Source organism: Phocoena phocoena, chromosome 11, assembly GCF_963924675.1.
Source record: "Phocoena phocoena chromosome 11, mPhoPho1.1, whole genome shotgun sequence".
Taxonomy (NCBI): Eukaryota; Metazoa; Chordata; class Mammalia; order Artiodactyla; family Phocoenidae; genus Phocoena; species Phocoena phocoena.
Window position 1 is genome coordinate 99,097,526 of NC_089229.1, and position 140,424 is coordinate 99,237,949.

General features: G+C 50.5%; 7 protein-coding genes and 1 pseudogene across 16 annotated transcripts; 4 read left to right on the forward strand and 4 right to left on the reverse strand.

The window, feature by feature from the left end:
- Positions 1 to 9,449: 9,449 nt before the first annotated feature.
- On the reverse strand, positions 9,450 to 50,809 carry TULP3 (TUB like protein 3). The gene is given in 11 exon segments (XM_065887553.1): positions 9,450 to 9,583; positions 10,149 to 10,320; positions 10,687 to 10,785; positions 12,712 to 12,826; positions 13,114 to 13,226; positions 15,701 to 15,898; positions 16,274 to 16,407; positions 21,676 to 21,852; positions 22,561 to 22,720; positions 31,898 to 31,949; positions 50,724 to 50,809. Coding segments are annotated over 11 exon segments (1,440 nt in total).
- Positions 41,322 to 41,950, forward strand: LOC136131543 (rRNA N6-adenosine-methyltransferase METTL5 pseudogene; annotated as a pseudogene).
- A 1,675-nt stretch (positions 50,810 to 52,484) lies between the features above and the next one.
- On the reverse strand, positions 52,485 to 54,274 carry RHNO1 (RAD9-HUS1-RAD1 interacting nuclear orphan 1). Of its 2 annotated transcripts, none has more exons than XM_065888277.1 (2): positions 54,149 to 54,274; positions 52,485 to 53,039 (listed from the first exon to the last, which is right to left on the reverse strand). In XM_065888277.1, the coding sequence occupies exons 1-2, from the start codon at positions 54,272 to 54,274 to the stop codon at positions 52,485 to 52,487; spliced, it is 681 nt and encodes a 226-aa protein (XP_065744349.1). The 2 variants fall into 2 exon arrangements, with proteins under 2 accessions (XP_065744349.1, XP_065744348.1); XM_065888276.1 differs by having other exon boundaries at positions 54,107 to 54,274.
- A 7,396-nt stretch (positions 54,275 to 61,670) lies between these two features.
- FOXM1 (forkhead box M1) lies at positions 61,671 to 72,607 on the forward strand. 8 transcript variants are annotated; one of them, XM_065886592.1, is made up of 8 exons: positions 61,703 to 62,204; positions 62,801 to 62,952; positions 64,631 to 64,822; positions 65,835 to 65,963; positions 66,567 to 66,611; positions 67,158 to 67,227; positions 67,374 to 67,549; positions 71,590 to 72,600. In XM_065886592.1, the coding sequence occupies exons 1-8, from the start codon at positions 61,703 to 61,705 to the stop codon at positions 72,598 to 72,600; spliced, it is 2,277 nt and encodes a 758-aa protein (XP_065742664.1). The 8 variants fall into 8 exon arrangements, with proteins under 8 accessions (XP_065742666.1, XP_065742664.1, XP_065742665.1 ...); XM_065886593.1 differs by having other exon boundaries at positions 61,703 to 62,201; XM_065886600.1 differs by having other exon boundaries at positions 61,753 to 62,204; positions 64,622 to 64,822.
- A 1,589-nt stretch (positions 72,608 to 74,196) lies between these two features.
- On the forward strand, positions 74,197 to 76,136 carry TEX52 (testis expressed 52). Its single transcript, XM_065888340.1, is given in 3 exon segments — positions 74,197 to 74,268; positions 75,583 to 75,901; positions 75,904 to 76,136. Coding segments are annotated over 3 exon segments (624 nt in total).
- A 1,941-nt stretch (positions 76,137 to 78,077) lies between these two features.
- On the forward strand, positions 78,078 to 96,818 carry NRIP2 (nuclear receptor interacting protein 2). Its single transcript, XM_065888232.1, has 9 exons — positions 78,078 to 78,133; positions 78,985 to 79,159; positions 79,760 to 79,881; positions 90,440 to 90,716; positions 93,982 to 94,134; positions 95,332 to 95,414; positions 96,020 to 96,141; positions 96,359 to 96,411; positions 96,726 to 96,818. Exons 1-9 carry the CDS (start codon positions 78,078 to 78,080, stop codon positions 96,816 to 96,818), a joined length of 1,134 nt encoding a protein of 377 aa, XP_065744304.1.
- A 2,414-nt stretch (positions 96,819 to 99,232) lies between these two features.
- ITFG2 (integrin alpha FG-GAP repeat containing 2) lies at positions 99,233 to 109,112 on the reverse strand. The gene is made up of 12 exons (XM_065887473.1): positions 108,924 to 109,112; positions 104,983 to 105,078; positions 104,380 to 104,421; positions 104,114 to 104,285; positions 103,216 to 103,355; positions 102,626 to 102,774; positions 102,165 to 102,262; positions 101,998 to 102,051; positions 101,806 to 101,897; positions 100,652 to 100,769; positions 99,698 to 99,871; positions 99,233 to 99,585 (listed from the first exon to the last, which is right to left on the reverse strand). Exons 1-12 carry the CDS (start codon positions 109,017 to 109,019, stop codon positions 99,482 to 99,484), a joined length of 1,335 nt encoding a protein of 444 aa, XP_065743545.1. The 5' UTR covers positions 109,020 to 109,112; the 3' UTR covers positions 99,233 to 99,481.
- Positions 109,113 to 115,885: 6,773 nt separating this feature from the next.
- On the reverse strand, positions 115,886 to 124,012 carry FKBP4 (FKBP prolyl isomerase 4). 2 transcript variants are annotated; one of them, XM_065886643.1, is made up of 10 exons: positions 123,812 to 124,012; positions 121,848 to 121,992; positions 120,686 to 120,828; positions 119,732 to 119,852; positions 119,352 to 119,508; positions 118,661 to 118,751; positions 118,475 to 118,558; positions 118,073 to 118,258; positions 117,214 to 117,453; positions 115,886 to 116,095 (listed from the first exon to the last, which is right to left on the reverse strand). In XM_065886643.1, exons 1-10 carry the CDS (start codon positions 123,914 to 123,916, stop codon positions 115,997 to 115,999), a joined length of 1,371 nt encoding a protein of 456 aa, XP_065742715.1. In that variant the 5' UTR covers positions 123,917 to 124,012; the 3' UTR covers positions 115,886 to 115,996. The 2 variants fall into 2 exon arrangements, with proteins under 2 accessions (XP_065742715.1, XP_065742714.1); XM_065886642.1 differs by having other exon boundaries at positions 115,886 to 116,101; positions 123,812 to 123,978.
- Between the last annotated feature and the right edge of the window lie 16,412 nt (positions 124,013 to 140,424).

A 140,424-nucleotide genomic window follows, 5' to 3' on the forward strand; every position in this document is an offset into this window, starting at 1 on the left:
AATGCACACGGTGAAATCCAGGTTGCAGAGGCGACGTACTCTAGCTCTTGAAGGATAAATGCGAGTTCGCTGAATTGAGTCTGGAAAACTCACTGAGGCTGGTAGCCTGTACACTAGGGGAGTTTAGGAAAAGTCTAGTAAGCTGGTGTGGCTGGAGAACAGGAGGCGGGGAGGATGGATTACAGCAGCAGTGCCAGCTGTGAAGAGCACTGTATCCCGTGCTGAAGAGGGGGCATCCAAAGGGCCCTTGGGACACAAGTGTGACAAAATCGGCACCTCCATCAGAAAGACCCCCCCTCGACTGGACTGCAGGTGTTAGGGCTGGATTGGAGAGTGAGGGTGGCGGTCCTGAGGCTGAGGATGAGGGAAGGGGTCCAGGAAATAGTCCAAGGGCAAAGTCAACAGAAATGGTGACTAAGTTGGCTGTGAGGTGAGAGAGGAGACAAAAGTCACAGAACTTTGACAGCTGAACGATTGGTGGTACCATTAGCAAAGATAAGAACTCAAAGAAAGACAGGACTATGTTGGATTCGAGGGTCAGTCCAGCTGGGCTCAGAGGGGTGGGAGGAAGGTAGGACGGAGTCCGTTGGAGACAGGAAAGCAGCCTTCGGGCGGCCCGCTCAGCACACACTGCCGAGAGGGTATTTGGAGATCAGACCGGCTTATTCCCTCCAGACCCTAACTATCCAAGACCATAAAGGATCAGAACCTCAGCCTCCCACAGGCTTCTAGAGAGCTCTGTGCCTTTAGGTATCTCCCGTTCCCAAGCTGTTGAGGTCACTCTGGATAAAGGAAACTTCTTAGAAGTCCCGAAGGCGAAAGACAGTGATTTTACACACGTGCCTGCCCTTTCAGGGATATTTACATTTCTTAAGAGACAGGACTCATTTGTTGACCTTCAGGAATGAATCTCTTGGTGGAAATATTTCATGTCCGGATAGAGCTAGAGAGATGCACATGGCTCCCCTCAAATTACACCATAAAATCCACACCTCACCTCACCTCCTCGTGATCCCAGCCGCTTTACCCGGACCCACAAATGGATCCTGGTCGAGCTTCACGAAAGTTGTGCAGAAAGAAGACGGCACGGTGTGGTCAGAGCTGGGTTTGAAGCGTGGAAGCTATTTGTGTTGTTTATTCTCCAAAATCAAAGTCAAAAATCATATTAATTACTTTTATCATGTGTCATTTGGTATTATTTCCATTCCTTTAATAAATTTTTTTCAACCCACATCGTCGTAGTTAAATTATCCATATGATACCCTATTAAACAAATTCAGCCACATCCACGTGATAGAATTCTTTAGAGTGATTAATAAGATTCTAAAATATAAACTAGACAAGTGTGCATGATATAATAAGTGGAAAAGCAGATTTTAAAAACAGTGTAGGGCTTCCCCGGTGGCACAGTGGTTGAGAGTCCGCCTGCCGATGCAGGGGACAGGGGTTCGTGCCCCGGTCTGGGAAGATCCCACATGCCGCGGAGGGGCTGGGCCCGTGAGCCATGGCCGCTGAGCCTGCACGTCCGGAGCCTGTGCTCCGCAACGGGAGAGGCCACAGCAGTGAGAGGCCCGCGTACCGCAAAAATAAATAAATAAATATAAATAAATAAAAATAAAAAGTGTATACAGGATGATCCTGTTTTATTTTTTTATTTAGGCCACACCGTGCGGCACGTGGGATCTTAGTTCCCCCACCGGGGACCGAACCCATGCCCCCTGCAGTGGAAGCACGGAGTTCTAACCACGGAACCGCCAGGGAAGTCCCAATCCTGTTTTGTTTTTTTTTTAATTTTTATTTTATATTAGAGTATAGCTGATTTACAGTGCTGTGTCCTGCTTTTGAAAAATAAATGGAAAAGAATCTTACAGTGAGTATCTCTGACAGGTTGAAGATTAAGGGGCCTTCTTTCTCATTTTTGAAAAATTAATTTTAAAAAATTAATTAAATTTATTTTTGGCTGCGTTGGGTCTTCGTTGCTGCGCACAGGCTTTCTCTAGTTGCTGCGAAAGGGGGCTACTATTCGTTGCGGTGCGTAGGCTTCTCACTGCGGTGGCTTCTCTTGTTGCGGAGCACGGGCTCTAGGCATCCGGGCTTCAGTAGTTGTGGCACGCGGGCTCAGTAGTTGTGGCTCACGGGCTCTAGAGCGCAGGCTCAGTAGCTGTGGCGCACGGGCTTAGTTGCTCCGCGGCACTTGGGATCTTCCCGGACCAGGGCTCGAAACCGTGTCCCCTGTGTTGGCAGGCAGATTCTTAACCACTGCGCCACCAGGGAAGCTCCTCTTTCTCATTTTTTTGTTCTCTATTTTCTATAACATACTTGTACTTCTTTTATAATTGGGGGGGGGGGTAAGGGGTGGGATGTGACTGGAACTGTATATCTAACCCTGCCCTAATTTTTCCACATCTTAAAAAAAAAAAACCAACACCCACAACTGGATTTAATAGCCTAAGAAGAAGTTAACAAGGGCAGAATCCAGGAAGGATTGTTTCCTAGGCTTTAGGTAAAAGGAAATATATTGCTCTTGAAATATCCCCAAAGCATGCCCTGGTCGAGCTTCACGAAAGTTGTGCAGAAAGAAGACAGCACGGGTGTGGTCAGAGCTGGGTTTGAAGCGTGGAAGCTATTTGTGTTGTTTTCCTGGGCTTCAGAAGTAGGATGCAGCTGACTCGGTGCTGGGGTATGGTCACTGTAACTCCAGGTCCTGTTCTTTTCAACCCACGCACGCTGTACTTCTTTCCTTCTTTCTTTCTTTTTCTGGCTGTGCCACACGGCTTGCTGACCAGGGATTGAACCCACGCCCTGGGCAGTGAAAGCGCAGTCCTAAGAACTGGACCGCCACGGAATTCCCTCTATTTGCTTTTTTTTCCTTAAGAAGACTCTTCACTCCATACCATCTGAACTGCATCTTGTGTTTTGAACGACAAAACAGACCAACCTTTATCAAAGCTGGAGTCTTTCATTTCATCTATAGAATAAAAGCAGTCTGTGATTTGAAAAGCATCGTATTAATTCTGTTGTCTCTTCATCCAAGAGAAATGTGGACAAGAACAGACTCCAGGTCTACCCTCTAGGGGGCAGTGTGTGCTGGGGCTGACCTGTCCTCCTCACCCCACCCTCCAATACCTTATGTTGAAGCCCTAATCCCCAGTACCTCAGAATGTGACTGGATCTGCAGATGTATTAAAGAGGTGATTAAGTTAAATTGAGGTCTTTAGGATGGGCCCTAATACAATCTGCCTAGATTAGGGGTCCACCCTAATCCTCCTTATAAGAGAGATTAGGACACAGACTTCTCACAGAGGACACCGGGAGAGGATGGCCATCTGTAGGCCACAGAGAGAGGCCTCAGGAGAAACCAAACCTGCCTACACCTTGATCTTGGACTTCTAGCCTCCAGAACTGTGAGAAATAAATTTCTGTTCAAGCCACCCAGTCTGTGGTACTTTGTTATGGCAGCCCGAGCAAACTAATTCAGTGTATTTCCAGACTGACACAAAACTCTTGGTTTCTGGAGCCCAGAGGGTGAAGGTTTCTCCGTACAGTTCTCAGAATTTCTCTGAGGGTCCCAGGGGGTCTTTAGGGTCTGGATATCCAGGAGCTTCCTGGAAAAAAATCAAAAGGGGGGAAAGGCTTCCTCCAGTCTAATCGTTAAAAGTTTCATTTTTCAGTGACTCTGATACAGAATTTTGAAAATGAAAGTTAACAAAAGTCACATATTATGTCCTTACTGGGGAATTAAACTAACCCAGGTTCAAACAACAGCTCGGCCGATACTAATTATGACCTTGGGGACCCTTAGAGTCTGGGCCTCAGTCTCCTATCACTCATGTTTCCATCCCACGTTGACTGAACATGTGTGATGTCCTTGGTACTGTGCCAGGTAGGTAGGCACTAGGGATGAACAGAAATGTCATAGCCCTGCCCCCAAGCTACTGACATTCTGATGGGGAAGTTGGACAAGCACAACTTCCCCAGGGAATGACACCTGGTGAGAAGAGGGTTACATTTTTGGAACCCAAAGTTGAGATTTCTGTGGACCCACGTTCTCCGACAGTACATTCTGGAATGATGAAGTGTTCTTTATCCGTGCTGTCCAGTATGGTAGGCATGAGCCACATATGGCTTCTGAGACCTTGAAATGCAGCTAGTTGACTGAATTTTAATTAATAGTTCCATGTGACTAGTGGCGATGGTGTTGGAGAGCACAGCTGTCGACCATCCAAAAGGAGATGCTTGGCAGGCAGGTAGATAACACCTGCAAAGGGGCGAACTGAGGACTGTGGAGACACTAAGCATAAAGGTGTGGGCATTCCCTGGCGGTCCAGTGGTTAAGACTCGTGCTTCCACTGCAGGGGCGGGGGCTTCACTCAGGGAACCAAGATCCCACGTGCCACATGGCACGGCCAAAGGAACAAAAAAAAAAAGCAAGCTACTGAACCAAGTATATAGTGTGCTACCTTTTGTGCACAAAGAGTGGGAAATTAGAAATTTATTTTTGCATAAAGAAATACTGGAAAGATACACTGGAAACGAAAAGTGGTCAACTCTAAGAGTACAGGGCAAGGGAAACAAGAAGGGGACAGATACGGGAGGAGGCTTTAATTGTATAATCTTCCAAAGTGTTTTAAATAATATGAAAGCATTACTATTTAAGATCTGTATCTCTCTCTCTCTGCTACAGAATCACAGGAGACTGACCAAGGGCAGAATCAGGACGTATTTTTAGGGACATCCTATCTTACCCCGATGGAGTCTGTCCTGAGCGTGCATCAGTACCCTAAAGACTGCATTTAAACCCACTCTTAAAATCTTGCTCTAACTGCCAGCCCGTCACCCTCCTTTCGTCTCAGACCGTCCTTCCTTCCTGACCTTCCCGCCCCCAGACTATGGAAGAGAGAGAACTACTGATTATTCTTGGAGGCCTTGAAAATCACAAGGGACGGAATCTGGGTAGGCAGTGCTTAACCAGATGTTAAAACCCTGAGGCTTGAGGAGCACTACATCATACCAAAATGTGTAACAAAAGGTCGGGACAGACCAGGAAAAGTCCCACCGCCACCCCGGCCCTCCGGCTCTACCGTCCACGTGGCACCCTCGTATTGCACCCGGCCTCCTGGGCCTCAGCCTCGCCCTGTGCAAAGGAGCTTGGGCCTGACGGACCAAAGGACCTGGCAGAGCCGGAGAAAATCATGGAGGCCCCTTTCATATCTGGAATATTTCAGAAACTTCCCTTAACATCAGGGCTACTTTTCTTGTTGTTTTGCTTTGTTTGTTTTGCCTAGGCTGTCCCTTCAAGTAGGAAAGGAGAGATGGGTACAAAGTAAGGAAGGTGAGGTAGGATCAGGCCTGAGACCAGAACGCAGGGTATGTTTAGTTACCCAGTAAAGCCATGCTGTTCTTCTTTCCTCTCACCAGAGTCCCTGGAAAACCACCTTAAATTGCTTTATGAGCATTTATAAACCACTTTGCATAACTGCATGGCTAAAAAAGTCAACCGAAATGCATTATCCCATCTTAAAACATTAATAAAAATAATATTGATATTTGCCCTTCTCCTACACAAATGCCTAGGCATTTGGGGCCAGAGCCCACGCGTTCTGCCTGGAATTCCTCCACTTTCTACACTCCACAAATACTACTGTTCCCAGACCTTCAAGAGTCATGACAACAGGGTCCACGGTGAAGTCGCCTCATCTGGGTTGCAGAACCTGCGCTCATCGTGTTAATGCACTTGTAATGTGCCCCCTGGGTCAGTAGGTGGTGCCAGGGAGCTGCCCGCGGTTTCGGGAGAGCTTGCCGGAAAACCGCACTGACCGCGGCATCCCCATGCCCGCACCCCGGTTTTTGGACAGGGAAGAGTTGTAGGACCTGTGAAGGGTACACACTGACTACAGTAGCTAGGAGACCGAAGCGGGGAGAGGGGGCAAAACCAGCCCACATGCACCTGGCCAAGAAATGTGTGAGGGGCGGGGCAGAATCTAACCAGTCCTGGGCGAGCCCCCGGCGGGGATCTACGTGGGGAAGTTTAGGAGGACCAGGGGCTGGAGGCGTGGCACACGTGGCGCGAGCACACAGGCAGGAGCCACTCTGCGGAGGGGGGGCAGCTCGCAACGCCCCCAAGTTTTCTCTGTGGAGCAAGATGCAGCCTGCGGTTGGGAGGGGCGGCTTCCTCAGCGCGGCCACGCTCTCCCCCGGGGCGCGCTCCCGCCATTCCAGTCTCCCCTCTCTAGGCCCTTGGCTCCAGCCTCCAGGCTCCTCCCCAGGCCTCTCCAGCTACGCACGTAGCTGTCCAGGAGAGAAGCAGAGACCTCGATTCAAAACACACTCGGGGGGCTTCCCTGGTGGCGCAGTGGTTGGGAGTCCGCCTGCCGATGCAGGGGACACGGATTCGTGCCCCGGTCCGGGAAGATCCCACGTGCCGCGCAGCACGTGGGCCCATGAGCCATGGCCGCTGAGCCTGCGCTTCGGGAGCCTGTGCTCCGCAACGGGAGAGGCCACAACAGTGAGAGGCCCGCGTACCGCAAAAATCAAACAAACAAACAAAAAAAACAACACACTCGGGAATTCCGGGTGGCTGCCAGCACTCATCACTCAGGAACAGGAGATCAGGTAACTCAAAACCTCTCCATCTACAGAGGGCGCACGTTGGCAAATCACTGGCAGGAAAAGGGCCAGAACCCAGGGACTCTGAGTTGAACCGTCACTTTATTTCTGCACCCGTGCTGCTGTCTAAAGGAAGGGATATTGGGAATTCCCTGGCGGTCCAGTGATTAGGGCCCCGCACTCCCAATGCAGGGGGCATGGGTTCGATCCCTGACTGGAGAATTAACATCCCACAAGCCAAAAAAGAGAAAGAAACAGAAAGGAAGGGAATTGATTCTCATTCATTCCTTCTTCTCACCTACTAACCTAATCAAAAAGAGCTGGTGTCTTTCGTATCAACGACCACTGATATTCCTGGCCACTGAAAAGTGTATAAAACTGTGTTGCAAATAACCTGTTTGGCCACAAAGAATCACGTGGAAGAGAAGCCAAGCCACAGAAATGAGACTGACTCCGGCTCTCGTCCTGCCCTTTGGGCTCTTCCCGCTTCCTTCCACGCCACTCGTCCATCCCCGTTACACCGAGAGCAGGAAGGCCTCAGCAAGACTTGCGAACACGCTTTTCTCGACTTGTCCGTATAGGGAAGCTTTAAATGTGAACACTTAGAGGTAAGACGTGGGGTCTCTGTCACTATCAGATATTTAATTTGCTCTGCGGCTGAATCAGGAAGCAACACCAATGCAGCTGACCCAGGAGGCTGAACGGTGCAGGAGGCTGAACGGTGCAGGAGGCTGCCCTCTGGCTCCCCTGCTCAGCCTCAGCTCCGTCACCTGCCCAGGACACTCTCAGTGTCACACACATGGTGAGTCTACAGTCTCCAGGACGCAGATCCCTGAGTCTGCAGACCCTGCTTACCTGGATGAAAACTTCGGTGATACCCACTTGGCTTCAAAGAACTGACTGGTTCGCTGTTGCCAAGCGATGGAATTATTGTGACAGAACGTGACGGTGGGAGGCATGCGAGGGACAGGAGTCTGAAAGAAGAACGGCAACACTCGTGTTTTTATATAAATCCCTTTTTATTTCTGTAGCATACAAAAGGTATAAATACGATTCACGTGAAACCGATCACCTGCACGATCAAGCAGGAAGGACGTGAAGCCGGGATGTGTGTCGGCACCAGAGCGGGCAGGAGGAAGCAGGGCCAGGTCCAGTCCCCCCCGGGCCCCCTTCCCCAGACACTGCATATTCTCCAACAGGAGACGAGTGAACAGCCTTCCATCTTCAGTGTCAGGCCGGTGGTCCCGCGCGCCTGGCGGGCACCTGATGAGTGAGGCACTTGAGGGGAAGCAGCCGTGTCAGGGCAGAGCGGGTGGGACTTACCCGTGGGGTGAGCCGCGGGTCTGCTCATCCCCCGGGTCTCTCTCCTTCCCGCTGCTATTTGATGCAGAGCAGGGATAGGAAGCAGGGACAGAACGGAAGTCCACAGAAGGGACGGGACGAAGCGCAAGCCGCCGATGCCTGGCCCCAGGCTGGCAGACAGCTTGGCTGGCGCACGAGGCCTGGGAGGTGACCGACGCCAACGCAGAGCTCACGGTGTTCCCGGATCCTCAGGACTCGGATGCACGCGGAGGCCGAGAACTAGCAGCGGAGCCGTGTGATTTGTGGGGAGAGGCTAACAATCTGAACGACTTAGCAAAACCCTTACAATCTGTGAGGAAAAGTGACAGGACGTGGTCCGCCGAGGACGAACCAGGCCTCAGGGGCTGACGACACTTAAGCCAAGAAGAGAGGCCCAAGCTCTGCCAGCCAGGCCCGGTCCTCACCCCTCTGGGCAGCGACAATGGCAAGTTCCACACACACTGTTCTCTCCCCTCCCACGCGGGCTACAGGTGAGTCTGTGCTAACGGCTCCACAGTAACCCAGCGGGGACGCACTCCTGGGCTGAAGGTGGTGAAGGCCTCTGTCAAATCCCTCTCAGTCGTAAGCAGACTAGGCCACCTCTAGAGGTTATGCTTCCAGCCCACCCTGCGATTAAGACAAGTACGTAAATTGCTTGCATCACTGATCACAAACTGGGCCAGAGCCACTCTGAGACCGCAGCCAGCCAGCCGGCCCTAAGGGAAGGGGGACCGTGACACGGTGCCTCCCGAGCTGGGGGACAGCGGCCGGCTCTGGGGAATGGGCACCACACTCCCCCACAGAGACGGCAGAGAGGAGCGCTTCTCCCAGGGACCCCCCCACCATGGGTGAGGAATGATCACCAACGGTAAATGACACTCTGGAAACCACCGTGGCCAAAGCAAAGACAAGGCTACGTCACAGCGGATGAGGCCGGGTGCCGCTTCAGATCCGACCTGCAGGCCTGCACTTCCTGGAGGCACTGTCCCCACTCAGGTGCTCTCACGACACGGCCGTTCTGGAAGATGGCCAAGACCACGGGGGCAGAGATACCCTACAGCCGGGACCGGCCTGCCGCCCACTTACAGAAAAACCCTGCACACCTGGAGACTAAAGGTAATTCAGGGAACACCCCTCCCTGAAAAGTTCTGCAAAAAAAAGCGACCCAAGTACTGAAGTGTGAGAAGCTGCCTCTGGCTGCAAGTCTCCAAGCACGGGGTTCTGACCGCTGGGCGGCGCCTTCACAGTCACCGTGAGCTCTGGACAGGCTCTCACCCGAGTCAAGCTGTGACCCCGACCAGGGCCGTGAGACCCCGAGAAGGGTGTGTGTGTACAGATATGTGTACACACACGTATGTGCATCCGTGCACGTGTACATACATACTTTCAGGGACCGTTCCAAAAGGCGGGCCTGTCACTCTCCGTGTCCTGGGCAAGCCCAAGAGCGGCGGCTACGTGCTCCAGAAGCTCTGCAGAGAGAAGGCCCAGCGCCTGCTTGGCCGTCATTCACAGGCCAGCTTGCTGTCGAAGCTGGAAAGCCCGATGGCAAAGGCCTGGAGCGCGCACAGCGGGTAGCTGTAGTCCAGGGTGAACACGTCGTCGGCCACACGTCCAAACTGCATGACTATGTAGTCAGCTAGAGGCAGAGAGAGATCGGGACGTCAGGAGGTAAGGAAGACATCCTCCAAACAGGTCTCTTTAAAATGGGAAACCCTTAGAAAGATGGAAAGAGGCCTGACGGAGAGTGCCTACTGAGCATGACCAAGGCTCTACTGCGACTCCACTCGGCTCCCTGCCCGGACCAGCAGGAAAGGGCAAGTGGGGGGGCAGCGCAAGCTCGGGGGGTGGGGGGGCCGGAAGGGCAAGGGGGGGCAGCACAAGCTCGGGGGGGCCGGAAGGGCAAGGGGGGGCAGCGCAAACTCAGGTGGGGGGCCGGAAGGGCCTGAACCTTTCCTGAGGAAGGGCCTCTGCCTCTGCCCCCCGAGCAGCACCCCCAGGACTCCTCCGGTTGCCACAAGAGACCTCACACGCTCCTGCCCTCAACTCAGCGGCCCAGACGGCTGACTGCAAGACTGCAGCTCTGTCTTTCCGAGGAGGTCATTTCTTCCTTAAATCATGCTCTCCCGAGTGTAACTTCCTACCAGTGAAGGGCAATGCTCATTTCTGAATTCTGTCAGAACACCTCTCTTCCTGGGGCTTACGGTCATTTTCGTGGACTATCTGGAAGTTCTTCACAGAGGCCTGAGTGACCCGGCCGTGGAAGTTCAGGACGTAGGACTGGGTGTCATCGTTCCAGACGGGGGACTTGTTGTGCAGCTCTATCAAGCTCTCCATGGCTTTGTCCTGCCACTTTGAAAGCAGGCCCTCGCGGTCCTGTAGGAGAGGGGTGTGTGCTGAGGACCGTCGCACAGCGCTCACCCTCGAGGCTGCTGAGGCGGGAAGCAGAGCAGGGGCCTATTTCCTCCGTTTCAGCAAGTAAAACAGAAACAGAGCCCACACTAAGCGGCTCTGTTGGATTCTTACAGAAAAACTAGCGTTTCTCTTCGCAGACCCACTGGTTGCAAATCAACCACGTTAGCAACAGCGCCTACCCCGGGGTCCGGAGGGCTGGCTCTCCTGAGGAAGAGTGGCCACTCTCCAGGCTGGGCTCGGGAGGAACCAACACTGTTTTCTGTTCATCTTGCCTGTATCGCAGTCTTGTTGTTAGAGTCTTTGTTGATGAAATATGCTCGTACTTACGTTTCGTGGCTGAAATGGGATTCGTTCATGATTCATATTCATCCCTGGGATGACCACAGACATCTTCCTCGGGCCTTTAAATCCGAGTACATTTGTTTCCTGGAAGAGAGGGAAATAAACAGGAACTTGAAACAGAAATGAAGACGAGGCCTCATTCTTTTTTCTTTAATACCATGCATTTCCTTTCTATCGATCTACCTATCTATCTATTTATGGCTGCGTCTATCTATCTGTCTATCTATCTATTTATTTATGGCTGCATTGGGTCTTCATTGCTATCTATCTATCTATTTATTTATGGCTGCACTGGGTCTTCGTTGCTGCACGTGGCTTTCTCTAGTTGCGGCTAGTGGGGGCTACTCTTTGTCATGGTGTGCGGGCTTCTCATGGCGGTGGCTTCTCTTGCCGTGGAGCACAGGCTGTAGGCACACGGGCTTCAGTAGTTGTGGCACAAGGGCTCAGCAGTTGTGGCTCGCAGGCTCTACAGTACAGGCTCAGTAGTTGCGGCGCATGGGCTCAGTAGTTGTGGCTCGCAGGCTCTAGAGCACAGGCTCAGTAGTTGTGACGCATGGGCTTAGTTGCTCCGCGGCATGTGGGATCTTCCCGGACCAGGGATCGAACCTGTGTCCCCTGCATTGGCAGGCAGATTCTTAACCACTACACCATCAGGGAAGCACACAAGACCTCATTCTTAACGCAAGGCCCTCCTGGGCATGTAAAATGGGGACAATATGGAGAGCGCTAAACACTATTCTATTACTTCACTGTCGTTAAACAGAGAGAGACGGAGAATCAAGCCCAGGAAAATAAGACCGTTTCCTCTTTTTAAACTTCATTTGAACATCTGAATTTAAAAAACTCCACAGGCTTGAAACCCTACTCTTACTCTTTAGCTTTAAGTGAAATTTCAGACAATTATGAGCAAACTGTCCAATTTTGTCATCTTCAATAAATATATATTTCCCAGTGAGGACACGGCACTATATGATATAGAGTGAGAATTACAGTTTAAATTAAATAGGACCTGTATCTGGAGGTAAAAAAAAATCAAATGCCCGTCAAACCAGGCAGATTATACATGAATAAAATAAGTACATTAAATACATGGATATATGTGTATTCATATACATACACACAAAGTCATGCATAGGTAAAATATTTAATTGATTCTGAAGCTAAGAGAAAACATCTACACATTATAAAGTGTCAAATGAGTCTCAGTCACTTAGATAAAATCTCATGGGAATCAAGTGATGAGATTAATTCCAACGATGGAAAGCTGAGACTTTGGGATCAAAGTAACAACTGAGTCGGGTTAATTCCTTCTTGCTTCTTTGACTCCACAACTTCACATGCCCACTACGCGCCAGGTCCGTGTTCACGTGGAAACAGCAGTGAATGGGACTTTACGAACTGGTAGAGAAGGATGGTGCTGAAGAAGCAGTCTGGGGCACTACAGAAAGCGCGGGGAACCGAGGGGAGCATCAAGCACATCTAGTATCGGGAGAGACCTCTGCTGACGCTGGTGGACAGGCAGAGGCAAGGAGGGGCAGGGCAGGCTCTCAGGTGGGGCGCAGGGACGAGAGGTGCCGCTAGAATGACGGGAACGCATAGGAAGCGTGCCCCTGGGGAGCCGGAAGGGAAAGATGCAGCGTCCAGGCTTGATTCTGGACTCAAGGGGCAGTCTGAGAGGATCTGGAGCAGGACAAGAGCAGCATGAGCTGGAGCTGGACCGCTCAGCAGCGGCTGTACAGGATGAACCAGGTCGAGAGGGCGGAAAGCAGAGACCGGCTTCCAATTTACGGTAACCGCGAGCCAACGGGTAAGGGGTAACGAAGGCCTGCGTTAACATGGTGGCATTGGGAAAAGAGAAGAGGAGATGAGTGAGGGCCGGCTGAAACAGTAAATACAGCTAAACTTGGCAATTCGTAAATAACTCGAGTATACAGAAACAAGCTTGGGAGGGGGACTGCAAGCCCAGGGCTGGGACGCCAGGAGGCTGAGGAAACGGGAGGCGGCACTCACGTAGCAGACGGCGGCCAGCTCCTGCCGCATACAGGCCTTTTCTACCAGACCCTGGGCCTTGGCCGGGCTGACACCATGGTCATAAACTGTAAACTTGGTCCCCATGAGGTTGGACCTAGAATCAAGAGAAAAAGCCACCACAATGATCTGTATTTTTCTCCCTTACAAACACAAGCTAGGAGAGGTATGGGACAGCCTCTCGGCCCACTCTCCAAAGGTCAAGGGGTCATCATCGCTTTCTCAAAGATCTAGCCTTAAAACAAGGAAGGGCCTTAGACTTTCTATTAACTTTATTTTTTTAGATGACATCGACCGGCTCATTGTAAAACCGATATGGACTGTTCTGAAACTACAGGAGTCAAACCATCAGAGGAGCAGGACAGGATACAAGGCTGCTCTCACCTGAGTTTGCCAACATAACCTTCCCCCTCACGAGATAGATCTGTTGGGTCAGTGGAGATGAGGTAGTTGGATGTTTTGCTCTTTTTCCGCTTTCTACCTGCAAGAAGAAATATCTAGAAAAGGAAACAAATTTTCAGTAAAAAATGCACTCAAGAGAACTGCCATGTTTGTCCTACCTGTTTAGTTAGCAAATATTTAGCAACTGCCTATCATGTACCAAGCAGTCCATCTCTGGGTCTTTTTTTTTAAAAAAAAAAACAGGTTTAATTCACTTTGACTTTTCTTGCAGAAAAACGATGTGGTGGCCACAGCTGGAGCCTGGGTCTCCCGCATGGAGACTTGGTGTGGGTCATTACAGGATGCTCAGTGAACCCGTGACAGGGACAGTCAGTGAACATGATCTCCCTCCAGAGCTCGGGGGTGAGGCGGCCTAGGTCTTGGAGACAGCACAGAGGTGGCCTCGGCAAAGCTGCCCAGGGCAGCGGTGCAACCCCTGGCCAAGGTGCAGCATCGTCCACGCCGGCCAGCACCAGCTTCTCGGGCACAGCGGCTGGGGTGACGCCAGTGTCCAAGGGCAGGACGAGAGGCACCGGCCCAGAGCCACAGTGGCCGGTCAGCCTGCAGGGATGGTCTGGGGCTGGCCGCTCCCGTTCCCCCAGTAGCCTCACCACATGAGGACTACGGAGAACTTGGCCAGAACGATGGCCTCACGACGGCAGTGGTGATCTCCTTGATGCACTGAACACCCAGACCAGCATCTGTCCACTGCAACCCCCAACAGCAACCAACGTCTTGACCCTGGGCCGCAGGGCAGGACGGGTTATGCTCAGGCATCAGCAACCAACGTCTTGACCCTGGGCCGCAGGGCAGGACGGGTTATGCTCAGGCATCACTGTCAAAACCTCATCCTTGAAGGAGGGATGCTTCCAGGGAAGAGTCAGTCATCTCGGGTTCCCGGATGGATGAGCAGAAGAGAAGGGTCTCCTCCAGAGCCCTGACCAGGCGGCCCGCATGGGTGAGGGGTAGCCAGTCCTTGCCCCCGGCCCTGACCCCGCGAGCTCTGGGTCCGCGTCACTCTTCCTAACCCTCATGATCTTCTCAGGACTCACTGTCAGGGTCTCCCCACCACACAACTCTTCTAAAGTCACTAGCTTGATCCTCCATGTCATTATTCACAACTTTATGCCTAAAGCCTCCAGTGACTTTTGAAAAAAGCTTCATCCAATCTCATGAGTAAGAGTCTTTCCACCTTTGGAAGAGGCAGGACCCTGGACCCTGTGCTTCCCATCCTCCCTGCAACGGCTTTCCTGATGCTTCTTGCTGCATCTTGTATGCTGTTGTTCTAAACGCCTGTGACTTCCGTGATACGAGGACTGTCGTATTTATGCACCCTTCCCAGACGCTCCTAGACTTGGACAATAATAAGGAAGCAGGAGAGGGCAGTAACTAAGGGGAGGGGGCACTTTGGAATCAAACAGATACAAGTTTCAATCTGGCTCTGCCACTTCTTAGTGTGTTCTGGGGCATTCCCTAAGCTGGGATAAGAAATCCTATCTTACAGCGTTGTCATAAGGGTTGTAGGTAATAATATACATAAAGCATTTAGCACACACCTGGTAATTGTAAACACTCAGTAGATAGTGGTTATAACAACATTAATATCTACTATCATCATCTCATTTCTAGGCTCTTTTTTTTCTTTGCGGTACACGGGCCTCTCACTGTTGTGGCCTCTCCCGTTGTGGAGCACAGGCTCCGGACGCGCAGGCTCAGCGGCCATGGCTCACGGGCCCAGCCGCTCCGCGGCATGTGGGATCTTCCCGGACCGGGGCACGAACCCTGTCCCCCGCATCGGCAGGCGGACTCTCAACCACTGCGCCACCAGGGAAGCCCACATTTCTAGGCTCTTAAAATCATCCACTTAGACCTGGTATTACAAAATACATTGTTCATTAGCAAGTATTAACTGCCTCAAATTTATGCATAAAGTAAATTAGAATTTCTAGGATGAAGAACAAGACATTCCACTTGCATGTTTTCTGTTTTTCCAATTCCTCCTATTCCCTAAACGCTTCTTTCTTCCACACTGTCATAATCAAAATCACAGAGCACACTGCGAACTCCCCACCCCAAAAGAGGGATGGAGGTAAAAATAACTGCATTCAGGTAGTCTCTTCCATCTTCTTACCTTCTGGATAAAACTTGCTCTTTGCGGGTGGGTAGGTTTTGACTATTAAGACTGTGACCTCTTGGAAGACAGTGAGAACACAGCACTTGGGAACTAGGAAGTACAACCTAGTTCCTGTCGAATACCGGTGCTCCCCCATCCCCACCCCCCATCGTAAGACCATCAATGACCCAGCCCACAGCACTCTTCCCTCCATCTCAAGATCTGTCTTAAGAACCACTTCTCAGGACTTCCCTGGTGGTCCAGTGGTTGCGAATCCACCTTCCAATGCAGGGGACGCAGGTTCGATCCCTGGTCGGGGAACTAGGATCCCACGTGCCTTGGGGCAACTAAGCCCAGTGCCTCAACTACGACCTGACACAGCCAAAAAAAAAAAAAAAAAAGACCCACTTCTCATACCTTCCGATTTTCGTCCTTTTCCAAGTGCATATAGTAGGTAGGGAAAAGCCCCCGATCCATTCCTTTTTTATCCCGAGTTATCCGACACTTCACTGTGACACCTCGAGGGGCAGGACTGTATGCGAAGCCCTCTAAATTCTCTATTTCTCCCAGCTGATTATCAGTGTGCTGGGCTGCAGTTCCGGAAGCTCCTGTATCCTGAAAGAACAGCCACATGTGAGCAGTAGGCGGCTGGGTCAGGAAACCTCATATTCTCTTTGAGAAACGCTTAAAGGACAAGATAACTTACGGATTTACCCATATGTCTCAGTCTTCTGACAAGGTAGGGAAAAACTCTGAGAAGTTAAATAGGTATACGAATATTGGGAGTAATGAAGCAGCAAAGTATGAAAATGGGATACGGCTTCACAGAAGCTGGTTCAAGACACAAGAAATTAGGGAGTCGTGTACTTTAAGTGTAAATTCCAGCTTAACTCTTTGAAGCAGCCCTCATCCAGTAATGGCATTTAAATACCGGAGATGTTTAGGAAGCAGTGAAATTAGCTCAGAGGAAGAAGTTTCAGAGCTACATACTGTGGTTGGCTTCTGGCTGGATGCAGAACTGGGTCTCTCTGCCTCTGAAGAGGATGAATGAGATCTTAGTTTTTTCCCTTCTCCTTCCTCCCCATCAGTCTCCTCCTCATCAAAGTTCAAACTCCCTGAGATCCCTGGCAGAAAGGGAGAAACTGTCAAAAAGGGCCAGAGACCTTTGAACCAAATATAATTTTAACTTCCTTCCTTAAAAATTCCAAGCTGTTCTGACTTAAAACACGGCTATTTAATCCAAATTTTGACAATTCTTTCTTCATATTCTCACCTAGATCCATCCCTTGTTTTCCCTTCCTGCTGTTCCCTTCTCTAATTTATCCTCTTTTGCAAATCATATATCTGATAAACGATTAACATCCAGAATATATAACTCAACAGCAACAAAAACAAACCCAATTCAAAAATGGGGGAAGAGGGCTTCCCTGGTGGCACAGTGGTTAAGAATCCGCCTGCCAATGCAGGGGACACGGCTTCGAGCCCTAGTCCGGGAAGATCCCACATGCCGCGGAGCAACTAAGCCTGAGTGCCACAACTACTGAGCCTGCGCTCTAGAGCCCGCAAACCGCAACTACTGAGCCTGCGTGCCATAACTACTGAAGCCCGCGCTCTGCAACAAGAGAAAGCCACCACAGTGAGAAGCCTGCGCACCACAGCGAAGAGTGGGCCCCGCTCGCCACAACTAGAGAAAGCCTGCGCCCAGCAACGAAGACCCAATGCAGCCAAAAATAAATAAATAAAAATAAATCATTTTTTTAAAAAAATGGGTAAAGGACGTGAACAGACATTTCTCCAAAGAAGATACATAAATGGCCAACAAGCACATGAAAAGATGCTCAACATCACTAGTCATCAGGGAAACGCAAATCAAAATCACAGTGAGAAACCACCTGACAATCACTGGGATGATTATTATAAAAAACAAAATCCAAAAAACAGAAAATAAGTGTTGGTGAGGATGTGGAGAAACTGCTGGTGGCAAATGCAAAATTATGCAGCCACTGTAGAAAACAACATAGTGGTTCCTAAAAATATATATACAGAATTACCATATAATCCAGGAATTCCACTTCTGGGTGTATACCCAAAAGAACTGAAAGCAGAGACTCAGACAGATACTTGAACAACCAATGTTCACAGCAGCATTATTCACAGTTTTCAAAAGGTGGAAACAACCCAAATACCCACCAACTGATGAATAAACAAACTGTTGTATATACATAAATAGACTGCTGTTCAGCCTTAAAAAGGAATGCAATTCTGACACAGGCTACAACATGAATGAATCTTAAAGACGTTATGCTAAGTGAAATAAGCTAGACACAAAAAGGACAAATACCTTATGATTCTACTTTTATGAGGCCTAGAATAGTCAAATTCATGGAGACAGAAAGTATAACAGAGGTTGCCAGGAGCTGGGGGTGGGGCGGGGGATGGGGAGCCGGTGTCTGATGGGGACAGAGTCTCAGTCTGGGAAGATGAGGAAGTTCTGGAGAGGACGGTGGTGACGGCTGCACAGCAATGTGAAAGTACCTAACGCCACTGAGCTGTGCGCCTACAAACGCTTAAGATGGTAAACGCTCCGCACATTTTCCCGCAGTAGATGACTCTGTCAGTTACTTCTTTGTTTTCCTACATTTTTTTCATGGTTAGTCTTGTGAACTGATTTGAGTTGGGAATTTTTTTTTTTTTTTTCTGCGGTACGCAGGCCTCTCACTGTTGTGGCCTCTCCCGTTGCGGAGCACAGGCTCCGGACGCACAGGCTCAGCGGCCATGGCTCACGGGCCCAGCCGCTCCGCGGCACGTGGGATCTTCCCGGACCGGGGCACGAACCCGCGTCCCCTGCATCAGCAGGCGGACTCTCAACCACTGCGCCACCAGGGAAGCCCCCGAGTTGGGAATGTTTGAAGTACTACGACCTTGGACCTTTTACAGAAAACTTCAAACTATCTGATTAAAAACTATTTTTTCATTTTATCCTCACATTTATATGAGTTTGAGGAGGAGGGACTGGCAAGTCTTATTTTTTGTTTTGTCTCTTGCTTGTTTATGGGGCACAAAGTGTGCTGTGTGTTATAAAAGAAGCACGACACTCAAATTTACACGTGAGACGATGATGCTCCAGGAGAAGCATTTCTGCCCAGGAGAAAGGGGCAGAGCTACGGGCGAGACCCGCCTCGCTTTTCTCTGTGGTCTGCAAGGTAAAGTCACCCCTCATACAATAGCTGGAAGAGCCCCCAGGTCACACATGACAAGGAGACTGAACAAGCAGCAGCGCTGCCCACATTCATCCACCTCAGAGGACGGACAATGACGGTCTGTTTTACATAGTTCACAAAATAAATGGTATCAAGTTTTTCTCAAGGACACCCAAGGATAAGACTAAGGCCAGTTAAAAAATTAATCTCAAGTGAAACCGTATGTCCATACAAAAACTTATGCGTAACTATTCATAGCAGCATTATTCATAATAGCCAGAGTGGGAACAACCCAAATGCCCATCAACTGATAAAGGGAGGAACAAAACGTGGCTTATCCATACAACGGAACGTGATCCAACGACAGAAAAGAACGAAGCACTGACACAGGCTACAACGTGGACGAACTCTGAAAACATGATGCTACGTGAAAGCCAGGCATAAAGGGCCACACAGCGTATGACTGATTCTGTTCATATGAAACACCAGAATAGGCAAATCTGCAGAGACAGAAAGTAGACTGGCGGCTGCCCAGGGATGGGGAGCTGGAGGGAAATGGGAAGTGACTGCTAACAGGTGTGACGTTTCTCTGGCGTCAGACAACATTCTAAAATTGATTGTGCCGATGGCTGCAGACCTCTGTGAATATACTAACGAACCAATCAATTGTTCACTTTACATGGGTGAATTGTATGGTATGTGAATTATATCTCAATAAAGCTATTATTTTAAAAATTCTTTGGTTTGTGAAGGATATTTCTTTCTTTCTTCTTTCTTTCCTAAAACGTTAACTTTTGGGGATGGGTAGCAAAACGCATAAAACTCTAGGGCTCTCACTCTCATATGGATATCTTCACTCAGTCCTACGTTTTCTTCTTTTTTTTAAATTGAAGTATAGGTGATTTACAATGTTAGTACTATGCTTTCAAATGCCATATTTGTACCAAGAACTCAGTTTATGTGAATACATGTTTTAAGATGGAGATCAAGGATTTCTCCCAAAGTTGTAAGACAAGCAAACTAGATCCCCACTTGAGGAACGTTATCTTCCAAACTGACACTTAAGTCTTAGTCAAGAGAGCACTTAATGGCTTCTATGGTCCAGATGCAACTTGTTCAGACTCAAAAAGGCATTAGCCCATCTGGTCCTGAAAGGCCAATTCTGAGAAAGAACACAGTGGTCATTTAACAGGGCAGAGTACAAGGTACAGCTTGGTATTTACAGTAAGGGATCAAGAGCTAGACTAAGACTCAGAAAATCTAGGTCTGCCGCTACTCAGCTCGAGGACCTGGGGTAAGTAATCTAGCTTTTGGTTAAACTGAGAGTTCTCCTTGCTCTGGCTCCTCCACCTCTTTCACTGTGTCTTGTTATAATAACGATAGGGAAGTAACAGAATTACCACGGCCACATTCGTATCATAGACAGGGAAACTGAGGCAGAGAAAAGTTGTGCTGCTTTCCCCTTTACCAGCCAGAGGTGGCAGAGCTGAGACTCCAAACCACGCTGGCTGGCCCCAGAGCTGAGCTCTGAAGCACGCCACACCCTGCCCCAGTTTCCACAAATACATCACGCTCTATACACCTGATGCCTCTGCTAACGTCATTTCTTCTGCCCAAGTTTGCCACCTAACCAACCAGCGGTGTGATCTAGAACGAATTACTTAGCCTTTCTGAGAGCCAATTTTCTTACATGTGAAAAGGAGAGGCTGGCACGTGTAAGCCCTCACAGTACTGTCACAAATACTGAGATAAGGTATGTCAAGTGCCTGACAAGCAAGACATTCACAGTGTCAGTCTCCAGCCGCTCCCGGGCTGACAGCACCCCTCACGCCTCAGCTCAGTCGCCACCTCCTTCCGTGTGGTTCTTGTCCCTCTCACTGCCCCGCAGTGGAGTTGTATTTCTCCTGCTTTCTACTCTATACACCAAAATACAGCTCGAGATCAGGCCATCAGCCAAACTATCTCATTAGCCTTCCTGCTTCCAGACTTGCCCGCTCCAGTTCATTCTTCACAGTGCAGAGTAATTTTTCTACAGCCCAAATCTGCTATCACTCCACCTTAAAATCCCACATAGGTTCCTGTTACTCTTCACGGGAAGTCCACACCCTAGCTCGGCCTGTAACACCCAATGTAATCGGAGCCCGCCCACCCCTCCAGCCCACGTCTCTCCAGGCCCCTTCCCACCTGTCACCTCGCGCTCTGCACTCCAGCCCTTCTGAGCTGCCGGCTCGTCTTCCCGCATCACGCTCTGGCTTAGATGTCACCTCCAGATCAACTCTGGTTGGGCACCCCTCTCCACACTCCCTTGGCTATCTAGGTCCATGAAGCCTCAATTTAGGTGCACGAAGCCTCAATCAGAATAAATGCTCCATGAGGGCAGGAACCTCGTTCACAATTGTATCCTAAGTGCCTAGAACAAGGCCTGATATATAGCATACCCTCAATACATGTTTTCTAAATGAATGAATATACGAATCCATTTGAATGTACATCTATCCTGCCAGTTTGTGGTAGAACCTCCTGACTCACATATCCCAGTACCCAGCAATGCCTATGACAAAGCAGGTACCCAGCAAACATCCAGGCATTACCGGCCGTCAGTCTTCTCATCTGAAAGGGGGATGCTTAATTCCTTCTCGCTATAAAATTAGTTTTCCAAGAAGGAGAAGACTACAGAGGACCTCTGAAACGTACAGGAATATTTATGAGAATAACTCCAACTGGCAGAAAGCAGGCTCTCATGCAAAAAGTATTATTAGTTTAAGGATATTTTGATCCAATTTGTGTTTCCACTAAGCTGGCTATTTATCTCTCCCTTATCACTAGAGGAATATGAACCGTGAAACAGAGGTAGGGCAGGGTGCTGAGGGGCAACTCAAAGGAACAGGGTGGGGATGACAAAAACAAAATGTCAAAAGGAAGGAAATGGCTGTAATAGTAGCTAATGCTGCTATTACACACACGCGCGCACGCACACGCACACGCACACACACGCACACACACAGACACACATTTATATATGTATTTTGGCTGCATCGCGCAGCTTGTGGGATCTTAGTTCCCTGACCAGGGAGCAAACCTGGGCCCTTGGCAGTGAAAGCGCAGAGTCCTAACCACTGCACCGCCAGAGAATTCCCTGTTTTATATTTTATGTAACTAACTCACTGCCTGAAAACCGTTAGCAATGCTCACCATGTTTCTGGAGAATCTCCTGGAGATCTGGCTTGGAAGCAGGGTCCCAGGTGCCATCTCCATCAGCACCTCCCTCAGCATCCTCCTCCACGGCAGGAGACCCTACTGAGAGGACGTGAGGTCTGGTCTCCACGTCCTGAGCATCTGGCTTCAGGAAGGCAGCGGGACCATCAATGCCTAGGGGCCCAACAGAAAGAAGAAAGCATTGTCCACTATTAGGCCGGATGGTTTTGGTGTATGTGATCTAAGAAGCAGCAAACCGTTTCACTCCTCCTTCTTTAACATCCACGAGGACATCTGTTAACAGCGGAATCCATTCTACGATCTGGTGTTCATTTTATCAACATGCCCTGACTGCCACTAAAGTAAATGTACCTGATGCTGGGCTTTAGAAACTTAAGAATGAGACTGAAAGCCAAGTAGGTCCTCCAAAGTCCATCCAGATCTCGTCCAAACCAGGAGCCGAGGGGGCTAGCTTTAGAGTTGTTTAACCTGGTTCCTCCTTTACCCCGTCGCTGACTCAGATGTCCCTGAGTCCGGCTACTGGAAGCATGCGTGCTCTCTACCTGCTCCTGGCTTCATGGTTAACTCTGCCAGGAGGCAACAGTCGAGCCTGGAAGCTCCTCAAGTGGGCAGTTCCGGACACTTTCATTTTGCCTCTAAAACAACAGTTCCAGGACGGCTGTGAACTTTAAGGTATCCTCCACTGATCAGACCACTGCTTTTATTCCAACTCAAAGGCCCTGAATGGGATTATAAAGATAAATGAAGGTACCTGGTAACGATGCTAATATTGTCCCCCTGGTCCACCTGAGAGTCCTCCTGCCTCCCCCAGGTTTGCGAAAACCACGCAGCAGCAGGCAGAGACGCTGCCTGAGTACACACCGTGCAGGATGACGCCGCTGCGCGGGGCCTGAGGCTCCACCAGCGGAGCGCGCTCCTCGCTTCCCCTCGGCTTTGACCGACGCGGCCGGGCTTCTGGGTTCGGCTGCACCATGAGTGGCTCCAGGCGCTTCTTTCTCTGCTTCTTCTCCAGCAGCGCTCTCTGGGGAAGATTGTGATAGTACAGCCAGGAGAGTGATGATGAGATCTAGCTACGTCAACATATACAGTCCTTCACGGATCCTTACAAAACCTCTTGTAAATTAAATTTTCCCACTTAAGAAATGGGAAAATCGAGACACAGAGAGAGGTAAGGATTCATTCACTTCGTTTAATAAATATTTACTAAACACCTATAAAAGATCGAAAATTATACAAATGTATTTCTAGCAAAGCTGAGACCATGATCTAAGTATATTAAAAAGATATAGTAATTAACAGATTATGATCAAAGCACAATCAAGTCTAAAATATATGAACACATATGAATAGGAGAAAAGATGAAGGAATGGTGATTTTTCTGGGTGGCAGAATATGGATGATTATTTTTCCTTTTCCTAGTTTTCTAAATTTTCTTACTTTTGTAACTGGGAGAAAAAGATAAAACTTGTTATCCACCGGGTGTGCAGAACAGGGGGCCCTCCTGCACCGTTGATGGGAATGTAAATTGGCGCAGCCACTAGGGAGAACAGTATGGAGGTTCCTTAAAAAATTAAAAATAGAAGTACCATATGATCCTGCAATCCCACTCCTGGGCATGTATTTGGAGAAAAACGTGGCTCGAAAGAATACATGCACCCCAATGTTCACTGCAGCACTGTTTACAATAGCTAAGACATGGAAGCAACCTAAATGTCCATCGACAGATGAATGGGTAGAGAAGATGTGGTACATATATACAGTGGAATATTACTCAGCCATAAAAAAGAACGAAAGAATGCCATTTACAGCAACATGGATGGACCTAGAGATTATCACACTAAGTGAAGTCAGAGCAAGACAAGCATCATATGATATGGCTTGTATGTGGAATCTAAAAAACAATGATACAAATGAACTTATTTACAAAACAGAAATAGACTCACAGAGAATGAACTTGTGGTTACCAAAGGGGAAGGACTGGGGTTGGGGGGAAGGATAGAATGGGAGTTTGGGATTGACATATACACACTACTATATTTAAAACGGATAACCAACGAGGACCTGCTGTGGAGCACAGGGAACTCTGCTCAATATTCTGTTATAACCTAAATGGGAAGAGTTTGAAAAAGAATAGACACATGTACATGTATAACTTAATCATTTTGCTGTACACCTTAAACTAACACAACATTATTAATTGACTATACTCCAATATAAAATTTTAAAAAACTCATTATCCTCTAAACCCCAAACTATTTTCATGTTTTTGTTTTTGTTTTTTTTGCGGTACGCGGGCCTCTCACTGCTGTGGCCTCTCCCGTCGCGGAGCACAGGCTCTGGATGCGCAGGCTCAGCGGCCATGGCGCACGGGCCTAGCCGCTCCGCGGCATGTGGGATCTTCCTGGACCAAGGCATGAACCCGTGCCCCCTGCATCGGCAGGCGGACTCTCAACCACTGCGCCACCAGGGAAGCCCTATTTTCATGTTTTAATCAGCTAAAAAGCAGTAAGTTTTGCTTTCTTGCTCATTTTTACATAATTACGAATCCAAAAAATTAGCGCCAAGGGTAAGATGGGAAAAAAACGGCAGTTGGAAAATTCCAATTAAAAAACAATCAACTCTATGGATAAAAGCAAGAAAGAAGAGTAGGGTAGCAGGAAGTCAGGAAAAAAGCATGAGAGACTATCAGAAAAAAATCCAATGAGATGAAAAGGAAGGTACCAGCATATATACTATTTTTAAGCCTTGGCAAATAAGAGCTTATAATACATAGAAATTAACTATGGATCTGGGACGTCTCAGAACAGGAGAGTGTCAAGCCCCAAGCTAAAAAATTAAGCCATGATTTAAAAGCAAAGATACATAACCTACTTTACTGTTTCTCAGGCAAAAAGCCAACTGTTTACTTTTTTCATTGATACTGCTTTTAAAAAGTGCCACTAGGAAGAAGAGTTAATCTAAGGGGTGAGACTATTAGTAGGAAAGGAACCATTTTTTTCCAGAACTGGCCTGATGAAAGCTTGCAGATAAATTCAGAAGACAGAAGAAATATACCCATTCTTTTTTACCCAACCTTGTGCATAAGGAAAAAGACTAGGGGTGCTAAAATAATATGCCAAAGGGACTATACTGTCAAGAATGAAAAGAGAGCTTAGAGCAAGTTGTGAAAGAATAATTGGGGTTTTTGAGGTTATTTTGAGATCCATAAATTAATACGCACAGGTGGACCTTAATGTCCCAGGAACACTAAATACACAAGAGGTTAGAACGAGGTTCTCCCCCTGGAACTTGCTGATAAGATTCTTCTAGCAACTAAGAAGCCTGTATAATGGATAAGAAGTAAACTAACTGCCTCAAAGAGATGGTAAACATGAAGCATAAAGACATGAGAAACTGTCGCATATTATCCATGTGGCCACAGCTATTTAGTCTCAAATAGTCTCGTAACTGTGAAACAACTGGGACTTCCCTGGGGTCCAGTGGTTAACACTCTGCTCTCCCACTGCAGGGACACAGGTTTGATCCCTGGTCCAGAAACTAGGATCCTGTATGCCGCGTGGTACCGCCAAAACAGTGAAATAAAATAACTGTGAAACAACTGATGAAACAAGAACACGAGCTACAGCGAATCCATTTTATTAACACACGTAAAGAAAAAATCGTTGTACAGAAAAGGAGCGTTCTGCTTGTGGTCTAGAAAAAAGCAGCCAAAGAGCAAGAATCTGACAGAGTATGTCCATCGTGTCCGAGAAAGAGAGATACCGACTCTGGCAGACAAGCGCACCCTACCTACTGGGAAAGCTCCCTCTCTCTGAGGACAGGAAACTATCCAAGGCTTCTTCATGGTCTTGTCGAGCGAGCCCTCAGGACTATCTCCTACTCTTTCCTCTGACTCCTTGCTTACCAATCAGCCTTCTCACTTTCAGTCTAACTTCTTGTTCTTCCCAAGAACAGAGCATCATAAACAGTAGCAATGAAGACACACTGCACGAGTACAGAGTCCTCGCTGTAAATGAGTAAACTGGCATCTGGCTTCATGACTGAGTGTTGTAAGTTTGACTGGTGTGTATCTGTTCCAGAGGACAATGCTGCCTGTGGTCTAGAAAAGGGGAACCGAAGAGCTAGATGTCACGTTGCATCTGGGCTCACTGACAAAACCAAGTTCTGAGACCTGCAAAGGGTAGACTAGATCTGTGGCCACAGTGATCCTATTAAGGTGTCTGGTGAAGCCCTTCCCTATCCATGTCAACGCTAGTCACACCCATTCAGATCAACAACTTAAGAAAAAACAACTCTAGATTCAAACTGTGAACCTCAGGGACACAGCTGCTATATTACTGCACTGAATACACCCTCCTATTGTCCAAGTTTGTAAATAAGAAAAACCCCCACAAAATACCCACAAAAGGGCAAACTGCCATCTTGGTAAAAACTATCACCTCACTTAGCATTCTAACCACCCTCACATAATTCGGACGGAGGAGGAGAGATGTGGTGGTTGAGTTTCAAGATAATGGTGCCAACTTACTTATGCTTTACCCTCCCTGAAAAGCTAAGAGCGCTTTAGATGAGGCTATGTAAACAAAGGACTCCCTACCTTTGTAAGGGGAAGGTCAGGGCAGTCAGAAAAAGAGCCAAAGGTGACTGTTTGATGCCTAAATACAATTAAAAATGTTGACTTCAGGACTTTTAAGCATCACATAAACTAAACCTTTAAATTTCCCAGCTCCCTGGAAACTGAGCAATAACTCAAAGAATCCATCTTCTCCAGAATCTGGTGGTAGGTCCTACTATCATTCCCTGAAGCAAAATATTGAATGGTAACCCCAAAATAAATGAGGAGATAAAGGAGATTATATTCGGGGGGGGGTTCATCAAAGGACTCTATCCAATAAAATAATAAATCCCATGCAAGCCTCAAATTAACGATAGCTTGAGACTCCACTGATTCTCAATTTTCTAAGGACTCCCAGAGATAATGGGTTGGTTACTTTATGACATTCTTGGAACGGACTGCGTAACCGCAGGTACAACCACCGAGATCACAATGGTTGCCAGAGGTCTATCGGTTTGGCTAAAAATAATCAACCTTCCTGGCACACAAAGAGAGATCATGGGAGGATGAAACTAAAAGTTTAAAATTGGACTTTTTTTTTTTTTCCTGTTGCGGAGCACAGGCCCCGGACGCGCAGGCTCAGCAGCCATTGCCCACGGGCCCAGCCGCTCCGCGGCATGTGGGATCCTCCCGGACCGGGGCACGAACCCGCGTCCCCCGCATCGGCAGGCGGACTCCCAACCAGTGCGCCACCAGGGAAGCCCAAAATTGGACTTTTTTTTTTGGCCACACCAAACGGCTCTGGGGATCCTAGTTCCCTGACCAGGGGTGGAACCCGGGCCCCTGCAGTGGAAGAGCCGAGTCCTAACCCCTGGACCGCCAGGAGTCCCTGAATCAGACTTCTTCAAGTACCGATTTGACGCACTGACGGCTGCCTCCCTTCGAAGGGTACTATCCGTAGATGGGGACCCAGCCCAAAGGGACTGTGCTATACTCTAATCCATTGACCGCCAGATGGCATAAACATTCTCCACCTAATGTGCATTCCTGTCTGAGTAACATCCCTGAAACAATCTGAAAATCTTTACACTCTGGAGCTAGCTAAGGTGTCACATAGCCCGAAAATATGAGTATCTAGTGACAGTAGTAAAAATAAAAGCAAAATATACTCAGTGGGAATAAATGGTGGTGGGACAACTGGATATCCACGTGCAAAAGAGTGATTTTGGACCCTGCCTCATACCATATAAAAAGATTAACTCAAAACAGATCATGGCAAGTGTAAAACTCTTAGAAAACAACACAGGAGCAAGTCTTTGTAACCTCGTGTAGGCAATGGTTTCTTAGATGACACTCCAAGTTCAAGTGACAAAAGAAAAAATTTGGGCTGAAGATGATACCATCAAAAAACTAAAAAGACAACCCTCAGAACTGGAGAAAATGTTTACAAATAATATTTCTGATAAAGAACTTGGGTCTACACTATATAAAGAACTCCTACAACTCAAAACCAAAAAGAAAGTAACCCAGTTTAAAAACGGGCAAAGGAAAAAAAAAAAAAAAAAAAAAAAAAACGGGCAAAGGATCTGGATGGACATTTCTCCAAAGAGAACATACAGATGGCCACTATAAATGCTCAACATCACTAGTCATTAGGGAAATGCAAATCAAGACTATAATGAGACTCTACTTCAGACTCACTAAAATGGCTCTAATCAAAGACAGACAATAATAAGTACTGGCAGGAAAGTGGGGAAACTGGAAGCCTTACACACTGCTGGTGGGAGTGTAAAATGGTCAGTGACTGTGGAAAACAGTCTGGCAGTCCCTTGAAATGTGCAACACAGAGTTACCATATGACCTGCAAAGCCACTCCTGTTACCCAAGGCATATTAGGTATATCTTGGTATACCTATACTTGGGTAGATCACCCAAGAGAAATGAAAACACTTCCACACAAAAACTTGTACACAGATGCTCAGAGAAGCATAATTTGTAATGTGGAAACATCCCAAATGTCCATCAACTGATGAATGGAGAAACATGGTCTGTCCACAAAACAGAATGTATTCAATAGTAAAAAGGAATGAATTCCTGATACATGCTACAACATGGGTGAGCCCTTTGCTAAGCCAAAGAAGCCAGGCACAAAAGACTGTATATTGTATGGTTCCTCTTACACAAGATTTAAAAATCATTTGTACACTGTAACTGAGCATTAATAATATGTGAATTACATTTCAATAAATCTGTTCAAAAATCTGTATAGGACACAAACAGCCATGTGTAAATTATCTGAAAGTCTAGGGCTTTTAAACATTCAATTCTAAGATGAACTATCAGAAAAACAGCATAGATATGAAGGAAGTGAATTTAACCAAATCAATAACACTGTAGTGGATGACAAAGGAACACACTGAGAGAAGGGAAATGGTCTCTGTGGAAATAAGGTAAGTAGAACTGAAGAACAGGATTCACCTTGAGTCTCTAGTACGAAAGATCCAAGGCAGGGAGTGTCCTGGCCAGATATCATGTATCTCATTCTGGGCAGGTACATCCCTTTAGTAAAGGTGAATTAATTACGCCATCACACAATGATATTTACAATAAAGCTCATTTTACAAACTCCACTTGCTCTGATTGCGAACTCACCAGACTCTTCTAATGGGAAACCGATGACCTGACGATTCTGGTATATGGTTCACTAGCAATTACTAAAGTAATCCCGACTTAGATTCACGCTTATGATACTGGTTAGTACGAACCAATCCTCACGACACTGATTAACTCTGGCTGCTCTCAGCAAACTACTTCTCAAACTCAGACCAGTAACTCTCAACCACAGGGACGTTCCCACAGCAGAATTCCCACACCGCAGGCGGGGTGGGGAGAGGGAGGGTCCCCAGCCCCTCCCAACTCCACTGACACTCACTGTCACGGATGGGAATGCCCGTACCCCTCAGAGGTGGGGGGGTGGGGGTGGGGACTGGCATGCCCTGGACTGTGAGCCTCCCACCAAGAGGCTGCCAGCCTGGAGGCCACAGTGAGAGCTACCGAGCCCTCCTCAAGGCCCCGCCATCCATCCCAGCCCTAACTCCCACACTCTAAGATCCTCCCCAACAACCTGCTATTTTATCCAGTCTGACCTCGCTCCACACACGAAATAACTGGGGTTCACAGAGTCTGAGGACCTTACTTAAGATCACACAGCTAATTAAAGGCACAGCTAGAACGGGAACCAAAGTCTGCTTCTGGGCCCAGCGTTGTATTCAGTATGTGGCGCTGCCCTTCCCGCTACAGGCCGTCTGACGGTGGAGTCCCTGACCCCCTGCTCTTCCGTCCATGGCAGCATTTCAGGGCTCGCATAGGATTCCCATACACTATTTAGCAACAAAATGTATACATCAGGTCCAGAGAGATTGCTTTGAATCTTTAAAACTTCCCATAAAATTTTATGTCTTTATATTCACTGACTATCTCTGGTAAAGAACTAGCCAAGTAGAGGGAGAAAGACTTTTCACCAAATACCTTTTTTGTATTATTTGAATTCTTATTATTTTATTATTTTTTTGGCCATGCGGCAGGCGGGATCCTAGTTCCCCGACCAGGGGTAGAACCTGTGTCCCCTGCAGTGGAAGCACTGAGTCCTAACCACTGGATTGCCTAACCACAGGAAAGTCCTTCATATGCTTTTATTAACTGTGTAAAACCATAATTTAAAAATGTTTGTACTACAAAAAGGCTTACAAAATCCCAAAATACCACACACATACCACACCACATGTAGCATTCTCACTGAAAAGAACAAAAATTACAAAATAGTTGGGCTGTCTTTTTAAAAATCCAGAAAATATGCCTATAAACAAAACTCAAAAACTACACAGAATTTAAATCTTACGTCTTATTTCATCACTTGGTAGATGACCATAGATTTCATTTCATGTTAGCAAGGGATGTACCCCTGAGCCTCATAAAAATAAATCAAAGATCTAAACAAAAATCTAAAATCTTGTGGTACGTCTCCCTAAATACAGTCTGCTATGCAATGGGATGTGAAAGATAAAGGCCTCGTGCAATTACTCTGCTCTTGGGCAGGGGCGGGGGCTGATAAATCTGTATCTAATCAGGATTTCCCTGGTGATCCCAGATTCACTTCTTTCCTGTGTTGTTTGTTTTTTCCGTACTAGAAAGAACTGCTTATGTCACAGGCTCGGCAGCAGTTCTACGGAATCAGGTGCACAACCCGGGCTGCTTCCTCTGCTTAGAGGCCACGTGCCCTGCGCAGGGAGATGCAGGCAGCCTCCTGCAGCTTCTGAGACGTCTGTGGCCGCTTCCTACCCTGCTGTGCAACACCAGATTTGCTTAAAATGTGCCCCAGTCTCCTTAAAGGATGCCAGCAGTGGTTGTGAGGAAGCCTGCCTGTCCGTGAAGCTGCTACTGCCGGGCTCCCTGGGCCAGGACACCTGGAGGTGGGCAGGGCGAACGGTGCGCACCACCACCGGGCCTCGTCCAGAGGCGGTGAGTCTGAGGCCATGATCCAGGCCCAGGAGGCCGAGCCCAGCCAGGGAGGAGGGCAGTGGGCAGAGCAGGATGAGCGGTGCTGACCACCAAGGCGACTGCCGCCACCTTGAAGCGGAGGGTCCCTGAAGACCACTGGGCCACGCTCCGTTCCAGGCGCACATGAGAAGGCCTCCCAGGTGGTGGCCTGAGAGGCGGTGGACTTGGTGACAGGCCCCACAGAGGCACCATGGACACCAAGGGCTTGGGAGGGGCCCTGGAGGCCAGATGGTCCCAGGCGCGTCCCCGTGGAGACCTCATAACTAGTTTATAGTGATTCCACCTTTAAAATAATTTACTACACTCCAAGTCCTGTTACGAGGTCCAACAGCAACATAAAAAAGCAAGACAAAACTCTGGAGGTATTTTTAGTCACCTACCACTCTAGACACTGATTGTTAATGATCCTACATCACAGCCTGGACCTACAGAATTTCCTGAATTAGAAAACATTCACATGGAAGTAATATATGTTGGGTATAGGTTTTAAACTGACCAATCGTTATGATCACATCATGTAACGATACAAAACTGTTTGTTTATTCCTTCCTTCATTCAAACATTTAATGAAGGATTACTATGGGCCCAGCCCTAGGCCAGGAACTTCTGATATAATGGTCATCTTTAACAGACTCAGCTCCTGTCCTCACGGAGCTTAGTCTAATGGAGGAAATGAACATAAGTCAAATCAGTGGAAAAAAAAGATAATAATAATGCGTAAGTGAAACGTGGGACCAGTGCTGTGAAGAAAAGTATTCTGTAGACAACAGAGGCTTTTAAGCAGCACAGTACCGTGTTCAGATTTGCACTTTAAGACAAGGAAAAGGTCTTGTAGCTCCATGAAACGACAGTGCAGAGAGGTGTTTAAGGCAGCAGGATCAAATTAACTACACAGAAATACAACGCTAACATTTTCCTAATTCTCATGACAGCTGCCAAGGGATCTTCAGTGATTGTAAATCCAAGGCCAGTTTTAATGCTGATGTCCTCAAGGCATGTGGGTCTGGCCAGAGCCCGAAGTCCAGACCATCAGCTTCATGGTCAGTATAGCTGTCCACGCCTTTCAAGAGAGGAGACTCTGCTCACCTGATTATCCAGTTTCAGCTGCCGGAGCTTCATGGTCTCATCCTCAAAGGCACTGTTAAAAAAAAACATGAAAAAAAAGCATGTAAAGAGAACATCCTTATAAAACCATGTCAATCTCATCTTTTCCGTGTATCTAGTCCTTTGGGCTATTTGGAACCAATTAATTCTACCTTAGGGAAAGCACAGGTTTCTAGATGCTGCCCACACTGACTGCAGGAGGACATGCCATCCTTAATGCCACACATAGTCCACAGAGGACCTGAGGAGACTGAAATACCCAAAGGATAAGAAAAAGGCAGAGCACAGACCCCCATGCATGCGGGGATTTTTTTTTTTTCTCTTTAAAACCATATACTGGGGACTTGCCACAACGACTGAGCCTGAGCTCTAGAGCCCGCGAGCCACAACTACTGAGGCCCGCATGCCTAGAACCCGTGCTCCACAACAAGAGAAGCCACCACAATGAGAAGCCTGTGCACTGCAAGGAAGAGTAGCCCCCGCTCGCCACAACTAGAGAAAGCCCGCGTGCAGCAACGAAGACCCAATGTGACCAAAAAAATAAATAAATGAATAATCTATAAACAACAAATGCTGGAGAGGGTGTGGAGGAAAGGGAACCCTCTTGCACTGTTGGTGGGAATGTAAATTGATACAGCCACTATGGAGAACAGTATGGAGGTTCCTTAAAAAACTAAAAAGAATTACCATATGACCCAGCAATCCCACTACTGGGTATATACCCAGAGAAAACCATAATTCAAAAAGACACGTGTACCCCAGTGTTCACTGCAGCACTATTTACAATAGCCAGGTCATGGAAGCAACCTAAATGCCCATCGACAGACGAATAGATAAAGAAGTTGTGGCACATATATACAATGGAACATTACTCAGCCATAAAAAGGAACGAAATTGAGTCATTTGTTGAGACGTGGACGGATCTAGAGACTGTCATACAGAGTGCAGTAAGCCAGAAAGAGAAAAACAAATATTGTATATTAACGCATGTATGTGGAACCTAGAAAAATGGTACAGATGAACCAGTTTGCAGGGCAGAAGTTGAGACACAGATGTAGAGAACAAACATATGGACACCAAGGTGGGAAAGCAGTGGGGGGGTGGGGATGGTGGTGTGCTGAATCGGGCGATTGGGATTGACATGTATACACTGATGTGTATAAAACTGATGACTAGTAAGAACCTGCTGCATAAATAAATAAATTAAATTATTTAAAAAAGATATAAGCAACAAGGATATATTGTATAGCACGGGAATTACAGCCATATCTTGTAATAACTAATATAATATTGTAAATCAACTATACGTCAATAAAAAAGGAATATTAAAAGTTAAAAACATTTGCTAATTTGATAGGTAAACTGGCCTCTTGATTTAATTTATGGTTTTGATGACTTTAAACAATTTCTAAATAATTTTTCATGTTTATTAATTACTTAATATAGTGAGCTTAAACAATTTTTCATATTTATTAATTACTTAATAAAGTGTAGTTAAATAGGGACTACATTAAAGTCTTGCATTTTCAGAAATAATGCTGAAGGGAATTCAGCACTATCTAGCCTCAATCTTTCATTTCATAGATAAGGACTAGTAGTTAGTCCAGGGAGGTTATACGGTTTGACCAAAGGTAAGACAGAATTATCACTGATTTAAAAAAAAAAAAAACTTAGCACTGTGTCTGGAATATAATGAGTTTTCAGTATACGTTTTTTTTTAAAAATAAATTTATTTATTTATTTATTTTTGGCTGCATTGGGTCTTTGTTGCTGTGCACGGGCTTTCTCTAGCTGCGGCGAGCAGGGGCTACTCTTCATTGTAGTGCGCAGGCTTCTCATTGCGGTGGCTTCTCTTGTGGCAGAGCACGGGCTCTAGGCACGCAGGCTTCAGTAGTTGTGGCACACGGGCTTAGCTGCTCCGTGGCATGTGGGATCTTCCCAGACCAGGGATCGAACCCATGTCCCCTGCATTGGCAGGTGGATTCTTATCCACTGCGCCACCAGGGAAGTCCCAGTGCTAAGTATTTTTAATGTATTATTTTATTTATTCCTCAAAACAGTCCTATGAATTAGGTACTATTATCTTTCACACTTTGAAGATAAAGAAACAGACCTGGAGAGCCATGCAGAAACAGACACTAATCCTGGTCCCTTCGCAAAGTCTAAATTACACCTAAAAATCAAATATATTCTACTTCTTTTTTGAAGCTAGCTCTAGGAGACAGAAAGTTAGATAGTCTATAGCATCTTACTAAGGCCACTGACTTCCTTTAGATCTAGCAAGTCATTTAACTTCCTCTTTAATAAAAGAATTAATAAAACACTATGCCAGGGAATTCCCTGGTGGTCCAGTGGTTAGGACTCCACACTTCCACTGATGGGGGGGCGGGGGGGGGCCGTGTTCGATCCCTGGTTGGGGAACTAAGATCCCGCAAGCTGCGTGGCCCAGCCAAAAACAAAACAAAACAATACAAAACTCTATGCCAGTCATCACAGTAGACTGCAAGTACGGATGAACAGACAAGATTTAATACCGTCAGGAGACAGATTTGCTTGACTGACGGAAGTCCACAAAAATGGAATCAAATGACTGTCTTCAACTGATAAACCAAACCCTTCTGAATGTCTTTAAGCTCTCTCTAAAGTCTTTTCTATTTCTGACAATTTCCTAATTTAAGATTTTGTGACTCTTCATTCTTAGAAACAGTAAAGTATAAAACAAGGCAGAAGTGGTTCTCAATTATTTGTACTATAAATTTTTACTAGGAGTTGATTGCCAGAAAAAAACTATAAATACAAAATCTTATTTAATAAGACAAATTCCATGGCTACAAAGGGAAGAATGGCTTTCCAGCATTTGTGGTAAACACCCCAAAGCACTTTCGTTTAACGGTTAACCACCACATTCCTACATTTTAGAGGTTTTATGCATTTCAATAATGCATTGCAACCTGGAATTTGTATACGACGTCCAAGGCTCTTCCTGACTACTAACGTGTAAGCAGATTTAGTAACCCCTTAGATATAGATGTGGAGGTGCATTCTGACTCTCTGACAGTCCCCTCTATTAATCCCTTTATAACCTTTACGTTTTAGAATAACAACAACATGGGCTTCCCTGGTGGCGCAGTGGTTAAGAGTCCGCCAGCCAATGCAGGGGACACGGGTTCAAGCCCTGGTCCAGGAAGATCCCACATGTCACAGAGCAACTAAGTCCATGCGCCACAACTACTGAGGCTGCGCTCTAGAGCCCATGAGCCACAACTACTGAGCCCGCGTGCCACAACTACTGAAGCCTGCGTGCCTACAGCCCATGCTCCTCAACAAGAGAAGCCACTGCAATGAGAAGCCCACGCACTGCAATGAAGAGTAGCCCCCACTTGCCACAACTAGAGAAAAGCTCACGTGCAGCAACAAAGACCCAACGCAGCCAAAAGTAAAATAAATAATAAAATTTTTAAAAAAAGAATAGCAACAATAACATTGAGTGTTAAATAAATCTTCTCATTTTTCTCCCTAATTTAAAAGAGTGACAAATAGACAAAAATATCAGATATGTTATGTTTCGCCTCGACTTTATGGGCTCCTATCTAGGTATGCTCCGGATTTACTCACTGTTTTTAATCCTCATTCATGTATTTTTAAACCAAGCTTTATGTACACAGTGATAGATTAGTATCCAGTGAACGTTAGTATACACTTGAAAAAGTCCTACATAAAATAACTAAGACGAAAAGTAAACTCACTGTAATGGATTAGTATTTTCAACAGCTGCTGCTATGAATCTGCTTTTCCTCCAACTCACTTGGTCCTCTTCACTAAACCAGAACTGTGAGACCCTCTAGCATGGAAGAAAAAAATCATTCTATCCCCCCTTAAAATGCTAAAACCTCTTCAATAACTCTAAAATCTGAAACACAACTGAAGTCCTCAAACATTTCTCTTAAGACCTCTAACAGTGAAGAAAACAGGTGTGTCTTTAATGCCTTATCCTGACACCACTAATTCCTTTCATCAAGCCTGGGCAAGATGAACAGTTTACATAAACAGGGTGGTATAATCAAAGCATCTGACTGGAACAGAAGAGGCACTAGAAAGATGCTATATAACTGTTGCACTTAGATACCTCCTCTAGATCAAAAGTTACACATTCTCTGTGCTCTAGTTTTAAATTATAACTTAGCAGAAATAATAAAGATATTTTATGTACTTATAATAAATCTGAACTAGCATTTCTAGTCAGACTGGAATATGATCTTACTAAACTTGCATTTTTTCCTCTAATAGTGTCTTTCCTTCATTTGAAACGAAGTTGTTGAATAGCAAGCCTAAACAAGCCTGGTTAGTAAATCCACACAAAACAAAAAGAAGTCCTATAGAGTAAAAGAAATGAAATTACTGATTTTCCTCCCATTTTTCTCATGGAAAATTTCCTATTTAATTTGTACAGGAAAAACCTTAAACATGTATCTTTGAGGAACACAGATCTATGACACAAGTGTGGCCCATGGGCGTGCCCACAGAACACCATTCTCTTGGACTACTCTCCAGTTACTGATCAGCCACAATCTAAACTGAAGATACCCACAAGGCTCTACTGCAGAATACACACAGAGAATTTTCTAAGCATGTGCTCGACCTACCCAACTTTGTTTACGGGCACCAATCTCAAAATGGATCAAAGACCAAAATGTAAGAGCTACAACTGTAAAACTTAGAAGAAAACATAAGAATAAATCTTCATGGGACTTGCCTGGTGGTGCAGTGGTTAAGGATCTGCCTGCCAATGCAGGGGACACAGGTTCGAGCCCTGGTCCGGGAAGATCCCACGTGCCGCGAGCAACTAAGCCTGTGAGCCACAACTACTGAGCCCGTGCGCCACAACTACTGAAGCCCATGCGCCTAGAGCCCGTGCTCCACAACAAGAGAAACCACCGCAGTGAGAAGCTCGCACACCGCAACGAAGAGTAGCCCCCGCTCGCCTCAACTAGAGAAAGCCCGTGCACAGCAACGAAGACCCAATGCAGCCAAAAATAAATTAATCTTCATGACACTGAATCTGAAAATTGATTCTTAGATGACACCAAAAGCATGTGTAACAAAAGACAGTTAAATTGGACTTCATCAAAATTTAAAACTCAGGTCATCAAAGGACATTATCAAGAAGGTGAAAAGACAACCACAAAATGGGAGAGAATATCTGCAAATCATATATCTGATAAGGGTCTAGTAGTCAGAATATATAAAGAACTCTTACAACTCAACCACCAAAAGACAACCTAATTTTTAAAATGTGCAAAGGACCTGAACAGACGTTTCTCCAAAGTAGATACACAAATGGCCAATAAGCACATGAAAAGATTCCTAACAACATTAGTCATCAAGAAATGTAAATCAAAACCACAATGAGACGGGGCTTCCCTGGTAGCACAGTGGTTAAGAATCCACCTGCCAAGGCAGGGGACACGGGTTTGGGTCCTGGTCCGGGAAGATCCCACATGCCGCGGAGCAACTAAGCCTGTGCGCCACAACTACTGAGCCTGTGCTCTAGAGCCCAAGAGACACAACTACTGAGTGCCACAACTACTGAAGCCCACACACCTGGAGTCCATGCTCTGCAACAAGAGAGGCCACCGCAATGAGAAGCCCGCGCACCGCAACGAAGAGTAGCCCCTGCTCGCCACAACTAGAGAAAGCCCGCGCACAGCAACGAAGACCTAATGCAGCCAAAAATTAATAAATTAATAATTAATTTAAAAAGGCAATGAATCTACGTGAAGGGCACAGGTTATCAACTGTACTTTTCTTGCAACTTTCCAGCTTATTTAAATTTTTTCAAAATAAGAAATTAGAGGAAAACAAGAAAACAGACATTTTGCTAAATGTCTATTTCAGTCACGTACTGAGTACACTTAAAATCCACATGTCCTTTATTCTAGCACCTAAATTACATATGCAGTATTTCTAAGGAAGGCGGATGATATGAAACAATAAAGAAATGTGCCCAAGATCAAATATGTGAGAAACTTAGAGCCTACCTTAAAACATTACTCATTCGATTGCTGGCCCACAGCTGTACCTAACAGACCATGCTGCCAAACAATTTGAAGCATTTAGTAACGTATCAGTGACCTGCTAGATTCCACGATTATTCTACACTTTTAACATTCCTGTCAAGTTCTCTCAGCCTGCAAAAAATAAATAAATAAATAAATTTTTCTAGCTGCCAATAACAACATTCATTGCTGCTCTACAGTCAAGGAGTGCTTCTTGCTGCATCCTACACTGTGCCAGATAATAGGGATGCTGTAACCAGCACCTAGCTGCAATCTGGCCCCTGATGCGAGGAGCTGAACAGGCTTCTTCTGCGGTTCTGCAGGAAGTCAACACTAACCCTGCCAGGAGTGCAGCAGGAAAAGACTTGCCAGATGAAGGCTGTGCACAGCCCATGGCTTTCCTAACAGCAGCTTGAGTGAACACTTCCTTCGCTGACTATAATATTGCTTCACAACATGACAAATGATACTTTTCAGTCTCAGAAACTAGTTGCAAGAACTTCCCTGGTGGTCCAGTAGCTAAGACTCAGCACTCCCAGTGCAAGGGGCCTGGGTTCGATCCCTGGTCAGGGAACGAGATCCCACATGCCGCAACTAAAGATCCCACGTGCTGTAACTTAGACCCGGTGCAGCCAAATAAATAAATATTAAAACACTTCTAATAAAAGAAAAGCAAAATTACCAAAGAAACTTACAAACCTCAATACTTTCTAACGTCACCAACATTACTAAGGGCGTGTGGTGCCTAGAACATGGAGGACGTAAAATAAATGTCCATCAGATGAACTTTATAAATTATTTATTTATTATTTATTTTGGGCTGCGTTGGGTCTTCGTTGCTGCGCGCATGCTTTCTCAAGCTGTGGCGAGCGGGGGCTACTCTGCATTGCAGTACGCGGGCTTCTCATTGTGGTGGCTTCTCCTGTTGTGGAGCACAGGCTCTAGGTGCACAGGCTTCAGTAGTTGTGGCACACGGGCTCAGCAGTTGTAGCTCGCGGGCTCTAGAGCGCAGGCTCAGTAGTTGTGGCGCGCGGGCTTAGTTGCTCCATGGCATGTGAGATCTTCCTGGACCAGGGCTCAAACCCGTGTTCCCAGCACTGGCAGGCAGATTCTTAACCACTGCGCCACCAGAGAAGTCCCGTGATGAATGAATTTTAAAGGTACATGAAAAACATTCCTCTTACTTATGACTTAATGAAATACTCTAATTAATCATCCCTTGATTTGACTTTGAAGTAGGTAAAAGATATTATCATCCCCATTTTATAGCTGTATGACTATGGAAAATAATTAATAAAATTTTAAAGAATAACCTGTTACCTTGCCTAATTATGAGAAATAATTTCAACAGTGGTTACTGTAAGCCTAAAATGATTATTTTAAAGGAAAAAACTGTTACTGTTTTTTAGTTGTAAGCCTCAAATGAAACTTCCACAGATTTAATAAAATAGAACCTACACTACCGGCTGAACACATACCGTAGTCTACTATCAGAAAGGTAAATCTCTTAGAGGCACAATCAATCCAGTTGCTGGGATGATAGAGACTTCTGCTCTGTTCTTCTGTTTTCTCATTTATTTTCCTCTGTCAGTTATGTGTTTCATTGGGACAAAGTTTCAAACTATACTGTAGTATTGGTTATATCATATAACAGATCTTTAGTCTGTTTGCTGGCCGGAAATAGTCTGAGATCATTATTCTATATGACAAAAGCTGGCAGCAATGATTTTTAAACACATTCTCAAATTTGAACTCACTGCGCTGTTCATTTTTTTATCAAAATGCATTTGAGAGCCAAATGATTAGTAATTGTAGCACCTCCAAGGTGGCATATCGTCCCATTACACATTCAACTACATTTTTCTAACCAGATCTCTTGCACTTGTCAATCAAAATTTATTTTATTATATACTTCTGATAAAGTTTCTGTGGCAACTCCCTATTACAATTGCCAGAAAATCTTGGACTCAACAAACAATAAGCTTTGTTTCATCTACAAAGAATGATGCTCTGTTTGCTACGTAATCTTGGCTACCATCGTTCCTACTTTGATACATCAATTTGCTGTTAGCTGTTGAATACTGCTTTGACCCTTGAAGGATGTGAGGGTTAGGGGTGTCGAACCTCCTCAAGTCAAAAATCAGTCCAAAATCTGAATATAACCTTACAGCCGGCCCTCTGTATCTGAGGTTCCCCATCCTAGGATTCAACTGAACAACCAACCACAGATCGTGTAGTACTGCAGTACATATTTATTGAAAAAAAATCTGCAAGTAAGTGGACCCACTCAGTTCAAACCCATGTTGTTCAAGGGTCAACTGTATATTCTTGCCTTAGCTGATCAGCTTAAATTGACTCTGATCCAAATTGCAAATAGCCCCTCAGTTTTACACTCATCTTTATCACCTGTAAATATTTACTAGGTGCCCACTGTGCACTAATTTTGTGCATACAAGGGACTGAGCAACAAGAATGGACAATTGCTCCACTTCAAAATGGGCATTCATAATCTGTTAAAGAAAAACTTTATAACCTTTTTGGAGGGAAATTTAGCAGCCTTAACCAAAATTTAAACTCTGCATCTCCAAACATACTAAATTTACAAAATACTCGGCCAAACATACAAAGATACATTTAACAACAAAGATACATATAACAAGCATTACTGTCTGTTTTCAAAAGGAAAAAACTGAACATAATATTCATGTCTGTCAACAGGTGAGCAATTAATAAGATACATTTATGAAAAATGATACTTTGTGGTCATTAAAATGAATAAGGTGAATCTAAAGTACTGAGTTGTAAAGCAATCTATGACACTTTGGTTTAAAAAATAGGCTCAGGCAGGGCTTCCCTGGTGGCGCAGTGGTTGGGAGTCCACCTGCCGATGCCGGGGACGCGGGTTCGTGCCCCGGTCCGGGAAGATCCCACATGCCGCGGAGCGACTGGGCCCATGAGCCATGGCCACCGCTGAGCCTGCGTGCCCGGAACCTGTGCTCTGCAACCGGAGAGGCCACAACAGTGAGAGGCCCGCGTACCAGAAAAAAAAAAAGGCTCAGGCAGAGACGCGGCGTGAGGAGCCCTGAGAGACTCCAGTCCAATCTCGGCCCGGGGTACCCTGGAGGCGGGTCGAAGGCTGGCCAAGGACTCTGCCCACCGCTGGCGCGGGGAGGAGAGCGAGAACCGCCTGAGCCGGGTGTACTTTTCGCGCCCTGCGTTCCCAGGCTGGCCCTCAGCCCGCAGCGCTGAAAAAGGGGCAGGGGATCAGAGTTGGCGGGGAGATCCGGGTGAAGTAGGTTCCTCTGCAGATCCAGCGCCGTTAAACCCTGCCAACGCACACATTTTAAAACATGAAGAAATTAAGGCTTAGGGAACTAGACAGTCACCTGCAACAAGCGGATGGATTCGAAAAGCCCAAGCTCCTTCTAGAACAGCATCCAACCAGGCTGCACATTGCAGCACGTATGCTCTATACAATTCATGACACACATGACGACACCGAAACGAAAGTGGCTGCAGATCTAGGATGTGGCTGTGGAATGCTTAGCATCGGAACCGCAATGCTGGGAGCAGGGCTGCCTGTTGGATCTGCCACAGGTGAAGGTGCACTGGAAATATTTAATAGGAATGTAGAAGAGTCTGAGTTAACAAATGTTGACGTGCTTCAGTGTGACGTGTGCTCATTATCTAACAGAACGTCCAAGTCATTTGATACAGTAATTATGAATCCTCCCTTTGGGACCAAAAATAATAAAGGGACAGATATGGCCTTTCTGAAGACTGCTTTGGAAATGGCAAGAACAGCAGTATATTCTTTACACAGATCCTCACTAGAGAACATATTCAAAAGAAAGCTGCAGAACAGAAAATCAAGATAGATATTATCGCGGAGATAAGATATGACCTGCTGGCATCATACAAGTTTCATAAAAGAAAATCAGTGGACATTGAAGTGGACCTAATTCGGTTTTCTTTTTAAAAGCCTCCAAAGAGAGAACCAGCTTAAAATCTAATTAAAATGAATAAAAAATGTTTACTAAAAAAAAAAAAGGCTCAACAGTTTTTCAACAAACGGTCCTAGGGCAACTGGATATCCACATGCAGAAGGATGAATCTGGACCTCTACTTCACAGCATACATAAAAATTAACTCAAAGTGGATCAAAGACCTAAATATAAGAGCTACAACTTTGAAACCCTTAGAACACAGGAGTAAATCTTTGTAGGCTTGGGCTAGGCACTGACTTCTTAGACACGACACCAAAAGCAAAAGGAATAAAGAGAAAAATTAACTAATTGGACTACGTGTACATCAAAATAAAAAATATTCACATGTCAAATGACACTATCAGCAATTGGAAATACTATCTATAGATGAGATAATATTTGCGAAACGTTTATCTGATAGGCACTTGCATCCAGAATATATATAGAACTCTTACAATTAAGTAATAAAAAGACAAATAACCCAATTAAAACTGGGCGAAGTAAATGAATAAACATTTCTCTAAAAATACAGGAGTGACCAATAAACACATGAAAAAAATGCTTTATAGGGACTTCCCTGGTGGTGCAGTGGTTAAGAATCCGCCTGACAATGCAGGGGACACGGGTTCGAGCCCTGGTCCGGGAAGATCCCACATGCCGCGGAGCCCGTGTGCAACTACTGAGCCTGCGCTCTAGAGCCTGCGAGCCACTACTGAGCCCGCCTGCCACAACTACTGCGTCCCGCACTCCTAGAGCCCAAGCCCTGCAGCAGGAGAAGCCGCCGCAATGAGAAGCCCGCGCACAGCAAGGAAGAGTAGCCTCCACTCGCCGCAACGAGAAAGCCTGCGCAGCCACGAAGACCCAACGCAACAAAAATAAATTAATTAATTTAAAAATAACAAAACTTCATATTATTCATCGTTAGGGAAACAAATCAAAACCACAATGAGATGCTATTTCACATCCACTAGGACAACAATAATGAAAAAGACAGACAATAACAAGCACTGGCGAGGATGCAGGGAAACTTGCTGGTGGTCCCATAAACTGCCGCAGCCATTCTGGAAAGCAGTCTGACAGTTCCTCAAGCTGTAAAACAGAGTCACCACATGACCCGACAGCCCTACCTGGATGTATACGCAAGAGAAGTGAGAATACATGTTCTCACAAAGACCTGGACACGAGTGGTCATATAGCAGTATTACTCGGTATAGCCAAAAAGTGGAAACAACTCAAATGCCCATCAATTAACTGAATGGATAAACAAAACGTGGCGTAGCCATACAAGAGGATATTATTCAGCAATAAAAAGGAATGAGGTACTGATATATGCAGCACATAATAACATGAATGAACCGCAGAAACATTGTGCTAAGTCATAGTCACAGAATCCAGTCACAAAATACCACGCACCATACAATTCCACTTACATGAAATGTCCAGAGGAAGCAAATCCGTAGAGGCAGAAAGTAGATTAGTGGCTGTCTTGGGCTAGGAGTAGGGGAGCGGACAAGGGAATGACTGTAAATGGGCAGGTTTCTTTGGTGGGGGGTGTGTATGATGGGAATGTTCTAAGATTAGATTTTGGTAATAGTTGCAAAACTCTGCAAATACGCTAAGAACTACTGAATTGCATACTTAAAATGGGTGTATTTTTCAGTATGTAAATTATACCTCAATATAGCTATTAAAAATAAGGTACAGTATATATACTGTATTTTCAGTATATAAAGATTATATTTTTCCAAGTGGGGAAAAAAAAAAATGTGTGTGATGTCCACAGGCACAGAACTCCAGGATATACACAAACTGTCAACAAGTCGCCTCAAAGGTAGGGTATCAAAAAAACCTTCTTTTCCAAAGCAGACATTTTTGAGAGTAAAAGAGTATGAGTAATTATACATTTATAATTATAATTAGTAATTACAACAGCAGCTGTAAATCAGAGACAAGAGTAGTGAAACAGGAAAGCTTTCCATACCCCATGTTTTACTTTTGTGATTTCACAGAACCAGTCACTAGTCATCACTTCCCTCCAACTTATGGACATATAAATAGCCTTTAAAGTCTAATTTTATATCTAATAATCTGATGTTTATGTCGGTTTGTTCAGGCAATATTTCCATCAAAGTGCCTCTAACAGCCAAAGAGAGTGATTTCATAGGGAAAGGAGGGGAAGTATAGCCCAAAGAAACCATCTACAACACTCTATCTTTAGAACCTCAAGTTTTACCCTGAAAATTAATTTAACTTTGCATTCTACATTACATTATTACTGGCTCTATTTTAACAAAAACCCCACTTCTGTCTTATACTAATATTCATAATATGAATAAATATGACTGTCCAGGAAGAAACATCCTTATCTTGTAACTCAGCACAGGGGTCTGCAAACTACAGCCTCTGGGCCAAATTCGGCCCGCTGCGTATGTCCGTGTTGCCCGTAAGCTAAGAATGTTTTTTTCATTTTTAAAAGGTTAAAAAAAATCAGAATAATAATATTTTATGACATGCACAAGTTATATCAAATTCAATTTTACTGTCTATAGCTAAAGCCTTACTGAAACAGCCACACTCTTTCATTTACTGCACGTCCCTTTATGTATTCCCTACAGCTGCTTTTACCCTAGAACAGCAAAGCTGAGTGGCTGGGACAGAGACCGTATGGCCCACAAAGTACAAAATATTTATCTCTTGGTTCCTTACAGGATAGGTTTGCTGACTCCCGGCGCAGACCAAACGAAAGGGTCAAATCCCCCATTTAGGGAAGCACGGGTCTGTGGTTAGAGTGGTTTCTAACACAACTTAACCTCATCTACAAAATGAGGATAACTGAGCACTAAATCAGAAAGTTACTGTGAAGATTAAATGAGATTTAGCCCATATAAGCACTCAATAAACGCAACGACTGCTATCATATAAGATTTTTGCTCTACAACTTTTTTTTTTTTTAGCCACACCACATGGCATGCAGGATCTTAGTTCCCTGACCAGGGATCCAACCCGTGTCCCCTGCTGTGAAAGCGCAGAGTCTTAACCACCGCACCGCCGGGGAAGTCCCTACATTACAACTTTTTTAAGCCTACAAACAAATGTATTACCTCAATCTTGTCTTCACTGACAGGACTTTAAATAATTTCACCATGATATTACCACCTTTTTAAAACTTCTTCATAGCCTTTCTAATGCTGGAAACCTAAACATTTCTAGATTTCTCCTTGTATTAAATAAATCTTCAAAATTTTGAATTTTTATTGATATTGAAACATTAATACGTTGTCACATTGCCAGGTGCAGTACAGTTCCATTTAGTAAATAACTACTGCGTGCCAGAAACTACATTAAATACTCTACATACCATCTCATCTAATTCTCACAATAAACCTACAATCCCATTTCACAGAGGTATCAAACTCAGAGCGGAAGCTATCTGCTCAAGGTCAGACAGCAGAGGAGTGGAAGAGCTAGAATGCAACCACAAGTCCCAGTGCCACCCGCCTCAGCCTGCAGACCTGCACCTCTGGACCACAAATATTCAAATGGTCAGCAGGGAGTCTGGGATTTCATTATTATGGTATTTCAGTAAGTCTCCCAAGAATCTTTTCAGTCAAAATGCCAGTTCACTGGTACTTCCCCCGCCCCACACTGGTATTTTTAGGCAGCAGAATTTCGAAGCTGGTGAATGGATTTTGAAGAAGCCCGTGGGAGCAGCCGATTACGTATAAATACTATCGGAAAAGAGTCATCAGATTTCATTGTGTCTGAACTGATTACAGTGTCAGGTAGTCAGGTCAATAGGTATTAATAAAGGAATTTTCTCTAAGTCAACTGACAGATTCACCTTGTCCAAATCCCAAATGTCAATATAGGAGGCCATATTTTCACGTGCACTGAGACCTAAGAGCACATCTGGCTGGAACAAAACATTGCTTCTGGGAAAAGGCACATAAAGATCAATTCGACCTGCCAGAAAGACTCCTTAGAAGTCTAACCTCCCTCATCAGCAGAGAAGTGTTAATATTCTAGGCTCAGCTGTCTTCTGCTTGAATGACTGCCACAATCTGGAGCTAACTTAATTGAAGCTAGAGAATGAAGATCCATTTCCGAAGAAGCCCATTTAGTAGAGACAATCAGAGAGAAGGGAGAATTGCTTGGGGAGAGAGAGGCAATGAGAAGGAAAACTTGGCAACCGATCAGATGATTCATTTGGCCCCAGAGAATGCAGCAAGGAAAACTGCTTTACATGAAGCGCTCTCCATTTTGCATGTCCCACAGAGCAAAAGCAAAAAGCATTCTTTTGAGCGAGCCAAACAGAAAGGTTATTTAAAATGAATGACTTGATCCAGAAGTTCAAGAACCCATTTATTCTTTTTTTCTTTTTTTTCTTTTTGGCTGGGTTGGGTCTTCGTTGCTGCGCGTGGGCTTTCTCTAGTTGCGCGGCGAGTGAGGGCTACTCTTCGTTGCAGTGCGCAGGCTTCTCACGGCGGTGGCTTCTCTTGTTGCAGGCTCTAGGCGTGCGGGCTCAGTAGTTGTGGCACGTGGGCTCAGTAGTTGTGGCACACGGGCTTAGTTGCTCCGCGGCATGTGGGATCTTCCCGGACCAGGGCTCAAACCCATGTCCCCTGCATTAGCAGGTGGATTTTTAACCACCGAACCACCAGGGAAGTCCCCCCATTTATTCTTTATAGATTTAAAAAAGGACATTACTCAGAATCACAGTGCACTCCACCTTTTGCTGGATTCTCCTTTCCTCAGGGGTTATAGTTTCTCTCCAGTAACGTTACTTATTTCCCTTCTCTCTTGTGTAAAGATGAAAGTACATTTTTTTGCCTAACAACACCAAATAAATATTTCCACTCCCATTCCATTGGATGAAATTAATACTCATTTGTACTTTGCTAAAATGTCCAATTTCTTCAACTGTTTGCCCTAAAAATAATTACTAGGATGTAATCAGTATCAGTTGTTATCATTTATGTGCACAAATGGCATCCAGAAATATCTGGAACACATATTTTGATAATAATTGAGAAAAAGAAGAGAGGAGACTAGAAGTCAAAAGCCCAGTTTTACTTCTAGATTTTAGTTTTGATTACATCATTTACTTGTCTTGTAACTTAGCTATATCACACCCTTTCCGAGCCTTAATTTCCCTATCTATAAAACAAAGATAACGACAGGGGCCGTGCTCTCTTCAGAGTTGTGAAGCTCAAAAGAGATCATGTACATGAAAGCTCTAAGAACACTGCAAAGGATACACAAATGTAAGCCATCATTATTGATCGTTTCATCTTGACAGAGCTCCCTTTTTAAAAGCACAGCTTGCCAACTTCACTCAGTCAAAACATCTCCTTCTACTTTGCCCCGGCTTATATGACATATCAAATTGCCGTAACAAAATTACACTGAATTTCAATTGGAAAACAAGTCAACCCTCTATAAACCTGCTTCATGCTAAAACCTAAAATCAAAGGCAAACTATATATTTATTGACATTTCTTCCAGCAAATCTAAGAAGCAATGATTTATTTTTCAGGAAGCTTGTCTGAAAAATAATTCTTGTTTTCTTCCTACAAGCCTGATTTTCTACACATTAATTATCACAGAAAAAAAAAAACCTGAAGGAACTATAGTTCACAGTCTAAAAATACATCTTGCCCATGACGAATGCAGATATCAGAGTTTAGATTATCGTATTCTACCCTAAAACTCTAAATCATCACTTTTTTTTTACCCCCTGGTACGCGGGCCTCTCACTGTTGTGGCCTCTCCCATTGCGGAGCGCAGGCTCAGCGGCCACGGCTCACGGGCCCAGCCGCTCCGCGGCATGTGGGATCTTCCCGCACCGGGGCACGAACCCGTGTCCCCTGCATCGGCAGGCGGACTCTCAACCACTGCGCCACCAGGGAAGCCCTCAAAATCATCACGTTTTAAGAGGAGGAAAGGAAAGTGAAGAGATTACTTAATATACAGAATACCTTTGGAAGATCCCCCTAAGAAACCTGCCAATGAACGAACTAAGTGACACGAAGACAATGAGAAAAGAAGACATACTTTCCACTGAATATCATTTTGTACCTTTGGACATCTGAGCTATGTACAGTTAAAAATATGTTATTTTCTTAATTCAGTATAAGTCATGGAGGGAATCTGAAGAAGCCCTATTATTCCAGAGGAGAAAACTGAAGCCAAAGAAGTAGATGAGTGCTTCAACATCGCACTGCTGGACGGTGGAAAAGCTGGGACGAGAGCTCAGGAACCCAGTGGAAGCCTCCAGCGCTTCCCCCTCGCCACAATGCCTTGTGGTAAAACAGCAAGGGCCACCTGATAAACAACTAAAGTACTAATGCAATCCCCTTCAGAACTGTGGCCTTCCAGGGGTCCTCGCGACTTCTATGATACAACGATAATCGTTAATGTTGTCACAGAAGTTCTAAAGCAAAGGGTCAGAGATGCCAATCCTCATTATCAAGACTCATAACGAGCACTAAGAGTTAATCAAGACAGCACAGCCATCGGAATGTGGGCAGTGTGTCTCTTCCCAGGCGTCAGCAGATTCCAGCTCCAGCCGGGACCGGAGCGTGGTGCGGCCTCTACTAACAGTAACTAAGAAAGTCTGACGAGGCAGCATGGACTTAGCACAAAGAGCTGCTTCCTAGCGAACTGACTCAGAGGAAGTAAAAGCAGACCACAGGAAATTTTAGTTGGAAAGAAGCCTTAACAATTCCACTGAGAACTACTCTTGAATAGAACTAAGGATTATCAAGGCCCCTTCCAGTCCTAAAATCCTCAAACATGGAGAAGCAAGGCAGCTTCAGCTCCTCTTCTGAGTAACTCAAGCATACTTTTCCTCTTGGTAAGAAGAAATGTTAACTTCTTCCTTCAGTGGGCACAAAGGCAGGGAAAACAGCAGCATTTCCATAGGAAAGAATAAGAGAAGCCAGAAACGAAAAGTATTCCAAAAACGTCTGAGTCTGTCTGCGTGGAAAGGAAATTTATTACAGGGATTCTTCTCTCCTTCCTAGGTCTCTATGTAGCCTTCGTATTTGAAGAAATACATGCATGTTAGACGTTATTAGGCTTTTACTGTAGCTCTTGATATCTGCCAAACATACTGTAGTCACGTATTAGTTAATCTAAGTATTTTTAAGCACTGGGTAAGTCTGTCTGCCAACAATTAGTTCATCTGATGAAGCCTTTGAAAAAGAGAGAACTTGAGAGAGGATAACAAGCCTGGCCAAGACATAACCTCCAGCCATCACTGCTGTTTGTATTTCTGCAGAAAAATCACAGCATATGGACAAACCATACACTAGGACTTTCTCAGTCAACCCTGGGTCACAAGGTCACATCACGTGGAGAAGTCTCTCTCATCACATCTTCAACCCTGTATCAGGAACAGAAGGCCAGAGAGGCTCAAGTTCCAGCAACTAGCCGACCACTGTCATCTCCAGGGGAATCTACAGTACAAGCACCTAACCTCAGCCAAGGATCTGAGAGTGCTGTTTCCAATTCCATCTCCAATTTCCACTAAATATTTCAGATACAGGAAAAATGTTTGAAGTAGTGTTTGTTCATAATTTTTCTACTTTGTTGAAAATAACTCTGCCTCATGGGAAAATGGTCTCATCATTCAAAGAAGAAAAAAAAAAAGTCACGGGAAACTTGAAAGTCAGATGCTATCCTTCACACTGAAAGGTACTAATACCAAAAACTCTATCCATGTATTTCAGCAAAAACGTCCTAAACACACAACCGGAAGCCAAAAAAGTCAGAGACATTAATTCCACTCCCTCTCGGCAACAAGTCAGTTAACCAGTGACTGAACCTACAGCAGAAGAAACACTTGGTGACTCACACATTCCCCTTTGAGGTCCACTCTAAAATTAAAGAGCTGGTTTCTTTGGGAAGAAAAAGAGGGACAAACTTTAAAATTATCCATTGAAACTTCAGGTCCAAAAACTTAAAAACCTCTTTGCCTCCTGGTCTCAATTTCAAAGTCAATGCCATTCTTCCTTCCAAAAATGAGTCACACCATACATCTGGTAGCCGGGAAATTTACTGCCTTAAATTCACTCACTTAAGACTGACCGAATGCCCACAAGTGAGCGAGCACCATCCGAATTCAACGAGGATGCTGAATTTTAACGGGATCTCCTCCTGGCGCTTCCCTATTTATACCTGGAAACGCAGATTCTTCTTCTCTTGACTTCAGGGAAAAGAAAAAAAAAAAAGCAGTAAACCAACTTCACAGAGCGCTGCTCTCACGTAAATAAACCCGATGAAAGAGAAAAACGGGTCTTGTCCGCGGCAGGGCCACCTGGGCGACAAGCTTTAGAGTGGTTTTCAGCTGCTGACCCGCGACCAGGCAGTACCGGGCAGCAGGCGGGCGTGGGCGGCGTGTACGGGCTCGGGTCCAGGCGAAGCCGTGATTCCACCCCACCCGCCCGCATCCACGCTTCGGGATCCCGGCCGAACCTACAGGCCCGGCCCGGCCCGCGCTCACCCCTCCGGAGCACCGGCCCTGGGGCGGGATGCCGCCACCACCACGGCCGCTCCGCTGGCCCCCGGAACCACCCTGCACCCCCGGCCCAGGCGGAGCAGCCCCTGACGGACGCGTTCTGACGAGGCCGGACCCACCCCGCGGGTGCCGGCGCGACTGGACACGAGCCGGCCCTCGGCGCGGGCGGCCCCCTGCCCGCACGCCGCCCCCACTCGTCTCCCGCCGCCCAGCCTCCCGCACTCCCCTCGGCTCCCAGCCCGGACCGCCACGGCCCCCTTCAGCCTCCGCTCGTCGCCACCGCTCCTGACCTGTCCCCGCGGGGCGCCGGGCGGCGGCGCGACGCCTCCATCCCGCTGCCCCGAGAGCAGCGACCTCGTCCACACCCGCGCGGCGGCCGCTGGGGGCTAGCCTGGCGCAGCGACCCAGCCCCGCAACAGCACTTCGCACTGTCGCCGCCGCCCATTGGCCATCGCGCTCCCGCCGCTCCGCATCCATTGGTCCGCGCGCCCGCTGCTCCCCACCGACCCCGCGGGTGGGTTGCTAGGGGCGGTGGCGGCGCCGCGGGAGGGTTGCTACGGACGGGTTGCTGCGGGCTGGTTGCTACGCGCAGCTGGGTTGGAGGAGCCGCCCAGCCCCCAGTAACCGCCGCGCGCCCAGGCTGCCCTCACCCAGCGGTCCATACCCGGAGGCCTCCCAGGGCGCTTCATGGGGGCCGCCCCCTCCTGACCCCGAGGACTTCCCGGAACCACACTTGCTCGCCCGGCAGCCCTTCCCAACCAAGTGCGTCTGCGCCCCCTTCGCTAGTCCAGCCCAAGCTTTTAGGGCGTCCCCGGACCTGTCCTGCACACCCGCCTGACGATCTTTTCCGTCTACCGCCCTCGGCAGCCTACCGGCCGTCTTCGAGCATCAGTATCCCATAAAGAGATCCGCTGTCGGATCCAGTAAATCTTGTCCCCAACTTATATGCAGCATTACAGTCCCTACAGAACATCCTGTCAAAACTCATCGCGTGTTGACTTTACGGCGTTCCATTCCGAGGCCAAAGTTGTCCCCACACTGGTTTTGAGCCTCTAAAAGGCAGAAAATTTGGCACAAGCTAGGAGAGCCGAGCACTGCTTTCTCTGGTCAGCCTCCACTCACTGTGTGACCCCGAACACGGTTATCTGTGTTTCAAATCCCCATCTTTAAAATAATCCCTGCTTGTCTAGCTCGGGCTGGACCCGACACAGACTAGGTTCTGAAGGCTGACGGAATGGAGTTGAATGAGATGCTACTTGTACGGGTGGAAGGAAAATTGAGACATTTTGTTGACCAGGCAGTCCTTCTACATGAATTCCAATAAAAAGTAGTATTTGAAAAGATTATACATTTATTTACATACATTTTAAACAGTTACAAGAAATCGTTTTCCCACCCTATTTAATATTTACAGATTACTACAGTTGGAAACAAAAATTCAAAACATAGTAACCCTAAGTAACCTATGTCCCCTTTATCTCCCTTGGTCCCACTGACTCATTAAAACAGGCTTGCTGCCCTTTCTTCATCCAGCCCTCTCAGCAGATAAGCCAAGATTGCAGAGACAGCAGCTCAACTACAAAAAGTCACAGTTTGCTTCGAGTTTTTCCGTGCATCTGGTCACAGAGGAAGCGGTCACTGAGTCGGTACTCAGACATGTGGAATGAATTAGTTTGAATGAGGTGTTTAAAAGGATGAATAAGCAGTGGTTAAAGGGAACAGTTGAGAAAGACCATTTGTAGAGGGGGCAGTACTGCTGCATTAGTGACAGAAGCAGGGTTCTCTAAAAACTTTCTGCAGCCATTTATTTATTCACAGGCTTTTTAAACAGTTACAAGATATTTAAAAATTTTAAACAGCTAATACAAGGAAAATACGAAGTGAACTGTTTATGACACTAAAACTGTTTATGACACAAGATATTTTAAAAAGCAAATCTGGGAATTCAATTCCCTTTTGACTCCAGCAATCAATTTCTTGAGACCACGGATGTCCGAGAAACCCAGTCAGTTTTTCACAAGGAACTGGTTTCTGCTCAGCTTCCCCCTCTCCCTGAGGTAAGTGAACAGGTGTCCTCGCCTCCTCCATGTGACCTTTATCCCGTACTTCTCCTCAGGAGTGTCTTTAACCAGAACAGGCCCGGGCTCTGGGCTCTTGGGCGTGCTTGTGTGAAGGGAGCAGCTGGGAAGGCTGTTTTCCCTCTGCACCGAGGGAATGGGCCCTCCCTGCCCTGAGGACTCTGGGCTCTGGATACCCGGTGGAATGAACACATAAGGGAAGTTCTGAAGTGCATGTGCTGACAGCTCCCCGCAGCTTTGGGGGCTGAGCATGGGAACCAAGGGCCTTCCAGAAATGTCCTTTTCTGGTTGACCGGGACAGTCCCTGATTAGGGGGATCCCAGGTCTGGCTGAACTGGCAGAAGACTGTGGACTCTCAAATGTTAGGTGTGGAAACTTGGAGCTGGTAGACTGTCGACTTGAACACCTTGCCTGGTCTCGGCAATGACGTTTCCTGTTGACCGGGAACCAGCTTTCTGCTGTTGTATCAAACTGAGGTGATACCTAAGGATTCCAAAAGAAAAAAAAAAAAAAAAAGTGAAGAGCGCCAACTACCAAATACAAACCTAAGGAAACTGCATCCCATGACCAGAATCCTAAATGGGGGCCCATAACAGCAATGGACACAAAACAGAAGCAGCTGTCTATTTGGATAACAGTATCCAAGGGATACGGGCTTTGGGCAATTTACTCAATCTCCCTGGCTTTCAGTTCCCTCCTGTGCAAGAACGGGGACAATGCCTCTTTCGCTTCATCATACCATACGGCTGCAACACGCTTAACTGTCTATGTTTCAACTCTGAGAGCGGGCCCAGCAGTCTTATTCACCATCGATCCCCAGCCCTAGCAGAGCACCTGGCACCAAGAAGCCCCCAGTGAAGGACGAAGGGCTGAAGGAAAGAACGGGGAGTGAGACCAGGCACGGAAAGCAAATAGCAGGGGGCGTGGCACATAGTGAGGACTCGATACATGTTCACGTGTTCATTCCTCCTCATCAACAGGGTTCTAACATGTATGTTTCTTCCCCAGTCCTGAAGCCAGGGCTCTGGTTCTCCCCAGCAATCGTGGGCAAAGCACACTTATTAAGCTCTCTTAGGCTTTTGTCTGGCTCTTTTGCTACACTACTTCCCTGACATGCGGTAGCTGTGTTCTCTTCCCAGGGCTTTTAAACTGTCAAAATAGAACATATGCCATTTCTGAGGATTCTTCTTCAACGTTTGGTCATTTAAACAGTAAATAGAGTACTTAGCTAAAAACTCCACGTCTCACGGGAAGCTCAGGGAACAATCTCATTTTTTACTCGTTCTGACATTTCTCTGGCTTTCTCACCCAGCTACTGGATAGTGAAACTTTTATACTGAACTCTTACAGAGGAATGTGGGGCGCGGGAAAGACTCCAATTCCAATCAACTCACACCTCAGTCTGAACTCAGGAAAAAAGATAAACCAGAGAACATGGCTGAGGACAGACAGGAGTACACCACCTCCTTGTCCCTGCGCCCACGAGTCTCCACATGGCAGTGTGAGAAGCCTGGCAGAGGAAAAGTCAAGGCAAGAATCCCATGGCCTACCCAGGAAGTGATGGTGCTGTCGTCAACGGGCTTGCTGGGCACCTGTCTAGTGTGGGTGATAGGAAGCTGGGGAGACCCATAGCAGTGTTTGGGGCCCTCCAGTGGTTGTTGGCAGAATAGCAGCTGGGGTTTCTGGGAAATTTGGCGGCGTTTTTTCCTGGGAGGCATCAATAGGTGAGGGTAGAGCAGTGAGTAACTGCATGATGCTGGTTGTGGTCAGGTCCAGGGAGAGACTCCACTTCCAACCCATGCCTGTGGAGAGGAAACAAAAGCTGGGAGAAAACAATCCGCTGATTCCCCAGCTCTTCCTCACACTCTGCCAGCCGATTCTGCTAGCAGCCAGCAGCCCTACCCCAAGATTGTGGGGTGGTACCTACACCAGCTTCCTACACCTACACCACCAAGGCAATACACAGTAGTTCCACACTCAACAACATTCGTTCAATGAACACTTATCGAGCACGTGTTAAGCACCATGCTGGGTGCTGGGAGTTTAAAGAGGAATAACCAACCACTTATCCCATGATCATTTACTGGGTGCCAAGCGCTTGCAGAGACACAGACTGCCCCTGTCTTCAAAGAGCTGAGAGTCTAGCAGAGGGAGACGGACAATTACAATAATGAGAGCAGTGCTCCCTTGCACTCCGCCCAGGGGGGGCCTTCTGGGGAGGGTGATACCTGATCTAGGTATAGAAGGGCTAGGAAAAGCCAAAGGCGGGGCGGGGGGAGGGGGGCGGGCGTTCCAGGCTGAGCAGCAGCACACACCAAGGCAGAGACAGGAAGGGGCACTCAGACTCCACGGAGCTGGACGCAGGCATGAAAAGACAAAAGGCAAGACCTGAGGAGCGACGTGGTGTCAGGCTCAGGGCAGAAAACCAGGCAGACCATCTGAGTTTGGACTTTGGCCTAAGTAGTCACTGAAGATTTTCCAGCGGACGGATATGATCACACTTGGATTTTTCTTTTTAACTTTTACCCCAGATAATTTCGAACATACAATAAAAAAGTTAATAATATAATGAGCTCCCACGTGCCCATCACCCAGCTACAACCATCAACCCACGACCGATCACATCCCATCCACACCCTATCCACTTCCCCTACCCCTTTATTATTTTGAAAATCCTATGTTCCCAGTCATGATATCATTCCTAGTAACACAACTAACATATATAAATATACATATTTATATAATATACATTAATATATATTTATATGTGTAAATTCCTTAAATAGTAAATATCAAATATTCAGGGTTCAAATTTTCAGTTGTCTCCTAGGTGCCATACTTGGTTTTTGTTTGCTTTTGTCTTTTAGACAGGTCATTCAGGCAACAGTGTGAAAGGCGAGATCAAGTGCCCTGGAAGCAGGGGGACCAGTTAGAAGGTAACTGTGTTGCCTGAGAACCAGTGAAGCCGGAACCTGGGCAGTGTCAGCAGAGGTGGGAGGCGGGAGGCAGAGGCAGGGCCAACAGGACCCACAAAGGAATAACAAGTCTGAGAACGCGTCCAGGGGGTCTAGCCCCCAGATCAGTTTTAATAAGGGTTCTGTCAGTGGGTTGGTGGGACGGAAGTTTGAGTCGTGAGGTGAACGGGTGGTGCCACCGGGCATGCTGGAGGGAGAGGCACACAGCAGGGCAGACTGGTTCCATTATACAACATGATTCCTTCATTCAGTCAACAACAGCAAAGCAACATACTCTGATTTATGTCACTGGGCAGTAGAGATACATGTAAAGAGAAATCAGGACGAAGTCTCTACCCTCAAGGAACAAACATTTTAGGGAGAACACAGGTAATGAATACATCCATTTGTTCATTCATTCATTCAGCAAATATTTACTGAGTGCCCACTGTGTTCTGGGCACTGTTACGGGTGCTAGAAATATATAGCAGATTACAAAATTAAATCCCTGACCTCATGGCGCTTACATCTAGTTGGGAAGTGATTAGAGGTACAGAGAAAAGTGAAACAGCGTAAGGGGTTGAGCTGACCCAGTGCTACTTTAGACAGGGTCGTCGGGGAAGGCCTATCTGAAAAATGATATTTGAGCAAAGACCTGAATGAAGAAAGGAGAACAAGCAGACAAGAGAAAGATGTGAGAAAGAATGTTCCAGACTGAGAGAACAGTTAAGTGCAAAGACCACAAGATGGGAATGTGTCTGACTTGTTCAAGCAGCAGTAGGGTCAGCATGGCTGAACTGGAGAGTGGTAGGAGGTGAAGCCAGTTCACGTGACACAGCGTTAACGCAAGGGTAAGGACTGGGCTGAATTAGGCTTAGTGCAAGAGGAAGTCACCGCAGGGCTCTGGACAGGGAAGTAACACAGTCCGATTTATACTTTTCAAAGATAGCTCTAGGTGCTTTGTAGGAAAGGTGGGTTGGGAAGAGGGGGGACAGAGAAAGGAGGCAGAGAAGCGAGGGGGAAGGCTCTTGCAGGAGCCCAGCGGGGAGATGACAGTGGTAACAACCGCTCCAGGGAGAAGTGCCGAAGTTCACGCCTTGCTCAAAGTCCCCAGCCTCTTGGGGACACCACATTGTTCAGCAGTCCTACTGTGTCCTTGATCAACTCATTTTGCACAAAGGTTATCTTAAAACTTTCCCACTGTCTTAAAACTTCGGAACTCTTCTTCTCTCCAAACCAACCGCCTTACTTCCTACTTCACAAAGAACACAGGAGCCATCAAAGGAAACACTCTCATCTTCCAGAAGGCGAGCTCACAAACCTCAGTACATCTGCATCCATCCTCTTCCTTTCTGCTGTAACTAGAGGTCAGTCCCTTTTGCTACTGTGGCCTCTCCCTCTGGCTGGGCTTTGGAGCCTTCCTCACTCCACACGCCTTTCCCAGGCAATCGTCTGCTGACATGTCAATAACCACCTGGAAGTACACGAGTCAAGCATTTCTATATTTGGCTTAGAATTCTCCACACTCAGGACCCAAATATTCCACTGCCTACGCAATAGCAACCAGATGTCTCAAATGCACCTCAAACTCAAAGCATGTACTCCCGAATTCATGCTCGTTTCCCCTGCACCCCCCTCCGTAAAAGTGATCATCTTCCAGGGCCCTTGCTCAGGGAATGGTATCATCATTCATCCAGCTGTGCCACCAAAAACCTTGACATTTACCTTTTCCCTCTACCATCCAACCCAACATCAAGCCCTGTCAATCCTACCTCTTAAACATGTCTTCAAAAATACCCCTCTCTCGGGCTTCCCTGGTGGCGCAGTGGTTGAGAGTCGCCTGCCGATGCAGGGGACGCAGGTTCGTGCCCCGGTCCAGGAAGATCCCACATGCCGTGGAGCGGCTGGGCCCGTGAGCCATGGCCACTGAGCCTGTGCGTCCGGAGCCTGTGCTCCACAACGGGAGAGGCCACAACAGTGAGAGGCCCGCGTACGGCAAAAAAAAAAAAAAAAAAAAAAAAAAAATACCCCTCTCTCGAGGAGGGCAGTTGTGGGGAGGGTGCAAAATGGATGAAGGGAGTCAAGAGGTACAAACTTCCAGTTATGAAATAAATACGTCATGGGATGTAATGTACAGTGTGGTCACTATAGTCAATATTGTATTTCAAATTTGAAAGTTGCCAAGAGAATCTTAAAAGTTCTCATCACAAGAAAAAAAAGTTTTTTGTCACTCTGTATGGTGACAGATGGTAACTAGACTTACTGTGATCATTTTGAGGTGTAAATAGGTAATCATTATATTGTACATCTGATACTAACATAATGTGTTATGTCAATTATACTTTGGGGAAAAAAACAGATTTGTGGGTTTTAGTGACAGTTCAGTATTAAATGTGGAATCAGAATCAGTGGCAATTTTGGGGACTTATTCAACTCAAAATTTGATAAAAGCATTCCTCCTTTGTAAAAAATAATAATCTTACCCTACCCCTCTTTCCCTCTCTCTCCACCACCCTTCAAGTCCCAACAGTTCTGACCCAGGGGTAATGCAATAGCCTAACTGGTCTACCCTAACCTCTGGCACCCCCTGCAGGGGGACCTTTTTAAATTGCAAATCTGATCTTGACTCACACTCCTGCTTAAAATTTTTGAGTTTTGGGTAAGGACCAAACTCCTAGTGGTGGCTGAGGTCCTGTGGCTCTGGTTCCAGCTTCATCTCACACACACTCCAGTGCAGGTCTCTTAGCTCAAACCCCTCAGATATTCTTCAGCCTTTGTACCGCCCACGCTTCGTCCTGCGGCTTGGCCCTGCACACCTTATTCCCTTGGCTTGGAAGGGCTCCCTCCCGTGTTTGCATAAAGGCCTCAGATCTCAGACGAAGCTTTAGTTCATCAGAAATGCCCTTCTCTTGGGACTTCCCCGGTGGCGCAGTGGTTAAGAATCCGTCTGCCAATGCAGGAGACATGGGTTCGAGCCCTGGTCGGGGAAGAGCCCACATGCCGCGGAGCAGCTATAAGCCCGTGCGCCACAACTACTGAGCCTGGCTCTAGAGACCGCAAGCCACTGCTACTGAGCCCATGCGCCTAGAGCCCGCGCTCCGCAACAAGAGAAGCCACGGCAATGAGAAGCTCCCGCACCAAACCGGAGACTCCGTAGCCCTTGCTCGCTCCAGCTAGAGAAAATGCCCCAACGCAGCCAAAGATTAAGGAAATGCCTTTCTCACCTACCATAAGGCAAGATCCCCTTATTTACATACTCAAAAGTTATCCCTGAGCTCTAAGTTATCACTTCGCAGCTGTAATTCTCCACTTGATTAAATAAGCAATTCGCTGCGAATCTGTCTGAGCCCCTCTCTGCTCCCATCAGACCGTAAGCGCAGGAGAAAGACCCCGTCTTCCACTGCATCCCAGCGCGGCCTGGCACATGGTAGGTGCTCAACTAAACGTGTTGACTAAGTTAGTAGATAAAGTCCTTTACTACACAGAAAAGACTGCGGGGGGCGGGAGGAGATCAAAACTCGAAGATTCAGGGTGGAGGCGGGGTTCACCGTGTGCGAATAATTTTTCAGGAGGGAACCTGAACGAGGTCGTAACTGCGCTCCAGGAGCTCTCAGGCCGCTCGGGGGCCCGCGACGGTCGCTGGTCGGAGGTCAACGGAGGACAGTGCCCCCAGCGAGGGGGTAAGAGCCCGGGGCGGCGGGCGCAGCGCAGCCGGGCGGGGCGGCCCGGGGTCCCCACTGTCCCTGGGGTCCCCCGCGCCCCGCCGCCCTCCTGCGCTCTCCCCACGAGCCGCCCGCCTCGTCCGCCTCACCCGCCGCCGAGCCGCCCGCCCGCCCGCCAGGCCCGCACGCCGCTCTGTCTGCCTCACCCGCCGCAGACCAGCCCGCCCGGCTCGCACGCTGCTCCGCCCGCCTCACCCGCCCAACGAGGCCGCCGTTCCGCCCGCCTCACCCGCCCGGCTGGGCTGCCTCGCCAGCCGTTCCGTCCGCCTCAATCGCCCGGTCGGGCTGTCTCACCTGCCCTTCCCGCCGCCGCCCCGCCCGCCTCAACAGCCAGGGAGGGCCCACCCGCCCGCCGCCGCCGGCGGCGGCGTCCCGGCTGAACGCGGAGACAGGGCCGGCGCTGATTGGCCACGCCCGTCACGTGACCTCAACGCTCCGCCGGCGCCAATTTCAAACAGCGGAACAAACTGAAAGCCTCAGAGCGGGACCCCACCCCCGGCCCCGGCCCCGGCCCGGGACCCCCCCCTCCCTCCCGGGATCCCGGGATTCCCCGCCCCGCAGCCGGGGTCGCTACCCGGCCTGCCGGTGGGAGCAGCGCGGAGCCGCCCGGAGCCGGCGTGTCCGGCGGTGCAAGCGAGGTGAGTGGGCGGCGTGCGAGAGGCCGGGGCCGGGAGTACGCGGAGGACTGGCTCCGGACGGGGCTGGCGACGGTGCGCGGCGCTGCTGCATCCAGCCTCCCGGCCCTCCTCACCTCTCCCGCTGAGCGCCCCCGGCCTTCCCCCGGGAGGAGGGGCGGCCCGCTTGCGCCGGCAGACGGCGGCTGGGGTCCCTCTGAGCTTACTGCGCTGGGAGCCGAGGCCGACCTGCTCGCACACTCCCCTGAACCCCGTTGCTCTCACCTCTAGGCCTCCACTCCGCCCTTTCCCAGGACCCTCCTCCGGGTTCCGGAGACCCTCGCAGCCTAGCCCTGGTCTGGATGTGGGTGAGTCCCGGGAGCCGCTCCGGAAGTCTCCGGGCTAGAAAGTGTTGGCAGTGGTAGCAAGAGGCAGGTCAGAGTAGAAGGGAAAATTAAGCTTTAGACCAGGAAGTTATCTTTTGCGGGTGGGGAGCGAATACTAGTATCTACTGATTGATGGGTGGAGGGAGGGAGGCCGGAAGAGATAGGAGGTGGAAGTAAAACTGAGATTTGAAGGTAGAGGAAACCTAGATATACAGGAAAAGGAGGCAGAGTGGAGAGGGTCTGTGGATTCTAAGCAGATGGCAAATGTCAGGCGAGTGTGACAGTCAGTTTTAGGGAGAAGGCAGATATCCTAAAAAAGGGACAGCCCATTCCTCTGTCGCTCAGAGTACCTCTCAGTAGAATTTCACAACTTTACACAATGGTAGAGTATTCCACGGATCTGTTAAAATCAAAAAACACAACTTTTAAAAGATAAAACAGTTTTCCTTAACACTACAACACCACCTTAGCACACTGAAGATAGCACAGTCTGTTAGTCAGAAGACAGGGATAACAGTCTTGGTTCTGGAAGAGAAATTAAGCGATACAGTCACATGCTTAGAAAGTCAAAATATGGATAAGCGCATGCAAGTACTAAAATGTCACTATATAAATAGTTTGCAAACTGTAAAAGAAAAATGTATTTTTTTTTTTTAAGAAAGGCAAGGATAATAGCCTGTGAAATGATGTCACCCCTTAGCGTTACCCTGGGCCTTGAGTAGAGCAGCTTCCCCCTTATCTGAGGTCTTGTGAGCTGGAAGATGATTTCTTCAGTGGTGTGACAATAATGGTACAATCTGCCTTTTTCCTCTGATTTTGTGGGCTCAGATCCTTTAGTTTATAAAGTAAGTTGGTATAAAAAATATGTGGTCTACGCTAGAATGGATTATGGGATCAGAGTCTTGTCAGAATGTCCTATTCCAGCATTCCCGTCCCAATAGTCATTGCAAGGGATCTGTGTTACAGTAGGAAATAAGAGACATTTCCACATTTTTGTAGCTTCCCTATTTATTTCTGTAGCTAAACATTCTTTTTTGGCCACACCGTGTGGCATGTGGCATCTTAGTTCCCTGACCAGGGATTGAACCCTCACCCTCGGCAGTGAAAGCACCAAGTCCTAACCACTGGACCGCCAGGGAATTCCCAAAACATTCTTAAGCTCCTAGAGCTTTGACTATGTTGACCTACAGCCAACCTAATCCCACTTTCCTCCTTTGAATTTCTTCTGTTTGCTTCAGTTTTAACTTTCGTCAGTAGAACTCATCTCCTTATTGTCTGTGGTCTTTACAGAGCCCCAAGGAGTATTCACCTGGGCCTGTGGGCTTGTGCTCCTGGTCATGTGATGAGGAAGACCCCTCCCTGACAGAACCTCCTTCTCGGCCTAATCAACCTCTGACCTCCTGCTGCCCCTTGTACTTTCCAGGATCCATGCTTGTCATTCTCAATGGAGAGTGAAAGCACAGATTCATAATGAAAACCAGCCCCCGTCGGCCACTGATTCTCAAAAGACGGAAGCTGCCCCTTCCTGTTCAGAATGCCCCAGGTGACACATCAGAAGAGGAGCCTAAGAGGCCCCCTGCCCAACAAGAGCCTGCTCAACCGCAGGCCTCCAAGGAGGTGGCCGAGTCCAACCCCTGCAAGTTTCCAGCCGGGATCAAGATGATTAACCACCCGACCATGCCCAACACGCAAGTGGTGGCCGTCCCCAAGAATGCCAACGTCCAGAGCATCATCACAGCGCTGACTGCCAAAGGAAAGGAGAGTGGCAGCAGCGGGCCCAAAAAATTCATCCTCATCAGCTGCGGCGGAGCCCCCGCTCGCCCTCCAGGACCCCAGCCTCAAGCCCAAGCCAGCAGCGATCCCAAGAGGACAGAAGTGATCACCGAGACCCTGGGACCAAAGTCTGCATCCAAGGACGTGAATCTTCCTAGACCACCTGGAGCCCTTCCCGGGCAGAGATGGGAGCACTGTGGTATGTGGTCTGTAAGGCAAAGGGCTGAGGAGCTAGCCTTCCCTCTCTGGTGGTGAGGACTGCAGTCCGCCACACTGATGCCTAGGACACACAGGCGTCTGCCCGAACCGGGGGAAAGTCTTGCCTTTCTTCATCCTAAAACCTTGACCCGGATCCTTTGGGCACTGTCAAAGGGGTTGCAATGTAATTTAGCATTTCTACTCCCTTCTTTACATTGGAAAAGGATTTGTTTATCGTTTCTAGTTATCCCCTGCATTGACCACATAAGGAAATAGGAATCTTTCTCCATCTTAATGAAGGAGAAAGCACGAGGAGGAGAAGTGACTTTCTTTGTTGAGATGCTCAGTCATGCTTTGAGAAGGTCGCCTTGACTGAGCTCTAAGGCTCAGTGTGGCTCAGATTGAAATGCAACTTGAACCGTGCTCCTGAATTTCTCCCGAAATCCTAATGGGGCAGAGTGCCCGGGAGGCCACGGTAGAGTCAGCATGTGTTCCCTGTCCCTCAGGGCAGAGGTGATCCCTAACTGCCAGCTGCACCGGGCCTGCTGGGCTCGGGATCAGGCAGCTAAGCGGCGTCTTGGGTTGTTTCCCCTGTAGCTGGCGGCGAGGCAGCCGGCTGCACGCTGGACAACAGCTTGACAAACATCCAGTGGCTTGGAAAGATGACCTCCGATGGGCTGGGCTCCTGCAACATCAAGCAAGAGGCGGAGGAGAAGGAGAATCGTCACCTGGAGCAGAGTCAGGCTAAGGTGAACTGTCCTGTCTCTCACTCGGGCAGTCAGAGCTGGCGCAGGGAATCTCTAAAGGGAAATCAAGCGGCCTGTGGAGTAGAATTTCCACGTTCTGGTATTAGCACTCACTCAGTGTGATTCTATATAATTTGGAGCTCCCTTTCTACCTGGGATCTTCCCCCCCCCCCACCCCCCGCACCTCCCTCGCCCCTATCTGTGAAATTTCCTTGAGGGCAGACTCCTGTGGCTCACCCTGTACCCCGTCAGCACTGGGTTTAGTACTGTGCCCTTAGTAGGTATTGAGTAAGTATTCAGGAAATAATGAAGCGGTCTCAGTTTGGAAAGCCACTTGAACTTGAAAGAGGTATCCCAACAGTATGAAAGGAATACAGCATTTTTAACAAGATTGTTTTATTAGAAGATAAATTAATAGCAAATAAATGAGTTAGTTGTGAATGTTAAATACCTCTCCAGCAATCAAAATTGATTTGACCCATTTGTGTAGGCTGGGTTTGTTCTTCATGGTTGCCCTTTGTATATACCCTTTAATCCATCATTCAACAATTTTAATTTTTTTATCTTTTTATTTTTTCCTTAAATAATTTTTATTTTTTTAACATCTTTATTGGAGTACGATTGCTGTACAATGATGTGTTAGTTTCTGCTTTATAACAAAGTGAATCAGCTATACATATACGTATATCCCCATATCTCCTCCTTCTTGCGTCTCCCTCCCTCCCACCCTCCCTATTCCACCCCTCTAGGGGGTCACAAAGCACCGAGCTGATCTCCCTGTGCTACGCGGCTGCTTCCCACTAGCTATCTGTTTTACATTTGGTAGTGTATATATGTCCACGCCACTCTCTCACTTCATCCCAGCTTCCCCTTCCCCCTCCCTGTGTCCTCAAGTCCATTCTCTACGTCTGTGTCTTTATTCCTGTCCTGCCCCTAGGTTCTTCAGAACCTTTTTTTTTTTAGATTCCATATATATGTGTTAGCATACGGTATTTATTTTTCTCTTTCTGACTTACTTCACTCAACAGTTTTTAAAAGGGAAAATTTACGTGGATGTGTACATAAGTGAAAACTGAGCTGTTCACTTAGAACTTGTGTACTTTACAAAGTTATAGCTCAATTTTCTAAAATATGGATGATCAGATCTTTGCCTGCGACTTAGCCAGATGTGTGCCCTGCTGACATTTGTCTGTCCCATACCCTTGGGAATATTTCTCTTGTACAAACATTGAAAGGAGGTGGGTTTATTCACATCACATCAGGAGTAGAAATCAGACTAAGACCTAAGTCCCTCGACACTCAGGTCTGAAAAATGGGTGTAGTTTTAACATACAGTTGATGCTTTTAGAGTCATAACATGTACCCAGACTTTCCTGAGAGGTTTCAACTGACAAAGACTGGACTTCTAATTATTATTGGGCAATATCTTCAAAAAAATGACTGATGGCAGAGAAGTGGTTCTATGTTTGGAGACTGGATTAGATCACCTCTAAGATTCTTCCTAACTCTAAAATTTTATTCCATGGAATGTGGTCTCAGATGATTTGTTTCCAGTACAATTCTATGGGATAAAATGTTTCTCTAGGGGATGTTCTTTGGGGTGGGGTGGGGCGGGGGAGGTCTTGTGAACTCTCCGTGTCATTGCCTTTTCTCTTTCCCTTTGGCTTCTCAGAACGCTCAGGTTGAGGGGCCCCTGGGAGCATCGGCAACCTGGCCGGACTCCGTGTCTGAGCGGCCACCCTACTCTTACATGGCCATGATACAATTTGCCATCAACAGTACAGAGAGGAAGCGCATGACCCTGAAAGACATCTACACTTGGATTGAGGACCACTTCCCCTATTTCAAGCACATCGCCAAGCCAGGCTGGAAGGTACCGTGTCCTGTAACAGCCACAGTCATGGTCAGTCCGGCCCAACAGTTTGTCTACACGGAAGGGCAGTAGTCTGTGTCAGGTGCGGAGGGAGCAGTTAAGTGCCAAGGATGCTAGAACCTTCAACAACCGTATCTTTTGGATTGGGACTCAATCCTGCCGAATCCAGACAAAAGCATCACTAACAGCCCTGTAACCACTTCATCTGTCGCTACCCTGGGTTGATGGAGACTCTTCAGTACAGCACAGAGCCCACTTCTGTGCTACACTGAACAGCAGCTGGAGTGACTAAGTAGCTTTGTGAAAAGATATTAATGAAAAAAAAAATCTGTAAGCCTCACGATCCAAAGATTCACCTTCTATAAAGTCACATTTCTTCTCCAGAAGGCGGGGATCTTTTCCTCCCGCTCACGGGAACACAGATGCCTGGGAGCCATAGCTCACACGGGACTCAGAGCCACAGCGTAGGTGCCCCAACAGATGCTCTGTCCCAGGACAACGGGCTTTTGTATTGTTTTCCCCACAGCAGGACAATTAACCTCACACTCACCTCAACTGAATTCCCCAGCATCATAATTTTTTTTTCTTTTTTTGGCCATGCCACGTGGCTTGTGGGATCTCAGTTCCCCGACCAGGGATTGAACCCGGGCCACAGTAGTGAAAGCCCAGAATCCTAACCACTAGGCCACCAGGGAGCTCCCTGGCATCATAATTTCTTCACTCGCCTCTCTGGCTACTGGTTGTCACCCACAGCCTCACTCCTCTTTCCCAGCCCCTGACAACTGTCCAGGTCTCTGCTTTATCACCACCTCAGGAATGGCCCCAGTCTCTGTCCCTACTGGGCAGACGGGTTGATGGCTCAGGTTGCCAGCTGTGCCACGCGGAGTGTCACAGGAGCTGCCAATAGGCAAGGTTACGAGGACACAAGGCCTGGGCCTGATTTCCCTGGGGGACATCGGCGGTGGTGTTTCCAAAGCCAAAGTAGCTGATGAGTGGCATCCTCTACTTTCAGAATTCCATCCGCCACAACCTCTCTCTCCACGACATGTTTGTCCGCGAGACGTCTGCCAACGGCAAGGTCTCCTTCTGGACCATCCACCCCAGTGCCAATCGCTACTTGACGCTGGACCAGGTGTTTAAGGTAAGCATCCAAATAAGGCCAGTGTTGGAGGTCATGAGATCCATCGCAAAAGGAAAGAAGTCCTCTTGGGATGAGCTCATCTGATCAGGGTAGAGTTAAAGTCCAGCCAGCCCGTAGGGGATGGTACACTTCTCTGCTGGACCAGGCCACAGAGAGACTCTCTGATCCAAAACGGGACCTCCTGGGGCAGTGTTGCCCTGTGGCAAGAACTGCCTGGAACACTTGTTAAAATACAGCCTCCTGGGCCCCTCTCTTGGGGCTTCTGACTCAGTAGGCCTGGGATGGGCCCAGGAATATGTGTTTTTAGCAAGAATCTCAGGTGATTCTTACAGAGGAAGTCTGGGAAACCTGGTTTTTAAAAAGCCCTTCTTTAGGCCGGAGAGCAGAAACGAAGCCCCCTGAATCTCTTGTCAGAAGCGACTGCTTTGGAGTTTCAGAGCGCCCACAAGGGCGCCGCTAGCTGCCCTCGTCCTCCCGGGAGGGACCGTTGTTGAGGGTGGCCCTCGGCATCCATCAGGAATAGGTTTGCCCAGTCTGGTCAGCTTGAATGCACCGGTGGTAACTTCGTCTCGTTTCTCTCCCACGATGCCTGACCACCACCAGCCACTGGACCCAGGGTCTCCACAATCGCCCGAGCACTTGGAATCAGTAAGATTCTTTCCCTCCCGCTCGGGGCTCGGCCTTGCCTCCTTTCCACGCTCAGCATGGCTTCGGTGACAGGGACAAGACATTAGCAGGAAAGGGAGCCTGTGGCTGGGTGCCTGCCAGCCCTGAACGCAGAGCACCTGAGCTGCTGGGTGTTCAGGACACGTGACCTCCACCTCCTCCTGCTCCCATGGGCTCATCACGGTGCCCCAAGCAGTGCGGCGCATGGCAGGAGAACCCGCCATAGTCTCCCTGCAAGATGGTGACCACGGTGCATGGCACGGGCCTGGAGGGCGGCCGTCTTTGCTCTCACTTCTCTACCTGGCTTTTCTCTGCCCCTCATAGAGCTCCGTGCTTTGCATCCCGGGGGTGAGGACACCTGGATGAGGTGGTAGGACCGCCCACTGCCGTGTGTCTGTGCCACCACCTGCCCAGGGCCAGGCGGTCGGTTCGCTCCATGCCCGGTACCGGAGCAGCTGGTGGGGTCGCCTGCCTCGTCCCCCTGCGTCTCTGACCCGGTCTCTTTCTCCCCCTCTCTGCCCCAAACAGCAGCAGAAACGACCCAACCCTGAGCTCCGCCGGAACGTGGCCATCAAAACCGAACTCCCCCTGGGCGCACGTTAGTATGGGGGAGCCTGGTCCCGGGGGGCGCACCTGTAGGGAGCAGACTCGGGGGTCCCAGCCCAGGGAAGGAGAGCCAAGATCGCGTAGCCTGGAAGGGGCCTGTCGCTGGGTCCTGCTCCTGACCCCTCCCGGTCCCCCCAGGGCGGAAGATGAAGCCTCTGTTGCCGCGGGTCAGCTCGTACCTGGTGCCCATCCAGTTCCCAGTGAACCAGTCCCTGGTGCTGCAGCCCTCGGTCAAGGTGCCGCTGCCCCTGGCAGCCTCACTCATGAGCTCAGAGCTCGCCCGCCACAGCAAGCGAGTCCGCATCGCCCCCAAGGTCAGTGCCTCGGGTTCTCTCTGAGCAGAGACTCCAGTCATTAGAGATTCTGCCAAGTGTCCCTTGAGAAGCTTATACGTCTAGTTGGTAGACAAGGCACCGATACATAGGAAAATGCAAGAGCATTATAAGAGCTAAAAAGGAACCTGCCGTATGATGTAAGGGATGTTGGAAGGCCCACCCATGCCTGATGAGTTTATAAGAGTTCAGACAAGGGTGATTATAACAGATGGACTGGGACGGTTCAGGAAGAGCTCCCAAGGGAAGGAGGTTTTACAAAGTAGATTTGGGCAGCAAACAGGTGTGGAGAGGGCCTTTTTTTTTCTTTTTTAAATTTTTATTTATTTATTTTTGGCTGCACCACGCAGCCTGAGGGATCTTAGCTCCCCGACCAGGGATCGAACCCTCACCCGCTGCACTGGAAGCTGGAAGCGCGAAGACTCAACCACTGGATCGCCAGGGAGGTCCCTGGAGAGGGCTTTGTAATGGGCATGCCCTGGAGGCCCCCAGTAACAATGGTATAGTGATGGGCCAGTCTAGCTCTGGGTTTCTCAGCCTCCATACAGCTGACATTTAGGGCTGGATAATTCTTTGTTGGGGTTGGAGGGGTGCTGCCCTGTGCACTGAAGGGTGTTAGCGGCATCCCTAGTCTCTCCCCACTAGATGTCGGGGCACCGCCTGGTGTGACAATTAAAATGTCTCCAGGTGTTGTCAGATGTCCCCTGGGGGGAGTTGCTCCTGGTTGAGCATCAGTGGTCTAGCCTCGAGGGCTGAGGACGGTGAGTTAGGACCATGCCGTGAGGCAGAGAAGGATTTGCGAGCAGGGGCAGGCCTGTAACAAGTACAGGAAGGGCCCCTGAGCCCCTTTCCCTGAGATGGAAGTAGTGGGGGCTCCAGATAAAGAGCCTTGGGTTTGCTTTTGTTTTTTGTTTTCGTTCTGTTCTGTTGTTTTTGGTTTTTTGGTTTTGAGGGCTTTTTTGGCCGTACCACACAGCATGCGGGATCTTAGTTGCCGGACCAGGGATCAGACGCATGCCCCCTGCAGTGGAAGCATGGACCCTTAACCACTAGACCGCCAGGGAAGTCCCTGTTTTTGCTTTTGTTTTTTTAATTTAAAAAATATCATTTTAGGGCTTCCTTGGTGGCGCAGTGGTTGAGAGTCCGCCTGCCGGTGCCTGGGACACAGATTTGTGCCCCGGTCCGGGAAGATCCCACATGCTGCGGAGCGGCTGGGCCCGTGAGCCATGGCCACTGAGCCTGCGCGTCCGGAGCCTGTGCTCCACACCAGGAGAGGCCACAACAGTGAGAGGCCCGCATAACGCAAAAAATATATATATATATCATTTTAATATACATAAAAGTATACCTACCAGCATAGATAATTTTACATAAATGCATTCCTGTGATTGTAGCATGTACACTGTTTTTGTTTCAATGCAGTCTTTCACATCTCCTTTTCTTCTTTTTGCTTCCCCTCGCCTCACCTTCACCCATGTCACCCCTGCTCCCTGTGATAAGCCATGTTGACAGTTTAGCATGCTTTTTCCCATTTGTTCATGTTCTTAATATACTCTGCATACACCGATCGCCACAGCCATGTTATACACGCACACACCGCACACAGCGTTGAAAATGGGATCGTATTACACTTTTTTTTTTTTTAATTTATTTTTGACTGTGTTGGGTCTTTGCTGCTATGTGCAGGCTTTCTCTAGTTGCGGCGAGCGGGGGCTACTCTTCGTTGTGGTGCGCGGGCTTCTCATTGCAGTGGCTTCTCTTGTTGCAGAGCACGGGCTCTAGGCGCGTGGGCTTCAGTAGTTGTGGCTCGCGGGCTCTAGAGCTCAGGCTCAGTAGTTGTGGCTTGAGGGCTCTAGAGCGCAGGCTCAGTAGTTGTGGCGCACGGGCTTAGTTGCTCCGCGGCATGTGGGATCTTCCCGGACCAGGGCTCGAACCTGTGTCCCCTGCATTGTCAGGCGAATTCTTAACCACTACGCCACCAGGGAGGCCCTACACACACTTTCTGCCCCAGGGAAATTCTCCCAAGTCACTTGGCATCACTTTAATTTATTGTTTTTTACTTTTTTGAGGGGTTTTTTTGTTTTTTAATTTTATTTTTTGGCCGTGGCAGGCAGCATGTGGGATCTCAGTTCCCCAACCAGGGATAGAACCCGTGCCCCCTGCAGTGGAAGCGCAGAGTCTCAACCACTGGACCACCAGGGAACTCCCTAATGCATTTTTTTTAATTTATTTATTTTATTTATTTATTTTTGGCTGCATTGGGTCTTTGTTGCTGCATGCGGGCTTTCTCTAGTTGCGGCGAGCAGGGGCTACTCTTCGTTGCGGTGCGTGGGCTTCTCATGGTGGTGGCTTCTCTTGTTGCGGAGCTCGGGCTCTAGGTGCGTGGGCTTCAGTAGTTGTAGTACACCGGCTCAGTAGTTGTGGCTTGCAGGCTCTAGAGCGCAGGCTCAGTAGTTGTGGCGCGTGGACTTAGTTGTTCCGCGGCATGTGGGATCTTCCCGGACCAGGGCTTGAACCCGTGTCCCCTGCATTGTCAGGCGGATTCTTGACCACTGCACCACCAGGGAAGCCCTGCATTGTTTTTTAATGGCTACATAATATTCCATGGTGTGGCTCTGCCGTACGTTTTCCAACCATTCTGCTTTCACGGGCACATTATGTTTCTAGGTCTTTTTGCCCTTTGGCGAACATTGCAATAAATATCTTTGCAAGTATCTTTCTTACTAGTGTTTTTATTTCTGTGGGAGAACCAGACGTGAGATTGCTGAGTGAACAGTTATTTTAAAGTTTATTAAATATTGCAAGATTGGCTTCCAGAAAAATCTGTGATAATTCACACATCCACCAACAAGACCTATGTTTGCCAGCCATGGGTGTTATCAGTCTTTTTAATATTTGCCCCTCTGTGGTGTATGAAGGACAGCTCCTTGTTTCATTCTATCGTCCTTTGCTTATCGGTAAGTCAGCACCTGCTCACTGCGTTTGGTCACTGGGAATTTTTCACTGTGAGACGATTATTTATGGACATGGCCCATCTTCCTATAGGGTTTTGCTAATAATTTGTGATTTCTCTGTTATTAAAATATTAACCTGTCTTTTAAGATTTTATTTTTTTTTTTCTGTACGTGGGCCTCTCACCGTTGTGGCCTCTCCCGTTGCGGAGCACAGGCTCCGGACGCGCAGGCTCAGCGGCCATGGCTCACGGGCCCAGCCGCTCCGCGGCACGTGGGATCTTCCCGGACCGGGGCACGAACCCGCGTCCCTTGCATCGGCAGGCGGACTCTCAACCACTGCACCACCGGGGAAGCCCCGATTTTACATTTTTATGGAGTCAAGTATGTCTCTCTTCTCTTTTACAGCCTCTGGGTTTCCAGTCTCGGTTAAGAAGTTCACCTCCCGCCCCTCAGACTGTACATGTAGTTTCCTAGATTCTCTTTCAGGATTTGTATGGTTTTAATTCTTCTGTTTAAGTCTTTGTTTATGGTATGAAACAGCCATTTATTTTCTCTCAGATGGATACTAATTATGCCAGCACCATAGGAAACGCTCTTTTTTTTTTAAATTTTATTATTATCTATTTAACTTATTTATTTTTGGCTGCATTGGGTCTTTGCTGCTGTGGGCGGGCTTTCTCTAGTTGCGGTGAGCGGGGGCTGCTCTTCACTGCGGTGCGCGGGCTTCTCATTGTGGTGGCTTCTCTTGTTGCAGAGCACGGGCTTAGTTGCTCCGCAGCATGTGGGATCTTCCCGGACCAGGGCTCGAACCCATGTCCCCTGCATTGGCAGGCGGATTCTTAACCACTGCGCCACCAGGGAAGCCCAGGAAACGCTCTGTCTCTTACCCCCAGAATTGAGCTACCACCTTCATCATCTAGTCTCATGTGTAATAGTCTTGAAGACTTTAAAAAGACAAAAGAGGATCAGTACCCGCATGTCACTTGCCTTAGTCATGAACTTGTGTCCCACCTGCTGCCTGGTTGAATCTCCAGACCTGGCTTTCACCTTAACCTGCTTCCCTTCCAGGTGCTGCTCGCGGACGAGGGCGTCGCCCCTCTGCCCACGGCAGGACCAGTGAAAGAGGAGAAGCTCCTCCTTGGAGAAGGGCTGTCTCCTCTGCTTCCAGTCCAGTCCATCAAGGAGGAAGAAGTGCAGCCTGGGGAGGAAACGCCACACTTAGGGAGACCCATCAAAGTCGAGAGCCCGCCCCTGGAAGAGTGGCCCTCACCCTGCCCATCTGTCAAGGAGGAATCGTCCCCCTCCTGGGAGGATTCGTCCCGCTCCCCCATCCCCAGGCCCAAGAAGTCCTACAGCGGGCCCAAGTCCCCAGCCCGCTGCGTCTCTGACCTGCTTGTCATCAAACGCAGGGAGAGGAGGGAGATGAGCCGGTCTCGAAGGAAACAGCACCTCCTGCCACCCTGTCTGGACGAGCCGGAGCTGCTCTTCTCCGAGGGCCCCGGGACTTCCCGTCGAGCCACAGCAGGGTCCTTGCAGCCTGCCTCCCAGCTTGGCTCCTCCCAGGAGGAGGGCGGGCCTTTCAAGACACCCATCAAGGAGATGCTGCCCATCTCCTCCACCCCGAGCAAATCTGCCCTCCCCGTGACCCCCGAATCCTGGAGGCTCACGCCCCCGGCCAAAGTTGGGGGGCTCGATTTCAGCCCCGTACGAACCCCCCAGGGTGCCTTTGGGCCCCTGCCGGACTCGCTGGAGCTGGCGGATCTCAGCGCCACCCCGCTGAAAAGCGTCCCCCTCTTTGACTCCCCCCGAGAGCTCCTCAATTCCGAGCCCTTTGACATCACTGCTGACCCCTTCAGCGGCTGTCCCTCCTCAGATATGGAGGTCCCCAAGCCAGGCTCCTCCGAGCCGCAGGTTGCCGGCCTCTCGGCCAACCGTTCCCTAACAGAAGGCTTGGTCCTGGACACGATGAATGACAGCCTCAGCAAGGTACTCCTGGACATCAGCTTCCCCGGCCTGGAGGAGGATCTGCTGGGCTCCGACGACGTCGGCTGGGCTCAGTTCATCCCCGAGCTGCGGTAGAGACAGGACCGCACCGCTCAAGCTGGCGGCTCTCCGGGCGCCCTGCGCCAGGACGGCAGGCGGGGGCCGTCTGCTCCTCCAGCCCACCTGGCCTGGTGACGCCAAGGCAGGTGTCACGCCAGAGCCGCCACTGGGCCTTCTGCAAGCCGCGAGGTCCTGGTGACCAGTCTCCGTGCCACCCACTCCCCAAGAGAATCTGATTCCTCCCTCCCTACTAGGAGCTGCGGGTAGGAACAGCAAAAACAAGGGTGAAAAGAGATGAGGAGCCCCCCCGCCCCCAACTGTTTGTGCCTGTGCCCAGCCACCCGCCACCTTCCCTGCTGCGGGCAGGGTGGCCCTTGTAAATGGTGTATATGTTCCTAATTATCCTCTAATTATAAATGTAAACCTATCTATCTCCTTAGATCATTATCTAGAGGCTGCCAGAAGGGGGTCACGATAACCAGGAGGTTCAGTTCGCTTCTGTTACTTGCTTTTGGTTCCTGCAGTAGGAAGGGGTGCAGTGCACAGTTCCTCCCAGGTCCCTCCCTCGAGGGTTCCTCACTGTAGGTGCCCCGATATGCGAGTCAGCCTGCCAGGATCCCTCCTACTGCCACTGCCTCCCACCTGCCCACGTTTCCAAGTCAGCTTTCCTGCAAGAAGAAATCCTGGTGAAAGGGTCTCTTATTATGGGTCAAGAGTGGGGCGGGGGCATGGAGGCACCTGGAGCAGAGTGGGTGCCCAGATGTGTCCGAGAGACGTTTCTCTGATAAGGTCCCTAATCATGCCAGAGAGACGAGTTAGGAGGCGGAGGCCGGCTGGCCTGTCTGCCTGCCTGTCTGAGCTGGCGCCGCAGCTTTACAGAGAACCCAGCTTTGCAGAGAGCCGCCCTGGGCCCCAGCTGACCGCGTGCACAGCCCCCAGCTCCAAAACACTACTGTAACTACCTACTCAATAAAGCCCAAGGGTACATGCTGGTCTGTGGCGCGCTGGTATCTGGTCCCTACGGTGTGAGGGGGGTTGGGAAGGAAAGTGGGTGACGATGAAAATGGTTGTGACGGGGAAGATGCAAGGCTTGAGGCCAACACGGAGCCCTGGAAGGAGAGTGCAAAGGGCTGTGGCCCGGTCACCTCCCTCCTCCACCCTGGCACGTCCTCCCAACTCAGCAGTCAATTGGCAGTCAATTTCCCAGTGCCAGGCCTGCACAGCCAGCCTCTTTTGGGGACCTCTGAGCCTGCTGGTTCACTTAGGCCTTCCAGGGCTCCCTGAAGAAAGGCCTACCCAGGGGCACGAGCCCACCAACATTAGGGAAGGATGGGCCCAGTTACAGGTGCCTCATGACCACCTCCACCCCCAACCGGAGGCCTGGGAGCCAGCCCGCCCTGCTTTTCTGCCCCCCACCTCGAAGCAGCTCCTGTTACAAGCCCTATTCCCCACCTGCCTCACCTGAAAGGCAGCCAGGGCCTGAGGGACTGGTGAGCCCTCCCAGGGAGAGGTAAGGGCCTCCTCCCTGCGTCTCCACCCAGGAAGCATCACCATAGCAACCCCAGCAGCAAACAATGCTGGCAAGAAGGTCTTCCCTACAAAGCTGCCCCGCCTGCAGGGAAGCCCAGGAAAATGGCCAGCAACATGCAGAGATCGCCCAGGGGGCAGCGTGACCCGGCCCGCATCAGAGAACCTTTCCTGAAGGCGGTGGGCGGGGCCGCATCTCTGCAGCTGCCTTTCTGTACCACACTGGGTGAGGGGCTGTCCCCAGCCCCACCCCACCGCCTGCCCCCTGCCCGCCCTGGGGTGGGCCATGCTTTCTCCAGGCCCGTGAACCCTTGTCCTATGACCCTGTGAACACGGAGCTCAGGGCAGAGGAGAGGAAATGTCTGGTTATGACATCCAGACCCACCCCTGCGGTGTGCGTGTAGACATGACTTAGGGGACTGGGCCCAAGCAACAGGTGAGTTTTGGGGATCAGAAAAGTCCTAGCGGCTCCCCTGGTGGCGCAGTGGTTGAGAGTCCGCCTGCCGATGCAGGGAACATGGGTTCGTGCCCCGGTCCGGGAAGATCCCACATGCCGTGGAGCGGCTGGGCCCATGAGCCATGGCCGCTGAGCCTGTGCGTCTGGGGCCTGTGCTCCGCAGCGGGAGAGGCCACAACAGTGAGAGGCCCGCGTACCGCAAAAAAAAAAAAGAAAAGAAAAGAAAAGAAAAGTCCTAGTGGGAAGCAGAGGCATCTGGAGGAGCCTGGTGTCCTGAGTGGCACAGACTCAGTGCCAGCTCTGCTGCCCTCACTCTGTGTCGTGGGCAAGTTATTCACCCTCACGTGCCTTGCTTCTTGCATCTTTGAGATGCAACAAGAACACTTACTCGCAAGGTGTGAGGGTTAAATGAGATGAGGATAAGTATTTCGCAAAGTGTCAAGTATATATCTGCCACTGTCTATTTCACCGGGGGTGGAGGGGCGCCAGAAAGGAAAGGAACCCACATCTGTATGCTTCCTACACGTGCTTGTATCTTAATGAGACCTGAGGGGGACTCACCAACGACAGAGCAGAGCTGGGGGACGGGAGGGGCCCGGGCAGAAAAGCACTGGCCCCATTCCCTGGAGAATGGTTTCCCTTCTGCACTCTGCTTGGAAGGGGCGTTTCCCCCCACACTACCTCAGGTCCAGTGTGCCTGGAGAGGAGCGCCAGACCCCAGGCAGGAAAGGGGGCCCCAGGATGGGGGGATGGTGAAGGCAGGGTGAGGAGAGGGAAAATGTCAGCTGAGGAAAGAGCCTGGGAAAACACATCCTGATAGATGGACAGAGGACAGTTTATGAGGATGCGTGCAAATCATACCAAGCAGCCATGAGCTCTGGGCAAGAACCGAGAAAACGTCCCGTCCCACCCCCCACCCCCCGCCCCCCGGCCACCCGGTCCTGATGGGAATCTGGGTCTGGAGGCCACGGGCAACTTGTCCGCTCCAGCCGAGGAGAGGCAGAGGGCTCCCAGGCTCCCTTGTCTCTCCCTAGATGGTCCACGCCCACGAGACCCTCCCGACGCCCCGCACGTGGGCTCAACGCGAGTTCGTCCTCCCCAGGGAGTCCTCGGAGCTGCCCGGCCTCACCCGGCAAGCCAACCACCAGCTGGCCCTGAAGCTGCCACCCTGCATGGAAATGAAGGCCAAGGTGCGTCATCGACTGGCCTGCCCCTGGAAGGATGCGGCCCAGCACACCTGGGGCTTCCACACGTGGCTGCATGTGGGACGTCTGCCGGCCACCTTCCCCGCCAGGCCTGACAGGCCCTATGACAGCAACGTCTGGCACTGGTTAACGGATTCCAGGGCCCACCGCCACCCCCAGCAGAGCCCCCGGTGTCCCCTCCGTCCTGGATGGGTCAAAACAGCTTTCTGACCTTCATCTCCTGTACTCCTCTCTTTCTGGACGCACAGAGGAGGCACCAGGTGATTCTCAGGACAGTGAAGGAGCTGAGAGAGGTGGGGAAGCTCACGCTGAGGAGTGAGGTCGGGGCATCCCTGCTCGATGCCAACGGCAATGTCCTGCCCCCAAAGAACTTCAAGAAGTAAGAGGAGCTCCCTCCTTGGGGAGCCCACCCAACCCACCCGTGCCCAGGGAACCCCTCCCTCTTTCCGATTCCTCTTTCTGACGTCTTACCATCCCTCCTCTGGTCACCTGAAAACTCAACTCTGTCCAAATGTAGCTGGAGGGACCAGGTGGAGGCCAGGGAATGACAGCCAGGGGAGAGGCTTGATTACTTAACGAAAATGTAGGGGAGACAGCTATGTATTGATACTTGATGCCTGCCAGGCCCCAGGGATACAGAGAAATGTCATTCAGTCCCTGCCCTCAAGGAGCTTCTGAAAGGCAGGTACCGACACACGTGCACGGAAAGACAGCTCTCAACACCAGCCCACGTGTGCCAAGTGCCCAAAGCGTGAGACAGACAACGGGTGTTGTGAGGACGTCAATTATTAATAGAAAGAGCCGAGAGCCCGAGGCAGAAGCTTGGATTAAACTCCAGACTGTGTCACTTTGGCAAATTGCTTAGTTCTTCCAGACTCAGTTCCACGGTTGCTGAAAGATGGGTGGGGAAGCGGGGAGTGGTAAGTGCCGTGCCCACCTCACTGCGTGAAGATAAAGTGGGTGAATGGATACATAAAATCACCATACCAAACACAGACGTTATTACAGAAATTCAGAAGAGGGAGGGGTGGGTGTCGTCTGGAGCACCGCCCCGGGAAGGCTTCGTGAGGCGGGCTAGAGGGGTAGAGGCTGGGAGGGGAGGAAGGCTTCGGAAGCGTCGAGAGGAGGGGTGGCTGGTGTGAGCAGAGGCAGGAGCGTGGAGGGACTCTCCCTCCCTGCCCATCGTGGGCATGCACGGGGCGTCTCCACTCCGCTGCCCTCTAGGCTCTGGGCGTGGGTGGCAGGAAACAGGGAGAGGAATGCAAAGCGTGTCTCAAACTCCAATCCCATTGACAGAAGCCCCAAGGGACTGGAGTGGGAGGCTGCGGAGGTGTTTAATCTTGAAAAGAAAAAGCCAACAGTTGGTGATTTTGAGAGACGATTACTAGGACCTCGACTTCTCTCTGCTGTCTCGCAACGCTGACCACTGACGGCTACTCCGTACTAACTCTGGACACACGGACGTGGGGAAGACTCAGATCGCTGCTCAAACACCTCACAGCCAAATGGTTCTAATCACTTTACCATATTACTTAATCCTCCCACTACTCCCTGAATAGAAACTACTATTATCAACCCCCTTTTACAGATGGGGCATCTGAAACACAGAGAGGTCAAGTATCTTGCCCAAGTTTGCACAGCCAGTAAGAGCAGAGCTGGGATTTGAACCCAGGGAGCACAGCTCCAGGGCTTCATTCTTTTTTTTTTTTTTTTTTTTTGCGGTACGCGGGCCTCTCACTGCTGTGACCTCTCCCATTGCGGAGCACAGGCTCTGGACACGCAGGCTCAGCGGCCATGGCTCACGGGCCCAGCTGCTCCGCGGCATGTGGGATCTTCCCGCACCGGGGCACGAACCCGTGTCCCCTGCATCGGCAGGCGGACTCCCAACCACTGTGCCACCAGGGGTCCAGGGCTTCATACTTAACCACCACGCTCCACCTCCCCTCCTGTCGGATCCAGGAATCAGACAAGTTCACAGCCAACATAATGCTCTATAAAGGTAGCAGGAGAGAAATACAGTATCATCTACAGAGAGCTCGGCCCAGTGCTCGGTGCACAGGGAATATGTGTGTATGCTGGCAGAAGCAGCCAGGCCCTGGGAGTCGAACAGAGCCAGGCTGGAATCAACCATCGCAAACTTGCGACACAACTTCAACATTCTTAAATCCCTTGAGCTTCACTTTCCTCAGGTGTGTATTGGAGATGTACCTGGTACCTTTCGGGGTATGGTGTCTGGCAGGGAGAAGGGGCTCAGTAAATCATCTCTGTGCGAGAAGGGTCCTGGTTTCGCTGGCTTGCTGCTGTAGCCCGCCCCTGGAGCAGGAATGAAGGAGGAGGTGGCATTGGAGCTGGACCTTGAAAGGCACGTGAAGTCCACCAGGTGGCAGCAAGAGAGAGAGGGGAGGCCCGCCCAGTCTTGCGGCCCCTGCGGAGCAGCTCTGGAGGGGCTTCAGATGAACCCCGTCTAGGAGATGAGACAGCACATTCTGAGCAAGAGGACCACACAAGGCTTCCAGACGCCCATGATCATGGGGAAGCAGGACATTTACCTGCAAACCCCGCCTCCCTCCAGTCCGACAGTACGTTAGAATCACCGGGCCCGCTTCAGAAAAATGTTGAGGTTTGAGCCCCAGCCGGGAGAGTCTCACTTGCTTGGCCCGGGGGAGAGCCCAGGCACCGGTGTTTCTAAAACGCTCCCCATGCATCCAAGCCTGCGAACCTCTGATCAGCAAACGGGAGACCTGCTGGGCCAGCGCAAAGCACGTCGAACGATTTGCCAATATTCAGCCCTGTTGTACAAAAAGTGGACTTCCCAGTGTCGAACCAAATACCGCAGGTCTGCAGGAGATCGAGCCGTGAGACCGGTGTCGCAGGGCAGCAGGACAGAGTGGGAAGGGCTCCTGGACTGCGTTTGTGGAGAAGGTGGGGCTTGGAGGACAGCTAGAATCTGGACGACCCCCTTACAGGCTACGTGTCCGAAGGATGGACGATTGACCCACCAGATAACATGATTTCACCAGCCTGACGCCAAAACGCACACACAGGGTGCAGGCCGTTGGGCACAGGTCAGTATCCAGGTGGGGAGAGAGCTGGAAGGGGCCTCCACAGCCTGATGGCTGACAGCTGGCGGAAGGCAGCATCTCCTCCCCTTCCGCCCCCTCCATCGTGCCTAGGTCTGTCCTTTGACCTCTGTCCTCTCCACACCCCTTCCCCCACCCCACCCCCCGACAGGTACCGGCACATCTCAGCTGGTGGAAGGTGTGAGCCTGGAGGCCTCCAGCTCATGCCCAACCCACTTCCCAGTGATTTCGCCAGGAGCTGGCCCTGCCCAAACCCGCTGCCTCATTACCGGGAGAAGACGGTCAAGTTGGCCTTGCTGCCCAGGGCGCCTCTGAGTCAGGACCTGGTGAGTAGTCACCAGACCCTGCTAGTGGACAGGGTGGTCTTGCCCCTCCATTATCTCTCCAGGGCCCATCCTGGCAAAACCTTAGCGAGAAGGAGAAGACCTGGACACATCTAGAAGAGCCTCCAGATGGGTGGAGACCAGAGTGGGCATACAGACCCCCAAGCCCTTGTGTTCTCAACCAACGTACCTTCAGCAAGAAGGCTTGGGTGGCTGAAGGGTGCGGGCTTCTGCAGAACCGAGCCTCTGCACCATCCTCCCAACTTCATCTGTACCCCAGGCTCCTGAAGATTCTACTGAAATTCTAATTTGTTCTGTCACCCTTGGAGGACCCCTCACGGCAGGTAGGAGCACGGGTGTGGTGGGGAGAGCAGAGGGGGATCCAGTTCCTGCAGACTGCTGAGGAGTGGGGAGGGAGAAGGGGTGTGTGTGTGTGTGTGTGTGTGCGTGCATGAGTAGGTGTGGAGGGGGAGAGGCGCTATAAGACATGTGGCTCTCGTAACCCATTTGGAATAAGACTGGGATTGGTCAGGATACAGGAAGCTTCTCCCTGGACAATTTGACGTCTGGACAAATCTCAGAAGCAAGTCTGCTGGGCTGCAGGTCCCACACAGGGTTTGGGGGAGCAGAGGTCAGGCCAAGGCTGTGCTGGAGGATGGAGAGTCAGGTCTGAGGAAGGCTGCCCAGGCCTCGGTGGAGGGACAGCAGCCAAGTGGAGACTCAAGGTAACGGTGGGAGCAGTCACCCCAGAGCATCATCTTGGGCCTGGGCCCGTGCTGCTGCTGACCCCTAGTGCCGCAGCTTTTGCACTGGGGGGTAGCGGCAGAGACACGTGGCCTCAAGCGGAGGCAGGTAAAGCGCGTGGGTCCGCAGGGTGCTGGCCGGCTGGGGCGGAGAGTGGAGGGGGAGGGGCAGCGGGGAGTGGCCAGAGAGGGAGAAGCTGCAGGTGGGGCCCACCTCACCTCCCCTGGCCCCTGGCCCACGCCATGTCGGTGACCTTCCTCATCGGGGTTTCTCTTGGCCTCTGCCCACTGCCCTCTTTGCCCACTTTCCTCAAGCTGTCAGCACCTGGGAATCAAACACCACTGGGGTTCCAGCCCTGGCGTAACCACTAACCAGCCGTGTGCCCTTTGGGATGGTCCTTTCTCCCCCCAAGCTCTCAGCTTCCGCCTCTGCACAGCGGGAGCCACTGGAGCAAAAATAAATGGAATAAATAAAAGAAACAAGTGACGCGCCTGCAAAGTGCCTGGCACAGCGTCGGCCCTCCGTACCTGCAGCTGTCAATCATTACCTGTAGAATCAAAGTAATAAGTGGGTGGGACACGATTCAGCCTTATGGAGGAGTGAAGCACTGACACACGCAAAAATGTGGAAGAACCTCGAAAACATGAGTGGACGACTCCAGACACAAGAGGGTGCGTATCGTAGGATCGCGTTTCTAGGACACGTCCAGGGGAGGTGAATCCCTAGAGACAGAAGGTGGATCGGTGGTGGCCAGGCGCTGGGGAGGGGGATGGGGGCTGAGTGCTCCATGGGTACAGGGTTTTCTCTTGGGGCGGATGAAAATATTTTGGAGCTAGATAGAAGTGCTGCTTGCACAACATCATGAGTGAACAAGATGCCACTGGATTGTACAATTTAACGTGGTCAATGCTGGACTTCCCTGGCGGTCCAGCGGTTAAGACGCCACGCTTCCAATGCAGAGGACGCGGGTTCGATCCCTGGTCGGGCAACTAAGATCCCACGTGCCACAGGGCAACTGAGCCCATGGGCCACAACTAGAGAGAAGCCTGTGCACTGCAACAAAGGACCCCACGTTGCTACAACTAAGACCCAATGTAGCCAAACACAAATAAATAAATATTTTTAAAAGGTAAAAAGATGGTAGATGTTATGTGAATTTCATCTCGATTAAAAATAATCATATAGGGCTTCCCTGGTGGCGCAGTGGTTGAGAGTCCGCCTGCCGATGCAGGGGACGTGGGTCCATGCCCCAGTCCGGGAAGATCCCACAGGCCGCGGAGCGGCTAGGCCCGTGAGCCATGGCTGCTGAGCCTGCGTGTCCAGAGCCTGTGCTCCGCAACGGGAGAGGCCACAGCAGTGAGAGGCCTGCGTACCGCAAAAAAAAAAAAAAAAAAAAAAAAATTATATAAATAGGGTATGTATAGAGAATTTCCAAAATTCCTTCTAGTTCCAAATCTACAATTCCACCATGGTCCTTCTCCTGGCTGCCTCTTCCTGTGGTGGGGTGGCCCACAGCCAAGGGAGGAAGGAGAGTTTCCTGAGCTCTCCAGGGGAGGGTGGGGCTCGGGGAACGGGCGTTCTCCCTGCTCTGGATCAGGAGTGACAGTGGAAAGGAGGAGGTCCCTTGACTCTGATCCTGGCATGTCAGAGTGGGGAAGGCCTCTGGGAAACAAGCGTTTGGATGGTAAACTGAGGCCCAAGGCCGAGGCGATTTGCTCCGGGCCACAAAGCCAGGTTGTCCTTGCCCTCTTGGTACAGCCAGGGCTCCGGGGCCTGTGCTGTCATCCTGCTTCGTCTTCAGACTACTTGCCCATCATGCCTGGGTTTTGTCATCTCCAGCAAGAGAAGCCCAGGGCACACTTAGAGGGTTAATGGGAAGTTCTGGGGAGTGAGACGGAGGAGAAAGCCTCCCACTCTCCAGCCCGGAGCTGGGAGGGAGGGTAGAGGGATGAGCTGCGCTTCCACAGACGCCCGCCTTGCAGACCCAGACCCCCTCCCCCCGGCTGCTAGCCTCACGAGGGACTTCCACCCCCTCCTCCACCCTCGGCTCTGCTCTCTGGGTGGCGGCCTCCTTCCTGCTGGCAGCACTGCCAGGGGCTCCCTTGTCCATCGCCAGCCAGAGATGCAGAAGCAGGATTCCTGGAATTCCTGAACTCCACCAGGCCATGGAGCTCTGGGGACAACAGCCTCCGTAGGTCCTCCTGGGCCTGGGGACTCTTCAAGGCAACCCTCAGCCCAGCCTGCCCGCAGCCATGGGTATCACCCCTCCCCCACCCTCCCCCATCTGCTCAGATATGGGGTCCTCGGAAGCCTCTGCGGGGGGCTGGGGGAGCCCTGCAGCCTGGGCCCGCCTTCAGGACCTACTCTCTCACCGCAGCTTTCTCAAGCAGATCTGAGAGGGAAGCAGGGCTGGAGCCCGCTTGCCCCATACCTCGCACCCCTCCCCAGGGCACCCCCGTACTCCGCTGAACGACACCGGCTTCAGGACACGAACTGATCCCAGCACAGAGGTTTCAGAGCCGCTTCTGGGTCCTCCCCTCCCCCTGCAGCCTCCCTCTCCCTTAGCCGGGCTCCGGCTGAGTGGGCAACTGAGACCAAGTCAGGTTGCTGAACCACTAGGGCCTCAGGAAGGGCTGGGGCGCATAAGGCTGGAAGCTGGGGGGCTGGGGGCCCCTGGGGGAGACGCAGAGACGGCCAATCGTGACCTTCAGTCTCCATCTCACCCGCCCGACTGCAAAGCTGTCCCAGCTAATTGCCAGGCCTCAGAAAGCCCTGCCACTGGGGACTTCCCTGGTGGTCCAGCAGTTAAGACTCTGTGCTCCCGATGCAGGGGAGCCGGGTCTGATCCCTGGTGGGAGAACTAGATCCTGCGTGCTGCAACTAAAGGCCCGCATGCCGCAACTAAAGATCCTGCATGTCACAACCAAAGACCCGGCACAGCCAAATAAATAATATGAAAGGAAGGAAGGAAGGAAGGAAGGCAGGGAGAAAGGAAGGAAGGAAGTCCCGCTGCTGCTCCACGACGACAAGTCAGAGCACGATTCCCTGCCCAGGCCGCCCAGACCCACCTCTGGCCTCCCCGGGACGCACTGGCCTTTTGTTTCACCCCGCACTGACCCAGCTGCTCAAGCCCTTTGCCTTGCTGCGTCTCTTCCACCGCTGAGCTTCTGCTCGTCGTGCTGTCCCCTGAGCCACATCACTTACTCTTTTCATTACACAGTATACATAATTGCTGTTGCCGGTTTATCGTTATATTTAGTGGTTTCTGTGGCTCTTCACGGAGTTGCCCATCTCATGTTAGTCTCAAGCCAACACACTGTCTGTGGGTCCCAGGGCAGAACCTCCCAAAGGCCCACCTGGAAGACACAGCTGCTGCATCCTGGCATTGTTCAAATTCCAAGGCAGGGTTTGGATGTGTGGCTTCCCCTAGGCCACCATGGTTTCCGCTGGATGGTCACTGAGCACTGACACGAGACAGCACGACAGGCTTCCCGGACGACAGTCAGTGGCTTCTCTAGCAAGAGCATCGCTAGAGAGTGGTGTCAGGGGTGCCCAGGGCAGGCCCGGGGCTTAGGCCAGGAGGAAAGGGAAACGGAGGTAAATGGAAGCAGGAAAGAAAGTCGCTAAACACAAGACGGGGGGAGAGAAATGCTGAGGCCAGAGGGAGGGCGAAGCAGGATCCCCGCTGGCACTCGACGTTCAGGATGTCTGGAAGCAGGTGGGCAGCTTTGCCAGAGGCCCGAGGGCACTTGCAGGATCAAGATTTGGGGGCAGGGCCCAGGGGTGGGGGTGAAGGGGGCTGGCAAATGAGTCCCATGGGTACCAGGGAAAGGGGAGGAGTAGAAAGGGGTCTGGAGCGACCGCCTATGCCGTCAGCTGGATCCTGGAAAAATCAGGTGGGCGCTCACCAAGCTGGTCTAGTGTCTCAACACCTGAGTCGTCGGTGGTAATAGCGCGTTTCCTCTTGTGTCCTGGAATCCTGCTGGACAATTCAGCCAACGAACTTTGTGTATAAGAAGAGAGAGAAGGGAGCAAAAACAAGCAAACAAACAAGACCCTGCCCTTATAAAGCCTCAGACCTGGTGGGAAGATGGACAAGTAAACAATTTTAAATAGTGTGAGAAGTAAGGTAGGAGATGCCTGACCCAGGTGTACTACGAGAGCAGAGGGGAGAGGCAGCTAGGTCAGAGCCTGTGTGTGTGTATGTGTGTGTGCCCGCGCGAGCACACGCTCACGCAAGAACATTCCTGTGTACGTGAATGTCAGCTCCCAGATAAGAGCAGGCAGGCACCCGGGACTCGCTGCGTGCTGGGCAAGGTGCTACAAGCTCTTCATGGACCAGCCCGCCTGACCCCCAACACGACGAGGCCCCACGTGCTCTCCATCTTACAGACGAGCCAGCTGAGGCCCCCAGAGCTCTTAACCAGCTTGCTGTTGGGCTTCTCATTCATACTTCACAGAGATTCTGCAGATGACACGTTATTTCAGTTTTACAGGTGAGAAAGTGGATTCCAAACGATTAAGCACTCTGCCCGAAGTCACCCAGCTAGTAAGTGAGCAGGGAAACGTGACCAAGCTTGTCCGAATCCAACATTCTGCGTCTGGTCTGCTTTCATCAACAGACACAAGTGCTCCGCCACCTTTCTGTGTCTTGGTGTTCTGTTCTGTTCTGTTTTTCGGTCACGCCACGCGGCTTACGGGATCTCCTTTCCCTGACCAGGGACTGAACCTGGGTTACGGCAGTGAAAGCCCGGAATCCTAACCACTAAGTCACCAGAGAACTCCCTGTGCCTTGGTTTTGCCACCCGTGAAATAGGAGCAAAGCATCCTAGTCTCAAATGTAAAAAGTGGTCCTGGCCCAGGGCTTCCCTGGTGGCGCAGTGGTTGAGAGTCCGCCTGCCGATGCAGGGGACGCGGGTTCGTGCCCCGGTCCGGGAAGATCCCACGTGCCGCGGAGCGGCTGGGCCCATGAGCCATGGCCGCTGAGCCTGCGTGTCCGGAGCCTGTGCTCCGCAGCGGGAGAGGCCACAGCAGTGAGAGGCCCGCGTACCGCAAAAAAAAAAAGTGGTCCTAGCCTGGCAGTCTTTGGAAGGTCTACCTCTTTGGGGTGGAGGTAGGGTGAAAAATTTCAATACTGGCCCTGGCCTTCTAGGACCCTTGCTGGAGAATTGTGGAAAACAGCTTCATTTCTGTCTTAAGCAGATCTGACAAGGCCAGAGGAGAAAGCCTGAAATAGAGCTGGCTGGCCTCACCCTCCGTGGGATCAAGCGTGCTGTTTGTCTAGCTCTGAATAACCCATTCTATGGGGAATATCCTGGGAATTTCCTTATGTGGCAGGGCTGGATGATTTCACTACATCAGATGAACTCTCCTCTCCGTCCCTAATATCAGTGACAAGAAATGGCACAATTTCACTTTCTTCTTAAAAAGAAAATGTGAAAGATATTTAAAGGCATGGAAGGTTATTACAAGGAAGGTGGGAACCAGTTCATCTCCATCTGTACTGAGGTTTGGACAAGAGGGCAGGGATTTTGAATACAGCGACAGGGGTTTAGATTAGACATAAAGAAGAACTTCCTGATGAGGTGGAGGGATGCTGGAATAGATTATGCCAGGTTCCAGGGAACAAGCTGTGAATCTATTTAGACCAGTGCTGTCCAAGAGAAATATAATGGAGCCATACATGCAACTTAAAATTTTTGAGTTGCCATATTAAAAAAGTAAAATTAAACAGGTGATGTTAATTTTTATAATACATTTTCCCCCCAAAAAAGAAAAAGGGACTTCCCTGGTGGTCCAGTGGTTAAGAAAGACTCTGCACCACCAATGTGGGGGGCACGGGTTCGATCCCTGGTCAGGGAGCATGTCACTGCCACACTGCATGGCCAAAACAAAAACAAAACAAGCAAAGAACCAAACAAAACAAAAAGCACGTTTTACTGAACCCAACAGATCCAAAATATTATCAATATAAATAATGTAATCAACATAAAACTAATTAATGAGATATTTCACGTTGCTTTTGGTATTGTTTTCAAAATCCAGTACGTATTTTACACCTATAGGACATCTCAGTTCAGACCGGCCACATTTCCACTGCTCAATAACCATGTGTGGCCAGTAGCCGTGGCATCAGTCAGCACAAGCCCGGAATCACTAATGACTGACACCCCATGGCAAATATGAGATGTAGTCTGGTTTTACCTCAAGGCAGAAGGTTCTCCAGAAGACCTGAGGGCCTATGAGGGTGAAGGCCAAGAAAGCGGTATCTCCTGGAGCCCTCTCAGCCTTCCTTGTTGCTGGACACACAAAGACCCATCGCCCTCTGACAGTTCCAAGAACCCACTAGGCAGGGCTCTGGGTTCCCTTTCAGTAGAGGAAACCCTGACCCCTCAGGTCTGTCAGATGCAGGGTTTGGTGACTTGTTAACCCCAGTGAGTTAACGCTGTCTGGGAGAGCAAGGAAAAGGGTCCCGTCCTGGGGGGATGAGTAGCTCCGTTCTCTCCACGTCTTGCTGGTGTGAATGACCGGTCATGGGGTGCGGGGGAGCCGGGCCGGACAAGGGGGATGGAGATCTATCCCGTCTGGGGTGCAGTGTGGGAACGTCAGCCCAGGCCCAGGCTAGCCCATCTTGCCCCCGTCCGCGGCATCTCCTCCAGGTACCAGCATGGCCCTCCACCTCACCTTGTTCTCATCCTGCACGACGTCATCTGTCCCCTCCCGCCACACTGCTCTCCCCTGCTCTGTCCCCCAGCACTCAGCACTACCCAGCAACATAAATGGTCTAGAGTCTGCCTTTCTCTTTTGGATGTGAACTCCATGGGGGCAGAGGTTCCGTCCGACTCCCCACTGTACCCCCATGGCCTCGCCCAGTGCCTGACACACACAGTAGGGGCTCCAAAAATACCTTTTGACCGACTGAAAGGAAAACTTGTTATAATTCAGAGGAGGACCAAAGCAGTGAGGGAGCCGTATCTCACACTTCCATTTTTTTCTCACAAAATTTCTCACTTTGGATCCATTCACTTCAACATCGACGTGAACCGCAAGATGAAATAAATGAGAAAAGTTACAGCTATTTCCCAAGCGTCTGGGGAAGGAAAACCTCCAGTCCTTCTCTTCCTAAGAATGCGGTGGTTTAATCTTCCTGAATAGTGTCCTGGGGAGTTTTCTCCCTGCGTCTCACGATTAGAGCTCAGTGTAGTTATTCCTCGTGAACGAATCGGTTTGTTGAACTACACAACGGTTAGGTTAGAAAACGATGAGGGGAAGGAAGAGAGGTGGGTTATTGGCAAAGACACAGACAATCCAGCCGAGGATATAAATGGGCCACAAAACATTCCCCGGCATTCTGACAAAGAAGAGGTCAGAGCTCTGTATTGCCAGAACGTTCCCCTCGCAAGAGCTCCCTGCAACTTGGGGGAAAGCACAGATTAACAAAGGAAGCAGCCAAGGAACACAAAAAGCAAGAGTCTCCTTACCCCTGAGCGTGTGGGATGAGGAGACAGCGAGACAATATTAGTCTGAGTCAGAGACACGGGGACCAGCTGGGCCTCTTCTGCAGTGCATTCCAGAGGATGGCATTTCCTGAGCACAGCTGGTTCCCAGGCCTTCTCAAACCCACTGGAAAAGAGGTGATGCTGTCCCCAAGCTCACCCCATCCAAACCGCAAACACCCAGGTCTCCCTTCTACACCATAGGAGCACCTGCTCTCCCCTTGGGTGCAGTCCACGTGCTGGGACACCCATCCAGGTGTCAGCCCGGCCCGAGGCAACGTGGCTAAGTGCCCAAGAGTTGCTTCATTCTTGTTCACCGACAGCGGCACTCCTCCAGAGAGTGCATTAATAAAGGACTCTTGAAGATCTTGAAGACTTTTCAAACCTAAGGAATGGCTGGCTGAGAATAAGGTTGGAGGAGATGCCTTTTGGCATGGGGCCTGCCCGGCATCCTGGTACACAGGGCACTGGCTGATCGGTCCACGCACGTGGTTAATCCTACTGAAACAACCAGGGAACCCAGGACATGGCAGTGGGTCCTCTTCGACCTCTATCCCAGGCAAATACGCAGGTAATAGGTGTCAAGGCACAGGGGTGGAAGGGAGCTGGAATATTCCACTGAAACTGACTCTAAAGGAAGCCAGGATCAGGGGGTGCTGAGCTCGGTAAGTGGAATCACACTAGTGTTTGGTTTTCAGTCCACGTTTACCTTCTGCATCGTGCTCTCGCTTCGGCATAACGGAGACCGAGCAGGACTCGGGAGACAGAACCGGAGGCTTTGATTCCTAGCTCTGCCACCCGATACCTGAATCTGGGGCGAGTTTTCTAAGTCTTGGTGTATTCGCTTCCTGGGGCTGCTGTAAGAAAGCACCACAACCTCGGCGGCTTAAACAAGACAAATGTGTTGTCTCACAGTTCCAGAAGCTGGAAGCCCAAGATCACGGTGAGGGCCGTGAGGCAGGATCTGTTCCAGGCCTCTCTCCCGGCTGCTGGTGGTTTGCTGGTGACCTCTGACCTTCCTTGTCTTGAGAGGCACGGCCCCATCTTCAGCTTTCGTGCTCACATGCTACTCTTCCTGCGTGCATCTCTCTCTGGGTCCAGATTTCCCCTTTCAATAGGGACACAGTCATGCTGGAGTAGGGCTACCCTGATGACCTCATCTTAACTTGATTATCTCTGTAAAGACCCCATCTCCAGATAAGGTCACATTCTGAGGTCCTGGTGGTTGGGACGTTAACATATGAATTTGGGGGGAACACAACTGAACCCCTACCACTTAACTAGTTTCCTCTTCTGTAAATGGGGATCATAATACAATTGCAGTGGTTGTAAAATGCCTCAAGAAGGCATGTGGTCTGCAGGAGGCCAGTGGATGTCTGCCTTGTCTGAATGTGCCGGCGCCTCCGAGCCTCCTGGATCAGACCGCGCCCCGGGGAGCAGGGCCCAGGTCAGGACTCACCCCGTGAGTGTCCAACACGTGTCAGCAGAACCGTGGCCAGTGCTTGCTGATGACGGTGAAGACGAAAGGCTGGAGTGAAAAATCTGAGGGCAGACATGCCAGGGCTATGAAAATCTGATACCGAGTGTTGGCGAGGACATGGGGCTGAGGACCCCTGGACGCTGCTGGTGGAGTGCATGTTAGTACAAACACTTCGCAGGGCACGTTGTGTTGAAAGGAAGAAGGTGCACACCAGATGCCCCAGCAATCCCACTCCGAGGTATACACTCTAGAGGAATGCTTACACGTGCGCCCCAGGAGATGGATGCCAAAATGTGTACAGCAGCGTTGTCCGTAAGAACAAAGCATGAAAAACAACCCGAATTTCCTAAATGTGTTGTATTCACTGGAGAACTACTACATTGCGTCAAAGTGAACTAACCAGAGCTATGCGTAGCTCACGGGTGAATCTCACTAACAAAATATTGAGCAAAAAAGAGCAAATTGCAGAAGAATCTCTACGATGGGGCATGCAAGACGAAACGACACACTGCATAGAATACACACGTATGTATGTGCATAGAGAGAGGTATGAGGGAATTCTCTGGCGGTCCAGTGGTTAGGACTCTGAACTCTCACTGCTGAGGGCGCGGGGTCCATCCCTGGCTGGGGAACTGAAATCCCACAAGCCAAGCGGTGAGGCCAAAAAGAAAAAAAAAAAAAGAAAAAGATGTGAGAAATACCAGATTCAGGAGGGGATGTTAGCTGGGGAGGAGGGGCCCACAAGGAGCTTCAGTTATATTTGTAGCAGTTTTTTTTTTCTTTTCTAATGAAAAGAGGAAAAAAAGTTATAACTTTCTGCATGCTTGAATTATAACTTTTTAAAAAGGAGCCAGGACTCAATGAGCCTTGCATAAAGGAGAGGAGGAAGCTGGGGCCCTAATTGCGGGGAGATTCAGAGCTGTTCTTAGCCAGCCCTGGAACCCAGAATCCAGCGTAAACAAGCAAAGGATGCTGAAAGGTTGAGGCCCAGGAAGGGGGGAGGCTTCTGCTGAGAGGGAGGAGAGGAGCAGGGACACTGGGATGCTGCCCCTCTCTGTTCCGAACCTAGTGTTGGCCTGTGTCCCAGCCCCGGGGCTGCGGAGAACCCCAGGTGGAGAGCACGGCGGGGCAGCCCAGGAGACACGCGCACAGAGATGCGCGCCCTGCATCCCACACACGCCCCGAGCACGCGGGCTGCCACCTCCGCACACTGACACACACTCCCTCTCTAACAACCTGGCACGGACACCTTGACAGTTTACAGCACAGATACACCCACCCTCTCAGCCACACACACACACACACACACACACACACACACACACACACAACAAGCACTCCGCGGCCGCCCACTCCGGCCAGGACCCAGGAGTTGGCGAGGCTGCAGAGCCTACCAGCGGCAGCCCTGCCAGCGCCCCCTCTCCTCCAGGGCTGGGTTTTTCCAGCCGGAGCCCCGCTCCCTCTACTGCAAGCTCTGGAAATTGGTGTCTGACGTCGCCGCTCCTGCACGTTATTTATTTACTTCCTCTTTTCCTCCCTCCGCTGAGGCCCTCCGGTTGGGAGAGCTGCAGACAGAAAGCTGCCGGGTGGAGGAAGCAGAGAGGACGGTGGGCAAGACCGCTCAGGAGCCCCCGGCCTGCCCGCGGGGATCATGAGCGTCCGGCCGGACGCCCCGAGGGAGGAGGGAGATGCCGGGGACAGGGGACAGGAGGCAGAGCTGCGGGGCCGAGCCAGCAGCCGGCAGCGCCAGCACAGACAGGCCACCCGGTTCCTGCACAAGGACTCGGCCGACCTGCTCCCCCTGGACGGCCTCAAGAGGCTCGGCACCTCCAAAGACTGGGTGAGGCTGCCCTCCCCCCTCCCCACCCCCGGGGGGCCGGGGTCCCTTCTCTCCTCTGCCGGAGGGTGCAGACCCCAGCCTCCAGCTGCCCCTCTCTGCCCACGGGGAGGGGAGAGGCAGCCCTGACTTGTGGGTTCACCTTGACCGTTCCTTGCTCTTCACTGGGGTGTTCCCACGGCTTGGTGGCTCTGGGGGACCCTATCTATTGCTCAGCTTCCCCAAAGAGCCCCAGGCTTGTCTTAGGGGGGCAGAGAGGAGCACTTTTTAGAGCAGAGGTTTGTGGGGCCCGGGAGCCCCTGGAGCAGTCGTTTACCACTGGGCCCGGCGGGTTCAAGGTCGCGATTCCCTCCTCTGCCTAAGCCACAGGTCCCCTCACACTGGGACTGGACCTTCGGTGCCCCCCGCCCCATCCTCGCCAGAACACCAGGGCTTCCCACGGCTTTTGCCTGGGCGTCGGCCTCCTGAGGGCCCCCTTGCTCCCTGCAGGTGCAGTGGCCCTTCCAGCCTCCTTTCCTTCCATCCCCCTGCAGCAGCGTGGCCTCCCGAGGGAACAGGGTCAGGGAGCGACACCGAGGGGTGGGTGAGTCAGGGGACAGCTGCATATACACACTCCCCTCTGACAGAGGGAGGGGCTGAGAGAGTGGCCTTCCTCGGAGCCGGGATGCTTGGGTTCAGATCCTGGTTCTGGCACTTAGCGGCTCAGCCAAGTCTCTTTATGTCTCTGAGCCTCAGTTTCTTCATGTGTTACGTGAGGATAAAATTAACAGGATGTACCTCACAGGGATGTAAGAGTTACATGAGCTAATACCTGTAAAGGACTTAGAAGAGTGCCTGGATAATTGGGAGCTCTGTCTAAAGGCTGTTGTCCCTCCAGCTACTCTTACTATTCCATTTAGCCTGAGAAAGTAAGATCCACAAGGTCCGGAGAAGATGCGATGGCTCTGGCCTCCGGCTCACAGAGGACAAGAGAGTTTCTGTAGAAAGGCTGCGGTGCTCTGTCCTCTCTCATCTCTTGGGCAGGGAGTCTGAGAGGAGGGGCTCCTGCAACCTGAGGTGTATGGGGCCATTTCCAGGTTACTCTGGCAGCCCCCTCTCCCCAGAAACCTGGAGCCAGATGCAGCCCCTCACTGCATTTCCTGAAAGAGCCCTACCTTTCCGCATTCCTCCCAGCCAAATGTTCACCCTCCAGGAGCCCGGCCCAGCAGCGCCGCAAGGGGAAAGGCGACCAGACTGAGACTTCAATTCAGAGAACCTCCTTGCAAACAGCCAGCAGAGCTGAGAAACAGATGGAGCAGGGAAGCAGGTTCTTTGGCTCTCAGTGGCTAGGAAATCACAGCCTCTGCCCTTTGCGGCCCATCCCTCATCTGTTCTGCCCTGGTGAAGAGGCTCTATTGACACTGCCGCCCCAGCGTGGCAGGTCCAGCCTTCTGCCCTCAGGACCTCCCAGACCGACATGGAGCAGTTACCTTGCATGGCTTTGGGAGTGCGACACAGCATTCGGGGGCCTGAGCCTGCATCTCTCGTGGGACAGGTGGGAGGAGAGCTGGAAGCCACAGAGCTGCCCTTTCCAGCCGCTCCCAGAGCTCGCTGCTGCCCTTTTCCCAGAGCTAGGTCTCCTGCTGGCAGCCTGTTGGCGGGAGCAGCCTCAAGGGCCTCATTAAGCCAAGGGTAGAAAAACAATCCCAGGCTCCCAAAGAGAGAGGTCAGGTGGGGAAGCATGTGTGGAGCCTGGAGGCACACAGTCATTCCTCGGTGAGCATTTATGGAGTGCCTACTGTATGCTGAGCTGAGCCCTGTGATGCAAAGAGGAATGAGATACAGACCTGACCTCAAGGGCAGATAACAGCTTTGAGACGCGTGACAAAGGGGGCCATGGGACAGGACGCTGCCCCCGCCTGGTGTGTGGAGGGAAGAGTGGGAAGAAGTCAGACAGGGCTTCTTGGAGGAGGTGGACCCTGCGTGAATTACAGCATGCACTTGGAACCCCAGACTTAAGATAAAAGCCTCTGTCCAAATAAAGAGTAGCTCCTGAGCCAGTGGCCCAGTCTGGCCCAGAGAAGGGTGAGAAGAGGAGTTTCAGAAGGAGGGGTGTGCAGGAGCAAAGGCATGGAGGTGAAGGGCAGCCTGGTCCAGGTGGCCAGAGGGGGCGCTGGGGCCGATGAGCACAGCGGGGGTGGGCGGTGGGGGGAGATGAGGCAGTGGCCGGGTCACCTGGGCTGTTACCTCCACGTAAGCACGGTGGGGAGGGGAGGGCTCTGATGGATTGTAGGCAGGGGAGTGACAGGCTTAGTTTGACATGTCGCTTTGTGCTTCTCAAGCTTGACTGTGCACGCAGGTCATCTGGGCATCTTGTTACAACAAGGTTCCAGTTCAATAGGTCACGGTTCTGCACTTCTAAGGAGCTTTCTAGTGATGGTAAAGCTGATCTGAGGACGGCACTTGGAGTAGCAAGAGTTTCAGAGACGCCCAGGCTTTGAGCAGGTGGATTTGAGAGGCACGTCCTTATGGACTTAGGGAGGCGTCCCAGGGACTCAGAAGAGCTGTGCTGAGGTGTGAACGAAGCAGTAACAGAAAGAGAGGTGGACCGTAAATACAGGGGGCGAAGCTGGCAGAACTTAGAAGTGACTGGACGTGGCGGGGTGGCTTCAGGTGAAGGACAGCGAGGATGACGCCCAGCTTCCTAGGTTGGTTTGTTTGGCCATGCCTCACAGCTTGCAGGATCTTAGATCACTGACCAGGGATGGAACCTGGGCCCCGGCAGTGAGAGCACCAAGTCTTAACCACTGGACCACCAGGGAACTCCCCCAGCTTCCTAGTTTAGATTTGGACTTTTTTTTTCTTTTTTGTTTGTTCTTGTTACTTTGACTTCTTTTCATCACACCATCAACTCTGGGATCTGCATCCCACAGAAGGATGAGGTCAGAGGAAGAAAAAAAGAAAAAACGTCCCCAAGAATATGTGTTGTAGACTTGAGACAGAATTCCCCCCCAGCATCACGCGAGTGCCTGAAATGTCCCGTCTGTCTAACCGAGGAGAGACCCTTCCCCCCTCCCCATCTCTCCATTACTGAGCAATACACTGGGGTCCTGGAAAACGGCATGATTTGATACTGGGACTAGCTCTGCTATCGACTACTGGGATCCTTGGGGAAGCTCTCACCCCGTCTTACTCCCAGGAGACTCAGGAGCGGGGCGGGGCAGGGGAGAACGGCTGCGATTTGTAAAGTGAGGGAACTGAGCATCTGCACGTTTTGTGACGGAAGCAGCAACCGCACAGCGTGGTCCAGAGGCGCCTGGTGGAGGGGAACTCGAGCCGGCCTCAGGGGCAGCATCCCTTGGTGCCGGCCGCGATCCACGGCCAGGAGACCAGGAGGAAGACCAGCAAGACAGAGAGGCCAGCTCTCCTGGTCAACTGCAAGGTGAGACCCCCCCCCTTCCTGGGCCTGCTCCCCTCACCCACTCTCCCTTCTGCCCCAGTGGTGAGGGAGGGATGGGGGAGCCCTCTCCCCAGGCTGGGCTACAGACTGGGATCCTCCATGTCCTTTGCTTCCCGCCCCTCGCCACCCCGTCTTTCCGAGGTGTACACGACTCCCTTTCCTTGAGCAAAGTATCATCTTTAAACGTGAGTGTGCTCCACACACAAACGGTGTGCACGTGTGGATAACGCAGCCCTCCCGTGAAAGCTCACGCGCTCCAGATCACAGCCTTGTCATCCCCAGAGCCAACGCCGAGCCGTTCCCTCCCTTCCGCCCATCTTTGCTCCATGCTTCCTCTGCCTGTCTTCCTAGGTCCATGTTCTCCGATCCTTCCAGCCTCAGCTGTCACTGCCTCCGGGAAAGCTCCCCTGACTTTCCCGATGGAAGAGCCTTTCCTCCGGCTCAACGTCTAAGGCTCTAGACTCACAACCCACAGCCTTAACACTCTCTTCCTGCACTGGTGACCCTCCAGTCCCCTGTATCCTGGGGAGCAGCCTCCCCTGCTGCCCCTTCCACGTGCCCACGCACAGCAGACCTCAGCAAACAGTGTGGAAGGAGAAAACAATGTGTTTTGCGGTATCCAAGTGCAAACCCAAACGTCTGTTTTTATCTAAAAGGAAGCGCCCTCGTCTTCCCTCGCCCGCGGTGGCGAATCTGTTCCCCACATCTAATTTCCTAACCAGGCATCCCTCCTCATTCCCATCCCCGATTCCTCTAACGGGAGGCCCTCGGCACTACTGTTAACAAGCATAGGCGCAGACGTACACTTCGGGGCGAATCCTCCCCAAAGTACGCTCTCACCGCCTGCAGCTTTACTTCCTTTCTTGATTCCGTATCTGACCCATTTCTGCTCAACTGTATGAGTCCCATAAAAAACACCCTTAACTCACTTTTTGTGGCCGGGGGCCGCACTCAGCGGCTTGTGGGATCTCAGTTCCCCGACCAGGGATTGAACCCATGCCCGTGGCAGTGAAAGCGTGGAGTCCTAACCACTGGACCACCAGGGAATTCCCAGCCCTTCACTCATTTCTGAAAGGGACCCATCAGGGGCTGGGAAAGGTGACAGAGCCAGTCCCAACCCTTTCTCCCCCCCTACCCCCTGGGGATTCACGGCGTCCCCTCCCCTCCCCCTTTTCTCAGTGCCAGGACCAGGTTCTTCAGGTGGCCGTGGACACGGGCACCCACTACAATCAGATCTCCGCTGGATGCCTCAGCCGCCTGGGGTAAGACGGGGCCCAAAAGAATGGGTAGAGAGGGGCTTCTTTTTGGGGTGATGAGAATATTCTGAAATTAGTGATGGTTGCAGAACTCTGTTGTCTACTTTATTTATTTTTGGCTGTGTTGGGTCTTCGTTGCTGCATGCGGGCTGTCTCTAGTTGCGGCGAGCGGGGGCTCCTCTTCGTTGCGGTGCGCGGGCTTCTCATTGCGGTGGCTTCTCTTGTTGCGGAGCACGGGCTGTAGGCGTGCCGGCTTCAGTAGTTGTGGCACGTGGGCTCAGTAGCTGTGGCTCGTGGGCTCTAGAGCGCAGGCTCAGTAGTTGTGGCACACGGGCTTAGTTGCTCCGCGGCGTGTGGGATCTTCCCGGTCCAGGGCTCGAACCCGTGTCCCCTGCATTGGCACGTGGACTCTTAATCACTGCACCACCAGGGAAGTCCCAGGCTGTTACTTTTTTGAAAAGAGGTGACAGGGGCTCTGGCAGAGAAGACAGGATTTAGACCCCACGTGGGTCCAGGGTTGGCTGCGAACCCAAAGCATGGCAGGGAGGGACACTAGCGGACTACCGGCATGGGGGGCTGTGGTGGCCATAAGCCTTGCTTCCCAACCACAGGTTAGGGAAGAGGGTCCTAAAAGCCCCAGCTGGGGACCCGGCGCCTGGGCCCCCAGCCCAGGTGGAGCAGCTGGAACTACAGCTGGGCCAGGCAACCGTGGTGTGCTCGGCCCAGGTGGTAGGTAAGTCCCCTCCCCGTCAGCATCCCCGCGTCTCTGCTCTTGAAGCTCTCCCTCCTGGGCGGGGCGAAGGCAGAGCCTCTCAGCTCCTGCCAGCACAGACAAGGTACCCCCAAAGATGCTCTGATTATCCCCAAGGTTCTCTGGCCTGGGGTGGTGGGGGGAGCAGAGAAGGGGCGAGTGCTGACAGGACGGCAGCACTCTCAAACGGTTCCCGCAGATGTGGACAGTCCTGAACTCTGCCTTGGGCTGCAGACTCTGCTCTCTCTCAAGGTAAGGAGGATGCTCCTGGTGGCACCCACACCCAGGGCCTGACCCCGAGGGCTGGGGAAAAGAGGTAGCGGTCACGGGTGTGGAAGCACGGGCCAGGCTCCGATGAGAAGGACTTGGAGATGTGGAATTTCACCCTCGATGCTTAGAGGTTCCTTATTTTTGAAAAATATGGAGAACCGGGTCCCTCCGTGATGGCGGAGGAAACAGGGAGGAGAAAAGAGCAGGGTGCTGTGGGAAGGCGGAGGGGAACAAAGCAGCGTGGCTGGGAGAGGGGTTACCTGCCCAGGTGAGCTCATCGTCCCCCAACCCCACAGTGCGGCATTGACCTGGAGCACCGCGTGCTGCGGCTGAAAGCCCCCTTCCCTGAGCTGCCCTTCCTGCCTTTGCACCAAGAGCCGGACCAGTGACCGCTGCCCCGGATGGTCCCCAGGGGAAAGCTCCTTGCCGGAAGGGAAGAGCCATGGGGGGATGGGGCATGACTAGAGCCAGGTAGCTGGGACAGCTGGGCCTGTCCCTCTTGTCACCACCCTGGCCCCTTTCCCACTTCCCAGTCTGCCACACTGCTCTGCTCCACAGCACCTGCCCCACCCCCCGGGAGGAGTGTTCCCTGGAGAGGGCCCGCGATCTCAGGGTTCTGGTTTCCCCGTTCTCTCTCATCAACCCCCGTCCCAAGAGCGGAGCTAAATCAGGACTGCAGAAAAGGACATCAGCAGAGCGGGGTCCTGGTTGGGCCCCTGGCACAGCACGGGGTGGCCCGAGTCCAAGGCTGCAGCCTGCCGCAGGCCCCTGCCTGCCCCGTCCACCCCGCACACCGTCGAGGCCTTGACTCCGCGTGGCTCGCCTCACAACTAGCCCGCCCCCTCCCCGGCCCGGGCCCCTGGCCCTGCTGTGTCCACTTCTCTGGTGTGCGCACAGCTGCGCGGGAGAGAAGCGGTCACCACAACAGTAGAGGAATGCCTGGCCTACGAGGGCCGGGGGTTCCTTCATCGGCTGCCTCTTCTGGGGCTGCAAACGTCTGAAGCCAGTTATTATTTGATGCCCTGCGCAAACCTTGGGTAAACCTCTACTATTTACTCCAAATACGTACCCTCCACCTGCTTCCTCACCCACTGGGTATGTGTGGAGAGCCCTGTGGGGAACTGCCCCCCAAGGCAGACAGGATGGTGGCGTTGCCAGGACCCAGACTTAACCTGACCAATATTCCTACTTATTTCTAGAACTATCCACTTCATTAGACCTTCTTCCCACCCCTCATCTCTGGCCTCCTGAGCTTGAGCTGGTTTTTTCTGGCATCAGTGGCTACCCAACCCCCCCCACCCGGCCCCGAGTCCAGCAAAGACACAAGGAGGCTTTGCTACCTTCCCTGTGAAGAGCCCAAACCTCAAAGGGCCAGGCCCCCGGGTGCCTTTCTGGCTGGTTTGAGTCTCTCATATGTTGGATTTAGGGGGAGAGGAAGACAGTGGTGTAACTAACCTGACCAGGGGACTAGGACACTCGGGTCGGAGTCAAAACCCTGAGCCTGGAGTAGATTAGATCTGAGCAGAACCAGGATGTGCCGTGAGCCCTGGCCATACCTTTCTCGGCTGAGTCCTCTGCACCCAGAGGAGAGGAGAGGGGCTCACCGGCACAGGTGTGAGAGTGCGCTGGCCCCTCTGGCCGTGCTCCTCGACCCCTGCTCTCCCGGGCCTCTCCCTGTCCCCCTCCCTTCTGCCTCCTTTGCTTCTGCAGTTGCAGACCCAGGCCCAAGGAGGCCCTCAGCTCAGTGGCTTCTCCATTTGAATAAACACCTGTTTGTCCTAGCTAGCGTCCGCCTCTGCTTCTCAGACACTGAATGATCACTCTGCCCTTGCCCCCTTACAGAAGGAAATGTGAAGGGGGACATTCCCTCGGGCTGACGCCTCCGGCTGGGCTCACTATAACTGACAGCAGGGGCTTTCCAACTCCTCTGAACACAGCTCAGCAGGAAGTGTATTCTACGTCGCACTCAGTACACACACGTGCACGGACACATACAAGTATAACAAAACAATCCTTCCCTACACGTGAGCAACATACTCCCGTATTTTTTGTCCTACTTAGTCTATTCTATCTCATTTATTTAAAAAAATTGCCGACCACAACCCAACAAAGGATCGCAACCTACAATTCGAAAACCACTGATTCAGAGCACAGGAATCAAGAGAAGAAGGGATATAAACGGCCCAGGGTATCGTTCTGATCGTGGCCTGGACTGTAAACCTGCATCAGACTTTAAAATCATGAGGGCGGACGACCAATACACTTACAACCATCCTGCTTCTCACTCCAGCGCAGTGTCCAGTTTATTACGTGAGATGTCCCTCGCTCTACTATAAAGTAGGCTTCGCGTTAGGTGACCTTGCCCAGCTAGAGGCTGATGTAAGTGTTCTGAGCACGTTTAACACAGGGTAGGCTAAGCTGTGACGTTCGGTAGGTGAGGTGTGGGAAATGCATTTTCAGTTTACAATATTTTCAACTTACGATGGATTTATGAGGGTGAAACCCATCATAAGTCAAAGATCTGTGGTTCGCCATTCGTGTAACAATCACTGACGTCAGTGACCTGGAGCCGTGCCACAAAAGATGGAACTTGGGGGTGGGTCCTCACTGCCATCGCGCCACTGGCCCCAAAGTCTGGCTGGGGAGCAGCGAGAGATCTGTAGTCCCTCCTCACAAACAAGTCTGTTTCCCACACAACAAGAGTGGGGAGCTCTGGGGAGGGGGCAGTGCCTACCGGTGTGATGGGCGAGGCACACAAGGAAAGGGGCAGAGGGGGCAGTGCCTACCGGTGTGATGGGCGAGGCACACAAGGAAAGGGGCAGAGGGGACAGTGCCTACCGGTGTGATGGGCGAGGCACACAAGGAAAGGGTCAGAGGAGCAGCTCGTCTCCTCCTTCACCAGAAAGACCATGAGGTCTACAGTTCCCAGTCCCCCTAGGGTTGCCGCCATCCTTCCTCTATAATGTGCGCTCCCTGTCTTGCAAATACCATGGACAGCTTGCGGGGTGGGGAGGTTCAGAAGGGTCCCGTTCAGCCAAGACGGCCGGTCCAGCTAGGAGGGATCGCAGAGGCCTGGGGAGGCACACTGTGGTGGCCCATCCGGATGGTAGAGGGTTTGATGAAGCAGGGCCCGGGCGGCGGGGAGGTCGTCAGGGTCTGCGGGCAAGAGGGGCTGGTGGGTCTGCTGGGACTTGGCCTCCCGCAGCAGCCCCGCCCCCAGGACTCCCCCACCCCCAGCTCCTGCAGCAGCCCCGCCCCCAGGACTCACCCACCCCCAGCTCCCGCAGCAGGCCGCAGAACTCCGGCTCAGCCTCTAGCACTTTGAGCAGGTTGGTGGACTCCATCCGCTCCAGCTGCACCTCCCAGTACACGTAGATCTTCTGATTGAAGGTGACGTACACGAGGCAGGGGCTGTTGCAGCCCCCTTTGCAGGCGTAGAGGCCTGGGGGAGGGGTGGCGGGGGTACGAGAAAAAGGTCGGGGAGGTTCATGCCCGGCGCGGGCGGCATCCGTGTCAGCAGTTTCTACCCGCCCGTGGACGCCAAGCAGAAAACTAAAGGCCCTCTTTCTGTTTCTTCCTTGCTGGGAACTCAGTAAAGCAGGTAAAACGTAAAATATCTGGCCCATTCCAGATACGGAGAACCACAGTAACAAAGCCCAGGCAGGACAGTGTCCTAGGAGGTGACACGTGCTGGTTTCCCATCTCAGTGACAGCCCCAGGGTAACGCGGGGCGGCTTCTCCTGGGTGGTGATCCCTCTTCCCAGGTCACTGCAACGTGGCACCAGCGCGTCGTTCAAGTGTTACCATTTCAGTGACCAGAGACACCCCCAAGGGAGTTAACGCTGCTTCCCAAGGTCCCCGATTTGGAACTAAGAGAATGGAACTTGGAGAACAGTCTTCAGAGTCCTGACATGTTCAGATGGGGAGGAACTTTCCCATATCTCCACACAGCAGGCAGACAAGAACTCATCCGACTCTTTCTTTTTCTGAACAACCTGCCCCCCACATCTGATCCTTTAAAATATCCAAAGATAGACACCTCACTGTCTTTTATCTCCTCTCAGTTAAAACTGTAAAGATGGCAATCTGGTACCCACTCACACCCTCTAACGGAAGAGCTGAAGAACTCGTTTGTTTACGAAGACTTGTGTCAGGGGCCGCAGTGAGAGTGGAAGCAAGGGGGACAGGTGTGCTTAGCAAGGGGCGCAGGGCAGGGTCCCACCTGCACAGAAGGCACGGACGTTCTCGTCCACCTGGAAGCGCACGACGGTGCGGTTGTGATCAATGATGTACGTCTGTCCGTCCCAGGCACAGGCGACCACCTCCTCGTGCCCGTTGCCCTGAAAAAGGCCAGAGACAGGGATGCAGGGGTGGCCAGGAGCCGTTTTATTTTATTTTTTCAATTTATTTATTTTTCGCTGCGTTGTGCTTTTGTTGCTGCGCGCGTGCTTTCTCTCTAGTTGCGGCGAGCGGGGGCTCCTCTTCGTTGCGGTGCGTGGGCTTCTCATTGCGGTGGCTTCTCTTGTTGTGGAGCACGGGCTCTAGGCGCGCGGGCTGCAGTAGCTGTGGCTCGCCGGCTCTAGAGCGCAGGCTCAGTAGCTGTGGCGCATGGGCTTAGCTGCTCCACGGCACGTGGGATCTTCCCAGACCAGGGCTCGAACCTGTGTCCCCGGCTTTGGCAGGCGGATTTGTAACCACTGCGCCACCAGGGAAGTCCCCAGGAGCTGTTTTAGAAAGGCTTCCTGACCGGGTGGATGAAATTACGGGAGCTGTGGACTCGGCTCCGGGTGACAAACAGCTGGGAAGGCAAACCCCCTGCACTTCTCACCAAACACGTCCCGGCACCTGGCACCAGAGGGGGCTGCCGAATGAGCCACCCCCCCGAGAGTGCTCGCGACAGCCCTAAGTAGTAGGCAACGTCACTCCCATTTTATATTGAGGCAGTGCCAGCTTACAGAAACAAACTCACTCACGCAAGGCCACCCGGCCGGGAGGTGGCAGAGCTGGGACTCAAAGCCAGGCCTGTCCTGACCTGACCTCAGAGCCTCACGCCTCTTCTCCTAGACCCTCAAGCGGGCACAACGGCCGCATCAGCGCAGCCCCACCTGCCGACCCAGGGGCCACAGCTCTGGTGAACACACACTCGTGTGCGGACATCTGCAGATGGGCGAGCAACTCAGTTCTGGACCCTAAGAACAAGTTGCTTCTCTTTAGAGCCATCGGCTCTGCTGAAATGGGAGCTTCCCCAGCGGCACAGAGAACAGCGCTGAGCCCGTGGAGTGAGGGGAGCTCGGGCGCCAGGCCTGTCTAGGGAGCCTTGAGGTAAAGGCGGAGTCGGCTGAGAAGGGAGAGTGGCCCCCATGGGCCCCCACGCACCGTGACGTCCAGTTTCTCGAGGGCGAAGAGCTGGTGGTCCACCTGCACCGACCACAGCAGCTTGTCCGCCTCCTCCGTGAGCTTCAGCGTCCCTGTGGGGAGAGGCGGCCGGGCTGGGGGCAGAACCCTGCGCAGACCCCGGGCACACCACTGCCCACCCTGCACGGCCCACGGCTGACCCGAGGGACTCACCATCCAGGGTGCAGAGGGCAAAGAGGCCCGAGGCGCCGCTCTTGGGGCTGCGGCCTGCGGGCGCAGAGGGAGGGGCGGTAGAAGGACCGGAAGAAGGAAACGCGGAAGGCAAGGCTGTACCTCCCCTCCCCCTTCACCCCTGCACCTCCCGCCCCGCCCCGCCCCACCTCGCTTGATGTTGCCGATGAGGTGAGTGGAGACGTTCTTGTTGTGGATGCGGCCGGACGTCTGGTGCAGCACGACGTCTCGGGCAGCGGGGGTCTCCCTGGGTGGGGGACGGCGGCTAAGTGGGAGCCCAACAGAGCTTGGCTCTCCGGACCCGCGTGGGCCCCATCTCTGTGCGAGCTTCCAGGACGCGAATCAGCTGGGAGACCTATCGCCCACCCCACCTGGGCCAGTGGGCAAGTCGAGAGAGAGGGACGGAGCTGCCAGGCTGGAATCTCAGAACCTCTTCCAGTTGCTGCGTCAGGGTCAGGATTCCCTGGGTCCCGAAATAACCTTCCTTAATGGGGCAGAGGTGCTTGTGCCGGGACCCAGCTGAAGCTGCTCCAACCACAGACCCATCCACGGCTGTGGGCGCCCACCTCGCTGCCAGGCACCCCACCATCCACAGGCCCGCCCCCCTTACCTAGTACCCTCCTCGGGCCCCTCAGAGGTGGGAGGCGGCCCAGGGTCTGTGTTCCAGGTACACAGCAGAATCGCGTAAGCACAGCCTGGCTGAGATACCATTAGCTCAGGAAGACCCATGGGCCCTGGAGTCACCGAGAGACTGTCCACCTGCACCAGAGAATAGGGGCTTAAGGGAACTGCTGGCGAGAGAAAGGGGAAAGCCTGCAGAGGACGGGGGTGGGCAGGGGCCCTGGGACATGTCCTCAGCCTTCCAGGGCAGCAGCAGGGGGAAGTGCAGCGTCCACGGGGCTCCTGCTGGTGCCACCCTCTCCACAGGGAGCACCTGCGCTCCCGCGGCGCGGATACCGACGCGACACACCCACCATCACATCCCTAATTCTTAGCGCAAAGTTCCTTCCTGTCGGCCTGTTACTGGCCATCTCCCCTAAGACCCTGATTCGAAGTGATCTCCTCTGGGTCTCTGTCAACAAGGTGGTTTTCCCTCCTTCCCACCCTGAGCCCCAGCCCCCGCCTGTTCTCCCACAAGCCCCCTCCAGGAGGGAGGTCCATCCTGCTCCTGGGCTGTGGCCCCCACGCTCAGCCTCTCACCTGACCCTCCAGCATCCACTTCTTGAGTGACACCAGCTGCCCTGTCAGATGCTCGGTGCCATCACCCAGGTCCTCCCAGCGGAAAGCCCGGACTACGCGGTCTGTGTAACCCACCACCAGCTCGCAACAGCCATCGCCATCTGTGGATCCAGAAAATGAGACGAGTTTGGAGCCAAACCTGTCTTCGCCAGCTGCAGTCCTACAAGCACGCCCTCCTCCCCGCCCCTCTAGCACCACCGCCACTGGCACTGGTTATCAGGTTCGACCTCGGGCCCCCCTGCCGAGCTGCCACGTCACCCCTTGAGCCAGGCACCCGTTCCCCTGCCTGCTCTTGCACCCAGAGCCACACAGCTGCCTCGCAGGGCCGGTCGCTTCTTCCCCCGGGTACACGACTCGAGTGCCCTGGTGCACCCATATCCCTACCAGCACCTTTGAGACAGCCTCTGGCCCAAGTACCAGCCCCATATCCAAGCGGCTCACTCTCTTGCAACCTTGAGCTGTTGATCAGCTGTCCCCTTCTCGGCAGGGACTCCCCTGACAACTCCACTTAGAACAGCCAACTCTACCTCAACACCCTCCAGCCCCTTTCCGTGGGTGATCGCCCCCATGGCACTTACTACTTTCGAATATACTATTTAATTTTCTTACCACATTGCTAGTGTTTATTTTCTGTCCCTTCCTAGTAAAGGTCCAAGAGGGCAGTCACTTTTGTCTGTTTTATTCACTATTGCAATCCCAGTGCCCGGAACGATGCCTGGTTTATAACGGGAGCTCAGCAGCCTGGCGTTAAATGCATGACAACTGCCCCAACACTGATGAGACCCCTGGCTCCCTCAAGATCTGCTCTGTTGCCCCTTGACTCCTATTCCCTGGCTGCCTGCAAGACAGCCACGCCCACCGATGTCGCTGATCAGCATGACCTTGGTGTTGGCGGGGATGTGCTGCTTGAAGACTGGGCGCTGCTCCTCCCCGCCGAGGGTCTCGTGGTGCCCAGAAGCATCCAGGGCCTTAGTGGGCGTAAGGTCACACAGGTGAAACCAGCCCTCGGCACTCACGGCCACCACCAGGTTCTGGGAGAGACAGAGGTAGAGGAGGGGGCTGGTCGTCAGAGCACAGGAGTCAGGGATGGGCCGAGGGAAACCCGCAGCACCCTGGGCTTCCTACCTTTCCTTTATTACACACATCTCCAACCCCGACGCACGTGAGCTGCAAAAGAAGAAAGAGGGGCTCAGGGGGACACGCTAAGGGTCCCCAGTGCTCCCTAACCTCTGTGAAGCACGGAGCGGGCTTCTCATCACCGTCATTCACTGAAAACTCCTGCGCACGCCCCACATCGAGAGGCCGGGCTAATCCCGTTACTGTGCTCTGGGTCCAGTTCACCAGACAGCAGTGTAAGGACCTGGGGTAGTGAAGACAACTTGGGCTTAAACAAAACAAAAACTACATCAATAGAGCCGGACTATCATACTTCTAGACGTATTCAAATGACTGCCCCCATTTTCTACTACACTTCGTACGATCAGACAACCTCAGCAGATCCACGAAGAACTAAGGGAGTCACTGCACCGCATAAGATGAAAACCAGCCGGCTGTGTGTGGGCATGACATCTGGGAAGCCTGGGGGCTTCCCTCCGATTCAAATGAACCCTTAACCAGTAGCTGGCGACCTCGGACACGCTGGGGAGCTCATGCGTGGGGCCCAGCCTCGACAGTCCCTGGGCAGGAGGGGTCCCTTCCCCCTGGAGACCCAGGGAGCTGAATACTGACCATTCCCTGGCAGGAGCAGGTGAGCCACGGCCGGCTGTCATCGTTCTTATACACGGACAGCTTTCCACTGGTGTCTCCCACCACCAGTTCATTTAACTTCAAATGGAGAGAGAAGAGAGGGTTAGGCTGGGGTCCTGCCGAGCCACTCAAGCCCTTCTCGACTGGGCCCACTCTGCGGAAGTCACGAGACCTCAACCTGCACCGTCATCAACTTTATTAGCAAGGTTTCGAGACCAACACAGTCACCGTCTCCCAGGTTCCTTATCTCCAGTTAGGGCTATGTGTGTGTTGAGGGCAGGGCAGGTTAGAGACGGGCCAATACAGGATCTGTGCTCCGTCTCAGAAAAGTCTGACATCTGAACAGCTCAATGCCCCACACGCCTGCTTTCGGCGCTTCTAATTTGTCTTTACGCATGGGACACGTTAGGAAAATGACCCCAAATACGTAACCTTTGGAGAATTTAACTTCAGAGCTCATATTTAATCAGGGGCCAAATAAAGACAACGTCAGCTCTGGGGTCCTCCCTCCCCTGGCAAGGCCTTTCGACGTTGGTGCGTCTGAGTGAACACAGTTGGCGGAGGTGCCGGAGGGGCAGCATCCCAGCTCTGGGCCTCTGGTGCCCCCTAGTGGTGGCTAAGCTCCCAGGAGGGTCTGGAGCCTCTTCGCCGTTTACATGTGGGCTCCCCATTTCCCAATGGTTCCTCAAAGGCTGGCCGCCCTTTCAAGGGGCTAACGATGATAGCCAGCTGGCTCCAAATGCCATTTCCAGAAATACTTTCATGATTCCTTCTTGGGGGGACAGCTAACACCCCTTCCTGTCCTCAGAGTGAATATTAGATTCTCAAGAGATTTAATTTTAAAGGCAACAAAGACATAACAGATCAACAGTAAGAAAAAATGAGAAACAAATTGGGGTTTATTAATAATGATTTGAAGCTCACATTTATTATATTTTAATAGTTACGGCAGTTTCTGGTGGGGACACTAGATAACAGAAGCATAAAACAAGTTTATCTATTTACATCAAACCCTCTGCACCCTGGAGGACTTCTGCAGACACACAGGAAAGGCTGAATAGCGCAGAGCCTCCGAGCGCGGCTGCCTGAATTTGAATCCAGCCCTCTACGCCTGAATCTTTTCATCTATAAAACGAGGATCACAGGACTATCCACCTCATAAGGTTGCCGTGAGAACCGAGCTAACGGAGGGAAGCATCTAGAAAGGTGACTGACAAACAGCAAGAATAACAGGGGGTTTTCAGCTTCCAGTTAAATGCCTCCAAGGCTTGGGGATCTCAGCATCTTTCACACAATTCACTCTTTTTCTATACATTCATTCAATAAATGCCACAGTCCATAGTGGGCCCTCGATAAATGTTTACTTAATGACAAATTAAGGATTTTTTTTTTAACAAAGAAAAATCAGAATGAAAGAGAATGCCCAGTCAACCCTTGAGTTTTCAGGGAAAGCTGAACAACCCGTTAGGGGCCCAAAGACAAATGCCACAGATCCACAGTTGTACAACTGCTGAGAAGGACCTCAGTTTAACAAGGGCACAGACGAAGGAATAAAACTGTAAAACAGCGTGGTGAGTGCAGTGAGTGAGTAGATACAACTCAGTAGGCGACCCGGACGAGCACAATTCCGGGGTTGCCCATCTGCTCCCCAGCACTTCTGCTCCTCTGTGGTCCATCCCGGCTCTGGCCTCTGGAGGTTACTCAGTGACACTAAAGAACCCCGGCTGCAGAGTACCCCTTCAGTCAGAAATGCTACCAGAGAAAGGAAGTGTGCTCTTTCTGTGACCTGCGTCCCCCTTCTAGACACCGTCTCCCCACTGGTTCCGTGGGGTTCTCGAGGGTGTGTATTCTATCCCTGGCTTCTCCCTCTGACTTAGCAGGAAATAAATTACTCGCAAATAACTTTAGGTTACTGGTTTAATGGGATGAAATAAGTCTTTTTCCTGCCCCAAATCTCCAAAGGCTGGCCTGGAGAATCAGTAACAAAATTTCTATCCATACTCATGCAGGCTGAGTGTACCACACCTGAGTAGTAGCCAACTACCTCACCTACTTGCCCTTCTTTCAATTATATTTATTAATAACAGGCAAAACCCTTCAAATTGCTTTGAGATACATAATGACATTTGCCTTTAATAACAACCCTCATTTATTCAACAAACATTTACTGAGTGCCTACTATGTCCCAGGCACTAAGTATTGGGAATACAGCAGTGAAAAAAAGTTTTTAAAATTCCTATCCTTACAGAGCTTACAATGCTTACAACTAAGGTTTAAAAAAAAAAGAGGTAGGGAATTCTCTGGCGGTCCAGTGGTTAGGACTCCACGCTCTCACTGCCGAGGCCCAGGTTCAATCCCTGGTCGGGGAGCTAAGATCCCACAAGCTGCACGGCACACCCACGCCTTCCCTCCCCCCCCCAAAAAAGTAGCGTGATATACCTAATATTGCAGAACTGAGTGTGCAATTCCCTTAGAAAAGTACAATTGCCAAAAAAAGCTGACACTGTGAAGCTAGGAAAAAAAGGCACGTGTGCCCTTTTAAACAATCAGGTAAAATAGAAAATAACGCACATCTAACGTCACTGCGTTAATGTACTATTTTAAAATGCCTCCCTTGATTGTCTCATAAAATTATACTGCTGAGCATATGAAGAAACGAGAGAGCCCAGAAAACATAACACAAATTTATGGGAATAACTTTTTCCTCCCTAGACAGGATAGAGCCAAGAGGCCTCATAAAATACTTTTTCCGTCACAGCGCAAAGGAGGCTGGGGGCGGGGTTGGGGGGTGAGTGATGGGGACGTTTTAGCCCGAATTTTTTTTCCCTGGGAAGAGAGCACAGACAAGTTAGGGAGGTGTGGATGAGATGTGAGGGAGGCAGAGAAGCGACGGGGGCAGAGGGTAGGAGAGGAGAGCAACCATGTGCTTTGCATGCACACCCTCGAGGACCCCACGGAAGCCTGGCGACACCAGTGGGGAGACAGTCTCTAGAAGGCGGACGCAGGTCACAGAAAGAGCGCACTTCCTTTCTCTGTCAGCTTTTCATATGAAACTGAGATTATGGAAAAAAATGTCCCACACCATCAACGGCCACCGTTCCCTTGGATGCTTCACCCCAGAACCCTTTACATCTTGTAATCAATGGGCCTCACTACATTTCCCTATTCTTCTATCACCCTTCCCCCGCCCCACGATGAGCTACCTGCGGGCTAGGGCTTTTTGAATTCCCAGAACGCAGCAGAGCCCTCGGCCCACAATCAAACGCTACCGACGACGCTAACGCGTCCTGAGCGTTAACCGAATGCCAGATACGGTTCTACCTGCTCTATCTGTATTAAGTCACTTAACCGACGGGAAAAGGAAGGACCGCTGGGGGAGGAAAGGGACATGGACACTGAGCCAGTAACTCAACCGAGGTGGGCCCGCCGGGCGGAGACGCCCCGGCCAAGCGCCGAGAGCAGTCCGGTGGGCCGGGCCGAGCCGGGCGGTGCGGAAGGTGCTCCCGCAGGAGCCGCACGCGCGCTCTTAGCCCACTTCCGACGCTCTGAAAGGGAAGGCGGCCCCGGAGGAGCTGGGAACTCGGCCACCACAGTTCACAGACTCCTCTTGGGAACAAGTGACTGACCAGGCAGTGCACCCAGTACGCGAGTCCCTAGAAGGACACTGGAGCAGGGCTCCGGACCAGTCCAGCCAGGATACCGGGTACCCGAGACGCCCACACAGCCCTTCCCGATCCAGCTCTCAGCACCGTGCGTACGCGCGCAGCCCGCGAAGCCCGCACCGCCCGCCGTGCAACGCACGCCGTCCACGCCCACACCGTACGCACTCGCAGCACGCACACGCCGCCGCGGGCGGCCTCCTCCGCTCCGCCCCACCCCGCGGTCGCAGACGGGCTGCGTCTCTCCAGTGCGCATGCACTGACCGTGTCGTTATCGACGTCTCCGAGACAGATGGCGTGTGGGAAGAGGCTTCCGCTGAACTCCAGGGCCACGCGCTGTACGTAGCTAACCGACCTCATCGCAGTTCCCAGGGCTCAGGGACCGGAGAGCCCCGCTAAGTGTTCCCGGAGCCCCTCCCGACGGCCGCCCGAGCGGAAACCCACCCACAGCGGGAGCTTACGTCACCCCCTGCGCCTCCAATCGCTGCCTTCCTCGGTTAACCTCAGAGAGGAGGCGGGCCTTCCGGCGCGCCTGGCGTGGGGGCGGGGCTGAGTGACAGGGCCTCGGGCCATTCCTCTTCTCCGCAGACTCTGCGCGCCCAGGTCAGCCGACGCTGGCCTGGCCGAGCCGTTTCCTTGGCAACAGGGCTTTCGCGGCCTTGACCTAATAACCTTGACCTTGTCCTTTGTTGCCCTGGCAGTGAAGATTCCCAGCCGTCAGACCATCCCTGAGAATCACAATAATCGTAATAACCGATGACTGTGTGGTTTCCAACAGTGTTTAAAAAAAACTGCGTAGCTCCCCATTATGAGTCTTGAAATGAGGGTAGTGAATTGGACCAGCTTTTTAAAAACCGAAATAGAAGAGAGAGTGCCGGGCTTCCCTGGTGGCGCAGTGGTTGAGAGTCTGCCTGCCGATGCAGGGGACGCGGGTTCGTGCCCCGGTCCAGGAGGATCCCACATGCCGCGGAGCGGCTGGGCCCGTGAGCCATGGCCACTGAGCCTGAGCGTTCGGAGCCTGTGCTCCACGACGGGGGAGGCCACAGCAGTGAGAGGCCCGCGTACCGCAAAAAAAAAAAAAAAAAAAAAAAGAGAGAAAATGCTAAGTAATCTCAAGTAGTTAAGGTAAGTATTATTTTTGTGAAACCTTTGTTTCAATTGTATATATTTATACGTGTATATACTGGCTTATCAAAAAAAATTTTTTTTTGTCCCACGGTGGGTGTGCTCTGTGGGTAAAAGTTTGAAACTCACTTGTAAAGCGCATTGCACAATTATTGTTTCATGTAAATAGTGCAACCACCCTGTGACCTTGTCTCCTTATTCCAGTTTTTTGGATGAATAAACGAGTTCAGTAAGATAAAGCAACAAGGCAGAAAGTGATGGAGGTGGGGCTCAGACCATAATTGTTCGGGCCAAAACCCGAACAAAACGTCCTTTCTGTCATTGACTGCCAGAGTTCCTAGCAAAGTCCTCAGGCTAGAAATCGGGGTCGCTGGGATTCTAGGTCTGCTCTGCCCACCCCCACCCCCCCACCCCCGGCACAAAGCTCTTGCTTCCCTCCCTCGGGGGGCCCCCTCCGTAGCGTAAATGGGACATCGCCATCAAGGCTGGCCTCGGGGAAACCTTCCATGTTGAATCCAGTGCAGCCTTTCCTTGAGCCTCATCAATCAGGATATCAAAAGTATTATTTGTGAGATTCTACAGGTGTTCGGTATATTTTTAGGTTTAGGTTTGCAGGCCCAGACTGATCTACACGTTGGTCTTTCAGGAGTCAACATTGTAAAAATAAGGACGTCTACCTCACCTGGGGATGTTGGATCAGGGCTGGCCTACTTTCTACATCTGAACCTAGTGGGAGAGGGCCCTGGAGGGCAGGACCTTTTTGTCTGGGGCCGGGGAGGGGACCGTGATTTCTAGCCTGAGGACTTTGCTAGGAACTCTGGCAGTCAATGACAGAAAGGATGTGGGGTTTTGGCTCAAACAATTCCGGTCTGAGTCCCAGAAGACTGGAATAAGGAGACAAGGTCACAGGGTGGTTGCACTAATTACATGAAATAATATACGTGCAACATGCTTTACAAGTGATAGCTGGGGAGGGGATGGCCACGAGAGCCACAGCACCCCTACCCCTAGAGATCCTGTGGCTCTCATGGCCAGATAAGATGAGAACAGGAAGCAGTAGGTCAGAACGGCAAAGAGGAGATAGTCTGGACAGACGCTGGGGACTGTAGGTACCCTTAGGTTTCTGTTTCTTGTGGTGTATTGGGGGGCTGGCCAGGTCCATTCTAAGGCTCTGGGTCACATGTGTGTACCTGGTGCTTTAAATCCATCTGCTTACGGAGGAGTTGCATGCTGCTTTGTACCGCACTACCACATCTCTGTTCTCTCATCCTGGCTCAAACCCTAAGCTTCATACTAGGGTTAAGGGGTGGAAAAACAATCAATTTTAAAATGTTTCCCTCTAATAAGTGTAAACTTATTTAGTTCTGAATTGTTTCTTTTCACTGTATGTATGACTCCATTGTTTTCTCTTTTCCCAGCCCTGTGAATGAAATAGTAAAATAAAATAATTAATAATCCAGGACAAAATAGATGAGGATCACCTTCCTCCTGTCTCCCAGGGCTCTGGCCTGCCCCAGCTCTCTGAAATGGGACCCTGACCCCGGCGCCCACCGTGCCTTGGTTTATCCTCCTCGTAACTTGGGCTTCTTGTTCTTGGCCTTCCTGTGCCAGGGTGCCTGTTTTTGTTTGCTCTGTGTTTGTCATTTCATGAAGGTCATGTCATTATGATTGCAACTTGGATACAGTGCCTTTTGGCCTTTGTCAAGAGGGCCGAACAAAGGAAGGAAAGATAGGTCTCCGAGCAACATGGCGAGAATCAAGCCTCCCTGCCCCATGCCTCTCCCCGCTGCGCCAGTTACTTTAACTGCAGTGAGTGTTACGGTCCCAGTGAGTGGAACACAGGCCCAGGCATGGCAGAGCCACGCAGACAGAGGCCCTGGCTCCGCAAGGAGACCCCTGTTGTTGGCCCTTCTTAGTGAGATGGTTGGCGGGTCTCCAGCGGCACTACCTAGAGCTCATCTCATTTAGGCCAAGCGCTCTCTCAGCGTGGGTTTTGGCTTCCTCCCCAGCACTGCCTAACCAGGCCGTCTTCCTGGTTAGATGACTTGGATACGGTGTTTGTGTGGGCGTAGCCGAACAATAGCTTCAGTAGAAACGTGCGAATGGCAGGGGAAGGGGAGGTGTGTTAAACAGAAAGCGTTTCTAGGGAGGTTCTTCGTCCCCCTCTTTCTGCACGAGTAGACAGGGTGGGCCTGTTCAGGGTGTCGGCCTAGGGTGCCCAGGGGGGAGACAGGACCTTGAAATGAATCTCTTTCTGCATGTGAGGCCCAGAGCCACTCACCGTCCCGAGGGTGGGGCCAGAGCTTCCAGTGGGTTCAGAGTGAGACCTCCACAAGTGTGGTTCCCAGTGCACCTTACCACGCTGAAGGTTCTAGAGGTCGCGAGGCGCAGAAAGCTGTCCTCACACTTGCCTGACCCAGCCGTTAGGCAGAACAGCAGTGTGGGCCCTGCTCTGAGCGAGATGGCCATTCAGAGCCCGCTGCACGTGCGTGGCGTTTCCCCCGCCCGCCCCCATCAGAACCCGTCAGAGCTGTTGCCTGTTCAGGACTCTACTGGCCATTAACTGAAGCATGGACAGTCGTTCTTGTCACCGAAGCCCAAACATCAGGACATGGGCTTGAAACGTGAAGGGCGGTGAAAATGTTTCAGGAGCGGCTAGAGGTGGTGCTCGTGCAACATTGTAACCGGACTAAAGGCCACGGAATTGTTCGCTTTAAATGGTTAAAACCATGTGACTTTCACCTCAATGAAAGAATAATACAAACGTAACCATTTTATGTGTGAGGCACTTCTAACGGTGGAACCGGAGACTGGAGATCTGAAGGGAACGCGCTTGTCTTCGGTTGGGGGACAGGGTGTGGCTGGTCCTTTCTTCTAGTCAAGGAACTCTCAGTTCACTAAGGCACTGCTTTTTCTTGATCATTCGTCCCTAGAACCACGTTGTGAATCTTTCACGTTCTCACTTTGCCCCCCAAAGCGGTATATTGAGTGTTCGTTACGTGCTAAATGAGGTTTTGTTGTGTTTTATAATTAAGGATAGTTGGTGCCTCCGAGCTATCCGAGGTTGGCAAGCAGCTGGGGAACTGCAGCCGTAAAGTCAGCAATAACGATTTCCAGAAAGAGGACAAGAATGTCTTCTCACACTTGCATTGGCTTTTTTTCAGCACTGCTCTAAGCCCACTGTCCTTTCAACCTAAGGCTTACAAAGCTTTGAGGAGTGCTGGTTTGGGACCGGGAAGGTTGGTCTTTAAGACAGAAGGAATAAGGCATCGAAGATTCCACTGTTTATTTCCAAGCAATAGTTTCCTAAAAAGGGACTACCTGTTACTAGTCCTGGCTAAAATATCTTCCACGTGTTATTTCTCCAACTGAAATGAGATTCAGAGTTCACCCTCTCACTCAGACTGGTGTGGCTGGTGGAGTCCAGTGCACCGATGCTGGGACGGCAGGCTGGCCCAGGCCCGCGGGGTGTGACCTGCAGCCCAAACGGGCTGGGAAGGCGCAGTTAGCGCTTAAGCGGTGGGAGGGATTCGACTGGGACGCAGCACACGGTGACCCGCAGGGGCGCACACAGGAATGCGGGGGAGCCTTTCACAGGACAGGCGGACGGGGTCGGGGCACGTGGGGATGCTGGGAAAGGGCTGCTGGAACGGGGACTGCAAATACCCGGGAGATAAAAATCTATAGAACTTGACGTTTGGACCAGCACTAGGACAAGATAAACTCCATTTAAGATCTTCCAGAGACCACGTGGTAGTCTGCAGGAACAGCTCAGTTCTGGTTGCCACTGGTTCTCTTTACTCCACACATTCTCTGCATATGGAAAGATTTAAGTGTTGGTGAGGAGGGTGTGACTGACTGGGAAATAGACTTGCACCCGACCCAGAGCAGAGTGGAGTAGGTAGTGCATTTATTTTTAACCTTAAAGACTTCTGGCCACTGTACTAAAACTTTATTTTTTTAAATGACTATGTTGAAGTCCTAACATCTTAATTTTTGCTGTATTGTGTCTTCGTTTCTGTGCGAGGGCTTTCTCTAGTTGTGGCAAGCGGGGGCCACTCACTATCGCGGCCTCTCTTGTGGTGGAGCACAGGCTCCAGACGCGCAGGCTCAGTAGTTGTGGCTCACGGGCCTAGTTGCTCCGCGGCACGTGGGATCCTCCCAGACCAGGGCTCGAACCCGTGTCCCCTGCATTAGCAGGCAGATTCTCAACCACTGCGCCACCAGGAAAGCCCAGAAGACAGTTTTAATGGTACATAAACCAAGGGTTGTCCAGTTTCCAGGGTTCTACAGATGTGCAGTTATGGTTTGGGGTTTTTTTTTTCCCCCCCGCTATGTTTCAAATTCTTGGAATCCTACAAGCATCCAGAGGTGGAGGGAATAATCTCAGGCATGCTTTTTGTCTGTCTCGAGGCTCAACTTGCCTAAGGTCACATGAACCTCAGGGCAGTTTGGATTTGTTCAAGAGGTCATCTCACATTCCAGGCAGATCATCTTTCCATTTAAGTTCTGACCCTTGGTTTCCTCATCTGTAATATGGGGCAATACCTTTTTTGTAGGACAGTTACAAGATTAAGTTAATCTGTGTGAGGCTGGGCTTACATCAAAAGTGCTTAGTGAGGGTTAGCTATTATCATGGGCTGCAGGGGCAAGTCTAATCCTGAAATACCAGAGAGACCCAGACACAAACCCTAAGCCCAGGGCTATGATGTGAACCCAGCAGGGAGCAAGCAGTGGCACTGGGAGAAAAGAACACCCAAATTTTAGTTCTGGCTCTAGCACCAGCCATGCTGTACGACTTGAACTTTTTCACAGAAATTCATCTTCCACAGTGAAAGTATAGAGAAATTTCTTCTGGAAGGAACTGTACAGACATGTGGTGGGCAGGCTAACCATATCACCCAGCAGAAAGGACTAGACAGCCCCCACAGACAAGGGAGAAGGGCACAGACACAGGCTCTGTCCTGCAGTCAAGACCATCCAAGGCTCAGTGTGATTCACTCACACCCCTTGGCTTCTCTCCCAGGGCCCCAGAATGCTATAGAAGCCAGGGGTCAAAGCGCAGTGAGGAAAAAGCATAAGCTTGTCCCCATTAAGGCCAAGGAGCAAGCTGGACAGTGGGCCTGAGGGGCTGCTGGTGCTGCCGGGCTTGATGACTGTTCTTCCCTCTTCCCTCGTGTAAAGGGCGACAGGCGTGGGTCACACCAGGGGTTTCACTTCGTTAGGAAACCAGGACAGCTTGAACTTTCCACTGGATCAGTTAGGCAGAAGTGGACAAATCGAACCTCAAAGCAAACTCAGTCACTTGGTCCCAACGTAGTTTAGATGTTTATATATTTTCCTCTTCCCAAGTGTTAGGGAAGAAAAACCAGAGCTACTAAAAACCTGCCAGGCTGCTGGGGGGTGGAGTGTGGGAGACCCACGGGCAGGCTTTGAGCGCAGGCCCCACTACAGCCCGTGTGGTGCGTAGGAGGCCCTGCTCGGGGTGGGCGACTCTCTTAGTTTTGCCCCCTGGTGTGGCCGCCCACGCCCCCCGCTCCGAGGCCAAACACAAAGGGCTGCCCAACACCCAGGTTTTATTGTTTCCACTTTACTGCTCAAGCCCAGAACTTGAGGCGAGCCTGCACCTTCAGCAAGTGCAGGGAAGAGGCTGAGGGGGTGGGACACGCCTGGCTGAGGAGGGACACTGACGGGAGGGGGCACAGGGGTGGTCACCACACCAGAAGGCAGCATCAGCCACACCACCTGGGGCGAGGAAAGGAGAGAGGTAACGGGCACAGCAGTGCTTCCCATGCCCCTAGCACCCACGTCCGCGAGGAGGAACTGGGGGGGAAGGGGCTGTCCAGGGGTCCCCCCTCCACCCTGCCTTCTCATCAGACCTCACGTCCCTACCGCATGCCCCCTTCTACCACCTGAAAGACGGACAGAGAAGACAGAGGAAGCAAAATAAATAACGTTCCCGTGAGTGTGCGTGTGGAGGGACATTCGTTCACATGGAATGGGGGAAGGGAAGGGGGTGACACCACCTAAAATGACCCCCCCGACCTCAATCCCCCAGCCTGCTCCTTTCCCCCTTCCCCCAAAGCCACCATCGAACCCGATAGAAAAATAAAGGTCTAATTCACTCAAAGTTCTTCAGTTTTTACAAAACTAACAGGGTGGAGTACGGTAGGGAGGAGGGGGCAGGCAGCTGGGAGCAGGGCTGGGCGGGGCTAAGCTTCCGCCTCCACCTGAGGCTGGCCCCCGGCCACATCGTTCTTCTGCTCGTCCTTCATCTCCGCGTCAGCGAGCTGGTTTCCCGCAGCCGTGGCCTTGGCCTGCGAGAAGGGAGAGGGGGAAGGGGGTGAATTCCAGTTCTCATTTGCCCCCTGACGGTAAAGGTGACACTTACCCACATCCCCACACTCTCACCTGCCTGCACCCAAGTGATCACCTAGCACACACACCAGGTGTCGTCTGTACCCAGAAATACTCGTGCCCAAGTTAATAAAAAAATACTAGCTGCTAACGGAATTATAGGAACACAGCAATTCCCTTTCCATGTACGACTTAAAGATACACCTGCTCATGTACAAAATGAACGAATTCACTTTATGGCAACACTATAAAACTCTACTTGTCCATGGCAGCCACTGCCACGTGTGCCTACTGAACACTTAAATACTGACACTTCAAAACAATTTAAGTATAAAACACACATTGGATTTTGAAGGCTTAATCTGAAAAAAATGCAATTAAAAAAACTACACGTGATATTTAGATACCTTGGGTGAATTAAATATTAAAATTAATTTCACCTATTTTTTTTAAAACACAGCTGTTAGAAAATTTAAAATTCCAAATACAATTTGCATTATATTTCTATCAGTGCCGGTTTAGAACACTGGGAGGCTAAGAACTGGGGACCTGGGTGAGCAAGATACGGTGCATCCACACAGTGGAAGACCACGTGAGCCTAAGAACGAACGTGAAGCTCTTTCACACGTTGATGTAAAATAAGCTTCCAGGTATGAAGAAAGCACGATGCACAAAGCAGTAGGCAGAGCCCGCTGCCTGTCGCCAGGGATCACTGTCTGTCCCGCCAGCACACTGGGTGGGGGAGGGAGCCTTTCCACTACACCTTCTGTGTAGTTTGAATTTAACCATGTACGTGCGTCACCTATTTAAACCTCAGTTTCTGAAACCTGAGTTTTAAACAGGCAGAGAACGTAGGCTGGAAAGAGCAGCCAACTCCTGACACAGGGGGCCAGACCGGGGGGGGGGGGGGGGGGGCGGGGCGGGGGGGGGGTGTGGAAACCCGGGCTGCTGCTCCAGGCTTCCCGGGTCGGCACAGATAGGCACAGGCCCAAAGGGCCCGCCCGGGCTGTGCTGGGGACGAAGGGATGCCTCTGTCCCTGTCCCCCCTAACCGCTCCCGTCCCCACCCTCACCTTGCTCTCCTCCCCAGCCAGCCTCTCAAACATGTTGGCGTAGAGCTTCTTCTCCCGTTCGAGCTGCTTGCGGATCCGCTGCTGGCAGACAGCCAGCTGGGCCTTGGCGGCTTTATTGCTGGGGTAGAGCTGCAGGAGCTTCTGGAAATCAGCCCGTGCCAAGTCAAAGTCGTTCACCGCCAGGTGGGCCTCTCCTCGGCGGAAAAGGCCCTTCTCGTTGTTGCTGTCCAGTTCCAGGGCCTGAGACACAGGGAGCACACAGCAGCAAGACCTCAGATGCTGCAGCTTCTCTGGCCAGCACTGGGTTCCCGAGGCAGCCCTCAGCAGGATGAGGCCCCACCCCAGGAAGAACGAGCCTTGGGCACCACACGGAAAGGACCAAGGTCTAGGAAGGCACCTCATTTAGTCCAAGAGGCAGACAGGGAAGACAGGTCTTTAGATGAAAGAGAAGAACCTATGACATTTCCATGCTCTTGTTTTTTTTTTTTGGCCGTGCCATGTGGCTTAGTTCCCCGATCAGGGATGGCACCTGTGCCCCCTGCGGTGGAAGCACAGTCTTAACCACTGGACCGCCAGGGAAGTCCATCTCTTTAGACTAAAGTGGGTGCATAGGAGGGAGAGGCAAAGAGCCGGGGAGGAGGGAACACGGAGCCAGTTCTTCCAGCCAGTGTTTCTGCCCACCGCTGCCTCCGACCACTAAGGCCAAACCACTTGCTTCCCACAGCCCTGCCTCTGGACCCAGCACCTGAGAGCCCCACGGCTCCGTCCTGCTACCTCTGCCCTAGTCACTGCGGGCAAGTTCCAGACACGCCGGCAGCTCGCCCAAGCCTGCCCGTGAACACTGCCCTCGCTCTCTCACCTTATTGCAGTTCTCAATGGCAGCTGAGAAGGCTTGCAGCTTCAGGTGACACATGGCCAGGTTGAGGTGGGAGGCCAGCCGAAGGGCCTGCGCCTTCTGTGCGTCCTCGGTGGAGAAACTCGACTCGAATTCCAGCCAGGACACGATCTTCTTGTACTGCAGCAGAGCTTGCTTGTACTTGCCTTCCTGGAATGGGAGGGAGGCTCAGGCACCCGACACAGCTTCGGTGGCCCCAAGCTGTTGTACCCTGTGGACACCGGTGGCCCACAGGCGCGAGGAAGTCCCGCCCCGCCCACCCCCTACCGCCGGCTTGACCAGGCAGCTCGGATCCACTTGGTGACAGCTGCAGGTGCCGACCCGCCGCTCCTCGAGAGCGTGCTCAGGGCCACGCGGCAGGCTCACCTTGAAGTACATGGTGCCCCGCTCCTTCACTATAGTGCTCTGCTCCAGCTTCTCCTCTGAACTCATCTCCCAGGACTCCTTGGCCTGCCGTACCCCAGGGGAGAAACGAAGTTGTCAGCCACCCCAGGGAGTCACGTCCAGGGTGGGACCTGACTTCAGGGTAGGGAAGACCTTGAACAAACTCACCTTCTCAAAACTCTTGAGCTGTACTTCATACTTCAGCTCAGCATTTGGTGGGATCTGGAACTTTTCCTTCCCAACACTGCCGAAAGCATAGCTGTGGGGCAGGAAAACGCTAGGTCATCTCAGCAGCACTTAACCTGCTCCACACTGAAAGGGCTTCCTGTTTCCTGCAAAGTACCTCCTCATCGCTTCGGTCTTGGTTCAGATGTTTCCTGCTTGGCAAAACCTTCCCTGACCCCTTCACACAATTCCTTGGGCTCTCACTTAGCATGTTACAAGTCTTTCTAATAACCCACATGACACACGGGCACGATTACTAATTTAAATGGTAGCCCACAGAGCAATGAGTCACTAGAAGGTGGCAACAGTGTCTTTGAATAACTAAGGATTTTCGGCACTGTGTCCAGCACACAGTAGGTGCGTTTCAACAAATACAGTTAATGACTGAACGAACAGAAGATGAAAATCTTGATGTCACTAGAAAAGGGAAGCTGTAGCAGCATGACTGAAAACATCAGGTTTGGATTCAAGGAGATCGTGATGGCGTGCGTGCAGGGGGTCCAGAGCACAGTGACCGCACGCAGGGGAGGCGTACAAAGGGCCTGTTACACAACTCAGTGTGGACGAGTAGATCTGACCTTGGTCCACCCACCTGTTCTACAGACTGCCACACCTGGGCCAAAGTGTACCTCACCTGGGCTTGAGATACACGATGGAGTGTTCTCCTTTTTCCATGCGCTGAATGGCTTTCTCCAGCCCACAAGGCAGATCCACGCTCTCCCCCTCGCCGACCTCAAAGCGGAGCTCCCGGCGGTCAAAGATCTGGTCCTTGTAGTACCCTTCCAGCGCAACTGGCGTGAAAGCAGGCAGGAGACTGAGGAAGGATGCCGCCACAGCCGCCCCCATTGCCTCGTCACTTCCTGCTCCCCAAACGCCCTTCGGCGTTCTCAGACGTGCAGGAGCGTCAAGAGGATGGTTCAGCCCCTCGCTTCACAGAGAAGGGTACTACGAGGACAGGCGACCCGGGGCGTGCACACCAGAACCCGACCGAAACCCCACCCTGCCCCGCCTCACCCTCCACGAGGGCGCCATCGTTGGGCTTGGCGTGGCCTTCCCCGCGAGCCCGGATTCTCCTGATGATTCCGCCGTCTTCTTCGTCCGTCAGGTCCTCTCCCTTGAACTCGAACAACTCCACCTGCAGGACAAGGTGCAAGGGGTCACAGCTCCTCTCTCGCTCAGAAGAGTCCCTAGTAAGTACCAGAGCAGGTCTGACCGCGAGGGCAGCGACGGCGGGAGTGGCCCGAGTGGCAGTTCTGCGAGGTTCCCGGGAGCTGCCCTGGCTCGGCTTGGGCAGACGCGGGCAGGCCGCAGGGCTTCACTTCACCTCAGGAGATCACTCTGTGTGCTCGCTACTCCCGTAACAGTGTGCTCTCCAGACAGCCCCAACCCAGCTACTGGACAAGCTCGGCCCGACGGGCGTCAGCAGCCACCCAACACCTCTCACCAGCCTTCCCGACGTTCTCCCGGCATCCACTCGGTAGGGCCCAACCATCTTCAAGTCTGAACACTGTCAAGTTCCAGCTCCTCAGCAAAGGTTTTCCTCCCCGCCCCTGACCCACGCAGCAGGCATCTCTCCCCTCCTATCATCTCCGGAGCTCCAATATTCTCTGCTGTCAGTCACCACTCTATGTAGATAATGACCTCCTGATTCCTTTCAGTTAGGACTCATCGCCTCTGGGCACCGCCCCAGAGATAAACAGGCCTCAAGCCCTCACCCTGCTGCTTCAAGTCTGAAAAGGGGTGCGTGGCTACCTCTTCCCCCCTGAACCCTCATCACTGACCACTTTCTGGCAGCAGCAGGTTACATGCATGGCAAAGCTAGCCGCTCTCTCCATTCCGCCCCTTCCCCCGAGGGCAGGCCCTCAGCCTTCGCTACATTGTCTCCGAGAGGCAGGAAGCGCTGGAGGGCAGCCAGGCCCTGGGCTGAGACAAGGCTGGCTCTTTGCCTTGCTCTCTGTGGCCACTCACCTCGAACACAAGCGTGGCGTTGGGAGGGATCTTGGGAGGGCTGCCCGCCGAACCGTAGGCGTATTCTGGCTTGCAGGTGATGTGGCACACTTCCCCCACCTTCATGGTCGCTACAGCAATATCCCAAGCCTTGATGACCTCCCCTGTAGGTACAGAAAACAAACAGATCGGGACTTCTCTGGTGGCGTAGTGGTTAAGAATCCGCCTGCCAATGCAGGGGACACGGGTTCGAGCCCTGGTCCAGGAAGATCCCACATGTCGCGGAGCAACTAAGCCCGTGTACCACAATTACTGAGCCCGCGCTCTAGAGCCCACGAGACACAACTACTGAGCCCACGTGCCACAACTACTGAAGCCTGTGCTTTGCAACAAGAGAAGCCACCACAACGAGAAGCACACGCACCACAACGAAGAGTAGCCCCCGCTCGCCGCAACTAGAGAAAGCCCGCGCACAGCAACAAAGACCCAACGCAGCCAAAAATAAATAAATAAATAAATTTATTTTAAAAAAAAAAAGGAAGAAAGAAAAGAAAACAAACAGGTTCTCCTTGGCAGGGATCTGACTCTGAGTTCAAACAGTGGCCTCAGAGACTTACTGTCCCATGCCCAAGGGGAAGCTGGATACTCTTTAGAAATGGGACCAGGAAGGTAGAAAACCTGCTTGCAGACCACTTTAAAAAAAAAAAAAAACCACTCAACTCTGGAGCAAAGGGGTTCAAGAAAACAAGGCAGTCCATCCTCGAAGAGAAAGCAAGGCGTTCAGAGGTGATCAGGGGAATGAGAGATAAAAATCAATACAGTTCCAGGACCTCCCTGGTGGCGCAGTGGTTAAGACTCAGCGCTCCCAATTCAGGGGGCCTGGGTTCGATCCCTGGTCCTCGAACTAGATCCCACATGCATGTCGCAACTAAGAGTTCGCATGCCACAACTAAGGAGCCGGTGAGCTGCAACTAAGGAGCCTGCCTGCCACAACCAAGATCTGACGCAACAAGAAAATAAATAAAAATTTTTAAAAATCAACATAGTTTCACGACAGTGGAAACAAAAAAAAAGAAAAAATTAAGATTGTAACAAACCCTTCCTTTTTGAACTCCTGAGAATACTGTTTCTGCTTGTGACAGCTCACACACCCTGATCCCACCAGCCCGCTAACCATGCCCACCTTTCCCCAGGTCGAAGGAGAATCTGTCCTTGCGGTCCAGGCTGGAGTCAAACTTGGTGCCATCAATCAGCCAGCCCGTGTAGTGGACAGAGACTCGGTCCCCGATCATGGGCATCTCCGTGCCTGTGCCCTCTCGCTTGATGACCTGGAGGAAGGGAAGAAGGTGAGCACCTGGGGATGGACGCAGAGGCACCACGACTACCCACACCCCTCTGACCAGAACGTAAACAGACTCTTCTGCCTCCTTGTAAGTAACTCGACGAGCCCGTCATCAAATGACTGCTGTGGAGCTTGGTTAGAACCAACTGACCTCCCTGTCTTCCACTATGATGTGACTTGGTGTGAAACACTGGAGACAAAACAACACCTGAGTTCAAGTTTTTGCCGTATGCTCTTGTACAAGTCACTTTCACTCTCCAGACCTTATTTGTAAAGTAGTAATCATAATCCCTATCAGAGTGGTTACAGGACTAAACCGGTGAAAGACTGAATAATTAACAGCAACAAAGGGAAAAGTATTTATGCTACGTTTCCTCATTCTTCCTAAACATCAGTCATCAGCTCAGGATCTAGTTTAGAGAGAAAAGAGGAATACGAATAACGAAAAGAACAGGAGCAGTCCGGGAGAGGTAAAAGCAATCAGCAGGTCACAGGTGAGCCCGGGCGCGCAACCAGGCCCTAAGCTCTGACTTGGGAATTGAGCATTCGTGACTGGCAGGCTACCGAAGTCCTTGGTTTCAGGTCTAGAGCATTTCCCAGGAACTTCTAAGACTCTTGCTTCTCTTCTTCACCATTTATAAAATTTGGTGGCTCTGTGGGCTCCCTGGTACGTGTGTGGTCACCCTCGAAGGGAAAGCTTCCACGATGGAATGGATGTGGACTTAAATAGCAATAGAAAAGGAAAGGGGAAGGAATGGAGAATCAAAGAGAAAGAGTCTCCCGGGAAGCCGCGTCCCCACTGGGAGAGCAGCCAGGTGCGTTCTGCACCAGCTAAGAGCGCCCCGAGGTCTCGAGCTCGCCCAGGGCACACGCGCACGTGGGGCTGAGCAGTGGGAAGCCAGGAGGGGAGACGCTGGGTGAGGACTCGGCACGAATCCGGGCTAGGATTTCGCTATCCTGGACAGCGCAGAAGCAGCTCCGAACCGCGGCCGGCTGTCCTGACGTGGGTCAAGATGCCCCGCTGCCTGGGTCCCAGACCCCTCCCCCGGCTCCTTAGGCGGTAACACGGTTTCGGGCGCCCAAGCAAAGCACCTCCTCCCAGCCCCGCACCCCGCGCTCAGGAAGGCCCGGGGAGGGGGGGTGAACTACAGGTCCCGGCATGCAGCGGGGCGGGGGGGAGGGGGACAGCATGGCCGAGCGGGTGACCTAGCCGGGTCCCAGCCTTTAGAAAAGGGGTGACGAGAAGGCGGAGGGCGCCGGGTCCGCGCGCCAAGTTGCACAAAGGCCGGCAGACCAGGAAATAACTCCTGGGACCCGCTTCGCGTTCTGGCTAATGTTTAACTGCCAGGGTCGGCGAGCTCCGCACCCCCGAGGCGCAGGCGGCCGGGGGGGCTCCCCGGCGGCGGCGGTGGCGGTGGCGGCGGCGGCAGGGAAGGAGCCGGCCGCGAGGTCCCGGGTCGCAGAGAGGGGTGGTGCACGCCGCCCGGCCCCCCGCAGCTCACGCGCCCGCCCCCCCGGCGCGCCCCTCCCCGCGCACGCGGCGGCCGGAGCAGGCGCTGCGCTCCCGGGCCTGGGGGACTGGGGAGCGCTCAGCCCAGACCTCCTCCTTCCGAGCGTGTGGCCGCCCTCCCGCCCCAAACCAGTGGCCCGACCAGCAAGGCGGTGCGCCCGGCCACGGCTGCACGCCGCGGTCAACGGCCGGCCGGGAGGCTGCAGAGGCGGCCGTCCGAGCCCCGAGCCCCGGCCGGCTACTGGAGCGCGGCGGCGACGGGCTCTCGGCGCCCCCCGCCGCCCCCGCCCCTTACCTTAAGCACTCCCTCATCCTGCTTGGGACTGATGTCCACCCCCTCGAGAGGCAGCGGCGCCGACTGCGCTCCGCTCTCTGCAGCCTTCGTCTCCTCTGCGGTCATCGTGCCGTTCCTCGGGCAGCGGGCGCCGGTCTGTGCGCGGCTCTGCAGGCGGCCGGCCGGGGGCTCGCGCACCTCTGCTCCGGCGCGGGCGGGCGCAGGAGGTGGGTCGTGGGCGGCCGGGGGAGCGATTGGTCCCACCGCCGCGGAGGGAGGGGCTGGGAGGAGCCGGGCGGCCGCGAAGGACGTGGGGGGAGAACTTTCTAGAGACGGCGGCCGGTTCGGGCTCTGGCGCTCAGGGCGCTCCTGCGAAAGGTGGTTTCTGGTTCGTTCCTCCCGCCGGCCGCCTGGCCCCGCCCCGGTCCTGGGACCCTCGGACTCCCGGGCCACACCTCGCTCCCGCGGCGCTCTCTCCCGGCCTCCCCGCCCCCGTCCCCCCGGTCTAACCGGATTCTTCCAGATCCTTCTCGATCCTCCGCAGCGTCCGACGCCGCGCCGCCGGACGTGGGCGCCGCGCGTGCGTCTCCCCGGCCCGAGACGCGGGCGGCCGGCCTCCCCGCCTGGCTGGGCGCGCGAGCTGAACGCAGAGAGAGCGGAGAGCGTTACCCGGGCGCGCAGGGCTGGGGAGGCGACCGGGTGTCCCCGGAGCGGGGCCGGCGTGCGCCTGGGGTCGGCGAAGTGCTGCGAGCTGCCCGTTTGCAGGAAATGGCCCGCGTGGTAAAGGGGCCTTCCCCGACAATAATAAAACTGAAAACCTAAAAACTGTTTCAGCTCACGAAGGAAGCCATTCCACCTTACTGAAAGCCCATGGGAAGAAATATTTTCTTAATACTGGGTTCCAGGTGATTCTGGACTTCCTGTGGCAAGCGCGTCTGCGCGGTGGGCCAACGCACCGCAGCGCCTAGATACCCAAACAATAGCCTTTTGACAAAAAGGTCCGTGTAGGGAGGGTCTTGATTTTGCTTTAGCGCTTAACCCCATCATGGCATAGCTCCTGAGGCGTGGTATCAAATAGTTATCGGCTGCATGAATTTGTATTCCAGTAATAATAGAAACTTTGGAGCCCTCGCTCTGTGCTTGGCGCCGTGCTGTGTGCTATGCAAACCGTCCTGTTTAGGTAGGCAACCAAAAGGGCTATTGCAGATGAAATTTTAATACCATAACGTAACTGGGAATTTCATCGTAGTCTTTTCTGTTGGAACTCGGCCGGAAAGGGATGCAGGAGAAAACTGTTTCTTCCAGTGATTTACAGCAAATGTGTTTACCCTTGACTAAGTCTCGTTGGCTGACTGGGGATACCCTCAGAGGACATGGGGGGTTGACTCACTAGAGGCTGTCTATTTCTTTTCTACACTGTCCTTAGTAGGGTGAGAAGTAACAGTGCCAAGGCCTTCCAAAACGCCAGGGGACAGGGATGGCGGGTAAGGTGCTGGCTTGTTGCCTTGGCAGTTACGTGGCTGTTGGCTCCTGCACCTGTGTTTGGCTGATCTCTGTGTGTGTGCTGGTTTCTTTTGATGCGGGGCCCCTGGGTATTATCTGACAGAACAAGTTGGGATAGGAAAGGAAAGTTCCCTTTGGAGTAATGCTTTTCTGCGTCTCTTTCTTCGTTGGAAGCAAACAGTGTAGGTATGTCTTTCAGTCTGTCAGCACATATTAATTGAGCACTGAAGATGTGCCTGCTTTTGCACGAACACATGCTGACAGTAGAAAGAGCATATGCTTCAGAGTAAGCAAGGAATTGGGTCACCCACATGGTAACCGATTTGGGGCAGGTTATGGGGATGGTAACATCTATCAATGAGGGTAGTTGTGATGGTTACAAAGAGAGAGTGTATGTCAGGTATCTAGGCCAGTGCCCACCTTCAAAAGGGTGGTTAGTAAATGATGGTCATTATTCTAATGCGATGAGTGTGTATGGTGAGATAGGGACAAAGTGCTAAGAATACAGAGGGCTGTAAGAGGGGAAAACCCTGTGGAGGGGAAAGGGGAAGGACCAGAGGGAAAGGTTTCCAGGGAGGAAGTGCTGTGCTCATTCAGTCAATGAGTGGTTGAGGGGCTGGGAGATGGAAGGGGGTGGGGAGGGGGCAGTAGGCAGTGGGTTCTTGGATCCTAGAGCAGGACCTTATTGTTTCTAGAATTTTTTTCTAGTTATTTACATTATATTTTTCAGATTGTAAAACTTACAGTCAATATAGAAAGTATACACAGGTGTTTTGTTCTTTCCCTCCTCTTCCTCCTGCCTTTCCCAGCCCGTTTAAATTAGTATTCCCATTAAAGATGTTTAACAACATACAGTAAGCCCCCTACATACGAACGAGTTCCGTTCTGAGAGCACATTTGTAAGTCCAGTTTGTTCGTAAGTCCAACAAAGTTAGCCTAGGTACCCAACTAACACAATCCGCTCTATAGTACTGTACTGTGATCGGTTTATAATACTTTTCACACAAGTAATACATAAAAAACAAACACAAAAAAATAAAACATGTTTAATCTTACGGTACGGTACCTTGAAAAGTACAGTAGTCCAGCACGACAGCTGGCACACAGGGGCTGGCACCGAGTGAACAGGCAGGAAGAGTTACTGACTGGAGGAGGGAGAGGAGGTGGGAGATGGTAGAGCTGAAGGGTCGCCAGCAACAGGAGACGGAGGAAGCTGTAGTGTCACGGCTGGCTGACGTTGGTGGACCGCACCTTCACAGATTGAAGGCTCGTGTGTAGGGGCCTTACTGTAATTGGTATCATCAGTCATCCACAATCCTCCCGGAACTCCCCCTTTGCTAGAGGAAGACAGCACCCCCCCATCATCCACCTTACTCTGTAGATGACCCGTGCTGTGGTTAGTTTTGTTATTGCCAGAATGAGCCTGCGGGAACTCACGTGGTACATCTCCCTAACGCCAGGCCCATCCCTCAGACACGAAGACCCTTTTTTTAATTTTTGGCTGTATTGGGTCTCTGTTGCTGCACGTGGGCTTTCTCTAGTTGCGGTGAGCAGGGACTACTTTTCGTTGTGGTGCACGGGCTTCTCATTGCTGTGGCTTCTCGTTGCAGCACGCAGGCTCAGTAGTTGTGGCTCGCGGGCTCTAGAGTGCAGGCTCAGTTGGTGTGGCGCATGGGCTTAGTTGTCCCAAGGCACATGGGATCTTCCTGGACCAGGGATCGAACCCATGTACCCTGCATTGGCAGGCGGATTCTTAACTTCTGTGCCACCAGGGACGTTCCCAGGACCCTTGGTTTTAAACCCCTTGTTTTTAAAGGTGCTGTTTTGACCTTCTTAGACTGACAATCTTCTTAAACATTAAAATAATTATGTAATACTCAAATAATTCAAGAGAATGTGAGATGATTATGTATGTGTGTATATACATGCACATACACATGTTATGTAACATAGCAGCATAATGAACTTTGGGAATATACCACCCAACCTAAAAATTAGAACATCACCAATATGATGGGTGTAAAAATGTAATACCAGAAATGTTAAGGACACTCATCATTTCTTGCTACTTTTGGTGTCTGTGGACTGAGAAAACAAACGATACTACTGACCAAAACAGCCACTACACGTTTCATAAAACATTTATTTACTTATTTATTTTAGAGATTACAGCTCCATTTTCATGCATTTGAAAAACAGTAGACTGCTATGTGGGGTCTGCACATAGTGGAGACCTGAAGCTTCATCACTGAACACACCATGGGTCACTGGGTGAGTTTTCCTCACCTCTGAGATGGGAATCATGATAGTGTCTATGTCACAGGATTAAATGGTAAATTATTATTTTTTTTTTTTTGCGGTACGCGGGCCTCTCACTGCTGTGGCCTCTCCCGTTGCGGAGCACAGGCTCCGGACGCACAGGCTCAGCAGCCATGGCTCACGGGCCCAGCCGCTCCGCGGCATGTGGGATCTTCCCGGACCGGGGCACGAACCCGTGTCCCCCGCGTCGGCAGGCGGACTCTCAACCGCTGCGCCACCAGGGAAGCCCTAAATGGTAAATTATTATGTGTGAAGCACTTAACGCAGTGCATAGCAAGCAGATGAGCGGCAATGAGTGTGTGCGCCGTGTTTTATTTGTTCAGCCTGTTGATTGCTGGAGTATGGAAATGGAAGACCCCACAGTTCCCAGCGCTCAGGTTGCAAGCTACTGAGTGGTCTGGACAAGGGTTTGAGCCATTGTTTCCAGAGTAGTGCTTCTTCCTGATGTTATATCACATCTGTATTTTTTTCTCTTTAACACTCAATGATGAACCTGACTATCTAATATACTAGCTTTGATATTTTGTCATTCCAGCAAGTCTGGGAGCCTCGTGAAGGTAAAGACTTGGTCTTAATATTTCCTTGGGCTCCACTGTTATCTGAGCTCCGTGGGGTGAGGAGGTTGGGCTATTTGGTGGTTGTCCTGCTGAAAGAAAGTCGTTTTTCCCTTCTTTTAAAAAATAAAGTCTAATTTCCTGCTTCAGACTAATACATATTTTTGTTTTGCTCCTCGGGGCAATAAAAAGTAGCCCCAGTCTTCATCCTTCTGCGTTTGTGGATGAACTGAAATTTGGATTTGGCCTCATTCATGGGAGGGTCCAGTAGCCAATTGCCTATTTCAGCATTGTTTTCAGCCTCCCCAAACTTGTGTGTGATCAAAGATCACATGTTTGTCCAGGTCATCATATCTAATTAGCATAACTAGAACTAGGATTGCCTTTTGGGAAAAATCTTGCCCTGCATCCTCAGTTGAGAGTAAATGTGTATTTAATACGGTAAATAAATCGTGCTCTGCAGTGACCTCAGGAACAACCCAGCAGCTCTTACTACTGAGACATTAAGACATTATTGTTCCTTCAGTATAATATCAAACTTCTGTTAAGTGGTCTGCTAATATTTGTAAACGATTAAATTGCAATAATAATAATAAAAAAAACTTGTATGAAAGTTCAGATTTACTCTTGTATCCCAGAAGTCCCTTCTGAGTTGGTAACATCAAGCTTTAGTCAAATATTGACTTTAATATTTACCGTTTCAGCATTTAGCCAAAACGTGTACTCAGAGCACCTCTGAGTTTACCTCTTCCCATGGGCCCTGCAGGTGGGTTGTTCAACAGCCCTTCTCTCCAGATCAGCCTCCTCCAGGGGAACTATTCTGGTATTTCCTTGGGCTGACTGCCTCAGCTTTAATTTCCTCCTGCGTTTCTGGAAGCCCTAGCCAGGGGTGGGAGTATTCATCCAGATTCCTGCACAGACCAGACAGAGAGAGTCTCACACACCTTCGTGGAGGGGTAAGGGGTGTCTATTTTTCTTAAAGGGGCTCTGGATTTGCCACGGGCTTCACTGATCAAGCACTTGACCTCCTAATATCCTCTTCCTTTCCCGTGGAGAACAGCCCTCAGCCCCTGTCCTCAAGATTTGCGCCCACTGATGCTTGCCGCCGTTACTTCCTATAAGTGGCCAGTTGGTGTGCAAAGCTGTTTATTGAGTGGGTCGGGAGGCTTTGAGCCACGGAGTGGGTGGCGGCTGCTGGGGCCATAGGGCATGGGCCGACGTGCTTTGGCCGCAGGCTCTCGGTCCCTTGGGGTCGGGAGCGCACCCGCGCTGGGCACTGAACTCAGGACTGTAGGGCAGTACTGCACTTTCTCTCGGTGACAGCCCTCCCTGTGGCTTCGGATTTGTTCCCATAGCAGGTGCTGAGTTGAGTGGGCAAGGCCGCCTGCGCGCTGGCGAGGGTCGCCGGGCTCAGGCCCGGGCTGTGGGCGCAGCTGCCCCGAACTTCTGCCCCAGGGACGCGGCCGCAGGCGGCTCTCGGCCCTGGACGGAGGGACGGGGGACTCAGGGACGGAGGGACTCGGGACTCAGGGACGGAGGGACTCAGGGACGGAGCTCGGTCTCATCAGCCGGAGCGGGGCCTGCGCCTGAGGCTTCTCTGGGGGCTCGGGGCTGGGTCGCCGAGAGCCTTGTGCGCGCCCCGGCCTCCGTGCCCACTGGTGCCCTCTGGGGGCCCCGGAGCGGCTGCCTGGCACGCGAGAGGGGCTCAGTAGACTCGGGAAGAGGACAATTCCGGAAGGACAGTGGCCCGCCCAAGGCCCCGCCCCGGCGAGGTGGCCAGCGAGGCCCGCTCCCCGGCGGCCGGTCTTCGGAGGACTCGTGTGACTAGGTCAACCGCCCCGAGCGCAGGACACCTTCCCGGCCGGCGGGGAGAGCGCGCGCCCGGTTCTCGGCAGCAGGGCCTGCTTTTCCGCCCAACTCTTTGCACCTTAGTTTTTGCTTGTACCTGTGTCATTGGGATAATATCAGCGGCCGGCTCTTTGGGAGCTTTTATACGTGCTGCTCTCGGTCTTCACCCCGCCTCCCCTCCCACCCCTCCCCGCTTCTCGCCTCCTCCGCCCCCTGGAATCCGGCGTATGGGCACGTGACCTGATGTTTGAACCGCGATTTTGGTTAAGACCGAGCTTGATCAAACGTACCGGGTTCATTTTTATCTAAGAAGAAGAGACATATTTATTGAGCACCTGCGAGGGCGCCGGGTCAGCCCGAGGGACTGTGGGTGCGTCGTCTGTGAGGCTGTCGTAGCCCCTTATGGCATAGACACGGAGAAGTGAGAGCAAAGGAGAGACTGCGGCTGTCGGTCTGCTTCAGAGTGCAGGGCGGTCGGGTGTGTGGCGGGGAAAGCGTTCTGGGAAGGCCTCACAGAGACCCAGAGCTTGAGGAAGCTCTTGAAAATGGATAATATCTTATTTGTTTATTTTTTAAAAAGATATAACATCACGAGTGAAATAATGTCACTTGCAGTAACATGGATGGACCTAGAGATTATCATACTAAGTGAGGTAAGTCAGACAGAGACAAATATGATATCACATATGTGGAATCTAAAAAAATGATACAGATGAACTTATCTACAAAATAGAAATAAACTCATAGACATGCAAAACAAATTTAAGGTTACCAAAGGGGAAAGGGGGTGGGAGGGATAAATTACGAGTTTGGGATTAACAGCTACACACTACTATACATAAAATAGATAACCAAAAAGAACCTATTGTATAGCACAGGGAACTATCCTCAATATCGTGTAATAGCCTATAATGGAAAAGAATCGGAAAAAGAATATATATATATATATATATATATATATATATATATATATATATACACATCTAACAAATCACTTTGCTGTACCCCTGAAACTAATACAACATGGTAAATCACCTATACTCCAGTAAAAAAATTTTTTTAAATAAAAAATTTAAAAAGATACAACAGGGGCTTCCCTGGTGGCGCAGTGGTTGAGAGTCCGCCTGCCGATGCAGGGGACACGGGTTCGTGCCCCGGTCCGGAAAGATCCCACATGCCGCGGAGCAGCTGGGCCCGTGAGCCATGGTCGCTGAGCCTGCGCATCCGCAACCTGTGCTCCGCAACGCGAGAGGCCACAGCGGTGAGAGGCCCGCGTACCGCAAAAAAAAAAAAAAAAAAAAAAAAAAAGATATAACAATAAATGTATATCTTGATAAAGTTTTACATAGGTATGTACCCCCCTAACTACCAGATCAAGAAACAGAACTCGTCAGCACCCCAACAGGCTCCTGCATGGCCCCTCCCAGGCAGTAACCATCCCCAAGAGTAACTGCTATTCTGACCTCTCCCAATAGATTAGTTTTGTCTGTTTTTGAACATCATTCAGAAGGAATCATGCAGTATATACTTTCTGTGACCGGCTTCTTTCATTCCACATGACGTCTGTGAAATTCATCTACTGTCTTGCATATAGGAGTAGTTCATTACCTTCCCTTGCTATATAATACTCAATTGTGTGAATATACCACAGTTTCCTTGTCCATTCTATTGATGATATTGGGGTTGTTTCCAGTTTTGGGCTATTACGAATAAAACTTTTTTTTTTTAAATTTATTTATTTATTTTTGGCCACGCGAGTTCCTCACTGTTATGCGAGGTCGTGGTGAGCGGGGGCTAGTCTTCGTTGAGGTGCGCAGGCTTCTCTTGTTGTGGAACACGGGCCCTAGGCACACTGGCTTCAGTAGTTGTGGCACACGGGCTCAATAGTTGTGGCACTAGGGCTCAGCCGCTCCTTGGTATGTGGGATCTTCCCGGAGCAGGGCCCGAACCCATGTCCCCTGCATTGGCAGGTGGATTCTTAGCCACTGTGCCACCAGGGAAGCCCCACGAATAAAACTTCTTATGCACATTCTTGTACATGACTTTCGGTGGACATAAATGCTCATTTCAGTTTGGTATATACCTAATAAATGGAACTGCTGGGTCACAGGGTTTTTCTTATATTTAGCTTTAGCAGATACTGCCAGTTTTCCAGAATCAGGGTGTCAAGTTACACTCCCACCAAGAGTGTATGAGTTCCAAGTTGCTGGACATTCTTACCAAAACATGGTATTGTCAGTACTTTAAATTTTATCCCTTCAGGGGGATGTAGTGCTATGTAATTTATATTTGTTGATAGTTAACACATTTTCATATACTTATTGGCTATCTGGATATAGCCTCATTTGTGAAGTACTTACTCAAATCTTTTGGCCTATTAAAAACTTGTATTGTCTATCTTTTTGTTATTAATTTGTGGAATTTCTTTATATATTATAGATACAGATACATTGCAATAATCTTCTGGTCTGTGGCATGGCTTTTCACTCACATAATGGTATATTTTTTTTAATGTTTTTTTAAATTGAAGTATAGTTGATTTACAATATTGTGTTAATTACTGCTGTATAGCAGAGTGATTCAGTTATGCATATATGTACATTCTTTTTCATATTCTTTTCCATTCCCATAATGGTATTTCTTGATGAACATTTTAATTTTAATGGAGTTCAATTTATTAATCTATTTTTTATGGTTAGAGATTTTCTTTAATAGACTTTATTTTTTAGAGCAGTTTTAGGTTCAAAGCAAAACTGAGCAGCGGCACAGAGATTTCCCACATACTCCCTGCCCCCGCGCATGCATAGATCGCCCCCCACGCCATTAACAACATCCCTCATCAGAGTGGTACAATGTGACAATCGATGAATCTACTTCCACACATCAAGGGCACCCAAGGTCCATAGTTTATATTAGGGTTCACTGTTGGTGTGGTACTTTCTGTGGATTTGTACAAATTTATAATGATGTGTATCTATCATTATAGTATCATGCAGAGTAGTTTTACTGTCCTAAAAATCCTCTGTGTTCTGCCTATTCATCCCTCTCCTCCCCGCTAACCCTGGGAAACCCCTGATCTTTTTACTGTCTATAGTTTTGCCTTTTCCAGAATGTCATGTAGCTGGACTCATACAGTATGTAGCCTTTTCAGACTGGCTTCTTTCACTTAGTTATACGCATTTAAATTTCCTTCATGTCTTCTCATGGCTTGATAGCTCATTTCTTTTTAGTGCTAAGTAATATTACGTTGTCTGGGTGTACCACAGTTTATACATCCACTAAGGAACATTTTGGTTGCTTCCAAGTTCGGAAATTATGAATAAAGCTGTTTTAAACGGCTGTGTGCAGGTTTTCGTGTGGACATAGTTTTTGACTCCTTTGGGTAAATACCAGGGAGTATAACTGCTGGATTGTATGATGAGTATATGTTTAGTTTTGTAAGAAACTGCCGAACTGTCTTGCAAAGTGTTCGTTTTGCATTTCCACCAGCAACAAATAGGAAATCTCCTTCCTGTTGTTCCACATCCTTGTCAGCATTTGGTGTTGTCAGTGTTCTGGAGTTTGGCCATTCTAATGGGTGTGTAGTGGTATCTCATTGCTGTGTTCATTTGGTTTTCCCTGATGACATATGATGTGGAGCATCTTTTCATATGCTTATTTGTCACCTGTATATCTTCTCGGTGAGGTGTTAAGATCTTTTTTTTAAATTTATTTATTTATTTATTTATTTTGGCCTCACTGGGTCTTAGTTGCGGCATGCATGTGGGACCTAGTTCCCCGATCAGGGATTGATCCCCGGCTCCCTGCATCGGGAGCACGGAGTCTTACTCACTGGACCACCAGGGAAGTCCCAAGGTGTCAAGATCTTTGTCCCATTTTTTTGATGAGATTGTTTGTTTTTTTACTGTTCTGTCTTTTTGAAAAATAAATTTATTTATTTATGTTTATAAATTTTTTTTTTTTTTTTTTTGCGGTACGCGGGCCTCTCACTGTTGTGGCCTCTCCCGTTGCAGAGCACAGGCTCCGGACGTGCAGGCTCAGCGGCCGTGGCTCATGGGCCCAGCCGCTCCGCGGCATGTGGGATCTTCCCAGACCGGGGCACGAACCCGTGTCCCCTGTATCGGCAGGCAGACTCTCAACCACTGCACCACCAGGGAAGCCCCTATGTTTATAAATTTATTTTATTTTTTTTGGCTGTGTTGGGTCTTCGTTGCTGCGCACGGGCCTTCCCTAGCTGTGGAGAGCAGGGGCTACTCTTCGTTGCAGTGCACGGGCTTTTCATTGTGGTGGCTTCTCTTGTTGCAGAGCTCGGGCTGTAGGTGTGTAGGCTTCAGTAGTTGTGGCGCACGGGCTCAGAAGTTGTGGCACATGGGCTTATTTGCACCACAGCATGTGGGATCTTCCCAGACCAGGGATTGAAACCGTGTCCCCTGCATTGGCAGGCAGATTCTCAACCACTGCGCCACCAGGGAAGTCCCTACTGTTGGGTCTTAAGTGTTCTTTGTGTATTTTGGGTAACAGTCCTTTATCTGATGTGTCTTTTGCAAATATTTTCCCCCAGTCTTTGGCTTATCTTTTTACTTTCTTGACACTGTCTCTTGTAGAGCAGACTTTTTTTTAAAAGTCTTTATTGAATTTGTTACAATATTGCTTCTGTTTTTTACGTTTTGGTGTTTTGGCGGTGAGGCATGTACCGAGGCATGTAGGATCTTAGCTCCCTGACCAGGGATCAAACGCACACCCCCTGAATTGGAAGGTGAAGTCTTAACCACTAGACCATGAGGGAAGTCTCCAACATCTTTAATTTTAATGAAGTCTAGCTTATCAATCCATTTTTTCATGGATTGTGCCTTTGGTGTTGTATCTAAAATATCATTGCCAAATTCAAGTTCATCTAGATTTTCTCCTATGTTATCTTCTAGGAGTTTTATAGTTTGGGATTTTACATTTAGGTCTGTGATCTATTTTGAGTTAATTTTTGTGAAAAGTGTAAGATCTGTCTAGATTCATGTTTTTGCATGTGGATGTCCAGTAGTTCCAGCACCATTTGTTGAAAAGAGTAGCTTAGCTCCACTGTATTGTCTTTGTCAAAAATCAGTTGACTAAAAAAAAAAATCCGTTGACTATATTTATGTGGATCTATTTCTGGCCTCTCTTTTCTGTTCCAATGATGTATTTTTCTATTCTGTTGTCTTGATTACTGCCACTTTATACTAAGTCTTAAAGTCAGGTAGTGTTAATCCTCCAGCTTTGTTCTCCTTCAATATTGTGTTGGCTATTCTGGGTCTTCTGCCTCTTCAGATAAACTTTAGAAGTTTGTCAATATCAACAAAATAACTTGCTGGGATTTTGATTGGGATTGTATTGAATCTATACACCAAGTTTGGAAGAACTCACATCTTGACAGTTTTGAGTCTTCATATCCATGAACGTGAAATATCTCTCCGTTTATTTAGTTCTTTGATTTCCTCCGTCAAAGTTCTGTAGTTTTCCTCATATAGATCCTTGTACATATTTTGTTAGATCTATACCTAAGTATTTCATTTTGCTTTTGGATTTTCTACATAGGTGATCATGTCATCTGTGAACAAAGAGTTTTACTTCTTTCTTCTCAATCTTGGGTTAGTGATTTTACATGTGTGTCTTGTTTAAAAAAATCTTTGCTTATTCCATGGTCATGAAGATATTCTCTTTTTTGTTTTTATTTTTCAAAATGGACGCTTTTTTTACTTTCACATTTAGGTCTATGATCCATCTCAGATTAAAATTTACATATAGAGCGAGGATTGAGGTTTATTTTTTTTCATATGGATGTACATTGACCCAGTACCATTTATTGAAAGACTATCCTTTCCCCACTGAACTGTGGTGGCTCCTTTGTCGTCTATCATGTGTGACCATATATTTATGCCTGTTGTGGGCTCTTTTTTTTTTAATGTTTTTAAAAAATTTTTATTTAATTTTTTTGGCTGCGTTGGGTCTTCCTTGCTGCGTGCGGGCTTTCTCTAGTTGCGGAGAGCGGGGGCTACTCTTTATTGTAGTGTGCGGGCTTCTCATTGCAGTGGCTTCTCTTATTGTGGAGCACGGTCTCTAGGTGTGCGGGCTTCAGTAGTTGTGGCACGTGGGCTCAGTAGTTGTGGCACATGGGCTTAGTTGCTCTGCGGCATTTGGGATCTTCCCGGACCAGGGATCAAACCTGTGTCCCCTGCATTGACAGGTGGATTCTTAACCGCTGTACCATCAGGGAAGCCCCTGTTGTGGACTCTTCTGTTCCATTGGTCTGTTAATTATCCTTGTGCCAATAACTTGGCATCTTAGTTGCTGTAGCTTTAAAATAAGTTTTGAAATCCAGTTTTGTCCTTCTGTTTCAAGATTGCCTTGACTCTTCTAGGTTCTTTGATTTTCTGTATACATTTTAGAATCACCTTGTAAATGTTGTTAAAGAAATCTAGGATTCTGATTGGGATTCCATTGAATTTACACATCAAATTAGGGAGATTTGACATCTCAAAATATGGAGACTTCCAGTCCATGAACATGATCTGTTCTTCCATTTTTATTGGTATTCTTTCGTTTTTTTCCACAATGTTTTATGTTTTATATTTTTCAGTGTAGAGGCCTTGTGCATCTTTTATTAGATTCATTCCTAGGTATTTTTTAGTTTGGGTGCTCTTTTTTTTTTTTTTCTATACTGCAAGTTCTTATCAGTCATCAATTTTATACACATCAGTGTATACATGTCAATCCCACTCACCCGATTCAGCACACCACCATCCCCACCCCACCACGGTTTTCCCCGCTTGGTATCCATACATTTGTTCTCTACATCTGTGTCTCAGTTTGGGTGCTCTTATAAATGCTATTTTTGAAAGTTTATTTTCTAACTGCTTATTGCCAGCATATAGAATGCACTTGATTTATTTGTTTTTATTTATTTTAATTGTGGTAAAATATACATAACACAAAATTTATCATTTTAACCATTTTTAGGTGTATAATTCAGGGGTACTAAGTACTTTCAAGTTGTTGTACAAACATTCAATTGATTTCTTTTTGGTAACAGCCTTACTGAGATAGAATTCAGATACCATATAATCCACCCATTTAAAGTGTAGAATTCAGGGAATTCCCTGGTGGTCCAGTGGTTAGGACCCAGCCCTTTCACTGCTAAGGTCTGGGTTCGATCTCTGGTCGGGAACTAAGATCCTGCAAGGCACACAGTGCAGACAAAAGTGTACAAGTCAGTGGCTTTTCGTATATTCACAGAATTGTGCAACCACCACTACAGTCCATTGTAGAACATCTTCGTCACCCCGTAAAGAAATCTTGTACCTTTTAGCTGTCATCTCCCAACCATCCTCAGCGCCCAGCCCTTGGCGACCACAAATCCACTTTCCGCCCATCTATCCCCCACCCCACGTTTTTAGACTTAATTTTTATTGGAGTCTAGTTGATTTACAATGTTGTGTTAGTTTCAGGTGTACAGTAAAGTGAATCAGTTATACATATACATATATCTGCTCTTTTTTAGCTTCTTTTCCCATGTAGGTCATTACAGAGTATTGAGTAGAGTTCCCTGTGCTGGACAGTAGGTTTACCCCCTTCTTAGCTCACAGGTATTCAAGAGTTTGAAAGAATGGCTAGAGCTTCATCTCTAGGCATGAGTAAAGCTTTCAGAATTCCTGCAGACATCTTACCTGCTCCTGGACTTCCATTGGTCTTTTAGACACTAGTATTGTTTTGTTTATCTGCCTGCTTTTTAGCTCTTTTTCTTTCTTCTGTTCTGTTTCTTACTCATGAAAGAAAGAGGTGTATATGTGACACCCACCACTCTCCCTCTCAGGGCCTCAAGGCAAACAAAGCTGCTTCTCCTGTTGGTGGCTTCTTCCAGCCCCATCGCATGTCCTTCTCTGTGGTGTGCCTTTCCCTGGGTCATTCAGCTGCTGCTTGAAAACACCTACCTTTCCCCATTTCTATTCTCCAATTTTTCTTTCTCTCATGCAAGTGATTTTTAAAATCAGCACTACTGAGGTATAATTTACATGTGCTAAGTCCACCACTTTTAAGCGGATAGTTCAATGAGTTTTGACAAACGCCCATAGCCGTGCAACCACGACAACAATCAGGATGTAGAACATTTCCTAAATGTATCCCCCAGAGTTCACTTACGCACCTTCACAGTTAATCCCTAGCAACCCTCCTCCCTGGGCCCTGGCACCCACTAATCCGTCTCTTTTTATAGTTTTCCCTTTTCTAGGATGTCATGTGAAAGAACTACACAGGATGTCTCTTCTGTGTCTGGCTTCTTTCACTTAGCGTAATGCTTCTGAGTTGTACCTGCGTTGTGGTGTGTACGTTGTTGTGTGCGTTGGTAATCTGCTCTTTGTTTATCACTGAATAGTGTTACGTTGTGTGGATGGACCACAGCTTGATGATCTATTCACCAGGTGAGGTTTTGGGTTATTTCCAGTTTGTGGCTACTAGGAACAAAGCTGCTAGAACATTCTTGTACAAATCTTTTTTTGGAGATATGTTTTCATATTGTGTGCATACCTAGGAGCAGGACTGCTAGGTCACATGGTAATTATATGTTTGACTTCATAAAGAACTGCTAAGGTGTTTTCTAAGTTGGTTGTACCCTTTTGTACTTCCACCAGCAATGGATGAGAGTTCCAGTTGCCCTGCATCCCTACCAACACTGACTGGTCTTTTAATCATTCTAGGGGTTATGCAGTAAAATATCATTGTGGTTTTATTTTTTTTTTTTTAATTAATTAATTAATTATTTTTTTTTTGGCGGTACGCGGGCCTCTCACTGCTGTGGCCTCTCCCGTCGCGGAGCACAGGCTCCGGACGCGCAGGCCCAGCGGCCATGGCTCACGGGCCCAGCCGCTCCGCGGCATGTGGGATCTTCCCGGACCGGGGCACGAACCCGTGTCCCCTGCATCGGCAGGCGGACTCTCAACCACTGCGCCACCAGGGAAGCCCCCTAATTTAATTTTTAATTGAAGTATAGTTGATTTACAGTGTTGTGCTAATCTCTGCTGTACAGCACAGTGACTCAGTTATACACATATATTCTTTTTTTAATGTTTTTTTCCATTCTGGTTTATCACAGGATATTGACTATAGTTCCCTGTGCTATACAGTAGGGCCTTGTTGTTTATCCATCCTGCATATAATAGTTTACGTCTGCTCATCCCAAACTCCCAGTCCTTCCCTCCCTCACCCCTCTCCCCCTTGGCAATCACAAGTCTGATCTCTATGTCTGTGAGTCTGTTTCTGTTTCATAGATAGGTTCATTTGTGCCATATTTTAGTTTTCACATATGAGTGATATCATGTTATTTGTCTTTCTCTTTCTGACTTACTTCCCTTAGTACGATAATCTCCAGCTGCATCCATATTGCTGCAAATGGCATTATTTCATTCTTTTTATGGTTGAGTAGTATTCCATTGTATATATGTATGACATTTTCTTTATCCATTCTTTTCAAAAAAATTTTTATTGAAGTATAGTCGCTTTACAATGTTGTGTTAGTTTCTACTGTACAGCAAAGTGAATCAGCTTTACGTATACATATATCCCCTCTTTTTCGGATTTCCTTCCCATTTAGGTTACCACAGAGGACTGAGTAGAGTTCCCTGTGCTGTACAGTAGGTTCTCATTAGTTATCTATTTTATACATAGTGTCAACAGTGTATATAGGTCAATCCCAATCTCACACCCCCCCCCTTCCGTCTTGGTGTCCATATGTTTGTTCTCTACATCTGTGTCTCCATTTCTGCTTTGTAAATAAGATCATCTATACCGATTTTTTCAGATTCCACATATATGCATTAAAATACCATATTTGTTTTTCTCTTTCTGACTTACTTCACTCTGTACGACAGTCTCTAGGTCCATCCACGTCTCTACAAATGACCCAGTTTCATTCCTTTTTATGGCTTAGTAATATTCCATTGCATATATGTACCACATCTTCTTTATCTACTCCTCTGTTGATGGACGTTTAGGTTGTTTCCATGTTCTGGCTGTTGTAAATAGTGCTGCTATGAATATAGGGGTGCATGTATCTTTTTCAGTTACAGTTTTGTCCAGGTATATGTCCAGGAGTGGGGTTGCTGGATCATATGGTAATTCCATTTTTAGTTTTCTGAGGAACCTCCACACTGTTTTCCATAGTGGTTGCAGTAACTTACATTCCCACCACCAGTGTAGAAGTGTTCCCTTTTCTCCACACCCTCTCCAGCATTTGTTATTTGTAGACTTTTTAATGATGGCCATTCTGACCAGTGTGAGGTGGAACCTCACGGTAGTTTTGATTTGCATTTCTCTAATAATTAGTGATGTTGAGCGTCTTTTCAGGTGCCTACTGGCCATCTGTACGTCTTCTTTTAAGGTCTTCTG

Excerpts from the sequence above, each read along its gene's own strand:
- RHNO1 (XM_065888276.1), bottom strand. The coding sequence starts at position 54,274 with ATGCCTCCCAGGAAAAAACGCCGCCAAATTTCCCAGAAACCCCAGCTG. Across the intron at positions 53,040-54,106 it reads ACAGCACCATCACTTCCTGG|GTATCACCTCAGTTTGATAC; the intron begins GTAGGCCATGGG and ends TGGAATCCTTAG.
- FOXM1 (XM_065886592.1), top strand. The coding sequence starts at position 61,703 with ATGAAAACCAGCCCCCGTCGGCCACTGATTCTCAAAAGACGGAAGCTG. Across the intron at positions 64,823-65,834 it reads TCGCCAAGCCAGGCTGGAAG|AATTCCATCCGCCACAACCT; the intron begins GTACCGTGTCCT and ends CTCTACTTTCAG. Across the intron at positions 67,550-71,589 it reads GAGTCCGCATCGCCCCCAAG|GTGCTGCTCGCGGACGAGGG; the intron begins GTCAGTGCCTCG and ends CTTCCCTTCCAG.
- NRIP2 (XM_065888232.1), top strand. The coding sequence starts at position 78,078 with ATGAAGGAGGAGGTGGCATTGGAGCTGGACCTTGAAAGGCACGTGAAG. Across the intron at positions 79,882-90,439 it reads CAGCCAAGTGGAGACTCAAG|AGCTGCAGACAGAAAGCTGC; the intron begins GTAACGGTGGGA and ends TCCGGTTGGGAG. Across the intron at positions 96,142-96,358 it reads GTGCTCGGCCCAGGTGGTAG|ATGTGGACAGTCCTGAACTC; the intron begins GTAAGTCCCCTC and ends CGGTTCCCGCAG.
- ITFG2 (XM_065887473.1), bottom strand. The coding sequence starts at position 109,019 with ATGAGGTCGGTTAGCTACGTACAGCGCGTGGCCCTGGAGTTCAGCGGA. Across the intron at positions 105,079-108,923 it reads GAGACGTCGATAACGACACG|TTAAATGAACTGGTGGTGGG; the intron begins GTCAGTGCATGC and ends CTCCATTTGAAG. Across the intron at positions 104,286-104,379 it reads ATGTGTGTAATAAAGGAAAG|AACCTGGTGGTGGCCGTGAG; the intron begins GTAGGAAGCCCA and ends TGTCTCTCCCAG.
- FKBP4 (XM_065886642.1), bottom strand. The coding sequence starts at position 123,916 with ATGACCGCAGAGGAGACGAAGGCTGCAGAGAGCGGAGCGCAGTCGGCG. Across the intron at positions 118,752-119,351 it reads ATCGTGTATCTCAAGCCCAG|CTATGCTTTCGGCAGTGTTG; the intron begins GTGAGGTACACT and ends CCTGCCCCACAG. Across the intron at positions 117,454-118,072 it reads CCATTGAGAACTGCAATAAG|GCCCTGGAACTGGACAGCAA; the intron begins GTGAGAGAGCGA and ends CCTGTGTCTCAG.